Genomic DNA, 144179 nt, shown 5'->3' on the forward strand with positions numbered 1-144179 from the left:
TCTATTAAGCAGGAACCAAAAGATTGTCCAACTATCTTAACAATCTGTAATCCGTCAATGTGAGTAACCTCTTTGCTTATGTTAACCTCTAGTAGGTCAGTTTGAGTTTGCATTTCTACTAGCAAAGGTTTGGGTTTCTCAACTATTGCCAATGGCACTGTCTTTGTCTGAACCTTTTCCTCTTCATGTTTCTTAGAATGTACCTCTGTCGGTTTCTCTGTGCTTTCCATTGTCAGTTTCTTTGATTGTGTCTCAATGTTAACTACTGGTTTTTCTGTATGTACCTCTAAACTATCTACTGCTGGTATCTCAACAAATTTATCAATAGTCAGTTGCTCAGTAGGTTTTTCAGTGTGTACATCAGTGGTATCTATCTTTCCAGTATCTAGGGGATCAGTTGATTATTTAGTATGTGTTTCAATCCCAATCTTAACATTTCCAACTGTATCCTCAACATTTGTCTCAACTGCAATGTTTTTTGTCGATCGCTTAGTTGCCACATCTCTCTTCTTATTTGTTTCCTTATCAACCACAATGTTGACTTCTTGTGTGTCTATAATCATGGTATACAACACCTCTAAATCAGGATTAGGATCCTCATGTGTAGCTTCCATACTCTCCATACTATCTATTACCGGTGGTGTATCAACAGTTTGTGTTGATGGAGTATCAGAAGGAGGTGGGGGCAAGTTATTTGTTACTTTTATGCTCAGAGGACCACCTACCTTGCCTTTACCTTTATCTTTTTCCTTTTGATAAACTCTGAAAGTCTTTGGTCGTTTAAGTTCTTCTTGCTTTTCCTTCTCAACAAATAAGATATCCCATTTGTCTATTGTCTCTTCAGTGATCTTGTTTACTCTGCCAGCCATTAAAGCTACATGTTGGTGACTAGTGCAAAATATAGTCATGTTTGCCTCACTTATCAGTTCATCAATTTCTTCTGTTGATCTCACTAGGTGAACTGCAAGTAATTTCTCTATCTTTATCTTCTTGTCTAGTTCAACAATTACTAACCTTTTAAGTCTTGTCAGGCCTACTACTGGTGGAAGGTAAGCTTGTCTCTGCCCTAACTGCTTCTTTGTTATCTTATGAATGAAATCTAGCCAAAAGAACTCCCCACGAAATCTTCATAATACAATCCTTATAACCTCTTTGGGAAAATCAGGAATGCTATGTATCTCCACAAAACCTAGGGTTTCAATTATCATGTGTTCCGGTTTTACATTACCATTTTCATCATATATTACTATCCTATATATGTTCATAATCTCATCAACACCTAGTTCTTCAATATGACAATGTATGTAAATTCTAGGATCCTTAGCATAAGCAACTCCTTTGGGTATTTTAGAAAATACTCCTAGGGTATCATCCTTCTTCGCTACTTCGAGAATGATTTTAAATACGGGCCTAGGGCATTTAATCACTTCAATTACTGGAGGGTTTGCAATGAATTTAAGTGTAGAGGAGGAAGCCATTGTATAAATACCTTAATCTACCTTTAAGTTTGAATGCTTGAATGATTTGCTTCACTTCTCGTTGTGGATGCCTTTGCTCAGGTTTTTCGCACTCTAAGGAAATTTGAATGCTCGATGAATGAAAAGAGTGAAAAACACTTGCTTTATAATGTCATTTCCTTCAACTACCACATTAAATGCCATCCAATTAAGTGAAACTTAATATATCTACTGGTAAAGAAGTAATTCAACTTCTCACCATCAACTGAGAGTAAACTAGCATGTTTTTCAATTTGTTGCCATACCCCCAAGGAATTTCTTTTTAGTTAGATGAAGAATCTCCTACCAGTGGAGTGATACTCTGTTCTACCAGTGAAGGAATAGCTTCATTAACATTCTGATCTGACTTTCTAATCCATTGTTTTGAAAATTCTTGCTTTACTTCTTCAACCTTCTCTTTACCTTTCAAACTAGGTCCTTTGTTATTTGTCGGTGATGCCTTACTTCTACAAAATTTTGCAATATGTCTAATCTTGTTACAAGCATAACAAGTCACATTATTTTTCTGAATAGCTTTTCCATATCCCATGCTGGTATGTGTTCTGCATTGATTAGATAAGTGTCCAAATCTTCCACAAACATGACATCTTACATTCATTCTACATTTTTATGAATTATAACCAATTTTGTTGCATTTAGAACATTGACCGATGGGTGCATTAGTGTTCTGATAGTTTCTAGATCTACATTGATTTTCTCTATGACCATACTTGTTACAGTTAAAGCATTTCCCATTAAATTTGTAGTCATTAGGTTGTCTTACCGGTTTATTGTGATCATGATTGTTTGCAGTACCGGAGCTTTCACCAACTTCAAAGCCGAGACTATTAGTATCTCCATTAGGTTTCTGATTTTTTAGCATGTCATCAAGTTCTTTTGAGCCTTTCTTGAATTTCTCCTTGTGTTGATTTGTAGTAGCCAACTCATTTTCTAAGAAATCTTTCTGTCTCTTGAGTTCAGTTTTATCATGCTCCAAGTGAATCATATCTGTCTTCAACATATCATTTTCATGACTGAGTCTTATATTTTCATTTCCAACATCATTGATTCTCCTAGTCAAATCATCTTCATTCTTCTTTCGATCTTCAATGTCTTTACAAAACCTCATAGTCATATCTTGCATCTCATTCCTCAAGGTCATGTTTTCTTGCTTCATGTTGCTTACAAGATCATTAAGAGTTTCCTTTTCATCATCATCACTCTGTATCTTCTCATGAAGTTCTCTTCTTTTGTTCCTTATGTACTCACTAGCCAATAAATGAATGTTACTTACAATAGGGACTTGCACATGTAGGAAGGCCAACTGCCTAAAGCTCACTGCTTAATTACAAAAAGGGAAGTCTCACTGGCTTACAAAATGGATTATGCAAATCCAATATCATGTACTGCTTCGGTTCAACATCTGCTATGCCAGGTTCAGTACTGGTTTAAGCTCATACAACTTCCATAATCCTTATTCCAAAATCTTCCTTAATATTCGCATGTTTGCATCTACCTATTAGATTCCATACATAAATGATCCTACAAGATCTCATACTTATATGAGTCCTATTACAATTCGCCTTGTCATCTTACAAAAAGATTTTACAATTAAATACAAAATATAATAAACAAAATCCTGTCAGCTGGGTTGTCGGTATTCATCTTTGTTGTTGTCTCTTCTTGTGCTTGTGTCAGTGCCATAGGATTGTAAGGTTTCCATCAATGACAATACCTTCAATCACCTACAATTTCTCATTGGAGTGTGCATTTGCCAACACCTCTCACCATAATAGATTTGCTGACCTTAACCACATTATCAAAGTTCACATGACAAAACCTTATATGCCATAACCAACTATCTTCAACCTTAGTAACCAAACAACTGTTCACATTAGCATTCGGATGGAATAAGTTACCTTTAGTTTAATTACTAGTAGCAATTAATTTTCCTTTTCATCCTAAGATCCTACAAAATCCATTCTTAAACTCAAGATGATAACCTTTGTCATTGAACTGACCAACACTCAACAAGTTGTGTTTTAAACCTTCAATTCAAAATACATCATTAGCATTACTTGTACCATTCAAAGAGATAGAACCTTTACCTTTAACCATACAAGGTGAATTATTTCCAAATCTTACTATACCACCATCAAATTCTTCAAGAGAAATCAACTTGTTCTTATCACCGGTCATGTGGTGTGAGAAACCACTGTCAATAATCCATTCATCACTATTGTCAATGCAAGATACTAAAGCCTTCTTATCAGACATATCTTCCTTAACGAAAACAAAAACAATCTCCTCATTGTCTTCATCCTTAGATTTTGCATCAATAACACCTTCATCAACTGCAACATAACATTGTTTCTTTCCTTTTCCCGTATATTTTCTAAACTTTTCCTTATGATCATTATTAGGACAGTGTGCAGCAATATGTCCTATCTTGTTACAACAGAAACACTTAAGAGGAAGCTTGCCTTTATACATACTAGTGCCTCTAAAAATTATTTTAGCTAATAGACCTTCAAATTCCATCAGATTAGCTTCATCATCCACATCATCTTTACTACCACCAAGATGACTTGACCTGCATTAACGAATTTGACAAACATCTTTTTCTTTTCTCACCGATACACTAGATACAAATGCTTTAAAACCAGATTTTGTCTTAGGTACACTGTTATCAAAACTATTTAACTCAAAAGAAGTGAGCTTGCCAATCAAAGAATCAACAATAACCTTATCTATAGTAACTCACCTCAACTCTTGAATAGAAGACACTCTAATTACATAGGCAGGTAATAGAGTTCTAAGCATCTTACTCACAACAGTGTCTTCTTCTATAGTACACCAGCACTCTTGATTCCAATGAAAACCTCTTTAATCCTATGTCCATACTGAGTAATATTTTCACCTTCCATCATTCTTATATCATCAAAATTTCCTCTAAGACTCTCTTATTTATCCTTTTGAACATACTTATCACCACCATAGATTAATTCTAACTTCTCCCAAACTTCAATAGCAATCTCTAAACCATGGACATCAATATATTCAGTATCAGAAAGTGTACTTACTATGGCTTTTAGTGCTTGAATTTTTTCTTATTTCTCCTTCAACTGATCTACAATCAGAGGACTAGTAGGAGGTACATACTGGGTAATAACATGTTGCCAAAACTGAGCACCCATACCTTTGATATATTTCTTCATTCTATCACTCCATATTCTATAGTTGTCCTTAGTGAATTTGGGACCCTCTTTCTTCATCATCTTCCTTGGATCTTTTCCTCAAGCAATTAAGCTTCTGCACAAAGAGGACCTAATGCTCTGATACCAATTGTTATTGTGAGAATCTAGTTATTACTTAGAAGGGGCGGGGGAGGGGGGTGAGCCAATAATAAGCAATAAACTAAAACTTTTCACCAATCTGCAAAATACTTCACAAAACAGTTCATAATGAGTACCAGTAGCTAATTAAACAATCTCCAAATCAAATTTGCCAAAACATTACCGGTAGCAACTTAAGTGTTCATCATTAAGAAAATATAGTAAGGACATCAAATGCATAACTCAAAAATCCATCCACAATATGAACACAAGATTTTTCCACGTGGAAACCCAAATGGGAAAAACCACGGTGGGAATTGGTACCCACAAAATATGCACTCTTTCAAAATGCACCCAATTAGGAGCCTAGGCCAGTTAGGAGATTTACAAAAATGCCTGGTTAAGAGCAGACCCTATTAGGAGTCACACGATCAAGGGATATTACAACTTAGCTCTGTTAGGAGGTTTACCCTGGTAGGAGTAACCTCGCTATAGTATTTAACCCAAATTATTGAGCCACCCAGTGAAGGGATTTACAAGATCAGACCTATTAGGACCTACTCGGTTAAGGGATCCTAATGCTATTGTAACTATTAGGAAACAACTATATAAATGATCTAGACACAACAATTCATAGATTTCTATTATAGATCCTTGTCAACTCCAATTTGCTTCTCTCATGTAGACACCTCAATCTGGTTCGACACACACACACTTCTCTGATCACCGACACAATAAACCTTCGAAAACTTGACCTAAATAGACTTTACAATTAGGTTAGTTACATAACCCTAAATTACAATGAATCTAAATCATAGATCATATCAGATCATTACAAATCATTATAGATCATCATACAAATCATTACAACAAATTACAAGACAATTACAACCGTTGAATGATCACAACTATTCACCACACATCGATCTGATAAGTTGTCAAACCCTTAACACATTCTACTAAGCACTTTGTTGCTTCCCAAGAAATTCTATCCTTGTACATGCCAAAATAACATCTTATCTCTTCACATAGATTCTGACCTATAATCGTCAACTTATGTGTTGGTATTTTAGTATAGTTTTGTCATTGATGTCAACACCTACTAAAACACTAGCACTTTGGAGATCCAGCAGCATTCATCGGCAAGCAAGTAACTATTGCATAGTTACTAGTATATGGTTCACCTATAGGATATAATGATCACCGACACTTGAAATGATATGGAAGACACTTGGTAATATCGAAGACATCGTATGGACATCTTATCTTAATGAGTTAATCATTGGTATATTCATATTTGCTTATTTGCTTTTACCGGCAAATAGGTCCAGGGTTACCTAGGGTTACACCGATAGGTTTATCTTTTCGAGATCAACATGGCACGCTATGGAGATGATTAATTATTATTGTAAATGCATTAAGTCAACATGTTCAATCGGTTATTGCATCGGATATTATATTATTTGTAAAATGTTTTTATTGTAATATCTTGTAGAGCCGACCTACTAAAATTGGTCTTAGGTTATGGTATAAAGGTAAGATCTTATTTGTAAGATCAAGTGTGGAATGCGGAAAAAGAATTGTGTGGAGGTATATGCGAGATTAAGCAGTGCAATACACGCAGACATCATTTGAAGGTGAAGTTAGGTTTTTGTGAAAGCATATCAGCATTACACCGGTACTAAATCCAGCATATGAAGATGCTATTTTGTGCAGTACATTCTTATTGGATTTAACCATCCAATTGTAGTCAGTGTGACTCCCATTTTGTGATTGAGTAGTGAGCTCTAGGCCATTGGCCTTTCTACATGTGCAGACCCCATTTATGTACACTTAATATCTGCAGTAGTATCATCTGATTGTGGGTAAGGTTTCCTATCGTGGTTTTTCCCCTTACAAGGTTTCCATGTACAAATATTGGTGTCATGTTTTATGGATGACTTTGTGTTTATGTTTCATTCATTAATCTTTACCGGTATAGCAATTAACTATTAAAACTATCTACCAACATACTTAACTGGTTTACCAGTATTAAGCATTAAGTTGGTTAAGTTGTTTTTGGTTTGAATTTATTAGACAACTGATTCACCCCCCCCCCCCTCTCAGTTGTCTCCGGGACCTAACAATTGGTATCAGAGCTTAGTCCTCTTTTGCAGAAGTTTAACAACTTGAGGAGATCCAATGTCTACTAATTATTTTAGGAAGGAGAGTCCTAAACTTGATGGAACCAACTATGGCATATGGAAGATCAGAATGGAGACACATCTAAATTGCATTGGTAAAGATGTCTAGGAAGTTACAAAGAAAGTTTACACTACTGATGTACCTGGTCAGCCCTATCCAACTACCTTGGCTAAAGATGAGGAAAATGATTGCAAAGCAAGAGAAGCACTTTTGAGTGCATTATCAAATCAACAAATCATGGGATTATCAGATAGGTCTACTACTAAAGCTATTTGGGATCATTTGGAAACACTGAAAGAAGGAGATTCCATAGTCAAAATTGCAAAACTTGAAAGCTTCCGGGTCAGGTATGAACATCTGAAAATGGAAGAAGATGAAAGGATTTTTGTTTTTATGGAAAGAGTAAATGAAATTATTTTGGGTATTAAATGTTGTGGAGGAACCTTAAGTGAGGATGAAATTGTTTCAAAAATTTTAAGAGGATTGCCACCGGCATATAAAATGAAGGTTACTGCTATAAATGAGTTGAGAACAATGCCTAATACATCAGTAAATAGGGATACATTGATTGGAAAACTTTCAGCTTTTGAAATTGAAGAATTTGGTCTTGTTGCTACTATAAAGATAGATTTAGCCTTTAAAGCATCAACATCATCTGCTCCATCATTTGACAAATTTGATTGGAAAGCCTTTTATGCAAGAGAACTTGAAGAAAGCAGGAAAGAAAATGAAGAACTTGAAGAACTTGAAGCACTATTTGCAAGGAAAATGCCTAAAGGTCCAATTGGAAGTAAGTATGAAGGTAAAGCACCCTTTAAATATTTTAACTGCAATAAGATTGGTCATATGGCTTTGAGATGCCCTGATAGACATGCTAGACTAAGAGAAGAAGCTAGAAGGAAATACAAGCCTAATCCTGAATATCAGAGATACAAATTTAAGAAGAACAAAGACAAATCTTGTTACATTGCTGATGAAGGTGTGACTAATGATTCTGATGAGGATCCAATAGACAATGGATGGGTTTTTGTTGCTATAACAGAAGATCAACCGGCACCTACTGTTCAACCGGTAGAACAAGCCCTAGTAGCCAAAGTTGAAGTAAAGGATGAATAGATCATTGACTCAGTATGCTCACATCATATGACAGGAGACAAAGGTAAATTCTTGAACTTTCAAGAATACAATGCAGGTTTAGTAAGATTTGGAGATGACAAAGCCTGTTCAATCAAAGGTAAGGGTACAATATCTCTTGATGGTAAGCATAACACTGACAATGTTTACTATGTTGAAGGATTAAAGAATAATCTATTAAGTGTTGGTCAATTAGTTGAGAAAGGATTTCAGTTACAATTTAAAAATGGAAAATGCAAAATCATGAATAGAACTAGTTTGGAAATTGCAACCGGTAATCAAACTAGAGGTAATATCTTTCATTTGAATAACAGTGAAAAGACATGCTTGATTTCACATATAGATGAAAGTTGGTTATGGCATAAGAGACTCTGTCATGTAAACTTTGATTGCATGGTAAAGATCAGTACTACTAAGGCACTTAGAGATCTACCTAAAATTGTCAAACCTCAGAATACAATATGTAAGGAATGTCAATTTGGAAAACAAGTTAGAGCTAGTTTCAAAAGTATTCCAAAAAAATCCAATAATGCTCTTGATTTGATTCACACTGATTTATGTGGTCCAGCTAGAACTAAAAGCTTACAAGGTGATAGATATTTCATGCTAATCATTGATGACTATTCTAGAATGTGTTGGGTTACTTTTCTCAAAGAAAAATCAAAAGCACTCGGAAAGTTCAAACTATTCAAAGCAATGGTTGAAAATGAAACTGGTAAGAAAATAAAATGCTTAAGATCAGATCAAGGAGGAGAATTCACATCTAAGGACTTTAATACATTCTGTGAAGTGAATGGAATCAGAAGACAACTATCAGCACCTTGGACACCACAACAGAATAGAGTTGTTGAAAGGAAAAATAGAACTAGCTTGGATGCAGAAAGAAGTATGTTATCAGAAGAAAATTTACCACATGTGTATTGGAGAGAAGCAGTCAGCACAATGGTCTATACATTCAGCAAAGTTCACATCAAAGGTGAAACCGGTAAGACCCCTCATGAACTATGGTTTGGTAATACTGCTACTCTTAAATATTTTAGAATTTTTGGAAGTAAATGTTATATTAGAAGAGATGAGTATATTGGCAAATTATCTTAGAAGTGATGAAGGAATATTTCTTGGTTATTCATCTAAGAGCAAGGCATATAGATGTTTTAACAAGAGATTGTAGAAAATTGTTAAGAGTACAAATGTAAAAATTGATGAACAATTCAGAGGAATTTCAAGATATATAGACTCTGAACTAGCAATAGAAATTGTGACAAATGAACCTACACCAAATCCACTGGTACAAAATGAAGATCCAGTTACCCCGATAACATCTGAGGATTCCACAATAATTGAAGAATAGCAAACAAAGACACCCCGGTATGTAAGATTGAATCATTTTGAATATCAGATAATTAGAAATAAATTTAAAGGAATTATGACAAGAGGAAGATTGGCAAATGAAGAGGTATGTCTTATTTCTCAAATAGAACCATCATCTATTAATGAGGCATGTGAATATAAATTTTGGATTAAAGCTATGGAAGAAGAATTAGAAAAATTTGAGAAAAATAACACTTGGACATTAGTTCCCCGGCCTAAAGATAAAAATGTAATTGGAACCAAATGGGTATTTAGAAACAAACTTAATGAAGATGGTAAGGTTGTTAGAAATAAAGCAAGACCAATATGTAAGGGATATTCTCAGAAAGAAGGAGTTGATTACAATGAAACCTTTGCATCGGTAGCTAGAATTGAGGCAATCAGATTATTCTTGGCTTTTGCAGCACACAAGAACTACAAAGTTTATCAAATGGATATTAAATATTTATTTCTGAATGGAGATCTTGAAGAGGAAGTATATATTGAACAACCTAATGGATTTTCTTTGATAGATGATAATGATATGGTTTGTAGGTTAAGGAAAGCTCTATATGGATTAAAACAAGCTCCAAGAGCTTGGTATGCAAGATTGGATAAGTATCTTTTAAAGATTGGTTTTACTAAAGGAAATGCAGACAACAATTTATATTACAAAATAACTAATGATGACATCTTGATTATAGAAGTATTCGTTGATGATATAATCTTTGGAGGAGAAGATGGTTTATGTAAGGAATTTTCTACTAAAATGTAGCAAGAATTTGAAATGTCTATGATTGGAGAAATAAAATTCTTTTTAGGATTGTAGATTTCACAGACTAATAAAGGTATATTCTTGAGTCAATCCAAATACTTGAAAGAGTTACTAAAGAAATTTGGGATGGAGAACTCTAAACCGGTAAGCACACCTATGACTACAAATGACAAATTATCTCAAAGGGATGAATCTACACCTGTTAATCCAACTAGATACAAATCTATGATAGGAGGTTTACTGTATTTAACACAAACCAGACCTGATATTATAAATGCAGTATGCATTATTTCTAGATTTCAAAGTAATCCTAGAGAAAATCATGAATCAACAGTAAAAAGGATTTTCTCGTACTTACAAGGCACTAGAAATCTTGGATTATGGTATCCTAGAGATGAAAACTTTAAATTATGTGCATACACAAATGCAAATTGGGTAGGAGATGTGGATGATAGAAAAAGAACCACCGGTGGAGAATTCTTTCTTGGAAACAAACTAGTTTCTTGGTTGAGTAAAAAATAGAGTTGTACATCTTTATCAACAACAGAATTAGAATATGTTGCAGTAGCAACTAACTGTACACAGGTACTATGGCTTAAGCAAATGTTGAAAGACATAAAGGTAAAATGCAAGGAACCTATTACCATATATTGTGATAACACTGCAGCAATTGATATATCTAAGAATCCAGTACTACATTCTAAAACAAAACATGTTTCTATCAAACTGAATTTTCTAAGGGAAAAAGTTGAAGAAAAGGAGATAAAACTGGTTTATGTGAATTCACAAAACATTTGCCTAAGGAGACTTTTGAATATCCTAGAGATTAGCTTGGAGTCATACCACCACCGGTAGAGAATTAGATAGTTGATGATTGTCATCAACTAGCAGAATTAAAAGATAGATCTTTTACTCCAGTCTTTGATGAGGAAGCTACTTCTCAGGGGGAGTAGTTGGTATACTGAATTGATTGGTAAGAACTTGGCTTTGTTATAACTTTGGCATTTGATGTCAAAGGGGGAGAGATATATGGAAAAACACATTATCTTTTGGAGAGATTGGATGGAAACTTTGGATAACACGTGTTGCTCCCAGGGGGAGAGATTGTTGTTTAGGAGAGACTATTACTCTCTATATTCTGGTTATGATCTTTTTGGAGATTGTTGGTTTTTGGCATGTCTGTTTTGGCACTTTGATGGTTTTTCCATCTTGTGTTTCCATCAATGCCAAAGGGGTAGATTGTTGGTATTTTGGTATAGTTTTGTCATTGATGTCAACACCTACTAAAACACTAGCACTTTGGAGATCCAACAACATTCACCGGCAAGCAAGTAACTATTGCACAGTTATTGGTATATGGTTCACCGGGAGGATATAATGATCACCGAGACTTGAAATGATATGGAAGACACTTGGTAATATCAAAGACATTGTATGGACATCTTATCTTAATGAATTAATCATTGGTATATTCATATTTTCTTATTTTCTTTTACTGGCAAATAGGTCCAAGGTTACACCAGCAGGTTTATCTTTTCTAGATCAGCATGGCACACTATGGAGATGATTAATTATTGTTGTAAATGCATTAATACTATAGACATCTAAAAATGGTCAACGCTTGTGGAGTCATACTTTAACATTTGCACATTGCCTTATTTTATGGTTTTTGTGTCGCATTAACATTTCTTCTATGTTACGCACTTGGACTTTATCATTTGCGAGCATCGAGTCCTTCTTCTTCATTCTTCATTTGTCTCACTTTCAAATTTGGTCTTTTTGATAACAATCTTCAGTCATGATTTTGGTCGATCTTATCTTTTCGCATCAATGTGCTTGTTCATTTGTCATCATTTTGGACATCGTCAATCCTAATTAGGGTTTTGTCCTCTTTTTAATCTTGTCATCTGGTGATCGATCTATCATCGATCATTGTCATTTTCAATCTTGTCATCTAGTGATCGATTTGTCATCGATCATTGTTATTTTCAATCTCGTCATTTTGCGTTTGATTTGTCATCAATCGTTGTCATTTTGCGATCAATTTGTCATCGATCGTCGTCCTTCGCAATCATGTCAATTTGGATCAATTAGTCATTGTTCCTCATCAATTGGCGCATTTATCAATCAAATCATTTATCAGATTTGGTCTTTTATCAAGTCAGAATCATGATCAAATCGATCCTACATCAAGACCTAATTGTCGTCCTTGCATTTCTAATTCATCTTCTAGGGTTTTATGATTTATTCATTTAACCTTGTTTGTCATTTTCCCTCTAGGTTAAATAATTTATTTATTTATCCTAAGTTTTCTTGTCACAATTAAATGTTTATTTAATTGGCTAACTAATTCCTCCCTCTTTTTGTGAATTAATTAATGAATGAAAAATTATTAATTAATTTACCTAATTTTCCAATTTACTAATTTCTCCTAATTCCTAATTTTCTAATTTTCATCAATTTTCTAATTTCCTAATTTCTAATTCATCTAATTTTCTATTTTCTCTAATATTTCTCCTAATTTCATGGGAATGACATAGCAAATTTGTCAATTTGTCATAATTTGTCAATCAATCAATTTTGCATAGCAACCTTATCATAATTTTGTCATAACTTGTCAATCAATCAATCTCGCATAGAAAGTGTCAATTTGTCATAATTTGTCATATTTGTCATTCTTGATTTGAAATTTCCTTTCAAATCTCTTCATGCTAATCTTGTCATCTCTCCAATTTGTCTATAAATTGGATGAATTTCTTCAATCAAAGAGCCCAATTGATCACATTTTTGAATCCCCGAATCAATCATGCTTCTAGTATTCTTGCGCTACCATCTTGTCAATCTTGCTTTCACACTATGCTTATGCACTTGAAGGTGAGATCCACAAAACAAAGCAATTTGAAGGAGAAAGAATGACAATGGAGAATCATGGAGGAGACATCCGCATTTGTGATGGTTTGCGTTTGAATCAAATGTTTTATTTCCATATCTCTATTAAATGTTTGTAGGTTTTGTTATCATTGCAATCTAGTTTTGTGATTGAGCTAGTTTAATGTTTATATTGCTTTGATGATTTCCAGATTCCTATCTACAAATACGACATGTTCAATCGGTTATTGCATTGGATATTATATTATTTGTAAAATATTTTTATTATAATATCTTGTAGAGCCGAGCTACTAAAATTGGTCTTAGGTTATGGTATAAAGGTAAGATCTTATTTGTAAGATCAAGTGTGGAATGCAGAAAAAGAATTGTGTGAAGGTATATGCGAGATTAAGCAGTGCAATACATGCAGACATCATTTGAAGGTGAAGTTAGGTTTTTGTGAAAGCATATCAGCATTGCATCGATACTGAATCCAGCATATGAAGATGCTATTTTGTGCTGTACATTCTTATTGGATTTAACCATCCAACTGTAGTCAGTGTGACTCCCATTTTGTGATTGAGCAGTGAGCTCTAGGCTGTTGGCCTTTCTACATGTACAGACCCCATTTATGTACACTTACTATCTACAGTAGTATCATCTGATTGTGGGTAAGGTTTCCCACCGTGGTTTTTCCCCTTACAGGGTTTCCATGTACAAATATTGGTGTCATGTGTTATGGATGACTTTATGTTTATGTTTCATGCATTAATCTTTACTGGTATAGCAATTAACTGTTAAAACTGTCTACCGACATACTTAACTAGTTTACCGGTATTAAGCATTAAGTTGGTTAAGTTGTTTTTGGTTTGAATTTATTAGTCAACTGATTCACACACCCCCCCTCTCAGTTGTCTCCGGGACCTAACATTATGAACATGAAAAGAATCGCCACCAAACCATAAAACATTACCAGTCAAAAGATCTTGTTACCAGTTCTCAAACCCTAGTTGATTATATAATAGTCAATTACAAACATGACTTTCAATTTTCCAAACATGATGTGGTTCATATCATAGACTCATTATGATGTCATAAGCACACATTCCAAATCGCAACACCTGACTCAACACAAATTACTTCCACAACCATCTGCTTCTTTGTTCCTACTTACCGATTCACTAGAACTTGGCATTTTTGCTTTCCAACTCAATTCAATTCAATCCATTACTGGTTAGACTTAACTAGTAGACTTAGATGACATACCAAGCATAAACAAACATGGAAAAATATAGTTTCCATCAATGACAACACAAATAATTGATCATCAAGTATCATATCATAATTATATCATCATCAATAGTCCATCAATATATCATCACCAACAATCCTTTAATATATCATCACCAACAGTCCTTCAATATATTATCAACAATAGTCCTTTATCGATACACCATCATCTCCATGAATTATGCCAACATTCCAACAGTTGTGTTTTAAATACCTATCTATTTCATGCCTTGAGTGGGTTTTTTTCTTCCTATGGCTTGGTAATTTATGCTTTGAAGGATACAATATTGGATTTTCTCTTATTTTCCATTTATCTTGGTGCTACAAGGATTATATTGACCTCTTCTATGTCTAGTACCTATTCTGGATTTCTAGTTGTCCACTTTATTTTGAACTTTGTTGCTAGTTTGATCTTCATCTCTATCTTGGTATTTGGTATAGGTGGATCTTGGGTTTCTAATGATGAGGGGATCTCTATTGGTGATAGGGGTGTTTCTACTTAGTCTTCTCTAGTTTCCTTGATCTTGGCTTTGCATGATAGTAGAGATGTTTTGGTTTGTTGTCTTGTTACTTTGGCCAAGGTTGATGATGCTAAGTATGCTTATGTCTACATGAGTCGAGGAGATATTTTTGTTGTTGTTATCCTGGATTTAGTTGCACCTTGTCTCTATTTTTGTTATGATGTTTTTGTTTTCCCCTTTGTTAGCTAGGGATTTCTTCTATTTTTTGGACATGTGGTTGTCCTTGAGTTGTGGTGCGGATTTCTATTATTTTTTCTTTGTCTATAATAATTGTCCCTATTTCTTTAAGTCCAATTATAGAATTTTATTTTTGGTTAGTGGTAGACATGGGTGGGTTTTAAATGGTTCTTTCTTAGGATACTCCTATTGAGGTGGAGTGCTCTCTAAGCAAAATATCTTTTAGGTGTCATTATTAGGTTGATGGATATTTAAGATTTTCTTGTTTCTAAGATTTGGAGCTATTGTAAGAGGATTTAATTTTTCTCTTTATTGGATCCTACCCTTGTTTCTCTTATTAAGGTGGAGAGGGTCCTCCTTTTGAGGTGGAGTTGTCTTTTATTGAGGTGAAGACATTTTTTACAAGAGAAGTTGGGTGGTTCTATAAGGGTTCTATTATTTCCCTTTGTTTAGTTATAACTCTTTTCATCCTTTCATGGTGGATTTTAAGAGTGGCACTCAAATCTACTTTTGTTGCTCCTATTGAGGTGGATCTTGAGGAAGGAGAAGGATTCATACACTTGTATCAAAGAAAAGATAACATTAAAATTATTATTCTTCTTTATGATTTTATTCTTGTCTCTAAGGATTAGGTGTTATTCTGAGGATTTGGTAGCTACTAAGAGGGGGGTGAATCAGTAGTTAAACAAATCTGCAATATTTTCAAAACACTTCAAAAACCAGTACCAATAACTACCCAAACATACTGGTTAGAAAAATTATCAAACCATTCATTCTAGTGTTCATCATTATACAAACAAAGGAATGATATCAAATCCACACATCAACAATGCATCACCACATGAACAAAGAGATTTTTCACATGGAAACCCAAATGGGAAAAACCACGGTGGGAATTAGCTCCCACAATATACTTGCACTCTTTCAACATGCACCCGGTAAAAGGCCTATCCTGGTTAGGAGCTTTACAATATGCCCGGTTAAGAGAAGACCCTGTTAGGAGTCACCCGATGAAGGGATTTTACCTTAGCCCAATTAAGAGTAACCTTGTTAGAGGATTTTAAACTCAAGCTAATGAGCAACCTAGTGAAGGGATTTACAAATAAGACCTATTAGGATCTACCTGGTTAAGGGATTTCAAACTGTTGTAACTGTTATGGAACAATAGCGCAAATGATCTCATCACAACACTTCCTTGCTTGCTAGTAAAGATACTTTTCAACTCGTCTACTACAAACATGCAGACTCTTCGATCTGGTTTGACACACTCTTCTTCTCAAATAACTGACACAAAATCTCTTCTCAAACTCAACCTATATACACTTTCAACTAGGTCAATTTCATAACCCTAACCACATTCAAAACTCAATGAATTTTTAATAAGCACAGAAAAACAATCTTCCAAAATACATTACAAATCATTACAACAAATTTCAAGACAATTTCCACCATTGACTGATCACCGCACATCAACTTGATAAGTAGCCAAACCCTTGTCACATTTTGCTAAGCACTTTGCTGCTTCCCAAGAAATTTGATCTATGTACATGCTCAAACACAATCTTATCATCACACATGATTTTTGACATGTCATCACTAAGTTATGAACATGATAAGATTCATCGCCAAACCATAAATCATTACCGATCAAAAGATCTGTTATTGGTATAAATTCTTCTTCACAGAGTTTATGATAATCAATCATAACTCACTCAATATATTAAATATGCTGATGTGGTTGCAATCACAAACTCATGCCAATTTCAAAATCATATATTTCACACCACAACATCTAACTTTTCACCAATCGTCCATATCGGTATCTTGATCATCACATTGTTCATGCTTACCTTGCAGTAAACCGGTTTATCAGTTTTGTTGTCTAGCACATTCTTCTACCGGTCAAGATTTACCGGTAGGCATAGATGACTTAGATGACTCAACAAACGTGGTTTCCATCAATGACAACACAAATAAAGTCATCAAACAACTTACAATTATATCATCATCATCTAGCCAACAATCTCCATCAACTTTACCAACTTTACCGGTTATGCCAACAATAACTTTACCAGTCATCTTCTCATCTCATCACCAATTATGTTCAATACCAATAATCTCCCCCTTTGGTATTGATGGAAACACCAAGAAAATATGGCAACACCAGAAGACTCATTATGCAAAACTAAATGCTCACCATAGATAACACTCTAATAGTTATGACTGCTGCACTAGATCTTCACTGCTCTTCTCCTTCTTTTCTTTACTTCTCCCTATATCATTGTTCTTCTCCCTTTAATTTTCTTCTCCCCATTTTACGACAATGCCAAAGGTGAAAAGTGTCAAATTCATCTTCTATTTCTCTTGTTTCCTTCATCTCACCTGCTCCCCTTGAGGAGTAGCCCACTTCTCATTAATCCATAGTGAAATATTTTCAATTAGTCCACTGGATTGATGCTTCAACAACATCTTAGTTGACCTTTGGTAGGGGTATAGCCCCTAGATTTCCTCTAAGATATTCAAAGGTAGCCTTAGGCAATGGCTTAGTGAATATATCTTCCAACTACTCCTTGTGATGTAGGAGCATCCCCAGTTCATAGCAATCTTGCATCAACCAAAAACATTTTCTTTCTATTTTTCTTTTTGTTTGCAGTTTCAGCTTTTCTTTCTGTGTGTCCTAGTTTTGTCTTACCAGATCCTATGGAGTTGGATTATACTTGAAGACTTGATCATCTTTCTTATTCTTGACCGCATCGCATTTGGATCATTTTCTGACAAGTTATCACTATCGGATTCCTTGACAGTTGCCTGTTACGACTTGATATTTCTTGTTATCGGTTGCCTAGAGTTATTTTGGTGATCTGCCAGAACTCCTTCCAAAGATTGCAGAGCCTTGGGCTTTGATTCTGATGTTCATTGGCATGTGGCCAACTTTTTATCATGATCTAAACTCCATTCTTTGGATTTTCCAGAGGAATCTCTTGGCAGAGGATGACCTTGTTAATTTTACACGTTAGGTCTTGTTCTTCAGGTTTCGATCCCTTTTTGGGTTGACTAGATTCTTTAGATCACATATATAATTGTATGCGCATTAGAATGTAATCAATCAAAGAATCAAGTAGCGAAACTGTGCATAGAAGATAGATCTTAAGATTGAAGGTCCTGATTGTGACCTATTCTATATGTTCTACCGAGCCTGTGATCTGGTTATGCTGTAACCCGATTGTTACTGGTTTGTTGTAATCAACTTTCATGAAATAAAACAATCTGTTTTGCATTGCCTCCATCATATCTTTGTCTTTCTATTGTGTTTACTCTTACTGACTGGTCTGGATTGATCTCTTTGAGGTCCCTCCTCACCAATGACTACTTGAAATGGTATCATAGTGAATTTTCTTTCTGGAGGTTTCCTGTCCTAAATTTTTTCTTGTAGGGTGGCGGATTGCATATCTGACCTGCAGCTGTAGAGGACTGGTGTGAACGGTGGCACGAAGAGGAGCTGGGAATGGTGGAGCTTGTGGGAATGTAGATCTTGTTGTGATGGAGATGTTGCGAGATATAGCAACCCAGTTGGAAGCCATGGAGACAGCCCAAAGAAGAGGCCAACATATTGAAGATGTAAGCGAAGATGAAGTAGAAGAAGCCCCAGCAGAACAAGAAAACCCACTAGTGGTTGATCTAGGTGAGGAAAGGTTTTTGAGGGTTTTCAGTAGGGTGAATACTAAACCTCATTTTATTCTAGTGGAATACGATGGGAAGTTGGATTCGGATGAACTAATGGATTGGATCTCAGAGATGGAGAAGTATTTTGATTTTGAAAACAATTCAAAAGAGAGGAAGGTGAAATATGCTTGTAGCCAGTTAAAAGGTCATGCATCTCTTTGGTGGGAGAATTTGCAAGTTGATAGATAAAGAAGAGGTAAAGAGAAGATTAAGACATGGGATTGTATGATTACTAAGTTGAAATCAAAGTTTATGCCAGCTGATTATCAAGTGAATCTATTTCGGAAGTTGCAGAATTTGAGACAGAAGGAATCTAGTGTGAAGGAGTACACCGAAGCATTTTATAAGTTAAACATCAAATCCATCCAGTGTTGATGATGAATTTGAACAAGTTGTAAGATATTTGAATCGATTGCAGATGTCTATGCAAGATGAACTCAATTTGATCAAATTCAACAGTGTTGAAGAGGCTTACCAGTATGCCCTAAAGCCGGAAGAGAAGCTAAACAAAAGACATGAGCAAAGGCAGAGAGATAGAGGTGGAAGGTTTACCGGAGGAAGATTTTTAGGAAGAGGATATATCAAATGAAGAGGAAACTATACAGATCAGAACAAGCACAAGGAAGTGAATAAAGAAGTTAATTCATATCGAAAAGATGATAGAAATTTCTACCGGAGGGGAGAACCAGATGGCTACCAGAATGAGAATTTTTGAAGACAAGACAAAAGAAAATTTAGAGAAACTTGATATAAGTGTGGAGGAGAAGGACATTGTTCATTAGAGTTTAAGAAGATAGAGAATACCAGAAGATAATTAGTGGTGGAAGATAACCCTACTAGATTAGACAACAAACTAGAAGATGGAGAACTATTGATGATGAGGAGAGCTTTGTGTCATACTGGAGGAGATGAACAACCCTTGTAGAGGAAGAATTTGTTCAAGACCAAATGTAAGGTATCCAGAGAGTGTTGTAAAGTTGTTATTGATAGTGGTAGTTCAGATAATCTTGTTTCATAAGAAATGGTTAATAAGTTGAATTTGGAGAGACTGAAACACCCTAAGCCTTATCAGATGGCATGGATTCAGGATGAACATAAGTTGTTAGTAAGTGAGCAATGTTTGGTGAAATTAAAAATTGGGAATTATCATGATGAAGTCTTGTGTGATATTATGCCTATGGATATTTGTCATCTTTTGTTGGGTAGACCTTGGTAGTTTGATAGACAAGCAGTACATGATGGGAGGAAGAATACATACACAATTGTGGCCAATGGTATGAAGAAAACCTTGTTGCCTTTGGAGGAACCTTTGAAGAATGAAGTTTGTATGAATGCTAAAATCTATTTGGTAGATGGAAGGAAATTCTTGGATGGATTGAGACATGAGAATGTGTGTTTTCCCTTAATTCCTAAGAAGACTGAGAAACCGGAACCGAAAGGAGAACAACCAAAAGAAACAAAAGAATTGCTGACAAAATATGAAGACATCATTTCAGAATATGTATTTGATGGATTGCCACCTGTGAGAAGTATTAGTCATTGCATGGACTTGGTTGTTGGAGCTAGTTTGCCTAACGAATTTGCACACCAATTGACACCGGTAGAGAATGAAGAGTTGAATAGACAAGTGTATGAGCTATTGAAGAAAGGTTTGATCAAGAAAAGTTTGAGCCCTTGTGCAGTATTAGCACCTAATAAGAATGGAGAGTGGAGAATGTGTATTGATTCCAGAGCAATAAACAAGATCATAGTGAAATACCTATTTCCTTTGCCTAGGATGGATGACATAATGGACTATTTGAGTGGAGTGAAGTACTTTACAAAGATAGATTTGAAGAGTGGATATCATCAGATTGGGATCAAAGAAGGAGATTAGTGGAAGACAACATTTAAGAAAAATGAAGGAGTCTATGAATGGTTGGTGATGCCTTTTGGGTTAACTAATGCAAAGAGTACTTTAATGAGGTTGATGAATGAGGTATTGAAGAAATTCTTGGGTAAGTTTGTTATTATGTATTTGGATGACATTCTAATTTTCAATAAGACAAAATAGGAGCATTTGTTGCAGTTGAGACAAGTCTTGCATAGGTTGAGAAAAGAGAAGTTGTTGATAAATATTAAGAAGTGTACATTCATGAAGGATGAGTTAGACTATTTGGGATTTGTGATATCTGAGGATGGTTTGAAGATGGACCTTGAGAAAGTGAAAGCAATTTTTGAGTGGCCTACACTAGAAAGCATTGGAGAGGTAAGATCATTTAATGGATTGGCTAGTTTTTACCGGAAGTTTATCAGAAATTTAAGTTCAGTTTGTAACCCTATGAGTGAGACCATGAGAGGAGATCAAAAGGAATTCAAGTGGACCACCAGAGAAAACAAAGGTTTTGAACTGTTGAAGCAGAAAGTGACTGAGCAACCTATGTTGTCTTTATTGGATTTCAATAAAGTATTTCAAGTGGATTGTGATGCAAGTGGAATAGCAATAGGAGCAGTCTTGAGTCAGGAACAAAGATCAGTAGCTTATTTCAATGAGAAATTGAATGATGCTCAGAGGAGATATTTAGTGTATGATCAGGAGTTTTATGCCATAGTTCAAGGCCTAAAGAAGTGGAGACATTACTTGTTTCCTAAGGAATTTTTGTTGTATACAGATCATCAATCTTTGCACTATTTGATCAATTAGAGTAAGTTGAATCGGAGACATATGAGATGGGTAGAATTCTTGAAGAGTTACACATTTGTGTTGAAGCATAGAAGTGGGAAATATAACAAAGTTGCTAATGCATTGAGTGGGAGAAGGAATTTGCTGACAAAGATGAGAGTGACAGTATTAGGATTTGAAGATTTGAAGACCTTGTGTGATGATGACCCGACTTTTATAGAACCTTGGAAAGAATGTATAGAACCGGTTATGGTAGATAGAAGTAAGTGGTTGCATTACTTCATTCTCAATGGGATGTTATTCAAAGGAGTTTAGTTGTGCATACCTAAGAGTTCTATGAGGGAGAATCTGATAAGGGAGAAACATAGTGAAGGACTAGCTAGACATTTTTGCATTGACAAAATAGTAGCATTGGTGAGTGAGTAGTACTTTTGGCCCATAAGGATGTTAAAAAATATGTGCAAAGTTGCAAATTTTGTGAAGTTACAAATGGTAGTAGTAAGAATGTGAGATTGTATAAACCTTTGATAGTACCGGTAAGACCTTAGGAGGATATAAGCATGGATTTTGTACTTGGATTGCCTAAAACATTGAGAGGGAATGATTCTATATTTGTGGTAGTGGATAGATTCTTGAAGATGGCTCATTTCATACCTTGTAAGAAGATATCAGATACATTGCATGTAGCAGACCTATTTTTCAAGGAAGTGGTGAGATTGCATCGATTACCTAAGAGCATAGTTTCAGGCAGAGACACTAAGTTTGTTGGCTTTTCTTTTAGAACACTTTGGAAAAAGTTGAAGATGGATTTGAAGTTCAGTTCTACTTTTCATCCATAGATTGATGGATAGACAAAAGTAGTTAACCAAAGTTTGGTAAATTTGTTGAGATGTTTAGTGGGAGATAAAACTGAAAGTTGGGATTTGATGCTTGCACAAGTAGGGTTTTCCTACAAGAATTTGGTGAATAGGAGTATCGGAAGAACACATTTGGAGATTGTTACCAGAGTGTATCCTAGAGGTATATCAAAATTAAGGGATATCAACTGTGAAGACTAGAGAAGTTCAGAAGTAGAAGACTTTGCAGATCACATGGCAGCCTTGCATATTCAGGTTAAGCAACATTTGGAAGACATGAACAACAATTATATGAAGAAGACAGATTAGAAGAGGAGACATAAGGAATTTGAAGTTGGCAATGAAGTGGTGGTATATCTAAGAAAAGAGAGATTCTGAGTTGGAACTTATAACAAATTGCAAATGAATAAGTTTGGACCTTGCAGGATTTTAAGGAGCTTTACTTCTATAAATGCATATGAAGTGGAGTTACTTTATAGTTTGAGTATTTCACCTGTGTTTAACATTGTAGATCTTTATGAGTATCATGAACCAGAATTCAGTGAGGATAGTATTGCAGACTTGGAGAAATAGTTGCCTCAGAAGGATTCGGATCAAATTGAAGAGATTTTGGATAGTAGGATTGGACGTAGTACCTAGAGCAGTCAGTATAAGGAGTATCTTGTGAAGTGGAAGGACAGACTAGTTGAAGATTCATCTTGGATTTCTCAGGTAGAGGTAGACCACCTTGGTTTTCCTCTAACCCCAACAATGTAAGAGGCTCACTTTTTCAATAACCCTGGATGTCTGATGCAGGAGCATCAGTGGTTCATAGCAATCTTGCATCAACCAAAAACATTTTCTTTTTGTTTGGCTTTATGTTTGGAGTTTCATCTTTTCTCTCTGTGTGTCCCAATTATGGCTCACTAGATCCAATGATTTGGATTCTACTTGAAGACTTGATCATATTTCTTATTTCCAGACTGCATCACATTTGGATCATTTTCTAGCAAGTTATTGCTGTCGGTTTCCTTGATAGTTTCTTATTACCGGTTGCCTAGACCTATTTTGGTGATCTATCGAAACCCCTTCTAAAGCTTGCGGAGCCTTGGGAATTGATTCTGATGTTCCTTGGCATGTGGTTGACCTTTTCCTGTGATATACACTTCATACTTTGGATTTTTTAGAGGAATCTCTTGGTAGAGGCCGACCTTGTTAATTTACACGTTAGGTCTTGTTCTTTGGGTTTTGATCCCTTTTTGGGCCGACTGGGTCCTTTGTATCACATATATAATTATAAGTGTGTACTATAATGTAATCAATCAAAGAATTAAGTAGCGAGACTATTCATAGAAGATATATCTTAAGATTCAAGGTCCTGGTTGTGACCTATTCTATATGTTCTACTAGATCTGTGAGTCGGTTATGTTGTAACCCGATTGTTACCGATTGGTTGTATTCAATTTTCATGAAATAAAACAATCTATTCTGCATTGCCTCTGATGAGCCTAAATAATGACTCTATTTTGATAGATTTTTTATATAATAATCCTGCCTAGGTCTTATGATTAGATGACATTTGGATTATAATACTCTTTTAAGTTTATACCTTTTAAGTTTTTTTGAGACTGGTTTAACTTATACTTAAGGATGTCATATAATGATCTATCTATGCAAATATCTGAAAATAATTATAAATATGGTTTACATTATATCATGTTAGCATTAGTATATACACATGTTTTGTTGTGCACATTAATATCATGATGTAGAGTCAGCAAAGGTGAAGTAAAGACAAATGGCAGTTCAAAAGATCATCAAATATATACTTGCAATGCAGACCCAGTCAAAGAAATGAAGTAATGATGAAAACCACTTGACTGGTTCTTCAGCAGATTAATTTATGAACATTTATAACTGTTCTTAGTGGAGCTTAGATCTAGGAGGCTAGTCATGCTATATTTTCTCAGCTGCAGGACAAATGTTGTTCTGTTGTCCTACACTGACTTCTTCTCTTGTAAATAAATCATGTTCACCTATTTCATAGGAATGTGGTCAATCAATTAGAAGTTTGTTATAAGTTTTCCTATAAATAAAGGGATCTCTCTCCTCTCGAGGATAGCAGAGAGCAACCAAAGTATCTTGTAATACATAGTCTTCTGGTATTGTTTATGTATTTTCCAGTCAAGATGAAATAAAGATATCAATACAATTTTGAATAATTAGATAATTGTAATTTGAAGTTCTTGAGATACTCACTCAAGGGGGCCCACTTGGTGAGTAATCCTTTGTATGTTTCAGTTAGTTTTATACTTTTGTAGCAGTTGTTTCTATGGTTGTCTATTCCTATAGCCATAGGAAGTAGTTCCTATGTCTGTTCCTGCAGCCACATCAGCAGAGTAGTTCCTGCTGCCCGCCAGAACTTTGTCATTTAATAGTAGTTGTTTAAGGTAATTTCCAGTTGTAAGATTAAAGTATTAGTTCATTTGAGATTCTATATGTTTACTTCAATAAGAATTTCCTTTCCTACAGTAATATAGGATGGTTGCAATATGAACTTGGTGCACAGACAGTGCTAGCCCATTTCAAGTTTACGTCCCTGGTTGATAACTAAATGAACCTTTGCCATAGGAAAATTTAGCTATTTAAGGATATTCAATCTCATAATTGTGTTTTATTACCTAGTTACCATTCTAGTTGTGAGGACCAACAACCTCCATCATATCTTTGTGTTTTTGTTGTGTTTACTCTTGTTGATCGGTCCAGATTGATCTCTTTGAGGTCCCTACTCATTGGTGACTACTTCACCTTGCTTGACATGTGCTCCATCCTGACTGTCTTTTCTTGCACTCTCTCTCCTAGAAAATGATGCTTTAGTTCAATATGCTTTGTTCTAGCATGCAATACCGAGCTCTTTGAAAACCTTATAGCACTTGTATTATCACAATATATGATCATCGGTTTTGTTATAGTCTCCTTGAATCCCTCCAATACATGTCTCATCCATATAGATTTTGTACAATTCATGGATGCAGCCACATAATCTACTTCTACTGTAGATAGAGAAATACAACTTTGTTTCTTACTAGTCCAAGATACCAATCTTCCTCCTAGAAACAATGTGGCATAGGTTGTGCTCTTTCGGTCATCTACATTACCTGCCCAATCAGCATCTGTGAATACCTTCAAAGAGAAGTTGCCTTTGTATGGATACCATAATCCATAATCAATAGTTCATCTAAGATACCTAGAAATTCTCTTCACTATAATCATATGAGTATCTTTAGGATTATTCTGAAATCTTGCCACTATACCAACTACATGAGAAATGTCTAGTCTACTATGAACAACATAGTGTAGTTTCCCAATCATGGATCTATACTCAGTTTTATTCACTAGATTTGAATCATCTTCCTTGGATAATCTGCAACCAGTAATCATAGGAGTTCCAACTAGTTTACAGTCTTCCATTCCAAAGGTTTTCAATACCTCTTTCACATATTTAGACTGACTAATAAAGATGCCTCCTTTCATCTGTTGGACGTGCAAACCAATGAAAAATTTGATTTCTCCTATCAGAGACATTTCAAATTCCTTTTTCATTTCTTTTGCAAAAGATAAACTCACATCATAATTTCCTTCAAATGTGATATCATCAACAAATACTTATGTAATTAATAACTTTTCTCCTTCAGTCTTCAAGTAAATGTTGTTGTCCTCATTGGTTCTCTGAAATCCAATCTTTATCAAGTGTGAATGGATTATTTTATAACATTTCCTCAAAGCTTGCTTTAATCCATATAAAGCTTTATGCAGTTTGCATACCATATCCTTGTCTTCAGTCAATGCAAACCCATCCAATTGTTCTATATAAACCTCTTCTTCTAGAATTCCATTCAAAAATGTAGACTTCACATCCATCTAGTAAACCTTGAATCCCTTGAATGCAGTAAATGCAAGTAACATTCTAACTGCTTCAAGTCTATCAACCGGTGCAAAGGTTTCTCCATAATCCTCACCCTTCTTCTTGTGCATATCCTTTGCAAACTAGTCTAGCCTTGTTCCTAACCACTTAACCATCTTCATTCAATTTGTTTCTAAACACCCACTTAGTACCAATCACATTTTTATCAACTAGTCTGGGGAAAAGTGACCAAGTGTTGTTCTTCTCTATTTGATCAAGCTCTTCATTCATAGCCTTTATCCAATCATCATCCTTAAGAAATTCTCTCATTGTCTTCAGTTCAACCATGGAAATCAGACAAGCACTTTCTCTGATCATTCTTCTTGTTTGTACTCCAACATTCCTATCTCCAGTTATCTGATCTACTGAGTAATTCAACTTTACATATATAAGTATAATTGGTTCTAGTATAGAGGTCTCTTCTTGTTCTTCATCTTCATCTTCTTCATCTACTAGTTGAGCAATATCCTCCATATTATTTTGCTTTGCATCATTTTGAACTTTTGGTTCAATAAGCACTAGCTTCCATTCCTCGACTAAATCAGACTTGCTGGTATCATCAGATTTATCAAAATACTCATCAACTTTCACATTAACCCTTTCTACAATCTTCTTGATTCTTTTGTTAAAGCACTTGAATTCTTTTCTCTTAGTTGAACAACCAAAGAAAGTTGCTTCATCACTCTTAGGATCAAACTTTCTGGTATACTCATCTCTCTTTATGTAACACCTATTGCCAAAGACTTTGAAATAACTAACATTAGGAGTACGACCATACCATAATTCATAGGGAGTTTTTTCACTACCTTTATTGACCAATACCCAGTTCATTGTGTATACTACGGTGCTAAATGTTTCTCTCTAAAATATTTTAGGTACATCTCCTTGTATCAACATTGTTCTAGCAGATTCAACTATGGTCTAGTTTCTCCTTTCTACAATTGCATTTTGTTGTGGTGTCCTTAGTTCATACATTTGTCTCTTGATTCTATTCTCATCACAATATTTTACAAATTCAGTTGATGTGAATTCTCCACCCCAGTTAGATCTCAGACACTTGAGGTTCTTACCAGTTTCTTTCTCCACTAAGGCTTTGAATGCCTTAAAATTGATGAAAGCATCTGACTTCTCCTTCAAAAATATAACCCACATCATTCTTGAATGATCATCAGTAAATATCATGAAATATTTATCACCATAAAAACTCCTAGTCCTCATAGGACCACATAAATCAATGTGCGCCAAATCTAAAATATTTTCAGAAGAAAATGATTTTCTCTTGAAAGAGGAAGTAGTCATCTTACCCAACTGACACTCTTTACAAATCACATTGTCTAGTTTGACTAATTGAGGCATACCTCTAACCATACTTGACTTTCTGACCTTAACCAAATTATCAAAATTCACATGACAAAATCTTCTATGCCATAACCAACTATCCTCAACTTTTGTAGAAATAACTTACCTTTTGTCTATTTATTGGTAATAATCAATTCTCCTTTGCATCCTAAAATCATGCACACTCCACTCTTAAACTCAAGATGATAACCTTTATCATTCAGCTCACCAACACTCAACAAGTTATGCTTCAATCCTTCAACCCAATATACATCATCAGCATTACTTTTTCCATCTAAATAAATAGAACCTTTACCTTTTACCATACATGGTGAATTGTTGTCGAATCTCACTACTCCACCATCAAATTCTTCAAGTAAAATTAAACGTGTTCTTGTCACCATTCTATTGGAATTCTACACTCTTATGAGAATAGTTGATGTTGTCATTGATGGCAACCAACTGGGATCCAACTGGCAATCATCAGTCAACCCACCGGCAATTACCAAAACCAGCAATAGACTTCTACATTCATCAGTAGGCACTTCACCGGCAGCAACAATAATGCATACTGGCACTCAAGCCGACATGGAATAAAATTTTGTTTATTGTTTTATATTGTAATTATATTTTGTAAAATCTGACATAGAATGTTGTAAAACACTCATATATATGTATGAAATCTTATAGGTCATTTTGATAGAGATGATATATGAGAGAGAGAGAGGATATGGATAATATTTTGTATAAGGTGATATGGTTGACAACAAAGGTTTTGGTTATAGACTGAACTTAAACCGGTACTGAACTTGGCATAGTTGATGTTGATTTTGAAGTACATTGTATTGGATTTTGATAATCCATTTTGTAAGTCAATGAGACTTATGTTTCATAGTTGAGCATTGAGCTCTAGGCTACTAGCCTTCCTGCATGTGCAGGCCCCTCATTGTAAGTAATATTTATTCATTGGCCAGTGAGTGAATATTGTGGGTCACAAATCCCACCAAGGTTTTTCCCACACTGGGTTTCCTCATTAAATATCTTATGTTATGGTGTGTTCTCTATGTTGTCTATGTTATTCTTATTTGTTGCATTAATTCTTATTTATTGGTACACTATTTTGACATACAAAGCTCTTAATAAGTTTAAATATTCTACTAACTAGTTAGACACTGATTCATCCCCCCCCTCTCAATGTCTTTGGGACTGTCATTGATTCTAACAATTGGTATCAGAGCCTGGTCCTCTATTTTAAAAATCCTAATAGCTTGAGGAATATTTTGACACTACTACAAATGGAGAACTTAAGAAAACAAGTGGAAGAAGCTCTTGTAGATTATGATGTAGAGAAATTGAAGAATATCAAAATTAAAAATGATCTAAGGACTACATAGGAATTCATTAAAGGACTTCAGGAGAACTTTGCTATAGCACAAAATAAAAGAAAAGAACTTCATGAGAAGATGCAGAAAGATCATGATGAAAAAGAAACTCTTAGAGAACTTGCAAACAAGTTGAGACAGGAAAACAGTAATATGAAGAATGAAATGCAAGATATGACTATGAGGTTATGCAAAGATATTGAAGACAAGAAGAAGAATGAAGAAGACTTGACTAGGAGACTCAATGATGTTGGAAATGAAAATTTAAGACTTAGTCATGAAAATGATATGTTGAAGACGGATCTGATTCACATGCAACATGATAAAACTAAGCTTATGAGACAAAAGGGAATTCTGGAAAATAAGTTGGCTACTGCAAATCAACACAAAGATAAATTCAAGAAAAGTTCAAAGGAGCTTGATGACATGCTGAAAAGATAGAAACCTAATGGAGATACAAATGGACTTGGATTTGAAGTTGGAGAAAGTTCTGGTACTACAAACAATCTAGATCAAAACAAACCGGTAAGACAACCTAATGCTTATAAGTTTAATGGCAAATGTTTCAATTGCAACAAATATGGTCATAGAGAAAATCAACATAGATTTAGAAACAATCAAAATATTAATGCACCCACCGGTCAATGTTCCAAATGCAACAAAGTCAGTCATAATTCATAAAATTACAGAATGAATGTGAAATGTTATGTTTGTGGAAGATATGGACACTTATCTAATCAATGCAGAACACAAACCGACATAGGATATGGAAAGGCTAATCAGAGGAATAATGTGACTTGTTACGCTTGTAACAAAATTAGACATATTGCTAAATTTTGTAGAATCAAGACGTCACCAGAAAACAATAAAGGATCCAGTTTGAAAGGCAAAGAAAATGTAGATGAGCTAAAGCAAGAATTTTTAAAACAATGGATTAAAAAGAGAGATCAGATAGTTGATGAAACTTTCTCTATATTGGTAGAACAAAGTAATCCTCCATCAGTAGGAGATTCTTCATCCAACTAAGAGGTAACCCTTTGGGGGTATTGCAGCAAGTTGAAAATCATGCAAATTACCCTCAGTCGATGATGAGAAGATAGATTTCTTCCTTACTTGCAGATGTGTTAAGTTTTCACTTAATCAACGAGAATTTAATGTGGTTGGTGAGAGAAATGTTATTATAAATCAGCTGATTTCCCTAATTTTCGACTCACCGAGCATTCAAATTAACAAAGAATGCGAAAATAGAGTGAAGGCATTCAAGGCAAAGGTGTGAAGTGATTTCTTCAAGCATTCAGAATATTTTCAAGCAGTAAAAGGTATTTTTCAATGGCTTCTTCTTCTGCTCCCGAGTTTATTCGGAAACCTACCGTTGTGGAAAATGTGAAATGCCTTAGGCCCGTATTTAAAATAATTCTTGAAGTTGCTAAGCAAGATGACTCTGTAAGGGTATTTTTGAAAATTCCTAAAGGTGTAGCATTTGCAGAAGACCCTAGGATTTACATACATTGCAATATAGAAGAATTAGGTTCTAAAGAATTGATGAAAATGTTTACTAAGGTAATTTGTGATGAACATGGTGCTATTAAGCCCGAACACGAGATTGTAGAAAATCTAGGTTTTGTGGAAATACTGAACATTCCCCAATTTCTAGAGGAAGTAGTAAAAATTGTTTTGAGTAGAGCACATGGGGAATTCTTATGGCTGGATTATGTTTGCAAAATAACTTGGCAAGCAATTAGGGCAGTAACTAGTTTACCCTCAACCAACAGCAGACCTGATAAGACTAAGAAGATTCCTAACAACAAAGTAATGACCCTAACTGGAGCAACATTTGACAATAGATCACTAAGAGTAAATTATATCAAGGACACCAATGTGAGATTTGTAAGTATGGTGCTAGGTTACAAGACTACACATGCTAACGGGCTAAATTCAGTTTCTAGTATTTGTATAAATAGTGCTTATGAGATGGTTAACAACAATGCAATGATAGATGTGTGTGAATGGCTAAAAGATGAACTCATTGACAATTTAAAAAAGATTTAAGGAGATAAGAAAGGGACATTGCGCTTTGGAAATCTTTTGGTATGTTTAATGTTGTATTTCACTAAGGAGATCCCCGGTACAGGACCTAAAGACTTTGGATATGATATACTAGTAGGAAAACAATTACATGAAGCTTTTACTGGCATGGGAACTGATAGAGACAATAACATAATTTAATACTTCAAAACCTTCCAAGCTAAAATGAGAACTAGAGAAAGATTACCACAGAATGTAGTAGACAAATATGACAAAGAGATTTGCTTTTTTATCAAGAGAGATCAGAAATGGATGGAGGCAGTACTCCCTAGGACTATTTGGGTGACCAAAATGGGATATGAGGTAGATCTTAACATTCTTGAGACATATGCAAAAGCTTTACTGGATACGCCGAGAAAACCATCAAAATAGGTTTTTGGTAGTGCTGAGACTATTGAAAGTGATGTGAATTTGTTGAAGGAAAGAAAGAAAAGAGAAAAATATATTAGAGATGCTTGTAAGAAAGCTAAGGAAATCAAGGAAAATGTAATGAATATCAGTAGCATATCGGCTATTGAGCTTGAAGGACTTCAACCAGAGGCACATATTTCATCGGTTGACACATCTTCTAGAACCAATAGTGAGAAACCAGCAGAGTTTAAGAGAGTTGAAAGGAGGAAGAGAAAAACTTCACTGGTACCCTCTCCTTCACCTGAGAGAGAAAGGACTTCGAGGAAGAAACAATAGGTAGTAAGGGGACCACCAAAGAAACTCACACCAAAGAAGAAACAACAACCTATTACTCCTTTGAATGATTTACTGAATGAGATAACTGATGATGGAAATTTGGCTAATGTGCATAAACTGTATAACACATTTAATGATTTTGACAGGGAAAGCATTGAGAATAGTATAATTTTACGTTTGGACATATATAAAAATATTCTAATTGAAGTTGTGGATGGCTTACCTAATGATCTTTACAGGAGATTGCAAGCAAAAAGGATAGCAGTGATGGAATTAGACAAGAAGCTAAAAATTGAAAAACTTCTAGCTGTACATCCTATAAATTCAAAAGAGGAAATTGATGAATTAATTTCGGGAGCTAACCAATCTGATTTTGCCAGTGGACACCAGCAAGTAAGTTTAATGGCAGGAAGAGTAAAAGAGATTGCAGATGAGACTGCTAATAATTGGGATATATTTTTGTGGAGAAGGAAAAATAAGAGGAAATGAACTGACCGAAGAAGACATTTAAAGCATATCAGAAGGATAAGGACAAGGGAAAAGGAAAAATTGGTGTTATTCCAAACATCAAGATTACTGACAATCTACAGCCACCTTTGGATACTGCACCGATACACATAGATGATCCACCAGTTATTGACACTAAAGGTATTACTCATGATGACACAAATCTTGAATCTGAGATACTCTTCACCATGAATGTGGATACTTAGGAAGTAAATATTGTTGTGGACAAGGATAGTTCAAAGGCTAAGGAAGATAATGTGGAAAGTGACAACTTGGTAGACAAACCAGTAGAAATTGTTGAAGTTGATATGCAAACCCAGACTGATCCACTGGAGGTAAATGCAAGTAAAATGGTTACAACTGATGGAAGCACAGAAGTAGTAAAGGCAATTGGTCAGACATCCAACACATCAGCAAGTGAATTCAGACCTACCAATGTTACAAAGGTACTTTTGGATTCAATCAAAAAGATAACAGATTGCAATGCATTGACCTACAAGGAAATTGATAACACTGTACCTATTGTAAAATTGATTGCACCAAATTGTAACATAGATCATATTAAGGATTCTTTAGGAAAATTGGACACATTGTCCAAATTTATTGTTTACAATGTAATAACCATTGATAAAGAGAATGAGGACTCAAAAAGGAGAGAGTTGAAAAAGAGAAGGACAAATTCTTTGAACACACCATAAATAAGTGTACAGAACACCTGAATACATTATTACTGGCACTAAACACTACAAATTTGGAGTACAAGGAGCTATATAGGGAAACATGCAAACCTCACCTTCTGACAAAGGACATAGACAAGGAAATCAGTAGAACACAGAAAGAAATCGATGACATAGCTGATAACATAATTGGTTCATATGATCACATATCAGTTTTTGAACAGGAAATGGTAGGTTTTGAGGAAAAACTAGAGAAACTTGAGAAAGAAAAGGCAAGGATAAGGTCTAATGCCAGAGAGCTTAAAAATAAACTTGGTCCCAAGTTGGACAATCTTATTTCTCAAAGAATAGAAATATCTAAGGCATTAATTCAAGGAGAATGATCACTAGAAGCACACATGCATTATCTCACCGACACAATCCAACGGACTGAGGCAACCTTGAATGACAAAAAATTTTATGCAAAGTTTAAATTTGGCTTTGGCAGATATCTTTCAAATTGTAACCAATCGGTTACAGACCTTGAGAGCAAAATTTTTGCACTCATTTGACTATTTTTGACAACCTTTTTCATTGATGTCAAAGGGGGAGTAGTGGAGAGAAAAATGCTTATTCAGAGGAGATCATTTTCTCAGGAGGAGCACATCTTTTTGGAAACTTTTTGGACTTAAGTTCTTGGAACAGTTTTTGAATTTTTCTCATGAGTGTTGCAATCAATGCCAAAGGGGGAGATTGTTGGCATTCTACACTCTTATGAGAATAGTTGATGTTGTTATTGATGGCAACCAACTGGAAACCAACTGGAAATCATCTATCAACCCACTGACAGTTACCAGCACCAGCAATAGACTTCTACATTCATTGGCAGGCATTTCACCGACAATAGCAATAATGCATATGGGCACTCAAGCCAACATGGAATAAACTTTTGTTTATTGTTTTATATTGTAATTATCTTTTGTAAAAGCTGACATGGTATATTGTAAAAGACTCATATATATGTCTGAGATCTTATAGGTCATTTTGATAGAGATGATATATGAGAGAGAGAGGATGTAGATAATATTTTGTATAAGGTGATATAGTTGACAGCGAAGGTTTTGGTTATAGACTGAGCTTAAATTGGTACTGAACTTGGCATAGTTGATGTTGATCTGAAGCAGTACATTGTATTGGATTTTGATAATCCATTTTGTAGGTCAGTGAAACTTCTATTTTGTAGTTGAGTAGTGAGCTCTAGGCTACTAGCCTTCCTGCATGTGCAGGCCCCTCATTGTAAGTAATATTTATTCATTGGCTAGTGAGTGAATATTGTGGGTCACAAATCCCACTAAGGTTTTTCCCACACTGGGTTTCCTCATTAAATATCTTGTTTTATGGTGTGTTCTCTATGTTGTCTCTGTTATTCTTATTTGTTGCATTAATTCTTACTTACCGGTATATTGTTTAAAGTTTTGACATACAAAGCTCTTAATAAGTTTAAATATTTTGCTAATCGGTTAGACATTGATTCACCCCCCCCCTCTCAGTTTCTTTGGGACTATCATTGATTCTAACACGTTCATGTGATGTGATCAACCACTATCAATGAACCACTCAACACTACTATCAATATGACATACTAAAGCTTTCTTGTCAGAGCGATCTTCCTTAACAGCTACAAAAACAATTTTCTCATTGTCTTCATCCTCAGATTCCACATCGGTAACACCTTCATCAACTACAACATAACATTGTTTCTTTCCTTTTCCTTTATACTTTCTAAACTTTTCCTTCTTATCACTATTAGGACAATTAGCACCAATATGTCCTATCTTGTTACATGAGAAACATTTAAGAGGAATCTTTCATTTGTTCTTACCGGTGCCTCTAGGAAGTTTCTTTGCCAATAAAGCCTCAATTTCCATCAATTTATCTTCACCATCCACTTCTTCATTACCACCGCCATGATGACTTGACCTATAAACATCCTTTCCTTTTTCTTACCAGTGCATTAGATACTGATGCTTTGAAAGTAGATTCTACTTTAGGTACACTATTGTCAAAGCTATTCAACTCAAAAGCAGTAAGCTTGCCTATCAAAGAATCAACTATAAATTTATCTTTGTTGACTGACCTCAATTCTTTGATAGCAGATACTCTAATAGCATAAGTAGGAAATAAGGTTCTTAGCATTTTAGTTACCACTGTGTCTTCAGTTATGGATCTACCAGCACTTTTGATTCCTCGAACTACTTTTATTCTTTGTCCATACTAGGTGATGTTCTCACCTTCCATCATCTTCATGTCATCAAATTTGCCTCTTAGGCTTTCTTCCTTATCTTTTTGCACATACACATCTCCACCATAAATAAACTTCAACTTTTCCCAAACTTCATAAGTTGTTTCAAGACCATGGACATCAATATACTCTGAATCATAAAGTGTACTTACAATGGCTTCCAATGTTTGAATATTCTCCTGTTGTTCCTTAAGTTGATCTATAGTAAGAGTATCGGTAGGAGGTGAATACTAATTTTCAACATGCAACCAAAACTGTTGCCCCATTCCTTTGATGTAGATCTTCATTTTATCACTCCATATTCTGTAGTTATCCTTTGTGAACTTAAGACCCTCCTTCTTCATCATCTCATATCTTTACCTCAAGTGGTTAAGCTTCTACACAAAGAGATTCTAGTGCTCTAATACCAATTGTTATTATGAGGGTCTGGTAGCTACTGAGAGGGGGAGGTGAATTAGTAGTTAAACAAATTTGCAATACTTTTAAAATGCTTCAAAAACTAGTACCGATAACTACTCAAACATACCAGTTAGGAGATTTACCAAACCATTCATTCTAGTGTTAATCATTATACAAACAAAGTAATGATATCAAATCCACACATCAATAATGCATCACCACATGAACATAGATATTTTTCATGTGGAAACCCAAATGGGAAAAACCACGGTGGGAATTCAACACGTATAAAATATTTGCACTCTTTCTGAATGTGCCCGATTAAAGGCCTAGTCTAATTAGGAGCTTTACAATATGCTCGGTTAAGAGTAGATCTTGTTAGGAGTCACCTATTGAAGGGATTTTACCTTGGCCCTGTTAGGAGCTCTACCATGTTAGGATTAACCTTATTAGAGGATTTTAAACTCAAGCTAATGAGCCACCTAGCGAAGAGATCTACAAATAAGACTTGTTAGGATCTACCCAATTAAGGGATTTCAAACTACTCTAACCGTTAGGGAACAACAGGGCAAATGATCTAATCATAGAATTTCCTTGCTTGCCTGTACAGATCCTTTTCATCTCAACTCTGTTGCACACATGCAGACTCTTCAATCTGGTTCGGCACACTCTTCTTCTCAAATCACTGACACAAAATCTCTTCTCAAACTCGACCTAAATAAACTTTACAACTAGGTTGGTTACATAACCCTAGCCACATTCAAAATTCAATGAATTTTCAATAAGTGCAGCAAAACAATCCACCAAAATACATTACAAATCATTACAATAATTTTCAAGACAATTTCCACCATTGAATGATCACCGCTCATCATCGTATATCGATTTGATAAGCAATCAAACCCATGTCACATTCTGCTAAGCACTTTGTTCGTTCCCAAGAAATCTAATCTGTGTACGTGCTCAAACATAGTCTTATCATAACACGTGGTTTTTGACATGTCATCACTAAGTTATGAACATGATAATATTCACCGCCAAACCATAAATCATTACCGGTCAAAAGATTTGTTACCGATATACATTCTTCTTCATATAGTTTGTGGTAGTCAATCACAACTCACTCAATCTAGTGAATATGTTGATGCAGTTGCAATCACAGACTCATGCCAATGTCACAATCATATATTCCACACCACAATATCTAACTCTTCACCAATCGTCCATACCAGTATCTTGATCATTGCACTGTTCTTGCTTACCTTGCAGTAAACCGGTTTAGCAGTTTTGTTGTCTAACACATTCTTCTACCGATCAGGCTTTCCCGGTAGGCCTAGATGACTTAGATGACTCAACAAACATGGTTTCCATCATTAAAACTACAAATAAATTCATTAAAAAACTTACAACTATATCATCATCACCTAGCCAACAATCTCCATCAACTTTACCAACTTTACTAGTTATGCCAACAATAACTTTACTAGTCATCTTCTCATCTCATCACCAATTATGTTAAATGCCAATATTAGGATTGTAATATTAATGACAATCCCAAAGATACTGAGAGGGGGGGTGAATCGGTATCTAACTAGATAGCAAAATATTTAAACTTATTAAGAACTTTGCATTTCAAAATAGTGTACCGATAAATAAGAGTTAATGCAGTAAATAGGAACAATAAAGACAGCATAGAAAACACACCATAACACAAAATGTTTAATGAGGAAACCCAGTGTGGGAAAAACCTCAGTGGGATTTGTGACCCACAATATTCACTTACTGGCCAATGAACAAATATTACTTACAATGAGGGGCATGCACATGCAGGAAGGCCAACTACCTAGAGCTCACCGCTCAATAAGAGTCACACTGACTACAAAAGTAGATTATGAAATCCAATACAATGTACTGCTTCAAATCAGCATCAACTATGCCAGGTTGAGTACCAGTTTAAGCTCATTCTATAACCAAAACCTTTGTTGTCAACTATATCATAATATCATCCTCTATCTCTTTCTTACTTACAAAATGACCTATAAGATCTCATAGATATATATGAGTCTTTTACAATATGCCATGTCGGCTTTTACAAAAGATAATTATATTTAAATATAATAAACAAAAGTTTATTCCCTGTCGGCTAGTGTGTCGGTATGCATTGTTGCCGCTATCGGTGAAGTGTTTGCTGGTGTATGTAGATGTCTATTGCTGGTGTCGGTAAATGTCAGTGGCTTACCAAATGATTGCCATCAATGATAACATCAACTATTCTCATAAGAGTGTAAAATGCCAACAATCTCCCCCTTTGGCATTGATGGCAACACTCATGAGAAAAATCAATATTATGGATGTGTTGTATTGATTTTTTCATTGATGTCAACACTTGTCAACACTTATCAGCACTGAAGATCTTTGTTTATGTTCACCGACATGTTCAGTGACTTATGCACAGTCACCAGTATTTGGTTCACCGATAGGTTATATTGATCACCGGCACTGAAGATGGTCTGTTATCATCTAGAGATTACTTGATTATGTCAAAGACATGGTTTGGACACTTGTTTTGGAGATTTGGTTATTGGTCTAATTGAGTTGGTATATTTGTTGTTAGCAGCAAATTGGTCTAGGTTATGGACCGACAAGCATTATCTATTCTAGATCAGCATGACACGTTATGGAGATGATTTATTGATTGGTTATTATTGTAAATGCATTGAGCCGACATGATGCATTGCATATTGATTCATTTGTAATTGATTTAATTGTAATATTCTTAGTAAGCTGACATACACATTTGGTCTTAGGTTTTGGTATATATGTAAGATCTCATTTGTGAGACTATGTGGTGGTATTGGAATATAATAAGGTATATGTGAATATAAGGAGAGCTACTCACGTAGACATCATTTGAAGATTCAAGGTTTGAAGAAGACAATTAGAGCTTAACTGTTACTGAATCCAGCATATGAAGATGCTACTTTGAGCAGTACATTATCATTGTATTTAACCATCCAATTGTAGTCAGTGTGACTCTCTTTTTGTGATTGAGCAGTGAGCTCTAGGAAGTTGCCCTTTTTGCATGTTCAGACCATATTTGTACACACATACTATCTATAGTAGTATCATCTGATTGTGGGTAAGGTTTCCCACCATGGTTTTTCCCCTTATAGGGTTTCCATGTACAAATATTTGTGTTATGTGTTGTGGATGATATTTCTCTTTCTGTTTCATGCATTAAACTTCACTGGTATCATTATTAACTGTTAAACTGTCAACCGACATTAAGTTTGGTTTACCGGTATTATGCATCAAGTTTGATTAAGTTATATTTGGTATTTGGGTTGAAATTAATAGACAACTGATTCACCCCCCCCCCCCCTCTCATTTGCCTCTGGGTCCTAACAATTGGTATTAGAGAAAAGTCCTTTTTTTGCAGAAGTTTAACAGCTTGAGGAGATTCTATGACAACTAACTATTTCAGGAAGGACAGTCTGAAACTTGATGGAAGTAACTATGGTATATGGAAGATCAGAATGGAGACACATCTGAATTACATTGGAAGAGAAATATGGGACGTTACAAAGAATGACTATGTTGGTCCTACACAGAGTCAACCTAATCCACCTACCTTGGCTAAAGATCAGGAGAATGATTGCAAAGCAAGAGAAGCACTCGTTGGTGTAAATAATTATTCATCTTGGATATTATTACACTTACTTAAGTTTACTTAGGAAATGCATTTCATAGTAGTTTGGGTATGAGACACTTGGGTGTTTGTGCCACATTGGGATAGCGTGTGTAGGAGAATTTCCACCTTTTATGGTGTTGATCTTGTTGTTACACTCCACATTCAGTGGGTGATCCACCTCATGTGGACTATTATATTGTTTCTTCTACCTACCCACACCTATTTCCTACCTACCCTTGTTTCTTATTGAGCCACATGTCATGTTTGTGTGATCACATATCCATATACCCTTGCCTATATAAGTAGGCTCATATTCATTGTATGTAATGCTAAATGATCCAGTTGATCATATTTTTCACCTTGATAGAATAGAGTTTATTTCTATCATCTATTTTGTTCTCTCTTATTTGTGCTTTCCATTGCCTTTTGATCTTGCCAAAATCTCATAGCACTTTTGAGCGTATTGTCAGATCAACAAATCATGGGATTATCGTACTGATCTACTACTAAAGCTATTTGGGATAAATTGGAGACATTGAATGAAGGTGATACCACTATCAAAATTTCAAAACTGGAATGCTTCCAAGTCAGGTATGAAAATCTAAAAATGGAAGAAGATGAAAGAATTTTTGCTTTTATGGAAAGAGTAAATGAAATTGTTTTGGGTATACAATGTTGTGGAGGATCCTTAAGTGAAGATGAGATTGTTTCTAAAGTTTTAAGAGCATTGCCACCGACATACAAAATGAAAGTAACTGCTATTAATGAATTGAGAACAATGCCTAATACATCAGTATCTAGAGACACTTTGGTTGGAAAACTTTCAGCTTTTGAACTTGAGGAATTTGGTCCTATTGCTACAATTAAGACAGATTTATCTTTCAAAGCATCATCATCATCATCTGAGAAATCTGATTGGAAAGCACTTTATGCATGAGAACTTGAAGACATCAGAAGGGAAAATGAAGAACTGGAAGAACTTGAAGCATTATTCAGAAGAAAAATGCCTAAAGGTCCAGTTGGAAGTAAGCATGAAGGTAAAGAACCTTTTAAATGTTTTAACTACAATAAAATTAGTCATATGGCATCTAGGTGTCTTGATAGACATGCAAGATTGAGAAAAGAAGCTAAAAGAACATATAAGCCTAACCCTGAATATCAGAGATATAGATTTAAGAAGAATAGAGACAAATCATGTTATTATGCTAATGAAGGAGTTACTGATGATTTTGATGAGGAACTGGCAAACAATGGATGGGCTTTTGTTGCAATAACAAAAGATCAACTGACACCTACTATACAACCGGTAGAGCAGGCCCTGGCAGCTAAAATTGAAGAAAAGGATGAATGGTTCATTGATTCCAGATGTTCACATCATATTACTTGTGATAAAAGTAAATTCTTAACCTTTCAGGAATACAATGGAGGTCTAGTAAGATTTGGGGATGATAAAGCTTGTTTGATCAAAGAAAAAAGGCACTATATCTTTTGATGGTAAGCACAATACTGACAACATTTATTATGTTAAGGGTTTGAAGCATAATCTTTTGAGTGTTGGTCAATTAGTTGAGAAGGGATTTCAGTTACAATTCAAGAATGGTAAATGCAAAATCATAAATAGAACTAGTTTGGAAATTGCAACCGGTAATCAGACTAGAGGTAATACCTTTCATTTGAATAAAAATGAGAAAACATGCTTGATTGCACATATTGATGAAAGTTGGTTATGGAATAAGAGACTTTGTCATGTAAATTTTGATTGCATTGTAAAGATCAGTACAACTAAGGCAGTAAGGGATTTACCTAAGATTGTAAAACCTCACAATCTGGTATGTAAGGAATGTCAATTTGGAAAGCAAGTTAGAACAACTTTTAAGAGTATTTCAGAGAAATCCAATAATGTTCTTGATTTAATTCACACTGATTTATGTGGTCCGGAAAGAACTAGAAGTCTACAAGGAGATAGATATTTTATGCTAATCATTGATGATTATTCTAGAATGTGTTGGGTTACTTTTCTCAAGGAGAAATCAGAAGCTTTTGAGAAATTCAAACAATTCAAGGTAATGGTAGAGAATGAAACCGGTAATAAAATCAAATGTTTAAGATCAGATCAAGGAGGTGAATTCACATCTAAGGAATTTAATACATTTAGTGAAGTAAATGGAATCAGAAGACAATTATCAGCACCTCGGACACCCCAACAGAATGGAGTTGTGGAAAGGAAGAACAAAACTATTCTAGATGCAGCTAGAAGCATGATATCAAAAGAAAACCTACCTCATGTGTATTGGAGAGAAGCAGTGAATACAGCAGTTTACACATTCAACAGAGTTCACATCAAAGGTGAAACTGGTAAGACCCCTCATGAACTATGGTTTGGTAATACTCATACTCTTAAATATTTTAGAATATTTGGAAGCAAACGTTTGTTGGCATTTGTGCTGAGTATGTTGACATGATGATATTATGTTGTCATTGATGTCAATATGATTGAAGAGTGAACCAGCAATATGCTGAAATATGAACTGGTACAATGTGGTGAACCGATATATGTGCAAAGAAGTGAACAGGTATATTAAAGCTAAACAATTGGCAAAGTGAAACGGTATAATGATTTAAACCAGTATATTGAGCAATAGGTGAAGTGGTATGTTTGTCCAAGAGAACCAGTATGATGAAATGTGAACCGGCATATGGAATATTCTCTATGAGGACTGAACATGATATGACTATCGGTTGGTAGTCTTAGCTTAAGGGTTTCTGATTGAAGTGTTCCAAGCCTATGTAACTCAATCGATGACATTGTGTGATGAGTTGGCATTGTAATGAAGATCTGATTTTGTTGCCATGTCAGCTTGAGCGTGAAGGATCTTACTTGAAGGAGACCAATCCTATCTACCTCAGGAATATGTGAAGTCTCTGTAAACGGTGGAGAACGTGTGATGGGTTACAAGCCGCCATGAAAGTGGTGAAGAATGAACGATGGAGAATGTCTTGAGATATGTTCAAGACTTTTGTATTCAATGCAATAAGTTCAATAGTCAGGATTGAACCATTTGAATTACTTAACCTAAATATTTTAGGGTTTAGGGTTTATGCTACCGACCTATCTGTTTCCTATAAGGTAGATGTTGTGTTTCATGCTGAGGTTGTTGGCAAATGGTGTGTGTGTATCTAAGTAAAGAGATATGTGATTCTTGCCAGACCAGATGAGATAAGAGGGTTGATTCCTGCATAGTGTGTGTGCAGAAGGAAGGTACTTAAGCGGATCTGCATTAGGCATTGAGTGCTATTATCAGATCATTGTAATACATGTTGATCTTTAACTATTTCAATAGTTGGAAAATCCCTTAACCGGGTAGCTTTAATCAGCTTGTTGTAAATCCTTTAACCGGGTGACTCAAACTCATTGAGTTCTTGAAATCCTCTAACAGGGTAACCTCTAATAGGGTTTAACCCTTAACCAGGTATTTAGCCATCCCTTAATTGGGTGATCTCTAATAGGATCGGTTCCTAGCAGAACCTTTTGTAATAGTATTTAACCGAACTAGGATCCTAATAGAGCGGACTTCTAAAGAGTTCAAAGGTAGCTTGTGGGTATTCATCCCCACTATGGTTTTTCCCAGTTGGGTTTCCATGTGAAAAATTTGTGTGTCATGTGTAGTATTTTTCATGTGATGACTTAAGTGATTTGTGTCTGAAGGTAAATCATGTTGAGCTAGCCATTATTATATTTCAGATGATAGATTACCTATTCATGCCTAAGGGTGAAATGGAAGTGTAGTATTAAGTTGAGTAGAAAGCTAAGTGATCAACCAGTTAATGCTTGTCACAATTGTTCTTAGCTTTACCGGTTACACTCTATTTCAGACCGGTGTTACTGTCTGTCAGACATTTGCAGAGTTTGCAGTCAAACCAATTAGAAGGTGAAGATATTGTGATTGTACTGATTCACCCCCCCCCCCTCTCAGTACTGATTTGGTATTTATTGTTCATCATTGAGTTATCAATGTTATATTAGGAGAGATGATTATATTGGTAAATTTGATCCTATAAGTGATGAAGGAATATTTCTTGGTTATTCATCTAAGAGAAAAGCATATAGATATTTTAATAAAAGATTGCAGAAAATCATTGAGAGTGCAAATGTGAAGATTGATGAACAGTTTAGAGGTAATTCAAGGTCTATGGACTCTGAACCGGCAGTTGAGATAATCACAAATGAACCTATATAGAATGCACCAGTATAGAATGTTGATCCAGTCACACCGACATCATCAGAGAATTCCACAGTGACTGAAGAATAGCAGCAAGTGAATACACCCAGGTATGTAAGATTGAATCACTCTAAAAGTCAAATAATTGGGAATAAGTATCAAGGTATAATGACTAGAGGAAGACTGGCAAATGAAGAGGTATGCTTAATTTCTCAAATTGAACTAGCAACTATTTTTGAGGCATGTGAAGATAAACATTGGATTAAAGATATGGAAGATGAATTAGAACAAATTGAAAAGAATAACACATGGACATTGGTTCCCCGGCTTAAAAACAAAAATGTAATTGGAACTAAATGGGTATTCAGAAATAAACTTAATGAAGATGGCAAGTTAATCAGAAACAAAGAAATATTAGTGTGTAAGGGATATTCACAGAAAGAGGGAATTGATTACAATGAAACCTTTGAACCGGTAGCTAGAATTGAGGCAGTTAGACCATTTCTAGTATTTACAACACACTAGAACTATAAAGTATATCAAATAGATGTTAAATGTGTATTTCTGAATGGTGATCTTGAAGAGGAAGTTTACATTGAACAACCTAATGGATTTTCTTTGACAAATGACAAAGATATGGTTTGCAGGTTAAGGAAAGCTTTATATGGATTGAAGCAAGCTCCTAGAGCTTGGTATGCTAGATTGGACAAATATCTTTTGAAGCATGGTTACACTAAAGGTAATGCTAACAATAACTTATATTTCAAAGTGACTAATGATGACATCTTGGTTATTGAAGTTTTTGTTGATGATATCATTTTTGGAGGAGAAGATGGATTATGTAAAGACTTTTCTAATAAGATGCAGGAATAATTTGAAGTGTCTATGATTGGGTAGATAAAGTTCTTTTTAGGATTGTAAATTTCATAGACTAATAAAGGTATATTCATATGTCAATCAAAGTACTTAAAAGAACTACTAAAGAAATTTGGTATGGAAAACTCTAAACTAGTAAGTACTCCTATGACTACAACTGACAAACTATCACTGAAGGCTGATTCAACACCTATTAATCCGACAAGATATAAATCTATGATTGGGGGTTTACTGTATTTGACACAAACAAGAACTGATATTATGAATGCAGTATGTATTATTTCTGATATCTACAAGGCACAATAAATCTTGGTTTATGGTATCCTAAAGATAAAAATTTTGATTTATGTGCATACACCGATGCTAATTGGGCAGGAGATGTAGATGACAGAAAGAGAACCACCAGAGGAGCATTATTTCTTTGTAGCAGATTGATTTCATGGCTGAGCAAGAAATAGAGTTGTACATCATTATCAACAGCAGAATCAGAATATGTTGTAGCAGCAACTAATTGTACTCAGGTATTATGGATTAAGCAAATGCTGAAGGACATAAAGGTAAAATGCAAAGAACTTGTAATTATTTACTATGATAATATGGCAGCAATTGATACATCTAAGAATTTGGTATTTTAATCTAAAACTAAACATGTTTCTATCAAATTCAATTTTCTGAAAGAGAATGTTCAAGCAAAAGAAGTGAAATTGGTTTATGTGAATACTAAAGAGAAGATTGCAGATATTTTTACTAAGCCTTTGCCTAAGGAAACTTTTGAATATCTCAGAGAGCAGCTTGGGGTAATACCCTCACCAGTAGAGACTTAGACAGTTGAAGAATGGTATCAGACTGATAGAATTAACAGAGAAACCTTTTTTCCAACTTTGATGAAGGAGAGCTACTTCTCAAGGGGAGTAGTTGGATAAGTTGGTATTTGCAATTAGTTCTATGAACTGGTTGTATCTGGTTTTTGTATTGCTTTGGCATTTGATGTCAAAGGGGGAGAGATATCTATGGAAAAACACATTATCTTTTGGGGAGAGATTACTCATTGGGGGAGCCATATTCTGTATTTTGATTTCTAGTAATTGATTTATTATGGAGATTGATTGGTTTTTGGTTTTTGGCATTTCTTCTTTGGCACTTAGATGGTTTTTCCATCTTGTGTTTCCATAAATGCCAAAGGGGGAGATTGTTGGTATTATGAATGTGTTGTATTGGTTTTGTCATTGATGTCAACACTTTTCAACACTTATCAGCACTGAACATCTTTGGTTTTATTCACCGGTATGTTCAGTGACTTATGCATAGTCACCGGTATTTGGTTCATTGGCAGGTTATATTGTTCATCTGTACTAAGGATGATCTATTATCATGTGTAGAGTACTTGATTATGTCAAAGACATGGTTTGGACACTTGTTTTGGAGATTTGGTTATTGGTCTAATCGAGTTGGCATATTTGTTGTTACCGGTAAATTGGTCTAGGTTATGGACCAACAAGCGTTATCTATTCCAAATTAGCATGACACGTTATAGAGATTATTTATTGATTAGTTATTATTGTAAATGCATTGAGCCGACATGATGGATCGCATATTGATTCATTTGTAATTGATTTAATTATAATATTCCTAGTAAGCCGACCTACACATTTGGTCTTAGGTTTTGGTATATATGTAAGATCTCATTTGTGAGATTATGTGGTGGTATTGGAATATAATAAGGTATATGCGAATATAAGTAGAGCTACTCATGTAGACATCATTTGATGATTCAAGAAAGGTTTGAAGAAGACAATCAGAGCTTAACCAGTATTGAATCCAACATATGAAGATGCTACTTTGAGCAGTACATTATCATTGGATTTAACCATCCAATTGTAGTTAGTGTGACTCTCTTTTTGTGATTGAGCAGTGAGCTCTAGGCAATTGGCCTTTTTGCATGTGTAGACCCCATTTGTACACACATACTATCTGCAGTAGTATCATCTGATTGTGGGTAAGGTTTCCCACCGTGTTTTTTTCCCTTATAGGGTTTCCATGTACAAATATTTGTGTTATGTATTGTGGGTGATATTTCTCTTTATGTTTCATACATTAAACTTCACCAATATTGTTATTAACTGTTAAACCGTCAACCGGCATTAAGTTTGGTTTACTGGTATTATGCATCAAGTTTGATTAAGTTATATGGGTTGAAATTAATAAACAACTGATTCACCCCCCCTTCTCAATTGCCTTTGGGTCCTAACAGTTTCCTTGAGCTATTTTGTCATATGGCTATGTCCTTGATGATGTAACAGTAGGGTTTCTCTTGTCCTGATCTTTTTCCTACTATTATTTGGCTACTATTTGCATAGGTTTGGTTGTTGACTATTTGTGCTCTATCTTTTGGTTGTTGACCAACCCCTATTCTTCTATGAGCACCAACTCAAGGAGCACCAACTCAGTGAAATAAAATGAGATATAAACTCAATATGATGATAAACACTAGGTTACAAATGAGTTTTGTAACACTTGGAAACTATTCACTCTCTTGGTTAAACTTATTTTCTGTATTACTGCTTCTCTGTTCTACTGGTCTATTGTTCTTACTTTCTGAATCCTCTATCAACTCAGTTTCAGCCTTTCTCGATCTTCTCTGAAACTCATGTTGCTCTCCTTCACTCTCTGATGATCTCTTACCGGTTCAGACACTGTCGGTTTAACAGACTATTATACTCTATAACAGTTTACCGGTTACCTTAACCCTTCCTGGTTAAACCTTCCTTACCGGATCTTCTCCAACACTCAGTTGCTTCAATATTTTCTATCACACTAAGACTAATCAGCTCTTTTCTCATAGATATTCACTATATCATAGATCTCTCATCAAACATACTCTCTCTCAACACACCCTTCAGTTTTTGATCTACATATTTTTATATATGCTTTCCCGCCAAAACACAAACTCAAACTTCATACGCTTAGGGCTTTCTTTACCATCCTCGATCCAAATCAGATCATATCTCATCTTTCCTAAATCGATAGCCTGAAATAGTATAGAAAAAAGTTATCTCATATTTTTCATTCTTCCTATGAACATTTGCTATATTTACCAAACTCGACTATGCTCATCAGTCTTGATTTTGTCAATGAATAAATGATTTACTAGTTTCTTTCTTCAAATCAACTAGATGATCAAATATCCTACTTTGATCATGATGTCAAAGAATCCAATCTCTTCCCTTCGATCTTCTTTGAGCCACAATCCTCTGCAATTGATACATGTTTTTCGCAGTCAACATTAATACGAACCTAGTCGGCAACTACCTTACCGATGCACCATTCACCTACCTAATGTATGTTTTCCACTTGGAGTCCATCTGACATTTTTGTTAGCATCCAGCTCACTTGATTGTGTTGGTTCAACTTTGGTCACCGACTGAACATGCTACCAGTATACACTAACCGGTTAACCTTCATATTGTGCACTTCACTATTCTGCCAGTTAGGTCATGTTATATCGGACTGCACTTACTGGGTTTGCTTGCTTACCAGTTGGCAGACTTACCAATTGACATCCCATACCAGTTGACAACAACATGCCAACAATCTCCAATTCCAATAGCAATATCTTACATACCAGTTGACATCAATGATAATACAATGCCAACAATCTCTCCCTAGAATTGATGGCAACACCCATATTATAGGGTTAATCTCCACAACCCAGGCTTACAATATGCACTATCTCCAACTGCAGTTCTCTTTCCAGTTGTTAACTTTCTCCGCATGTTAACTTTAACAGCTACTAACTTTCTCCCCCTTTGACAACAATGAAAAAGGGCCAAGATGACTTTTTGAGGTCTCCCCCTTTGCAGGTAATTCATGAACTAGTATATTTTATCTCCCAGTAGGCCACACTACTTGTCCCTTTCACCAAGCGAGTCAATTTGTTATTTTTATTAAGTACAAATTGAATAGATCTAAAAAACAACCACAAACATGGACTGAGGTGCACATTCTCCCTGGTGAAGTTACTTTCCCGGTCAAGTTGGTTGTGACTTTGGTAGATAGACAAATTGAATAGACAACTTTCCAAAGTCCCAAATCAAAATTCCTTTTTGATACTAAAAATTTGGCTATTCTTGTGAATTGAAGAGTCAACTTACACAACTAAGAAAATCACAAACAAGTTGGGGATGCATACTCTCTCCCTAAGTACAACATATGGTCCAAGAGTCAAAAATATATGGCTATGAACTCCCCATGAACCAAAGATCTCCATACACATTTAAGTGCATAAAGTTGGTGATAAAACTCCTAACTTGTGTCTTAGATATTCAAATGTATTTACCGATAGAGATTTTGTGAAGATATTAGCAACTTGTTCACTTGTAGGAACATATTCTACCTTCACTTCTTGCTCTGAAACCTTTTCTATGAGAAAGTGGTGTTTGATAGCAATGTGCTTTGTCCTTGAGTGCATAAATGGATTCTTGGAAATGTTGATGGCACTTGAGTTATCACACCAGATTGAAATAGGATCAGATATTTCTATATGAATGTCTTTGAGAGTTTTCTGCATCCATAATACCTAAGAATAACATGTAGCAGCACCAATATATTTTGCCTGAGAAGTAGATAAGGAGATTGAATTATGCTTCTTGTTGTGCCATGAAACTAATCGGTCACCTAAAAAGAATGCACCATCGCTTGTTCTTTTCCGATCATCAATACATCTTGCCCAATCAACATCAGTATAGGCCTATAAAGTGAAATCTCCTTGCTTTGGATACCATATGCCATAATGTAGTGCCCCTACCCTAGTCAGCTTTGTAAAACCGGTTTGACCTTGGTTGACTATTTTATGTGGCATTCTTGGATGGTTGATTTACCATTATGTACTATTGTAGTCAGATATTGTGATTATTGTGTGTACCTATTAATGTGCTTTCACATCAATTCTTATGTAAGTTTAATTGTTCTCCTGATTCTTGTTATTAATCTCAAGCTAACACTTTCATTGTGTGTGTGTGTGTGTGTGTGTGTGTGTGTGTGTGTGTGTGTGTGTGTGTGTGTGTGCGCGCGCTTGTGTGACTCATGGTTGCAGGAGATTGCAGGTATAGTACCACCTAGGTGCGAGGTTTGTCTTCACTTGGATTCACAGGTTTGAGTGTTCCTTTTTAGTCCTTAGAAATTGGATTAGGTGGTCAGGAGACACTCATGGGACCCTAGTCATGCCCTAGTGAGCGTCGTCAGTCGTCTGTCATAATTCCTTTGGTTGGGGATGTAGGTCATTTGTTTGTTTGTCTTTCTTGGTTTGCGAGTTTTGTATGTGTGGTTAAATTGAGTAATTATCCTTTTTATTTAATTTGATTAAATGTGTGTTTATGCATAAAAAAATTAAGGGACTAAATTAAATAGGTTCCCTTTATGCAATTAGTCGTTATTTAGAATTGCTCAATTTAAATTTGTAGCTAGTTTAATTAAATGGTTAACTTTAATTGATTAAATTATTCAGTTATGCTTTTGGAAAGGAAATATTTAAATTAATTTGAAATAAAATTAATTTAATCTCTTTGCCTTTTAAAAATAGAAAGGTTGTTTTTAACTAATTAAGAAAATTAACTTTTAAAAAAACAGAGATTAAAATGTTGGATATAGTTTTTTTAAATAAATAAATAAAATTAGGATTTTATTTTAGTTAAAAATAAATAAATAATAATATATTTTACCCTCATATAATTTTGAAATAGAAATGCTAAGTTGTGTTAATTAAAAAAATTAATACAAAAATTAGAAATTATATGAGGGAGAGAAAAGCAATTTTTATTTTTCTAATTTGAAAAAGATAGATGCTCTTATTATTAAATATTATTATTAGGGGAAAATAATTTTGGGGGAAAACATAAAAAGTTTAGGTTGCATATATTTTTCAAAATTTGTAATACATGGGTTCAGGGGAAGGGGCGGCAGCCTATGAAAAGAAGAAAATCCTTCATTTTTTTTATGCAAGTTGGAGGAATAAGAATCTGGAAGGAAGGTTGGGCATGGATATCTGGTTGCATGAGCTCTTCCTCAAGATCTTTCAGGAAAGCTTCCAAGGTTGGATAGCTTCTGCCTATTTTTAATTTTTGTTATTTATTAGCTTAATAAATTTATTCCTCTCTGTAGTTATGTGTCTTTGAAAAAGAATAAATGGAAATTGGTTGTGTCTTCCATTTCTGGTTGTGCTTTGCTTTGTGTAGGAATAAATGTTTTGGTTTTCCAGTTTGAATTCACAGGGGTTATGCTGGCAAAATTTTGCCAGGATTTCCCTCCTGTGCTAACAGACTTTGCATTCCTTCTGGTAGATTTGTTTTTTTTGTTATTTATTAGCTTAATAAATTTATTCCTCTTTGTAGTTCTGTATCTTTGAAAAAGAATAAATGGAATTTGGTTGTGTCTTCCATTTCTGGTTGTGCTTTTCTTTGTGTAGGAATAAATGTTTCAGTTTTCTAGTTTGACTTTTGCCAGGATTTCCCTCTTGTGCTTACAGCCTTTGCATTCCTTCTGGTAGATTTGTTTGAATGAAATTAATAATAATAATAATTATTATTATATTTCCTCTTTCCCATTCTTGTGTTGCCTAATTTATTTGATATGTTCAGCCGATATGGCTTTGTGAAAGGATTTGCCTGGGTTGGTGTTTTTCCCAATCTCTAGTTTTTGGAGTATTTGGATATATTGTTTTGCTAGTATTTATTTTATGAGTTATTGTTTTTATTTTATTTTTTTAAAAAAAAAATTTAAAATGTAAATTTAAGAAAACTTATAGTTTTCTGGAAAAAGAATTTTTTTTTTAAAAGTCTCTATGAGACTAGTTTTTTTTATTGTGTGTATTTCACAGTAAAAAAAATTTAAGAAAAAAAAAAAAAAAAAAATATATATATATATATATATATATATATATATATATATATATATATATATATATATATATATATATATATATAACCCACGTAGCAGGGAATAAACCCCCACCACAGGGAGGTAACATGCTACCAAGGGTAGCGGCTGCGACCATTGGTAGCCGCTTGCTACCATTTGGTAACAGCACTACCTGAGCTACCAAAGGTAGCGTGAGCTGCCAAGGGGGCCCATGTGGGTACCCCCCCCCCCCCCCCCCCCCCCCCCCTTTTTTGCATTTTGAATTTATAATTTTTTTTATATATATTTTTTTAATTGCAAAAAAAAAATATATGATATGTTAAATTAATATGGGTTGTTAAAATGTTTTATTTTTTATTAATTTTAATTAATATATTTTATTATTATATATTAATTATTAATTATTAATTAATGTATATGTTAATATATGTTAATCGTGATAATTTATATATTAATATGTATATATATTAATTAATACTTAATTTATTAATTTTGTTATTAACTATTAATTGTTTATATTTTATTAATCGTAGATTAATAAATATATAGTATTTAATATTTAATTTTGGTATATTTTTATATATACATAAGGAAATAATTGTTAAGTTGGGAATGACCTATCTTTATTTGGGTTCCTTATATGTATATGTTTCCTTGATCTATATAGTGTAATTGCCCTCTGGAAAAGACGAATTTGGAAAGATTGTTTTTGACCTAGTATGACCATGATTTTTCATTTAGAGATTAAATAGCATAGTTATTCGGTTAATATTTATTTAATTATATTCATGTGAACTTGGTTTTAAAAACTCGCAATGATGTAATTATGTTATATGTAGATGCAACGAGCTAAATGAGTTAGAAAACCAAGAACAACCTGTACCTAGATGAGGTAGATAACTGCAATCTAACTTAGACCATTTAGAAAACTTGATCGACATTTAGTGTTTAAATCAATATGGGAAAAGATTGCCTCTACCGTTTAATTCCTATGCAAGTTTAATTTCTATATTCACTTTTGCTTAAGTAATGGCAAGACTTGATATGTTTGTTTGGATCCTGTCATTTGGTTGATTTGGGGTACCTATTTATATCAATGGTCTCTAGTTTGGCCGTTGCCTTGTGATGATGATATAATTGGTCTTGTCCTTTATGCAGGAGTAGTGTGTTGATTTGTGGTTGACCATAGTTGATCAGGTCTCTAGTTAGAGTACCGTCAGGCAGTGGACCTTTGTATTTGCTTTTTATATGTTCAGTTGGATATGTTTCTATACAGGGATCATTTATGTTTTTATTGACCAAAGTCGTCGTTTGTATATTGGTTATGTTCGCCAAAATGGCAAGATTGTAAATGATGTGAACCTTATGTATTCTTAACTTATTTAATGATCACAGGGGTCTTGCAATTGAGCAGACCTAGAGATGTAGCCCACTAGGGGTGAACTCGGATACCATTTCAGTGTTATGTGATGCTTTTGTTCTTATGTTTCATGTTTAGTGTTAGCATGTATGGATGGCATTTTGATAGAATGTATAAGTGGATTAGATGAGATTTATCGTATATGCATGTATGTAGTCATCTCTTAAATGCAATAAATTGGGTCATGAAGGAATATATCCTATTAATGTTAATGAAAATAAGTATGCATGAAAAGACCTCATTAATTATGATGAAATTACAGTGAGTTTTGGAACAAGATGTATGGCATGTGTTTAAGGTAAAATTAAACGTAATGAACGGTTAAATATTATTGGATGAACTCATCATATTACCTAAACTGTAATTATAATGGATGAACTTCATTTGGTTACCTACATTTTAACCTTGATAAATGAACTCCATCATAATAGCTATATTTTAACTAGAATGGATGAACTCATTTAGTTATTTACATTTTAATCTTAATAAATGAACTTCATCTTATTAGCTTTATTTTAACTATAATGGATGTACCTATCAAGTTATCTACATTTTAACCCTAATGGATGAACTTCATTATGATATTTACATTTTAACCTTAATATATGAACTTCGTCATATTAGCTATATTTTAACTATAATGGAAGATCTCATCGTGTTATCTAATTGTAACTCTAATGGATGAACTTCATTAAGTTATCTACCTTTTTTACTCAAATGGATGAACCTTCACATGTATCTATGTTTTAACTTTAATGGGTAGATTTCCTCATATTAGCCTCATCTTCAACCTTAATGGATGAACGCGTCCTATTATCTATAATTTTTAATTTACTGAACAAATTATATTCATGTTTTAAGTAATAACATGTAATTAAGATAACCTGCTTAATTGGATCAAATGTTGTGAGTTGAGTTAGGTGTTAAGTTACGTAATCACATTGGGAAACTCCTTAGGTTTGTTTAGTCTTCTGTTGTGTTATCGAAGCTTTAGATAACTCAATGTATCTTAATGTTGTGTCTTATTTTATTTTTTTATTATTTTTAAAAATTGCACTCCATTTGTGTGTTTTAACTTTATCCCTTCCGAGTTTCTTGGCGGGGCATTACATTTGGTTTCAGAGCCCATGTTGCAAACACTGGGATCTCTGGTTTTGCTTGTGCCCTTAGTTGGTGTGAGGTGCATTGACCTTATGATGTATGCTTGTCCTCCTTGTTGTGTGAGTGTGATTGAGCAGACCTTAACTTGTGTGTAACGTGTGTGTTCACACCTTGTTTTCACCTTCTTGATGTTGGTGCTTTGGAGTGATTATATATGCTTTTTTTTCGTATGGATTTCTTGGTCTATGATTTCTCTTATTCTAAAAGAGAGTTGTATGTACCTTCCTTGTTGATTTGTTATACTTATTAGACTAATCCATTTGGGTCGGTTAGTGTTGTCTTGAATCAGAAAAGTACGAAATGTGTTTGTTTATGGTTATGATCTAGCTTAGTGTTGTTCGCTTAAAGGACTAGTGTGGTAGATATTGAATGCTTATTATGTAGTAAATTGAATGATTATGACCCTCCCTCCTCTCTCTCTCTATAAATTTAAAGTGTTTTTGATATGTGTAATTGTCTCTTATTTGAGTTTTCTATTGCGAGAGAAGGTTGCGACTTCTTGAGCCCTTGTGTGAGCCTTATAACACTTATGTGTTTTTAGATTATAAAAGAGCTTTGGATGAAAGTTCATATTGGTTATTGAGAAAAATTGTATGTTTACATTAAAGAATTCTCCATGGGTTTCATAGGAGTAACATAATTAAATTCTATCTTAAGTAATGTGCATTAATATGCGAATTGTTGTTATGTAAAATTACCTTGTTTGTAAAAGAAGTATCAAAAGGGAACATGTTATAGTAGCTTCAAGAGTGTATTAATGTGTTCCACGAAAGATTGTTTTATATGCTTCTTTAAACCTGATTAAGGACCTATTTTAGCAATGCTCCATTGAACTTGCCTTTGGATATATGTAATTGCCTTATTATGTTTATAAAGTGCGAATGAAAGACTTGTTTGATGTGTATGCATTAATGTGTATTATTTAGTTGATAGTTCCTCCTTTACCTTCTTATCATAGTTTGATTTTCAATGATAGGTTGCAAAGTATGATATGTTTTTGTATTGTATTAAAGTAGCGAGTGATCTCAAAAGGTCTTGCATTATCGATAAGATTACCTGTTTTGATCTTTGTTGTTTGGAAAATTAGAACATTTTGTTGCAACCATAATAATTGGAAATGTCATGTTAGGTTGTTTGGCATCCTCCTAAAATGATAGCGAGATGAAAACCGTGCAAACCGTGCAATTAAAATGATAGACTTATAGTGAGAAATTTTAGCTTGTAGTGTGATCTTGTTGATCTTGTGTCTTTGTAGGAAATAATTTGATTATCAAACTCTCTTTCCCTTCTCTTTTCCTAAATCATAAGATTTATAGAAATGCTACTAAGAATGCATTGATTTAAAAAGAATTTTTATAATGCATATGAAATTGTATGTTTGCTTTTGGGCTTCTTATGGAAAGATGAAAGTCTTGAGCTTTGTAACGAAATTTGCATAGTTAGTAATGTGGTTGTGAATGCTTAATGGATTTAGAAAATATATTGGAATGATGTATTTCCTTATGTAATGGTGAATTGTTAAGAATTTCAGTACTTGTATCTAGAGTAAATTTTATTTAGTGATTCATGTGGAAAGCATAGGTAAAACCTTTCTTGAGTAGATGATAGCATATTGAAAAGTACTCCCCGTAAATGTGACTAAACCAGTATTGGTGCTATTCCTTGTGTATTGTAAGAAACACGTGCTTGCTATGTGTGCCCATGGGATGGTTAAGTAATCAACCATGGAGGATATGTTTGCTTATGAGTATGGGAAACCATAATGTTTATGTGATGTTGCTTATTTGTTTCCTTATTGAGTGCCAACCCACAGGTTGTTGATAAGTCAATATGTGAAGGGGTAGTATTAGAAGTCACCATTCCTTGAATAGTATGGAACGGCGTGCGAGTAATGTCGACGCGAACCGACTTTAGCTTCTCTATTTTGAGGAAAAATATAGTTATGTAATGAAATTGAATTATAGGTGTACTCAATACTTTCCCTTGTGATGAACCGATTTATAAGGTTCATGTGTGCTAGCCTATTCATATCCTTTATTTGAGCATACTGATGTTAGTTCTTGAGCAGAATGATGGTTTAATTGGAGAATATTTTGCCTTGTCTTCATGAAAGGTATGTTATTTTTCACATGAGCTGCCAATTATCCAGCGTTGGTAGACATGTGGGTGGACCTTAGCCATGTATACCTCTGGCTTACGGTGAGTATCCTGAGAGGTATGTCGCTATGCGGGGTGTGACCTGTGCGTGCCCTTTTCTGCTAGGTACACTACCATGCGGGATACATCCATTGCATGCCTTTTTCCGCTTGGAATATTTCCATGTCATGCTGAGAAATGATGTGGGATGTAGTAGACATTGCCATGCAACCTACCGACTAGTTTAGGGTAGAACCATGCTGATGACGTGATGCGGGGTGATGTCGAGGTGCACACTGCCATGCCATGTGGATGTGTGACTAGGCCACACCACATGATGAGCTTCTGCGATAGCTAGACGATTGTTCCTTCCTTCGTCGTTGGTGGCTAGATGCTAGTCACATAGTGATATTATGTGCACTTATGATTTTTTTGATTTTTTTTAATTTCCTTGTGGGCCAGCAATTTATTTTATTTTGACCTTGAAGGTTTAGCCATGATCTTGCGATCTTTTGTTTACTTGATTTGGTGTTGCAATTCCGGAATTATTTTCTTGCCTTACTATTGGAAGTGATGATTATTATCTTTATTCTTCTATACTTTGGTGGCTAAATTGGTTTATCCTTGTTGTTTTCGTATGCTAGTCTTCTGTTGAAATGTGAATTCCACTCCAAGAATGTAGGAGACGGTCTTGGTTGAGTGTATACGAGGAAGTAGACGTAGGGAACCTTGAGGATGGGGGTATGTGAGGCTATGAAATAGCTAGTATCCACTACCTACCTATGTGTGGTGACTATCTCTTGGAGGCTAACCACCTTACACAACAAGGGATGTTCATGAGGGTCTTGTATGGAAGGCAGCACGGCTATGGTGTGCCCTAGTACCATCAATCCCTTGAGTAATATATTGGATATATATGATCATATTATTATTCTGAGATCAAGCATAGAGATGTTGATCGTGCATGTTATCTTTGATTGAGCATTAGACATGCTCACATGTGGCCTTTTGAGTTGTGTATTCTAGTTATGTGGATGGTTACTATGTGTAATCATAGATTAAATGGTGTTAACTTGTCACTATGTTATGGGACATAGTCATTGGGAAGGTTCTTATATGCTTGGAAAGTGTAAACAATTGAGTTATTTATGTTGCTCTTATTCATGAAAGTTAACTTGGTTGTAGAATTTGATATTTGAAGCTAGTTCTATGCGATAAAGTTTTATGAAAAAGATGGATTGGTAAAGGAAATCGATCATGATGGCATGTTTTGTTGTCATATTGGTAGATGAGTATGGTAATTGTTGTCTATATCTTTTAATGCTTTAATTTGGTGTAATGAAAGGAAGAAAATTCTTGTTTCTCTGCCATGATTGTGGATAATTCCTAGAATATTTTAAGAAGTGTATGGTTTTAGATGTATCTTGCCAATGGATAATGACATTCATAAAGGTTTTAGCAATAATGTTTCATTTATTTATGGAAAGATTCAGATGTGCAAATTGATAATTGTTAATTGAGTTTCAGGGTTAATACGTGCTACATGATTTTTCGCTTAGCCTTACAACTTCCAGGAGTAAGTTGGAGTCTAGGGGGGGAGAATGTAGTGCCCCTACCCTAGTCAACTTTGTAAAACCGGTTTGACCTTGGTTGACTATTTTATGTGGCATTATTGGATGGTTGATTTACCATTATGTAATGTTGTAGTCAGATATTGTGATTATTGTGTGTACCTGTTAATGTGCTTTCACATCGATTCATATGTAAGTTTAATTGTTCTCCTGATTCTTGTTATTAATCTCAAGCTAACACTTTCATTATATATATATATATGCTTGTGTGACTCATGGTTGCAGGAGATTGCAGGTACAGTACCACCTAGGTGTGAGGTTTGTCTTCACCTGGATTTGCAGGTTTGAGTGTTCCTCTTTGGCCCTTAGAAATTGGATTAGGTGGTCGGGAGACCCTCATGGGACCCTAGTTGTGCCCTAGTGAGCATCGTCAATCGTCTGTCATAATTCCTTTGGTTGGGGATGTAGGTCGTATGTTTGTTTCTCTTTCTTGGTTTGTGTGTTTTGTATGTGTGGTTAAATTGAGTAATTATCTTTTTTATTTAATTTGACTAAATGTGTGTTTATACATAAAAAAATCAAGGGAATAAATTAAATAGGTTCCCTTTATGTGATTAGTCGTTATTTAGAATTGCTCAATTTAAATTTGTAGCTAGTTTAATTAAATGGTTAACTTTAATTGATTAAATTATTTAGTTATGCTTTTGGAAAGGAAAGATTTAAATTAATTTGAAATAAAATTAATTTAATCTCTTTTCCTTTTAAAAATAGAAAGGTTGTTTTTAATTAATTAAGAAATTCAACTTTAAAAAAAAATGAGATTAAAATGTTGGATATAGTTTTTTCAAATAAATAAATAAAATTGGGATTTTATTTTATTTAAAAATAATAATAAATAAATAATAATATATTTTACCCTCATATAATTTTGAAATAGAAATGCTAAGTTGTGTTAATTAAAAAAAATATATAGAAATTACATGAGGGAGAGAAAAGCATTTTTTATTTTTCTAATTTGAAAAAGATAGATGCTCTTATTATTAAATATTATTATTAGGGGAAAATAATTTTGGGGGAAAACCTAAAAATTTTAGGTTGCATATATTTTTCAAAATTTGTAATACCTAGGGTTCAAGGGAAGGAGGTGGCAGCATGTGGAAAGAAGAAAATCCTTCATTTATTTGATGCATGTTGAAGGAATAAGAATCTGGAAGAAAGGTTGGGCATGGATATCTGGTTGCATGAGCTCTTCCTCAAGATCTTTCAGGAAAGCTTCCAAGGTTGGATAGCTTCTGCCTATTTTTAATTTTTGTTATTTATTAGCTTAATAAATTTATTCCTCCGTAGTTCTGTGTCTTTGAAAAAGAATAAATGGAAATTGGTTGTGTCTTCCATTTCTGGTTGTTCTTTGCTTTGTGTAGGAATAAATATTTGGGTTTTCCAGTTTGAATTCATAGGGGTTATGCTGGCAAAATTTTGGCAGGATTTCCCTCCTGTGCTTACAGCCTTTGCATTCCTTCTAGTAGATTTGTTTTTTTGTTATTTATTAGCTTAATAAATTTATACTTCTCTGCAGTTATGTGTCTTTGCAAAAGAATAAATTGAATTTGGTTGTGTCTTCCATTTCTGGTTGTGCTTTGCTTTGTGTAGGAATAAATGTTTTGGTTTTCTAGTTTGAATTCATAGGGGTTATGCTGGCAAAATTTTGCCAGGATTTCCCTCCTGTGCTTACAACCTTTGCATTCCTTCTGGTAGATTTGTTTTTTTTGTTATTTATTAGCTTAATAAATTTATTCCTCTCTGCAGTTCTGTGTCTTTGAAAAAGAATAAATGGAAATTGGTTGTGTCTTCCATTTTTTGTTGTGCTTTGCTTTGTGTAGGAATAAATGTTTTGGTTTTCCAATTTGAATTCACAGGGTTTATGCTGGCAAAATTTTGCTAGGATTTCCCTCTTGTGCTTACAACCTTTGCATTCCTTCTGGTAGATTTGATTGAATGAAATAAAAATAAATAAAAAATATTAATTATATTTCCTCTTTCTCATTCTTGTGTTGCCTAATTTATTTGAGATGTTCAATCGATATGGCTTTGTGAAAGAATTTGTCTAGGTTGGTATTTTTCCCAATCTCTAGTTTTTGGAGTATCTGGATATATTATTTTGCTAGTATTTATTTTATGAGTTATTGTTTTGATTTTTTTATTTTTTTTAAATGTAAATTTAAGAAAACTTATAGTTTTTTGGAAAAAGAATTTTTTTTTTTTAAAGTCTCTATGAGACTGGTTTTTTTGACTATGTATATTTCACAGTAAATAAAATTTAAAATATATATATATATATATAACCCACGTGGCGGGGAATAAACCCCCACCACGGGGAGGTAGCACACTACCAAGGGTAGCGGCTACTACCATTGTTAGTCGCTTGCTACCATTTGGTAGCAGCGCTACCAAAGGTAGCGTGAGCTACCAAGAGGGCCCACATGGGTACCCCCCTGCTCCCTCTTTTTTGCATTTTGAATTTATAATTTTTTAAATATAATTTTTTTAATTGCAAAAAAATATATATAATATGTTAAATTAATGTGGTCTAATTGTTAAGTTGGGAATGGCCTATCTTTATTTGGCTTCCTTATATGTATATGTTTCCTTGATCTGTATAGTGTAACTGGCATCTGGAAAAGACGAATTTGAAAAGATTGTTTTTGAGCTAGTATGACCATGATGTTTCATTTAGAGATTAAATAGCATATTTATTCGATTAATATTTATTTAATTATATTCATGTGAACTTGGTTTTAAAAACTCACAATGATGTAATTATGTTATGTGTAGATGCAACGAGCTTAATGAGTTAGAAAACCAAGAACAACCTGTACCTAGATGAAGTAGATAACTGCAATCTAACTTAGACCATTTATAAAACATGATCGACATTTAGTGTTTAAATCAATATGGGAAAATATTTTCTCTACTGGTTAATGCCTATGCAAGTTTAATTTCTATATCCGCTTTTGCTTAAGTAATGGCAAGACTTGATATGGTTGTTTGGATACTGTCATTTGGTTGATTTGGGGTACCTGTTTATATCAATGGTCTCTAGTTTGGTTGTTGCCTTGTGATGATGATATAATTGGTCTTTTCCTTTATGCAGGAGTAGTGTGTTGATTTGTGGTTGACCATAGTTGATCAGGTCTCTAGTTAGAGTACCGTCAGGCAGTGGACCTTTGTATTTGCTTTTTATATGTTCAGTTGGATCTGTTTCTATACAGGGATCATTTATGTTTTTATTGACCAAAGTGGTCGTTTGTATATTGGTTATGTTCGCCTAAATAGAAGGATTGTAAATGATGTGAACCTTATGTATTCTTAACTTATTTAATGATCACAGGGGTCTTGCAATTGAGCAGACCCGAAGATGTAGCCCACTAGGGGTGAACTCGGATACCATTTCGGTGTTATGTGATGCTTTTGTTCTTATGTTTCATGTTTATTGTTAGCATGTATGGATGGCATTTTGATAGAATGTATAAGTGGATTAGATGAGATTTATCGCATATGCATGTATGCAGTCATCTCTTAAATGCAATAAATTGGGTCATGAAGGAATATATCCTATTAATGTTAATGAAAATAAGTATGCATGAAAAGACCTCATTAATTATGATGAAATTATAGTGAGTTTTGGAACAAGATGTATGGCATGTGTTTAAGGTAAAATTGAACATAATGAACGGTTAAATATTATTGGATGAACTCATCATATTACCTAAATTGTAATTCTAATGGATGAACTTCATTTGGTTACCTACATTTTAACCTTGATAAATGAACTCCATCATAATAGCTATATTTTAACTAGAATGGATGAACTCATTTAGTTATTTACATTTTAATCTTAATAAATGAACTTCATCTTATTAGCTTTATTTTAACTATAATGGATGTACTTATCAAGTTATCTATATTTTAACCCTAATGGATGAACTTCATTATGATATTTACATTTTAACCTTAATATATGAACTTCGTCATATTAGCTATATTTTAACTATAATGGAAGATCTTATCGTGTTATCTAATTTTAACTCTAATGGATAAACTTCATTAAGTTATCTAACTTTTTTACTCAAATGGATGAACCTTCACATGTATCTATGTTTTAACTTTAATGGGTAAATTTCCTCATGTTAGCCTCATCTTCAACCTTAATGGATGAACACGACCTATTATCTATAATTTTTAATTTACTGAACAAATTATATCCATGTTTTAAGTAATAACATGTAACTAAGATAACCTGCTTAATTGGATCAAATGTTGCGAGTTGAGTTAGGTGTTAAGTTACGTAATCACATTGGGAAACTCCTTAGGTTTGTTTAGTCTTCCGCTATGTTATCGAAGCTTTAGATAACTCAATGTATCTTAATGTTGTGTCTTATTTTTTTTTTTTTTAAATTGCACTCCATTTGTGTGTTTTAGCTTTATCTCTTCGGGGTTTCCTGGTTGGGCATTACACATAATTAAGTGTTCCTTGTAGGTACCTAAAGATTCTTCTAACTGCATTCTCATGTGATTGTTTAGGTGCAACTTGAAATATTGCCACCATACATACTACCTGCACTGTATATGGTCTTGAGGCAGTAAGGTATAATAGAATACCAATCATGGATCTATACAAGGTCTAATCCACTTCCAATGACTCATCAACCTTGCTTAACTTGCATCCAGTCACCATCGGGGTACTTACTGATTTGTTGTCTTCCATCTGAAACTTCTTCAACATATCTCTGGCATACTTGGTTTGAGAGATAAATATTCCTTTGTCTTTCCATGAAATTTGTAAACCAAGAAAATGTGATACCTCTCCAAGCATTGATATCTCAAACTCTGATTACATCTGATCAGCAAACTCTTTACATAGGATATCCTTGTTGCCTCCAAAATTTATATCATCCACATATACAACAATAATAACCAAGTGATTTTCATCTTCTTTTATGTACAGATTACTATTTTCACTTCCCTTTCTGAAACATTTCTCCTTAAGATACTTATCCAACCTTGAATATCATGCTCTTGGAGCCTGCTTTAAACCATACAATGCTTTCTTCAACCAGCATACAAAAGTTTCATCATCATGCAACAAAAAACATTTCAGTTTTTTTATGTAGACTTCTTCTTCCAAATTACCATTCAAGAAAGCAAAATTGACGTCCATTTGATATACCTTCTATCTTTTGAAGGCAGAGAATGCTAAGAACATTCTAATAGGCTCAAGTCTTGCAACTGGTACAAATGTTTCTTCAAAATCAATTCCGTCTACTTGAGAAAAAAATTTGCACACTAACCTTTCTTTATGCCTAACAATCTTACCCTCTTTAATCATCTTGTTCTGGTAGACCCATTTAGTACCTATGACATTCTTATCTACTGGTCTAAGATGTAATAACCCACCATATTTAACCCAACAAAATTTGACCGATCCTTTTTTTTGTTAAATTTAATCATTTGCGTTTGATTCAATTGCATACTTTGGGCATCCATCCATTCGGATTAGACATTCATCCATCTGGGATGAGTATCTAACCATGTGGGTTAGGCACTTGTCCATACGGGACATAAGATTTCATGTATCCAATACAAGATAGGCATCTACCCATACGGGGTAGGCATCTATCCAAATCAGGATAAGCATCTACCCATGCGGGGTAGGCATCTATCCAATCGGGATAGGAGGTGCTCTGGCCAAAGACTTAGACTCATCGAGACCATTCGGGTCCTGAGCCACTCACTAAGTACTACACTCTTCTAACAGAAGTGCACCGAGGTTGTCATCCTTAGGAATAATTAAATAACATAATACAAGCTTGAATTTCACCTCGGAATTTGGCTTAAAGCCTCGGGAAGTCAAGTGAAACCATACGGGATTCCTTTCGAGTATGCATTGAATTACTTTTTCTCATTTTAATTATCTTTCAAATTAAGATTCTATTCAATCCTTCTATACCAATCCTAGACCCCACCCATGAACGCCTGATTACGAGGGACAACTCCATCCCAAGACTACCTACATACCCGCTTCGGCAAGGGATCAAGGCGTAAAGTATGTAGTTCTATTTTCTACTCTATGGTTTGATGTAAACTAATTAGTGGGTATGCAAACCTTTCTAGGGTCAATGTCCCAGACAGTTTCTCTGTGGTTGCTACCCACGGTGGTAGCGCTTAAGCAAAGGCTCAAGATGGCCTATTGCTTGTGGCCTAAAACACTAGATTATAAATTCTCATCATAAGCATCACCCATGACCAAATGTCAATCGACAACAATTCTTCGAGATTAAATCAATTTCATAAAAACATTTCACTCAACATCCCTATAGGGGTTTACTATAGTTTAACTCAGTGAATGAAAGATCATTTTAGAATTATCTTATTAAATTATCGATCCAAGGAGGATTACCCGCCCCTTGGATTTTAACTTCCAAGTGTCCCTTATTACTCCCCGATGATTTATAGTGATGATGACAGATGTCATTGATGTACCTTTATTAGGCGTTAAGTGCAGTAGTTCAACACGACGACATTACCCGTAAGCTTGACCCAGAGGCATTGTATATACCGAATGCTACTAGGTTTTGGTTTTCCAACTTCCTTTATTTAATTTTCCAACTTATGATAAACATCATGCTTGAAAAATAATTATGAATTTAGACATTGCAAGGCTCAATTAATTGAGATAACTACTTGATGAATTCTATGGAATAAAGCCATAACTAACATTATTTATTATTCAAAACTTGAAATATAACTTTGCATAATAATAATGATTGGGAAACTTGCATAATAATAACGATTAGGAAACTTGCATAATAATATTTAAACGTGAACTTGCGTGGAGATGGAGATGCCAATAAAGGTAATCAATGTAAGGAATTTGCATGAGGCGAAGGTAGTGTAATTACATGCGAGGATATCGCTTATAAAGCCACTAATCCCAAAATAGAATTTAGCTTCAAATCATTTAATATAGATCAATTGCTTAAGTGGATAAAAAAAAAAGTCTAATTTATAATATTTGGTATAGTTTAGTTTGTGGTTTATAAATTGCTAAAACTAATTATAAATCTAAAAAAAAAATTACCTAAGTTAAAATTTTATTAAACTAAAATTATATATATATATAAAGAATTTAATTAAACTAAAAATTTATGTATATATAAAAAAGATTTAACACTTAACATTTAAAATTGATTTTTTTTTTGTTTAATGGCATGGTACCGGGGAGTGGGAAGGTCCCACGGTTCCCATCATCACTACGGGCCTGTGGGCGTAGGCCCGCAGTGATGAAGGGATAGTTGTGGTACCCCCCACTACCCTGCGGCCACTATCGTAGGTTAGTGGAGGGTACCACTAGGTACCCCCTTAACCTACGCCATGACTACGCCATCCCCTCCCTGCAGTGGCCCACATCCCTATGCAAATCATTTTGCTGTACATTTCTTCGTACTGTGTTGCATCATCATTTTCTTTTATTTTATTTTCTCTTGCAATTATTTAACAACTTAGATATATATATATATATATATGGATGGTTTCCAGTTTAAATTATTTAAGCACAGAGAGTATTATATAACCAGTATATGAGAGATGAATATTAATGTAAACAATAAGGATTTATTTGCAGGATTGAATAACACAAAGGGTTATTCACAAAGAGATCTATTCCTCAGTTTCAACTATTATTTCCAGAGAGAGGCAGATAAAAACATTAATGGAACCAAATGAGAATATCACAGAGAATTATTCATAGTGAAATCTATCCTTTCATTTCAATTAATTTTCATAGAGAAAATATATAACCAGATAATAGAAAAATATTTATGGGATCAAATGAGATCAAGGATTCCTTCATAGGAGATATATTCCTCAACTTCAACTGATATTCATAGAGGAATTTTGATTCAACTATCATTCACATAGAGGTCTATTTAAAGAATGAGGTTCAGATTTCCTATTCGAAAAACTAGAGAGATGAATTAGAGGAAGGAAATAAGGATTGATCTAATCTAATTCTCAGCAAGGAATTGAAACAAATTCTTCTTTTTTTCTCTCTCTTTCTAATCTAATACTCAGCAAGGAATTGAAATAAATTCTTCTTCTTGTTTTCTCTTACTAATCTAATACTCGGCAAGGAATTGAAACAAATTGATCTAATTTTCATCAAGGAATTGAAACAAGATTGATCTAATCTAATTCGCAGCAAGAATAAGATGGATGATTCAAAATAAAACAAAACTGAATTAAAAGAATCTGGATACTTGAAATTGATGTAGAATCCCCTATGAATCCTTCAATTAGCCTCCCTTGATCCTTCAAGCTTGAAAAAAAAAATCCTCAAAAGCAACCTTAGCTATTCTCCAAAATGAAATATGACTACCAAAAACAAATACTTGAGAGAATAATTTCTTCAAAGAATAACCAACTCCCATTTTTGAAAACTTGCATATCATTTATAAGAAAATTCCCTCTATTCCATTATCTAGAAAATTTAGTTACAAAGGAGATTCTTTCCCAATTTTGGACTTCATGCAAATTGATTAGACTCAGTGGAGGAGTTACTTGTAAGGTGGTGGAGAATCCTCTAGAAGCTTCTTATTCTTCCTACAACATGTGCCATAATTGAATGTGGAAAAATAAATAAATAAATAAATAAGAAAAATGTATATTTTCCATGTGTGTGTGTGTGTGTTTTATTTTATCCTTTTATAAAATTCATTCAATCATTTAAATAGCTTATCCAAAAATATAATAGAATAGTATTTTAAATACAAAAGTGATAAAGGAGGGTTGTGACATAGGAACTAATTCCCAAGTCTTGTTATTTTCAATCTGTTGCAGCTCTTCTTCCATTGCATCCATCCATTTCTCACTTTTGTTGGCCTCGATGAATTTTTTGGGACCCATTTCAGTCATGAGGCATAAATTCACTTGTTCATTGTTCCAGGAAAGTCTTCTTCTTGTCTGTACACTGTCACTTTTATTTTCTATAATTTGCTCTTCTGAGTGATTTTTCTACACATATCTATTAGGGGTCTTGTTGGATGCTTCTCTCGGTTCATTTTTTGACTGAACTTCATCTTCATCACATGAATCATCATACTAGTTTACATGTGCTTGTTTTCCTTTATGCAAATCTTCATCAACTCTTACATGCACACTTTCAATGACTTTTCTCTTTCTTTTATTGTAGCATTTGTAGGATTTGATGTGAGTAAAGTAACCCAAGAAGATGCCTTCATCACTCCTAGAATCAAAACCACCTAAACTATCTTCATCTCTCTTGATGGAGCATTTACTTCCAAACACTTTGAAATACTTAACTGATGGCTTCTGGTCATACCACAGTTCATAAGGTGTCATTTTTTTATTTGTTCTCAGCTAAACCTGGTTCAATGTATATACAACAGTATGTGATGCTACCTTCCAATACATATCTGGTATGTTTGTCTCATTCAACATAGTTCTAGCCATTTCCTTGATAGTCCGATTTTTCCTTTCTACAACATCATTTTGTTGTGGTGTTCTTGGGGCTGAATATGCATTTTGATTCCATACCTCTCACAGTAGTCTACAAATGCATTTGATGTGAACTCACCACCCCGATATGATCTCAGACACTTCAACTCGCATCCACTTTTCTTCTCAACTATCTTCTAGAATATTTTGAACCTCTCATAAGCTTCTGATTTGTCATGTAGAAAAGTGACCCATGTCATTCTTGAGAAATCATCAATGAACAGCATGAAGTATCTCTCATCGGCTAAAGCTCTTGTTCTGGTTGGACCACACAGATCTATATGCACAAGTTATAAGGGCCTTGAGGTATTATGTTCTTTGATCTTGAAGGTTACCTTAGTTTTCTTTCCTTTCAGACATTCATCACACAAAGTACTTGTCGGTTTGATAATTAGTGGTATATGTCTCATATAACCTTTCTTTCTCACCTTAACCAAATTATCAAAGTTTATATGGCCTAATCTTCTATGCCACATTCATCTCTCATCTACTTATCCCATCACGCATTGGGACTAAAAGAATTCCTTTAGATTGTACACATTTCCATCTATCCTTTTACCTTCTGCAACAATATGTCCGACACTATCATTCCTTATCTGACAACTGGTAGAGTTAAATGTGAATTTGTATCCTTATCACACATTTGACTCACACTTAGCAAATTATGCTTTAGTCCTTCCACATAGTATACATCATGTGCTTTTAATTTTCTATCTATGTTCAGAGTACCTTTGCCTTTTATATTGATGGAAGATTTGTCTCTGAACCTCACTGAACCTCCATTCCAATCATCAAACTTGATTAACTTCTTTTTGTCTCTAGCCATGTGATTGGAAAATCCACTATCTACAACCCATAAATTTCTTCTTTCTGCATGTAGGGTAGTATGTACAATCTGACTTGATTCTACTTTAATGTTATCCTTCACAACCCAAACCGGGTTGGCTTCCTTATTCTTGTCAGTTGCAATTTTTTGCTCTGATTTTGCTCCTGGTTTTTGATCCGATACCTTCTTCTTTTTTTTAGAGATCCTGAGTTTGCAATGTGGCCAACATTTTGACAATGATAGAATTTCACAGTGACATTGAATGATGAATTTGAAAAACTATTGTAGGATATCAGTTGACTTCTCCTACATTCATCTCTTATGACCAAAAACATTACATTGATAACATGTGGCATTCATCTCTTGGAGTGCAGCAAACGAATTTCTACTTTCAAAACTAGTAGGAGGCTTACGCAACAAAATACAATCAACAATTCTATGACCAAACTTATTACACCGGTAACAATAACCATGGAATTTAGGTACACACCAATCTTATTGCATTGGACCGGCAAACCTTTATCTCATCGGATGTTTTCCTCTCATGCTATTGACTTTGGTGAACCTCGCTACATAAATCTTGAACTTGCCTTTATGGTTTTTATTTTGGTACAAAGACTAAGCCTTCTAGTTCTGAGTATTTGTGTTCACAGGAATATTCCTTGTAGCTTCAGCATAGGTCCTCTTCTCGGTAGCTTTATTGACAGTAAAGGTTTGTTTTTCTTTACTCTCACTTGAAGAAGTAAATTGTATATCCTTGTCAAATCTATCTTTTCTATTTGAACTTTGTCCTTCTTAAAAAACTAAACCTTTGGTATCTTTTGAATGCTTCTAATTACTCAACATTTTGTCCAAGGCTTCAGTGTTGCCCTCATACTTGCTTCTCTCAATTCATCTTTACTCTTTCAAGCTCCTTTTTGAGCCTTACAATTTCTTCTTCCAAATTCTAATGCTCCTTCTCCTTCTTTATCAAATCAAAGGATGTATATTCACATATCCTCTTGGCCTCTTCCAACGGGAGTGTTAAAACAGAAATTATTTTCTTGGACCCATCCAGGGACTGCTTCAAATGGTCTTTTTCTTCAGCAGCAGCACACTTAACCTTTTTGAGATCTCTTCTTGTTTTACTCCTCAAGGTCACTTATGAGCTCACCTTCCAATTCCACTTCATATTCAATGTCTTCATCTTCATTATCTTCATCAATTGGTTCATCTAGTGCCATAAAGAGATTGGTTTCTCTTTCATCTTGACAATAGTCATTTTCTTAGGCACTTTCTTCACCTGTGGCATCATCTTCAATAGTATACAAGTTGTTCTTCTTCTAATAGCTTCTTCTATCTTTTTGGTAAGCATTCTTCTTGTTATCCTTACCCGAAGGTCTGGTTGTGCTTTGTTTCTCCTCTCCATCATTCTCACCATAGGGACATTTTAAAGCAAAGTGTCCTATTCTACCACAATTAAAACATTTGAGAGGTAATTTTCCTTTGTACTTACCAGATCCTCTTGTAATCTTCCTTACAAAGTTTTCTACCACTGTGTCCGAGTCTTCGCTAGATTCTCCATGAGTAATTTCTTCCTTACCCTTTTTGATGGAGTTGAAAGCAGCCTCTTTCTTTGAAGTTCCTTCATCAGTTGTTCTCATCTCATAAGCGGTTAGGGACCCAAATAACTCATCAATCAAAAAGGTTTTCAAATCCTTGGCTTCTTCTATTGCAGATACCTTTGTGTCATACTTAGATGTGAGTGATCTAAGTACCTTTTTGACAATCACTTTATCAACTATATCTTCTCCAAGTCCTCTGGTAGTATTCACTGTTTCATCAATTCTGTGAAGATAATCAGCAATCTTCTCTTCATCTTTCATATTCAAGCCTTCAATCTGACCCCTTAATGTTTGTAGTTTAGCCTCCTTGACTTTGACATCTCCTTCAAACAATCTTTTCAACTTATCCTAAGTTTCCTTGGCAGATGAGCAGTGCATGACCTTAACAAACTCATTGTCAAATAGACCACTGAGAATAGCATGCTTGGCCTTGGCATTGTTTTTGTACTCCTTCTTAGAATCTGGATCTGTAGGAGGATTATTAGGGATAGTATACCCATTGTGCACAGACATCCAAACATCAAAACCTAGGGAGGACAAATAGGTTTCCATTCTTCTTCTCCAAAAGGTATAGTTGGTACCATCAAACATGGGATCTTTGGAGGAGGAGGATTCATTCCTTGACATTATGTTCTTAAACTAGAATCTACCCAAGCTAGAGAAATCTTTGACAAACAAGGAACCTAATGTTGTGATACCAATTGGAGAACACATGATATAACTAAGAGGGGGGGGTGAATCAGTGATTATACAATTTCAAACAATGTGTGCAACTGGTAGGATAATGAAAGCACTAACAAGCAATCGCATACAAGAGCACATCACATAACATTGGATATATGAGGAAAACCCAATGTGGTAAAAACCTAAGTGAGAAATGTTGTTGGAGATTTACTGCTCCAATCCAGCCTCACAATAAAATAACAGTTTTACAATGTTTAGGGCACCAACCCTTAGTGATTTATGGGCACCTACCCAAAGGAGCACCAATGCCTATTCTATTCTAAGCACCAACTCAAGGAGAACTAACCCCCACACCGAGCAGTAACTTAGTGAAATACAATGAGATATAAACTCAATAGAATGATAAACACTTGGTTACAAATGAGCTATGTAACACTTGGAAACTTTTTACTCTGTTGGTTAAACTTCTTTTTGTATTACTGCTTCTTTGTTCTACTAGTTTTCTATTCTTACTTTCTGAATTCTCTATCAACTCAATCTCAGCCTTGTCGGATCTTCTTTGAAACTCACCTTTCTCTCCTTCACTCTCTATTGATCTCTTACCAGTTTAGATATTGCCAGTTTAACAAACTGTTATACTCTATACCAGTTTACCGGTTACCTTAACCCTTGTCGGTTAAACATTCCTTATCGATTCTCCAACACTCGGTCACTTCAATATTGTCTATCACACTTAGACTGATCATCTCTTTCCTCATATAGATTCATTGTATCATAGATCTCTCATAAAACATACTCTCTCTTAGCATACCCTTCAAATTTTGATCTGCATATTTATATATATGCTTTCCTGGCAAAACACAAACTCAAACTTCACACACTTAGGATTTTCTTTACCAACCTAGATCAAATCAGATAAGATCTCATCTTTCCTGAATCAATAGCCTGAAATAGTATAGCAAAAAGCTTTATCATCTTTTTTATTCTTCCTACAAATGTTTACTATAGTTAGCAAACTCGACTCTATTCATCAGTCTTGATTTTGTCGATCAATAAATGATTTAGCAGTTTCTTTCTCCAAATCAACTAGACGATCAAATATCCTAATTTGATCATGATTTCAAATAATCAAATCTCTTCCCTTTGATCTGCTTTGAGCCATAATCCTCTACAACCCATCTGTGTTTTTTGCAGTCGGCATTAATATGGACTTAGTCGGCAACTACCTTACGGATGCATAATTCACCTACCCAATGCACATTTGCCACTTGGAGTCCACTTGATATTATTGTCACCATCTAGCTCACTTGATTGTGTCGGTTCAACTTTGGTCACCAAATGAACATGCTACCGATATACACTAATCGATTAACCTTCATATCATGCACTTCACTATTCTGTCGGCTAGATCATGTTATATCAGGCTGCACTTACTGATTTTTTTTCTTACCGGTTGACATCCCATACTAGATGACATCAACATGCCAACAATCTCCAATGTTGGTAACAATATCTTGCATACTAGTTGACATAATTATTGGTTGACAACAAGGACAATACAATGACAACATTTGGGTCCCTTCAAAACCTATTTTACCACTAGTCAAAAATAATTAATTGATGATTGTATTCAATTTGATATAAGTTTTGTTGTTTGCAATATCTTTCTTGAATCCTTGCTACCATAGATACTTGTCAAATCTTGAAAACCATGCCCCAAGGGCTTTCTTGAGTTCATAAATATCTTTCTTTAATCTTCATACAAATTATATATCCTATGACAATTGAAACCGTTTTGATTTCTTAGTGTACACTTGTTCTAATTCATTATTTAAAAATATTGACATGACACTCATCTGATATACTTTGAAGTTTTTAAATATTAATAGAGCTAAAAATATTCTACCTGCCTCTAGTATCGCTACCAGGGAAAACAACTCTTCAAAGTAAAATCCTTCAACTTTTTCATAGCATTTGCATACTAATCTAGCCTTATTTCTTATTAAATTACCTTTCTCATTCAATTTGTTTCTAAAACCCCATTTTTTCCTAATGAAATTATTGTCTTTAGGTATTGGAACAAGTTCCCAAGCCTCGCTCTTCTCAATTTAATTTATCTCTTCTTTCATTTCTTTTATCTAATTCTCATCTTTTCTAGGTTCCACAAAGTTACTTTGTTTAATTGTTTATTATAAATAATACTTTTTCATCTTCTCTTGCTAACCTTCTTTTGGTTTGTACTCCATTGTCTTTGTCTCCAAGAATTTAATTTTCAAAATTCTTTTTTTGAAAATACTTAGCTAGGCCCAAGGGGTTGTATTCTATTGGTTAAAGTTGCTGGCAATTTGGAAGAATTTACTATGTGTTGCATTGATGTTTTGTCATTGATGGCAACACTGATTATTTTAGTTGTTTACCGGTTTCCGATTGGTTCTGGTAGAGTGGTTGGATTATGATATTGATCCAGTATGCTTCAATTTTTGGAATTGATTTGGATCTATCATTCATGCTATTCATATGTGTATCATGATCAGTTGGTTTGGGATTTGATGACTTGGGAGATATCATTTGTTCTAGTAAGTTTTTTGGTCACTGGTAAGGGTTTTACCGACAGAGCTTTGTTCAAGATTTTTTGATGCATGTGATAAGTGGTGTTGGTGCGGCTTCTAGATGGTTCTCAGGATGTTGTTGGTTATCATGTTCATTTTCCTGTTCATCGGTGGTGTTGGATTTGGTTTATAGCGACCTATTTTGGGTCTGCTGTTATCTAGGTTATGGACCGGTTTATGTAACATGTTGGAAGATGTTCCTGATGCGTTACCGTCAGGATTTAATGATTGATTTACATTTCTTTTGGCCATAGATGACTTGGTTGACCATTGGATTGCAGGTTTATGTTATTAACTTATTGTATTATCTTTTAGGTGGCTGACCTAATTGTTTAGGTCTCGGGTTGGTATAAATATGATGTAAGATCTATTTGTAGATCATGAAATAGAATAGGTCAAGGTTATGGGACTATCTGTGTGCGAATAATGTTGTAATCATATGTAGAAGGTTTTCCTGATCATAGGTGATCAAATTGGGTTTGTGTAAGAGGTTTAATACCTCTCGTATTGAGCTTAACCAGAACTGTACTTAGGCATACGAGATGATATCTTTGCAGTTCAATATTCATTTCGGATTGTAGTCTGGATTTATGTTGTAGTCAATGAGGCTCCTTTTTGTAATGAGTAGTGCGCTCTAAGTTGTTGGCCTTCCTGCATGTGTAGATCCCTCATATTATAATCACATAATTACTTAAAAGTATTATCTAACTCTGGGTAGGCTTCCCAGTGTGGTTTTTCACTTTACCGGGTTTTCCACGTACAAATCTTGGTATCATGTGTTCTGGATGGATGGTAACTATTTTGTGATTTATGTTTATGTTCAATTGCTATATCCATTATTCCAATATTTGGTTTATGCATTCTTGTATTGAGTTTATGTGTTTCGGTAATAAGGTTTTGAATGCTTAAAGTTTTGTAATCCGGTGACAACTGATTCACCCCCCCTCTCAGTTGTCCTCTGGTTATTTAAGCTATCTAATAATTGGTATAGAAGCTTGGTCCTCTTTGTATAAGCTTAACCGCTTGAGGAAGATCTTATGGTATCTAGTAGTTCAAGTTCATCTACAGCTATTTTTCAGAGAGAAATTCTTAGGCTTGATGGAACAAATTATGGAGTATGAAAGATTCGGATGAAGACTCATCTGATATGACTTGGAAAGGAGATTTGGGAGATCATGGAGAATGGCTATACACCTCATAATTTGGCATCTCACAATCCTCCTCTGGTAGGCTGGGATAAGGACATTGAAAATGATTATAGAGCTAGAGAATCCCTTTTGTGTGCACTTTCTGATTAGCAAATTATGGGACTAACCGACAAATCAACTACAAAGGCTATATGGGACAAATTGGAGACTCTGAATGAAGGTGACCCTACTATTAAAATTTTTCAGCTTGATGGTTACCAAGTGAGGTATGAAAACCTGAAGATGGAAGAAGATGAAAGGAATACTACTTTCATGGAGAGAGTTAATGAGATTGTTATGGGAATTCAATGTTGTGGTGGATCTTTGAGCAAAGATGAAATAGTTTCTAAAGTACTGAGAGCTTTGCCACTGACTTATAAGATGAAGGCTACTGCAATTAATGAGTTGAGAAATATGGCAAACACCTATGTTAATAGGGATACCTTGGTTGGGAAGTTATGTGCTTTTGAGCTTGAGGCATTTGGACCTTCTGGAGCTTTTAAATCTGAACATGCTTTTCATTCATCTACATCATCTATCGACAAGAGTGATTGGAAATATTTATATGTGAAGGAACTAGAGGATATGAAGAAAGAAGATGAAGAGTTTGAGAAACTTGAAGCCTTATTTGCTAGAAGAGTACATAAAGGACCAACATGAAGTAAGTATGAAGGAAAATCACCTTTTAAATGCTTTGTATGTAATAAGATGGGCCATTTTGCATCTAGATGTCCTGAAAGGAATTCAAGATTTGAAGAAAGAGATAGAAGATCTTTTAGGCCTAACCATGATTATCAGAACAAGCATAAGTATAGGAGGAAAAAGACAAATCATGTTACTATGCAGATGAGGAAGTTTTAACTGATTCTGATGATTAACTGGTACAAGATTTAGCTAGTGGATCCGGCAATGAAAAGGAATGGGTATTTTTCGCTATCAAGGAAGATGATTTGGTACCTAAAGATAAGGCCCTTGCTATTAAAATTGAAGACAAGGATGAATAGATAATCGACAATGGATATTCACATCATATGACTGGAGATAAAAGGAAGTTCTTATCTATGCAAGAATTTGATGGTGGTTTGGTTAGATTTGGAGATGACAAAGCATGAATAATCAAGGGAAGAGGAACAATATAATTGGATGGTAATCATAACACTGATAATGTTTATTATGTTGAAGGTTTAAGGCATAATATTTTGAGTGTAGGATAGTTGGTGGATAAGGGATTTTAGTTACAGTCCAAGGATGGAAAATGCAAGATTATCAACATATCTGGATTGGAGATTGCAACCGGTACACAAACTAAAGGTAATATGTTTCATTTGAACTCTGGTGAGAAGACATGTTTGATTACACAAATTTATGAGAGTTGGCTATGGCATAAGAGGTTGTGTCATGTGAATTTTGATTGCATTGTGAAGATCAGTTCTACTAAGGCAGATAGAGATATACCTAAGATTGCAAAGCCCTATAATCCAATATATAAGGAATGTCAAATAGGAAAGCAAGTCAGAACTTCTTTTAGGAGTATAAAAGACAAATCTAATGATGTTCTTTATCTTATTCATACTGCTTTGTGTGGTCCTGCTAGAATCAAAAAATTTCAAGGTGTTAGATATTTCATGCTAATCATTGATGATTATTCAAGAATGATGTGGGTTACTTTTCTAAGGGAGAAGTCTGAAGCATTTGAAAAGTTAAAAATATTTAAAGCTAAAGTTGAGATGGAGACAGGATTAAAGATTAAATGTTTAAGGTCAGATCAGGGTGGACAATTCACATCTGGTGAATTTAACAACTATTGTGAGAAGAATGGGATAAGGAGATAATTGTCTATACCCCAGACACCTCAGCAAAATGGAGTTGTGGAAAGGAAGAACAAAACTCTCTTGGATGCAACTAGAATTATGATGATGGAAGATAATCTACCTCATGTCTACTAGAGATAAGTTGTAAGCACAATGATATACACATTCAACAGATTTCATATCAAAGGAGATACTGGTAAGACACCTTATGAGTTATGGTTTGGTCATACACGGATAGTTAAGTATTTCAAAAGCTTTGGTAGTAAATTCTATATCAAAAGAGATGATTCCATTGGAAAGTTTGATCCTAGATGTGATTAAGGAATATTTCTTGGTTATTCTAATGAAAGCAAAGCATATAGATGTTATAAAAAAAGATTGCAGAGAATTGTGGAGAGCACAAATGTCAAAGTGGATGAGAAGAACAGAAGTCAAATCATAACTTATGAGAGAGAACTAGCAATGGAAATAATCATAATTGAACTGGTAGCACCTACACTAGAACATAATGTTGAACCAGTCACTGGTAGTATCAAAAAATTCAACAATAACTTAAGATCAGGACAGACGAACAAAAAATTAGAAGACTCCTAGGTATGTAAGGTTGAATCATTCAGAAGATCAGATCATTGGAGACAAAAACAAAGGAGTGATGACAAGAAGAAGGTTGGCAGCTGATGAGGTATTTTTTATTTCTCTAGTTGAACTGGCATCAGTAATTGGATCTTGTAAAGATGAATGTTAGATGAAAGCTATGGAAGAAGAATTAGATCAGATAGAAAAGAATAACATATGGACTTTAATTCCCCAACCTAAAAATAAGAATGTTATTGGAACTGAATGGGTTTTTAGGAATAAATTGAATGAAGATGGACAAGTTGCGAGGAATAAAGCTAGATTGGTTTGTAAAGGATATTCTTAGAAGGAAGGAATTGATTATGGTGAAACCTTTGCACTGATAGCTAGGATTGAAGCTGTGAGATTATTTCTTGCTTATACTGCCCATAAGAACTACAAGGTTTATCAGATGGATGTTAAGTGTGCATTTCTAAATGGAGATCTTGAAGAGGAAGTATATATTGAGTAACCTAATGCATTTTCACTTTCAAATGACAAAAACATGGTTTGCAGGTTAAAGAAAGCTTCATATGGATTGAAACAAGCCCCTAGAGCTTGGTATGCAAGACTGGATAAATATCTTTTAAAGCTTTATTTCACTAAAGGTAATGGTGAAAGTAATTTATATTATATGATCATTGATAATGACATATTGATTATTGAAGTCTTTGTTGATGATATCATTTTTGGAGGTGAAGATAAGTTGTGTATGGAATTCTCTAACAATATGAAGAATGAATTTGAGATATCTATGATTGGGGAGATGAAATTTTTCTTAGGTTTGCAAATTACTCAAACTAATAAAGGTATTTTCATCTGTCAAACTAAGTATGCTAGAGAGTTGTTGAAGAAATTTGGGTTGGAAAATTGTAAACCAGTTAGTACTCTAATGATTACCAATGAAAAATTGACAAAGAAAGATGCATCTGCACCAGTAAATCCTAAAAGGTATAAGTCTATGATTGGTGATTTGTTATATCTCACTCAGACTAGATCAGATATAATGAATGCAGTTTGTATTGTACCAAGATATCAAAGTGATCCTAGAGAAAATCATGAGAGTGCGGTGAAAAGGATTTTCATTTATTTGCAGGTAACAACTAAATATGGTTTGTGGTATCCTAAAAATGATGACTTTACATTATGTGTATATACAGATGTAGATTGGGCTGGAGATTTTGATGACCGGAAAAGCACATCTGGTGGAGATTTCTTTCTTGGAAAGAAACTTGTTTCATGGATCAGCAAGAAGCAGACATGCACCTCTTTATCTACTATTGAAGCTGAGTATGTTGTTGATACTACTAACTGTACACAAAATTTTATGGATGAAGCAAATGTTGAAGGATATAAAGGTGGATTGTAATGAATTGGTAGTTTTTCACTGTGATAACTCTGCTACTATTGATATATCAAAGAATCTGGTATTTCATTCTAAAACAAAGAACATATCTATCAAGTATAAATTTTTGAAGGAGAAGGTGGAAGCAAATGAATTTAGGCTGGTTTATGTGAATACTAAAGAGAAGGTTGCAGGCATCTTCACTAAACCTTTTCCTAAAGAATCATTTGAGTATTTCAGAGATAGATTGGGGGTTTCTGCCCCTCCGATAGAGGCCTGAGTGATGCTGATTGGCATTAGTCTAGTATACATTATTAGAGCTATTACTCATTCTAGATTGATGTGGTGGTGATACTACTGAGGGGGAATAGTCAGCTGTAAGAATCATAGGATTTATGACTTTTTCTTTGATATTCATGTAAGACTTATGTCATTGATGTCAAAGAAGGAGAGATATATGTGAAAAACAAAGATTAACAGAATATCAGTCAAAGGGGGAGAGATTAGTTGTTAACAGAGATATATTCATTAGGGGAGTTTGGTTCAAAGCTTCATTTCTATATCATTTTGTGGGAGATTGTTGGCTACCTTCCATAGGGGGAGATTTGTTTGGCATTTGTTGGCACTTGGATGTTTTTCACATCTAGTGTTGCCATCAATGCCAAAGGGGGAGATTATTGGCAATTTGGAGGAATTGATTATGTGTTGCATTGATGTTTTGTCATTGATGGAAACACCAGTTGTTTTGGTTGTTTACCGGTTTCCAGTTGGTTCCGGTAGAGTGGTTGAATTATGATATTGATCTGGTATGCTCTGGTATGCTTTGGTTTGTGGAATTGATTTGGATTTGTCATTAATGCTATTTAGATGTGTATCACAATCAATTGGTTTGTTATTTGATGACTCAAGAGCTATCATTTGTTCTAGTAAGCCTTTTGGTCACCAGTAAGGGTTTTATCGGCAGAGCTTTGTTGAAGATATTTTGATGTACGTGATAAGTGGTGTTGGTGTGGATTCTATATGGTTCTCAAGATGTTGTTGGTTATCATGTTTGTGTTCCAGTTCATCAGTGGTGTTGGATTTGGTTTATAGCGACCTATTTTGGGTCTGGTGTTATCTAAGTTATGGATCAGTTTATGTAACATGTTGGAAGATGTTCCTAATGGGTTACCGATGGGATTTAATGATATGTTTACATTGTTTTCGCCCTAAGCCAACTTGGTTGAACATTGGATTATGGGTTTATGTTATTAACTTATTGTATTATCTTGTAGGTGGCTAACCTAATTGTTTAGGTCCCGAGTTGGTATAAATATGATGTAAGATCTCTTTGTAGATCATGGAATGGTATAGGTCAAGGTTATGGGACTATCTGTGTGCGAATAATGTTGTAATCATATGCAGAAGGTTTGGTCGATCATAAGTGATCAAATTAGGTTTGTGTAAGAGGTTTTATACCTCTGGTATTGAGCTTAACCAAAACTATACTCAGGCATAGGAGATGTTATCTTTGTAGTTCAATCTTCATTCTGGATTGTAGTCTGGATTTATGTTGTAGTCAGTGAGGCTCCTTTTTGTGAGGAGCGGTGCGCTCTAGGCTATTGGCCTTCCTGCATGTGCAAGCCCCTCGTATTTTAATCACATACTTATTGCAAAAGTATTATCTAACTATGGGTAGGCTTCCCACTGTGGTTTTTCCCTTTATCGGGCTTTCCACATACAAATCTTGGTGTCATGTGTTGTGGATGGAAGCTAAGTGTTCTATGATTTATGTTTATGTTTAATTTCTATATCAGTTATTCCAGTATTTGGTTTATGCATCATGGTGAAAAGTTTATGTGTTCCACTAATAAGGTTTTGAATCCTTAAAGTTCTTTAATCTAGTGACAACTGATTCACCCCCCCCCCCCCTCTCAGTTGTCCTCTAGTTATCTGAGTTGTCTAAGAAATGCATTGAGTTCTCATTGTGAAGATCAAAGTTTGAATCCCAAAGGGACATCTAATATGGAATTCAAAGTTGTGACTCTTAGTCTTCCACTGTTGGCTTCTAAGTGGTTTCTAATAAGTGGATTCTAATTTGTGACTCTTGGTCTTCCATAGGTTGATTCTAGTGTGGTTTCTCGAGATGAGGTAATGGTGGTTTCTAATAAGTCGATTCTAATTTGTGACTCTTGGTCTTCCACAAGTTGATTCTAGTGTGGTTGCTCGAAATGAGCTAGTATTAGTGTCATGGTTGGGTTTACTCAATATGAGAAAATATTAGTGTCATGTAATGGTCTATGCTTGTATGAGAAAAATATTTGTAAATGATCTGGAATATGGAAAATACTTAGCTAGGGACCTTTATAGTTGTCTTCTTTGATTCACTTTAAGTGGACACTTCACTATTGCGGTATGATCCATCACTATCATCATGATTTGAAGCCTCTTTAAAGTTCCATATCTCATCAATTTTCACAATAGCACTTTCAACAATTTTCTACAACCTCTTGTTATAACATCTATATTCCTTGCTTCTAATCAAATAACCAAGAAATATACCTTCATCAAATCTTGATTCAAACTCATGCAAGTTCTCTTCATCTCTTTTAACGTAACATTTTCTTCCAAATATTTAGAAGTGTTTGAATGAAATTAGTGTACCTTTCTATAATTCATATGTGTCTTAGTTTATTTTAGTCTAATATGTCTTGTGTTTAGAATGTAGATTGTAGAATGAACAACTTATCTTCGATATAAGTTAGGTATCTTAGCTTGGAACAACATTTTTCTTGCCATCTTCTAAATTATTTTGATCTTCCTTTCCATAACTCCATTTTACTAAGAATTCCTTGTCATAGAGCATTGTCTTTGAATTCCATGCTTCTTATAAAATTCTTCAAATTCATCAAAAGTATACTCTCTACCTCTATCATACCTTAAACATTTGATAGTCTAACCAGTCTCATTCTCTACCAAATATTTGAATATTTTTAACTTCTCAAAATCTTCTAATTTTTCTCTTAAGAAGGCTACCCATGACATTCTAGTAAAATCATCCATAAGCATCATAAAATACCTATCACTTTGTAGGCTCTTTTTCCTCATTGGTATGTATATATCTGTGTGAACCAACTCCAATGGACTTGTAGTTGAATATTATTTTATTAGAAACTTTACTTGTGTCTTCTTTCCTTCTTGACATTCCTTGTAGATAATGAATGAGGGTTTTGTGATTTTAGGCATGTCTCTTACAACTTCCTTTGTACTAATATTCATAAGATGATAAAAAACTATATATCCCATCCTTTTTGTCATATATAGCTCTCTTTTTTTTGTACCAAAACACATTTATTTTCATTTACTTCATTGAGATTATACACATCACTTTCTATCCTTCTTCCCTCCACAGATAGCTTAGTAGTTATTTCTTTTTTTGATCTTGCATCCATTTTCACTGAATGAAACCATATAGACCTTTTCACACATCTAACTTATACTCTGAAGATTATGCTTCAAACCTTCCACATATAGGATATCATAAGTCAAGTTTTTTCCAACATCAAGACTCGCGGTACCTTAACCATAAATATTTACAATTGAGTCATTACCAAGTTTTATTGTTTCACCATTCTACTTATTCAAATTAATGACCTTTCTTTTATCTGTGATCTTGTGACTAGAACATTTTCTATCAATGATCCATAGGTTCTTCTCACTTTCTACATGAAATGTAATCTCGACAAATATTGAAATTTCTAACCTCTAGATTATTTTTGTTTTATTTTCCGCACTTTCTTAGTTTCATTCTTCTAATTTATTGAATTGTTCTCCTTTATATAAGCTTAAGTGATTCAAAAAAACACTTCTACAATGTCTTGTTGTTGGATATTGTTGTTGCTAGGATATGTTGTTGTCATTGATGTCAACATATTCTTGTGTTCCTGTGATCCAGCGTTGCAGTGAGTTGTTTCAGTTAGTTTGGTGCAGAGTTGCTTATGCTGATTTATAATGAGGTATATCTAGTTGGTTCAGTGATGATTTCATGATTCTATGTGGTGATTTGATCGAGTTATGGATTCTAGTATGAAGATTGGTTTTTCAGTGTTTAGTGTTGCAATGTTTTGGTATTTGATTCGTTGTGCTCCAGAATGATTATATTTTGAGTTGTGGATTTGGGAGAGTTTTTGGGATATTCATATGTATCTTCAATTTAGATGGTTTGTGATTCAGTACTCTGCAAGTTATCTTTCTAGTCCCATTTGCTACTGTTTGAGTTTTCTTGAGTATCAGCGTGTTGATAGATGAAGATTTTATTAAGTGGTGTTGGTGCAACTATTGCGGATGGTTCTAACATTCTTGTTGGTATTTCCTAATCATTTCCTATTTTTTTTCCTATTTTGCATTGATCATTGTGGGCGTTATTGAATATCTTATGGGTCCGGTGATGTTCTTCATGTTATGTGACATTTTCGGTGGTGTAGCATGTTGTGGATGATCTTTGCAAGATTTTTGGTGGTGTTTTATGTTCAAGGATTTGATTTGGGTCCATGCTATGTCAACAATGACATTATATTTATCTGGTGGTTGATCTATGTATCATGTGATGTAATTTTGTAATTAGGTCTTAAGGATTGAGCCGACCTTGTAGTCAAGGTTTATGATTTGTATAAATAGGTGTTTTATTCATGTAATTTAAGTATGGTAGAAGTGTCTGCATTATCAAAGAGTGGTGTATGTGCGAACAAGAGAATTCAACTTTTGATGTGAAGTGTAGAGAAGATATTGTTGAAGGACAGAAAAATGTGCTTAACTAAAACCGTCATCAGGCATTAGAAGATACTATTCTTTCAGTTCATGTAAACCAGATTGTTGTTTAAATCTTTGTAAGGCAGTGAGCCTTCCCTAGGGTTGTAGCCTTTGGGGGTATCTTCTTATTTTGAGTAGTGAGCTCTTGGTAGTGTACCTAAATGCATGTGCATTCCCCATTGTAATAGTTTCACATACTACTGCAAAGTATCATCTTATTGTGGGTAGGTTCCCATTCTGATTTTTTCCTTAGCTAAGTTTTCCACGTCAAAAACTTGGTGTTATGTGTTTTGTTGTTATTGTGTTTATCTTTGTTGTTGTTGCAGTTGATCAGATTTGAAATTATACTTAAATTATTTGAACCAGTGAAAACCGATTCACCCCCCCCTCTCAGTTTTCCTTCATTGTTGCTGCCAACAATTGGTATCAGAGCTAGATCCTCCAGAAGAAGCTTGACCGCTTGAGGAGATCTAGGATAGAAACCTATGTTTTCAATAGAGACTGAGATTTGATGGAAGCAACTACACTATATGGAAGGATAGGATGGAGTGTCATTTGAAGTGTCATGGAGATGATTATTGGAAGATTACAAAGAATGCCTGCAATGTTCATCAAAATGGTTCAATTACTGTACCTGAGATCAAGGATGTTGAACATAGCATAAGAGCTAAAGAAGCATTGTTGACTGCCCTGACCGATTCAGAGATGCCTAATGTGATGGGTTTGTAAACTACACATGATATCTAGAAAAAGCTAGAGACACTATATGAAGGAGTTAAACATGTCAAAGTTGCTAAATTGTAAAGTTTGAAAGGAAAGTATGAGATGTTAAAGATGGGAGAAGATGAGAACATATCATCATTTATGGCTAAAATGAATGAACTTGTCATGAACATCATATGTGTTGGTGGAACTCTTGAAGAAGATGAGATCTTTGCCTCCTTAAAAATCTAAAGTTGTTGATATTGATCAGATCCGGGCAGTGACCACTGTGACAAGAGACATGTTGGTTTGTAAGTGTGTATGCTAAAATTAATCTTGATTCAACTAGAAATAAAAGGGGAATCATGAATCCCTATCCTAATCAAAGAATCCTAAAACAATCTCAATGAAATAACACAATCAAACAATAGGAATATAAATATTCAATAAAATCTCCCTATCCCATGATTGTATATTGCTCCCATTGTTCTTCTCTTCTTTTTGGTATGGTGGCTCTCAGATATTGTGTTGGCAACCTGCAATTAACACAAAGATTCGAAGTTAGTGGTTGTTGAAAATAGAGATTGAATGCTCAATTTATAGATTATTGGAGAGGATTGATTGAAAGGTGGAACAGATTGATCAAGAGGTGGAACTCAGGTGAGCTCACATTCTGATTGATAGTTGAACTGCTAATTTGGAGGTGAAACTCAATTAATTGAATAGATAAAAAGAGTTAACTGATTGAGAAAAAAGTTGATTGAAAGATGAAAAAGGGTGATTGGAGGATAATTGATTGGTGACAAAGAAAGCTTTATTCAGAAAAAGCTAACTAGAAGATAGAAAAAGAATGATTGGAGAGAATTAAAGAAAATATGTAATTAATCAATTAATTAAAATGATCAACTAAAATAGATTGAATAGTTAACTAATTGAAAACTTTTTGAAAAAAAACAAAGTGGAAGATAGAAATAGAGATTGGAAAGATTATGATTTAATTAATTAATTTAGCATGTACTTGCACTTTGACTTTGATTTTCAATTGAATCTTTGCATGAGATTTAATTCAAATATTAAATTTATTTTAAATTCAAATTGTTATTTGAATATATTTAAAACTTGACTTTCATTTTCATTTTGATTTTTGAAATCATGCACATGTATTAGAAATTAGAAGAAATTAGAAAAAATATGAATTTGAATTTGAAATTTGAATTAGAAGAATTAATGTAATTAAATAATTTAAAGAAACTATTTAATTATTTAGAAATTTAATTTAATTAAATAATAAAGAGTATTTGAATTAAAAGATTAAAATAACAATTAATTAAATAATTAATATTTAATTAATATTAAGAAAAGGGTTAATGATTAGATGATTAGAGATAGAAATTAAGAATTAATTTATTTAAATAATAAAGATTATTTAAATTGAGGATTAAAAATCACAATTAATTAAATAATAAATATTTAATTAACATTAGAAAATGTTTAAATGATTAAATGATGAAAGAATTTAAATTGAAATAATTAATAATATGGTGAGGAAATATGAATTTAGAAGAATAAGATTAATTAATTTAATTAAAAAATTAAAGAATTATTTAATCAATTAGATGAATAATTAGTACTTGATCAATGAGACATTTTTAAATGTCTACATTTGCCCATCTTTGAGACAATGTCAGAACGATATTGTTTCAAAGAAAACGAAAAAAACCTGCCCTAGTGACGCTGTATAGTGTAAATACAAAATGTGTATGCTAAAATTCATCTTCATTCAACTAGAAATAAAAGGGAAATCATGAATCCCTATCCTAATCAAAGAATTCTAAAACAAACTCAATGAAATAACACAATCAAACAATAGGAATTTAAATATTCAATAAAATGTCTCTATCCCATGATTGCATATTGCTTACATTGTTCTTCTCTTCTTTTTGGTATGGTAGCTCTCAGGTATTGCGCTGGAAATCTGCAATTGACAGAAAGATTTGAAGTTTGTGATTGTTGAAAATGGAGATTGAATGCTCAATTTATAGATTATTGGAGAGGATTGACTGAAAGGTGCAATAAATTGATCAAGAGGTGGAACTCAGGTAAGCTCACATGTTGATTGATAGTTAAACTGCTAATTTGGAGATGAAACTCAATTGATTGAATAGATAAAATGAGTTAACTGATTGAGAAAAAAGTTGATTGAAAGATGAAAAAGGGTGATTGGAGGATAATTGATTGATGACAAAGAAAACTTTATTTAGAAAAATCTAACTAGAAGATAGAAAAATAATGATTGGAGAAAATTAAAGAAAAGATGTAATTAATCAATTAATTGAAATGATCAACTAAAATAGATTGAATAGTTAACTGATTGAAAGATTTTTGAAAAAAAACAAAGTGGAAGATAGAAATAGAGATTGGAAAGACAATGATTTAATTAATTAATTAATTAATTTAGCATGTGCTTGCACTTTGACTTTAATTTTCAATTTAATCTTTGCATGAGATTTAATTCAAATATTGAATTTATTTTAAATTCAACTCAAAATTTTAAATATATTTAAAACTTGACTTTGATTTTCAATTTGGTTTTTGAAATCATGCACAGGTATTTGAAATTAGAAGAAATTAGAAGAAATATGAATTTGAATTTGGAATTTTAATTAGAAGAATTAATGTAATTAAATGAAATTAGATGAAATTAGAAGAATTGATTAAATTAAATAAAATTAAAAAAATTAATTAGTTAATTAAATAATTTAAAGAAATTATTTAATTATTTAGAAATTGAATTTAATTAAATAATAAAGATTATTTAAACTAAAGGATTAAAATTACAATTAATTAAATAATAAATATTTAATTAATATTAAGAAAAGGGTTAATGATTAGATGATTAGAGATAGAAATTGAGAATTAATTTATTTAAATAATTAAGATTATTTAAATTGGCGATTAAAAATCTTAATTAATTAAATAATGAATATTTAATTAACATTAGAAAATGGTTAAATGATTAAATGATGATAAAATTGAAATTGAAATAATTAATAAGATGATTAGGAAATATGAATTTAGAAGAATAAGATTAATTAATTTAATTAAATAATTAAAGAATTATTTAATCAATTAGACGAATAATTAGTAAATGATCAGTGAGACATTTTTAGGTGTCTACATTTGTCCCTCTTTTAGACAATGTATGAATGACATTGTTTCAAAGAAAACGAAAAAATTCCTGCCCTAGTATGCCCCGGTGACGCTGTATAGTGTAAATACAAAATATGTATGCTAAAATTCATCTTCATTCAACTAGAAATAAAAGGGAAATCATGAATCCCTGTCCTAATCAAATAATCCTAAAACAAACTCAATGAAATAACACAATCAAACAATAGGAATGCAAATATTCAATAAAATCTCCCTATCCCATGATTGCATATTGCTTCCATTGTTCTTCTCTTCTTTTTGGTATGGTGGCTCTCAAATATTGTGCTGGCAACCTGCAATTGCATAAAGATTCGAAGTTCGTGATTGTTGAAAATGGAGATTGAATGCTCAATTTATAGATTATTGGAGAGGATTGATTGAAAGGTGGAACAAATTGATCAAGAGGGGGAACTTAGGTGAGCTCACATGTTGATTGATAGGTTAACTACTAATTTGGAGGTGAAACTCAATTCATTGAATAGATAAAATGAGTTAACTGATTGAGAAAAAAGCTGATTGAAAGATGAAAAAGGGTGACTAGAGAATAATTGATTGATGACAAAGAAAGTTTTATTTAGAAAAAGCTAACAAGAAGATAGAAAAAGAATGATTGGAGAATTAAAGAAAATATGTCTTTAATCAATTAATTGGAATGATCAGCTAAAATAGATGTTAGGCCCAATATGGAAAGCTAATGTACTAAGAGGGGAGGGGTGAATCAGTACTTCAAATCCTTTTCTCAACAATATCTTTACTGTTATGCATAAACCAAAAACTACTGTAACATGAAATAAAGCTAAAACAAATGAGTAACAATCATACATAATTCACTCCATAACACATATATTTTGGTTACACACAAACTCTTGGTTAGAGAGAAAAACTGTGGTGGGGATGGCACCCACAACTTCACTACTGCAATAATAAAGAGTGCTCAGTTAGAGCTTGTAAAGCGGAAAATCGAACCCTAGGTGTTCCCCCACTCCAAGGAGAGAGAAAGGAGGTCACTAGGATTGACGGTTTTCACTTAGGAGAGACTTTACATTCAAAAGAGGGGTTGAAATTTACAAGATCCAATCCCACACAATGCAAGATTGAATTCTAAATGAGTTTCAAGGGTTGAGACAACAAGGATACCCTCTTTTGTAAAGAATGTAGATAGAAGGATTGAACTAGGAGTGTATGTAAAAGTAAGAAAGATTCGCTTGTAGACGGAGATAGGGACACGGGATGAAGCTACAGACCTGAAATTAGCAGTAAAATGTCGAGACGATGCTGTCCTGCAAGTTTGAGCGAAAGTTGACGGGACGATGGCGCCCGGAGTGCACACGGTCCTCCGAAAAATCCGCGAAACGAAGGGGGATCTGTTCATCTCTGCACAAGGATTCCAGATCTTCAATTACAGTCACGTACCTGCAACCTACACACAGAAAAGAGAGGATGATTGGGGGGTTAGGGATTAGGGGTTTGCCTTTAGGTCAAACCCAGGTTTTTGGAATTAACCAAGAAATGAGAATGTTGTAAATGTAAGTGTTTGTAATGTAATCAAGTATTGATACCTTGTTGTAAGAATGTTTGTATTCTTACATGCGAAGGTGTAATGATGCTGTATGTTGTATGTTGTAGGTGATCTCCTCTTCAATGGTTGAATCCTTGTCTTGAATGCAACACCTATCCTTGAATGGAGACCTAGAATGCTCAATTGCTTGAAGGAATGCTTGACTTCTTGAATGTTTGAATGTTTGCCTATCGCTTTCGCCTCTTGTACACATATGTTTTTTCGCCCTTTTTTCTGGGAGGGGAAATGTAGTTTATATACTTGTCAATTAGGGTTAGGAGATTGATTTTCCCAACCTTAGGCCAACCTAGGAGCATTATTTTCCAAATTGCAAACTTGAAGACCCGATGCCCAACAAGAGACCAGGCCCAAAATAGGGCCAGGGACCAGGGTGCTGGGCGCCATGGTCCTAAGGGACCAGGGTGCTAGGTGCCATGGTCCTAAAGGACCAAGGCTGGGCACCATGGTCCCACCTCCCGGGACAGCAGGGTGCAAGGAGGATCAGGCCAAGGTGCAGAAAGATGCAGTTTTTGATGTCGTAAACAGGTTTCGGGGTCTCCATTCAGGTTCAACGTTGCACCGCCATCATGAAGACCCAAATGCAGTCGAAATTGCAAGTGTCACAATTTTACGACGCTACATTTAGCCCCCACTTTAGCGGGAGTATAAGCGTACGCCCATACTTCCGGTAAAGTACAAGGAAACAACATTGAAAGACTTTCACCATGTCAAGGAGGCAAGATACACCAAGCCCCTAGTGGACTAAGGATCTTATGACTTTGATTGACAAAGTAAAAGGGAAGATCATGAGGGAGAACCCTGACTGTCAGTAGTAAGGTTCCCTCACTATGAGTCATGCAAGAATAATACCAAAAATTTTCAAGGCAAAGCTAAGTTCGCCAAGAAATTTTTAAGAATCTTGAAGAGATATGAACGGAGTGTATGCCCCCTACGTTAAAGCGATCGCACACACCTCATCGGGGGTGATTGCTTTAAGGTAGTGATACACATAAGAAATGAGAAGGGAAAGGAGCATGTTATCACAAATATTTAGCCCCCAAGTGTGAGATAAACCCAAGGATAATAGACACAAAACACAAATCACGAGGTGACTTCACTTTCCTTGGGGTCAGTATGTTGTATGATAATTCATGTATATCATATGTATGTATGCATAATTGTTCTTCATTCCCTAATCAAGGAAGGTCACCTAGAAGGAGGGAACACATGTGTCTTTTGAGTCAACATGAGAGAGACCAAAAGAGATCTCAATGCTTTGCATCATCCTCAAGTAGACAACACTAAGGAAAACAAATAGAAGAATGAGAATAACACATAGAAGAAGTAACAAAAGAGATCAAGAGAGGAGGAGAGAGTTTGCTATGCTAATGAACTAGTCTAGCACGTCATCCACCCCCCGATCTTGCTGATCAATATTTTGAGAAGGAAGGAAACACACTAGAGGAGGAACATCCAACATAGTAGATGGAGCTATCACAAGATCCAAACAAGGGCTATGTTCATGTTCCAAGCCACGTTGTTCTTGTCTAGGAGCTAGGATAAGTGCTTTAGAAAATACGTTAGATAAATGGTTATCAATATCAACATATTCATATTCACTATTAGAAGAAAGAGAAGTAACATTTTCATCATGAATAACATTTTCATCTATATCATCATCAAGATTTATAAAAATAGGATCTTTAACTCGCACAGGATCAAAACCATCATGCATCTTATGTTTAGGAGATTTTGGCTCAATTTTCGGCTGAGGAGAAAATGGAATAATACTAACTGAAGGTGTTTTGGGGGATTGCAAAGTTTGAGAAGCAGTTGCACGAGCTCTAAGATGACGCTTTCGTCGGCATTCACGCATAGAATGATTTCAACTAGTCTTAGTAGGAAGTTGAGAAGATTGAGGAGGAGGAATGTTCTCATCCTTATCACTTGGGTGTTTAGGTTGTGGTCTCTTAGGTTGGACAATAGGAGAAGAGGAAGGTCTCTTCTCTCTATAAGAGGAAGGAGGAGGAACTGCTCCATATAAAGGAGGAATATCTGGTTTAGGAAGGAGGCCAAGTCCCTCATGACGAGGAGGTATAGGTCTACCTTTAGAAAGTTTATTAGACATAGACATAGTCACATCCATAGGGATGGGTTGGGAATCTTCTTGAGGAAGACATTAGTTTTATCTTTCAAAGGAAGAACTTCCTTCTCAAGAATGATAGGAATATCAAGTTTGGGTCTTCTAGGTTCACTTAGAGATAGGATCATATCTTTTTTCCACTTTTGATAAGATTTGAAAAGATGATCACTTCGCGGTGGAAGAGATTGAAATTGCTTAGGCCAAAAATAATCAATAGGAACGCTAGAAGTTCTTTCAGCTGGTTTAAAGAGACTATGATTGATAGTAACAACTTCACCATTATGGGGAAATTTCAAACACTTGTGAATAGGAGAAGCAATAGCTTTCATGGAAGATAGCCAAGGATAGCCTAGCTTCACATGAAATTGTTCAGATGATGGAATAACAGCAAAGCTCACATCAAGGGATTTGTTATGGACCTCAATAGGTAATGTAATAGAACCAATTGCAGGAGAAGAAAATGCATCAAATAGTTTCACAACCACATTTGTTTTGTCATAGATCACTTTATTCAATTGCAAAGTAAAAATAAATTCTTCAGTAATGACATTAACCATACAAGAAGGATAAATAAGCACTCCACGGCAAGGTGTATTCTTGACTTTTGCAACTATATATAAAGGACCATCAGGTGCCCTGATAGTTTCACTGGAATCAAATGTGATGGAAGGTTCTTTAGGGATTTTCTGCTGCTCCACAAAGTTAATCACATTCGGAGTCATAGACACAAGACCATCAGGTGAGAAAGAGGAATCATTAGTCTCAATCACATTAGAGGTATGAGAAGGTAATGGATCAATAAAAATCTTAAGATTTTGGTTAGGAAGAGCTACAGATGTGTTGCCTTTATCATTCACACCTGAAACAGAGATAGTATTATTATCAATCAAATCTTGAATTTTACCCTTTAAAGCAAAACATTTTTCAGTATCATGCCCAGGTTGACGATGAAATTGACAAAAAGATTTGTTATCAAAATAGGGTGAATTAATCTTTGCAGGATCTATTTGCTTTATAGGAGGAAGGGTAAGCACATTTCGTTCCAATAACTTATTCATAATACTATGCAATGATTCATTCAAGGGAGTAAACTCTCTTTCTTTCTTGAAAAACTTAGAAATAGGAGGCACACTTGATGCTGCATTCACGTTGTTGTTGGTGATATTTTCATTGAACTTAATGAACCCTCTGTTCGGTTTAAACTTCCCAAATGGTTGTTGACTACTATCACCCTTATCACTCAGAGCCATAGGATTTTCTTGTTCCATTTGACTCACAGTTAGTTGATAATTGTGAAGAGTTGCACACAACTGTTGGAAAGAAGTAAACTCAAAAAACAGAAGTTTTTCTCTAATATCTTTTTGTAAATTAGAAATAAAGATTCATTGAATATCATTGTCAGGTACTGGAAAAGAAATTTGAGCACATAAATGCTTATATCTACCAATGAAATCAGTCACTTTTTCTTTAACACCTTGTTTACAATGCATTAAATCAATCAAAGTAACTTTAGGACTTATATTGTTTTGAAATTGTTGAATAAAAGCTTTTGCAAGTTGTTGGAAAGAAGTAATAGAATAGGAAGGCAACAAGCAATACCATTGTAGAGCCTTATCTCTTAATGTTCTAGTAAACAGTTTTGCAAGCAACCTTTGGTCATGAGCAAAATCGGTACATATTGTTTGAAAGGTCTTAACATGTGTTAGAGGATCACCTTTACCATTATAAAGGTCCAACTGCAGGATTTCAACATGCTTAGGGGGGATAGCTCGAACAATGTCAAGAGAAAGTGGGCTCGCAACATCAAATGTGGGCACACTAAACTTAGATTGATTCATAGAGGCAATTTGTTGCTGTAAAGAAGAGACAGTTTGTGCAAGATTGTTAATGGTCGCTTCAGTCGAAGAGTTCATATTAGACATGTTAGGTTGTGATGGAGGTATTATGTTATTGAAAGAAGGTATTGATTGAGAGTAAGGTGGCAGGACACTATGATAGTTAGTCATAGGAGATGATTGGAAAGAAGGAACACTACAAGGAGGAATGGAATGGTTAAATGAATTTCCCCCTTGTGTCATGTTCATTTGTGGAGATGTAATAGGGACACTCATTGAAGGAATGAATGAGGAAGTCGAATTGAATGAAGGGAGAGGGTTGATTGAAGAAGAAGGATTGCCCCCATGATTGGTGATCATAGGTGGAATGTTTTGTATTGAAGTAGTCATTATGTTTGATGTAAAAGTAGGTATACTAGCAATAGAAGTTGTCAAAGGGGTAGAATGATTGACTTGAGTAGGAGGTTGTGTATAACCTAAAGTTTCGGCACAACTCTTCATAGGCATCACATTTGAATCCACAATGTGTGCAATACTACGTAAAATATCAATTCCATTCTTATCACTTTGAACCATACATTTTAGACCCTCAATTAATGAAAGAGCTTGACTATCGGGGTATTCTTGAGACATCCATTGCTAAAAATCATCAAATTGGTTATCCAATTTTGAAAGTTGTTCTATAGAAACCTCATGGAGAGCTTCTTCATCATTAAGAGGATTAGAGGAATTACCCATGTCCTCATTAAAAAGGCCATTCAAATTAGGTTCCATCTCCTCGGTAATTAAACCTTGGAAAGACTTAATTCTAAGGCTTCGTCTAATGGGAATAGTGTAAGTAGGGCTTATTGTTGTAAAACTCATGCACTAGAGAGAGAGAGAGAAGATTTTGAATTTTGAAAATAAAGTTGACAAAATTGAACAATGAGATAATGATTATCCGATTTGAATTTTGTGAAAGAAGAGGGAAACACAACTTCCAAGAAAGGTAGGCACAATTGAAAATTAGGGCCAAGGGGGTAGCACTTAATTTTAATTGTTATCTAGAAAATTGAAATCTTGAATTTTGAATTTATTTTTGAATTTAGAGGTAGCAAATTTCAATAAAATCAGCCAATCTCCTAGATTTAAGCTATTAAATGCAATCATGACAATCTCCCGAAGTTTCAGAAAAAATGTCGGGGACCGTGGCGAACGGAGTGCACACGGTCCTCGCAACTTTTTTCGAAATTTTTAGGGATGAAATTTATGATGATTTTAAAGCTAATTTGAAAAAATTGAGTGATTTTACGATCTGTAGATAGGCCAAATTAAAGTTGCAATCTCAAAATTGAACCCTACCAAGATTGTTGAAAAATGCAAAATTTGAATCTTGAAAAAGAGAGGGAAACTGAAATTTTGAATTTTTAGATTTTAGAGGGAATACTAAAAGCAATGCAAGCTTTGAAATTTAAAAGTTGACTCAATTTCATGCAAAATTCAATTTTGAAAGCAGAAATCAAAGTTGTTGCAATTAAACACTTAATTTCAAAAGTCACAAATTGCAAAAAATTTGAATAAAGCACTGAAACTTCGAATGAATGCCAACACACTTTTCAGATTTAGGACTGTAAGAAACACAATTTTAACACAAAATTTTAATCTCAACAATTTTTGAATGATTATAAGCCTTAATCCAAGCAATCACTAGACCAACTTTGACTTTAATTTTGAAAGTGTTAGAATTGATGAAATCAGCCAAGATTCTGGATTCTAGCAGAAAAATACAGTAAGATCTCGCTCCCGAAATTTCAGAAAAAATGTCGGGGACGATGGTGCTCGGGGTGCACACGGTCCTCGCAATTTTTTTCAAAATTTTCAGGGATGAGAGATATTATGATTTTGTTGCGGAATCCAAAGTTATAGCCGATTTGGAGGTGTTTTGATTAGTGAAATCATCGGTCAAAGGTTGAATCAAGAGGGTTTTAAAAATTAGGGTTTTGACACTTAACCACTTAATTTTTAGAATTAAAGAACAAATATGATTTGACAATTTGCAGTAGAAGGGTAGATCTGAAACAAGCATTAACAATTAAACATTTCACAAGCTCAATCACTAAAAAGAAAATTTAGGGTTTTTATGCAATTAACCTCTTAAAATTTGCAAAAGATCAAACATGGAAATGTAATTAAGGAAGAAAAAAAAAAATTAGATCTAACCATGAATAATCAGAATTAGGATGTTCATGTCGGGTTCACCAAAATGTAAAGCGGAAAATCGAACCCTAGGTGTTCCCCCACTCCAAGGAGAGAGAAAGGAGGTCACTAGGATTGACTGTTTTCACTTAGGAGAGACTTTACATTCAAAAGAGGGGTTGAAATTTACAAGATCCAATCCCACACAATGCAAGATTGAATTCTAAATGAGTTTCAAGGGTTGAGACAGCAAGGATACCCTCTTTTCTAAAGAATGTAGATAGAAGGATTGAACTAGGAGTGTATGTAAAAGTAAGAAAGATTTGCTTGTAGACGGAGATAGGGACATGAGATGAAGCTACAGACCTGAAATTAGCAGTAAAATGTTGAGATGATGTTGTCCTGCAAGTTTGAGCAAAATTTGATAGGACGATGGCGCCCAGAGTGCACACGGTCCTCCGAAAAATCCACGAAATGAAGGGGGATCTGTTCGTCTCTGCACAAGGATTCCAGATCTTCAATTACAGCCGCGTACCTGCAACCTACACATAGAAAAGAGAGGAGAATTGGGGGGTTAGGGATTAGGGGTTTGCCTTCAGGTCAAACCCCAGTTTTTGGAATTAACCAAGAAATGAGAATGCTGTAAATGTAAGTGTTTGTAATGTAATCAAGTATTGATACCTTGTTGTAAGAATGTTTGTATTCTTACATGCGAAGGTGTAATGATGTTGTATGTTGTATGTTATAGGTGATCTCCTCTTCAATGGTTGAATCCTTGTCTTGAATGCAACACCTATCCTTGAATGGAGACCTAGAATGCTCAATTACTTGAAGGAATGCTTGAATGCTTGAATGTTTGAATGTTTGCCTATTGCTTCCGCCTCTTGCACACATATGTTTTTTCGCCCTTTTTTCTGGGAGGGGAAATGTAGTTTATATACTTGTCAATTAGGGTTAGGAGACTGATTTTCCCAACCTTAGGCCGACCTAGGAGCATTATTTTCCAAATTGCAAACTTGAAGACCCGATGCCCAACAAGAGACCGGGCCCAAAATAGGGCCAGGGACAAGGGCATTGGGCGCCATGGTCCTGAGGGACCAGGGTGCTAGGCACCATGGTCCTGAAGGACCAGGGCGCTGGGCGCCATGGTCCCACCTCCCAGGACAGCAGGGTGCAAGGAGGATCAGGCCAAGGTGCAGAAAGATGCAGTTTTTGATGTCGTAAACAGGTTTCGAGGTCTCCATTCAGGTTCAACGTTGCACCGCCATCGTGAAGACCCAAATGCTGTCGAAATTGCAAGTGTCACAATTTTACGATGCTACAGAGCTACATATTTAGCTATTTCTGATAGCTTACCCTGTTAGGAGTAACAAGATCTTTTAGATCTACCTTGCTAAAGGATTTTACAACACTATATATATGTTGCACCTGGTTAGAGGATTTAAAATTTATAGACTTGATTAGAATCTTTTACCCTATTAAAGGTTTCTCTTACAACTTCAAAATATTACAATAAGACTTTACAAATATCTGCAACTTTACATCTGAAATGATGTAGGAGATTCTATGTGCTCAAAATAAGATTACCTTGCCTATAGCATACCTCGGTAACTCATAAAGTAACTCGGTAAACCCTTCTGTTTAATCTGTTCCTCGACTGTTCTCTAATAACCTTCTCGGTGACCTCTGTGTCTCTGTAACATTCATAATACTCTATGATTTCTCATGTATCACATAAGTCTTGCTTCATACACATATGCACACACATTTCTCACATTCACATATATCTTTCTAACCCTAAATTCATGCTATATAAATAGACTTCTTAAGTCGGTGATCTGGTTCATTGCTTTGATCTTACAAACATGATATCTCGAATAAATAACCATGCAAAATATTCCATTGGTTAGATGACCTCAAAATTATACAAAATCTGTATGTGCAATTTCTAATGTGATGACGGTTCTGTGTGCCTCGATCTTGTAACATGTTTTCATATGTGTGTCCAGGTTCAATGAATCTGATAACATGTTTCACTCAGTGTATTATCTTTACTACTTGGTAGACATGAAATAACACTTGGTAGACAGCTCGGTGTATACTGGGCTTTATGACTGTTTTCCTTCTGTAACTGACTAGGCTGTTCATACCGACTAAATATTTTGGTAGTGATAACCGAATAGAGTATATAGAATGACTTTATATATAAAACTAATCGCAATTTGATAAGTAGTAACAATCTCCCCTTTTGACATTAGTTGAGATGTTTGACAAAAACTACTTACAAAGTCATTACTCAAAAATCTGTATACTTTACAAAATTTGACTAAACATGTAGTATACACATTAGTCATTGAAATAGTATAATCAAATATACTCCCCTTATCAATATGTTGTACAAAACTCTATAATCATTTTTCTTTCCTATGTTCATTGCTCGGTTCACTACTCTTGGATACTCTGCATATTCTACTCATTCTCTGCTCGGTATACTCCCCCTATATACTACACTCCGGTTGTTTGCTACTTTGAATACTATACACTCCCTCTGTGTACTTTGATGCTATATATACTCTTGATGATATACTCTGATATACTCCCCCTTTTTGACACATCAAAATTTAGTTACCATTGGGAGGTGGCAACTGTTCAAAAATGGATTTGTACTTTGTCTTGGCTTCGGTGAGAGTGACAGAGAGTGCATCCTTTACACTGTCCATTAAAGAATTATATGCATTAATATCAACCAATAATGAAATTAAGCCATCTAAAGTGCTTCCCTCTTTTGTAGTAGAGAGATAAGTGGCTCAGTTTAGCTATTCTTGAATGGATGAAAGATGAGGAAGGAATAATGTTTGAAGTGTCATTATGTCCATCCTGATCTTGTGTTCTTCATTCCTCAGTTCCAATTGTTGAGCCATGAGCTATTGTAGCTTAGTATAAAAATTCTGAACTGAATTGGGCTCGGGGGTCAACTTATTTGAGAGATCGGTGATCTCTTTCTCAATTGCTTCTGTTTTATTCTTAATGTCCTTAAGAAATAAAGAAAATGTGCAGAGTTTCTGAAATAATGAAAGAATGTGCTTGAGTTGAGGGGACAAATCAGCAATAAATTTGACAAGTTTTACCTTGCCAACAGCAATGGATTTTTGTACTTCCTCTATCATTTTAGCAGTTAGCTCCTTGTCTTTTAGTTTGCTCAAGTATTCGGATGCATCTACTCTAGATGTCTCAATCTGATTTAGGAGTTCATCCAATTGAATATGGATGGCTGCATCGGTTGATACTATAGCTGAAGGTAGCATATCTTATAGTAAGGTCTTTACTTTCTGAAGTACTTTATTCTTCTTTTGTATGGCCAGTTGCTTCTCCTGTTCAGGCTTTTCTTTGCACGGCTCACCGAATTCAGTGAGTGCTTGCCCTTTCAATTTGGAGATGTCTACATTGGGCAACACTATCGGTTTTGATAAATCAATTTTGAAACTATTCTTTTTCAACTTCTTTTCTTTACCTTTCACTGGGTGAACCACTGCAATAGCTTGAGAGGCTTGAGGACCCTTGGTAGGTTGCTTGGTAGAGACAACACTTTTGTCAGTTTCTTTAGCCTCGGTAGTCTCCTTCGGTATCTCGGTGCTTGGTGTCTCAGCTGTAACATTTTCCATGCTAGAAGTTTCTTGAGAGGTTTGTTCTTGTGAAGTACCTTCTGCTATAGACTTTTGACCTTCGGTGCCTTCACCTATAGCCTGAGGAGCTTCGGTTGTAGCAGGTTGATTGATCGGTGGGTAAGGATGAACTTGTTCCAAAATAGATTCACTAGAGACAAGTTTTGCATAAACAGTGCCTTCTATCATTTCTTGTTCAGGTGCCTCTGCATCCATGATATCTTCATCTATTTGAATGGTGTCAGCAGGGTCGTGCTCGGTGATACCAGGCTCTTGGTCGGTGACATCGACTATTTCCACTGTAGATTGTTCACCAGCATTCTTTCTTTGAAAGATGGTCTTCCATTGCTCTTTTGTTTCCTTCTCCACTTCTATATACAGGCCATTCATCAATTTCAAGGCCTTTTGTTTTACTATAAATTAAGTTTGGCTGTTTGTCAGATGTTCTTTTATTTCATCAACTGACATATCAGGAAAGAGATGCACCAAAATTCTTTCTCTGATTTGTTTCTCCGAGTCTAGGGCATATTGCCATCTGGTTTCAATATGTGCATATAATTCCTTAGGAATAGAATTACATACTTCTAATGGGACCACTCAGAATTTGAGAAGTGTGCAAATGATAGCTTCTTCAATTTGCCTCTTTTCATCAGCAAATTTGGATTCATATTTGACAAATCTGAATCCACCAAATCTACCATATTCCTTTAGATTATGACAAAAAATTTCTATGCTATGTACATCTACCTTCTTGCTTTTCACAATCTAAAATTTATTTGCATCTTCAGATTCGGTATCACTCGACTCTTTTGGCAAAATGAGTCTCCAAGTAGATTTCTTGTAAGTTCTAGTTACCTTAGGAACGGTAACAGTCTTTTGTTTCTTACTCAGTGATGCAGCAGATGCCCTTGTGTTAGGTCTCTTTGTTGGAGGAGTCTGTAGGGCCATTGAAGTGTCCTGTTTCTTTCTCTTCAACACTTTTCCCTTAGGCAATTCGGTGCTAAGTGTTATGGCTATTTCTTGGGCTTCTCTCTCCTCTTCGGTAATGGCTAGAACTCCTTTGACAGGTGTGGAGGAAGACTCTTCTCCAAATTTCTTGGTTAATGCCTTAATCATCTTTGTAGCTTTTCTTGTAGCCTTAGGTACTACAATGCTCATTTTTACTTTTTCCTTCATCTCTTCATAGGTTCCATACCTTAGCTCGGTAGTATGCCTTGGTAATGATAGATAGGCATCAATTTGTTGTTGTGTGATATCAAAATCAATCTCATAACCCATAGGTGACAAAGGTTGAGTCCTCGGTTCCACAGCATTCACATAATAGTAATCGGTGTCAACCTCAAAACATATTTCATCTTTGTATTTTTCTACCAGCTATGGTGGAATCCAGTACCTCTTATGCATTTTCTCTTGGAACTTGCTGAAGTAATCATCCATTATATCATTAAAGTTATCACCTAACTTCTTGATGAATTCATTGATCTGATGGGTGATTGGTCGATGTAGTTCCCAAACAACTTTACCGACTATTGGAAAAAACTTCTCAAAGTAGAAAAACATACATACAAGTAGTGATCCAAATTTTAGAGTATTTGCAGTGTTGTTCTTCTTCGGCTTCCTGATTGTGTTCAGATTTTCAAACAAGTTCTTTAGCAATACTTCACACAAGTCAATTTTCATGCCTTTCTTAACAATTTTGTATGCTAAGTCCACTGCTGCATAGGGTACAGTGTTTTCCCTTACCGATTGGAAGAAACAGTAACCAATTACTCTAATGGCAAATTTGAGTTCAGGATCAGTGACATTGTTCAACTTCAGACCTCTGTAATTCGATTCAACTCCAGTCAAACTGATCAATTCCTTCTGTGATATCATTTTCTGTGCTCAAGCATGATCATAGATAGGATAACCGGCGATCAAATGAATGATTTCTTTAGTGATCTTAAACAGTTGCACTTGTAGCCACATGAAATCATCATGCACTCGGCTTAGTACAAACTTGACCCACTGGGGTTTGAACACACGGGGATAGGTTAGGGCTTCAGTCAATCCCTTGATTTTGATATGCTCATACTTGCTATCCATTTTACCATCTGTGCACAATTCATCATATGCATCTTTGATCTCAACATGACCGAGTTCTTCAACACGGAATTTTGTGAAGAATCTCACATCCTCGACTAACAAGACTCGATCCAGGATGAGTGAAAAAGCAATTTTGTCATCCGGTTCAGATGCAATTTTGGGAGTCAAAGAGTATTTTAGTGAGGGCTTTTCTACATTTGTGACAACAATGGGGTATTGGATCTTAGATGCCATTTTGATTTTAGATAAAAATTAACACAAGAGCCTTAGGGTTTGAGAACTTAACAAACGGCAGATGCTTCATACTCAGCAGATAATAACAACTTAATGAGTTCGGTAAACCAGCTTAGCAATGCGTTGAGATTCGATGTAAATACCTTAGATTTTGCTTTGAAGATGGTTTGATTGCCTTGATTCACTCTGCTCTGCTTCTCAAAAACTTAGTGAATGAAAATGACCACAAAAAACCTTTTAAGTACTCAAAAATACCTTATCGGGCTCCATGCAAGTTAGGTCAAAGACATTAAATGCACTCGGTTCACTTAACTTTCTTTTCCTTTTTTTGTGCTTTAACCGAGTAACCAGATTTCCTTCATATACCAACTTGACAGGCTTCCTGAATTCACTGACTTAACAGTTCTCCTATAAAGTGCTCCAAAAGACTTTGATAGAATTTCAAACTTACTACTACATCTTGCTATGCAGATTTTGAATTTAGTACATACTAAAATAGGAACTGTTTAAGATTTAACCTTGTGAGAATGCAGTCCCTTCATACCTTTACCGATTAATTTGGAGTGGGAGCACCTAACTCGGTAGGTAAGGTGCTTTCTTTATTTGACACAATTTCCTTCTTTCTCCAAATCATCTTTAATTTCTCTTTTATGTCCTCAGTGTCTTCTCTAGGTTGATCTCTGCAATCTCCAGCCAAGTGTCCAACTTTGTGACAATGAAAACATGCCATATCAGGATTTCTCCATGATCTTCTGTTATTCATTCCAAACCTTATAAAGTAGTTGGCACTTATATGTCCATATCTTCCACAACATTCGCACCATATCCTCGTATTGTAATCCCATGGTACTGCTGCATATTGTCGGTAAGGATCTGTGTGAGTTCGAAAACCTCTAGTATTTTCTCGGTGTGTAGACCACATGTGGTTCTTTTTCTTAAACCAACACTTCTCGGTACTATGTCCATATCTATTGCAGTTTTTACAAAACCCTTTGAATTTTGCCTTCTGATGGTTGTTAACAGACTTTGTTCTACATTGATTAGGTATGTGACCATATTTATTGCAATTATAACAATATCCATTGGACTTAGAGATATTCGGTTGCTTACCTTTTCTGATCTGACATATGTTGGCAGTATGACCTTGATTTCCACAATAGTAGCAAATAGGCTTCTTCCTTTTGATGTTATTCCTTTTTCCAGCTTGTTTTGATGATTCTCCTCTCTCGATAGTGCAGATTCCCTTCTCGATAAAGTCTTTTCCTTTGTAACAGAGTCCTCCTTCTTTGTAGGGTCGTCTTGTGTTCAGTTGTTCATCCAACATCTTTGATGCTTCATAACTCTTCTTCAGTGTTTCCTTGGATTTCTTCTCTGTTTCAAGTTCATTGCTCAACCTTAATACTTCAAGTTTCAATGCTTGATTCTCATTATCTTTCAGATTTGCTTCATGATGTGTATAACCCAGTTGATCTATCAGATTTTGTTGAATACTAGTTATCCTTATGATTTCATCATTCTTATTAGATACTAAGACTTCAAGTTGTTGTTTCTCTCTTTGTAGATCTCTTGCTTTATCTTTGGCTATCCTTAATGCATCTAGATTTTCAGTCATCTATGTACTGAAATGTTCATGTTCTCTTTTCATTGCTTTTAGTTGATCAGCCAATGCTTTTCTTTTTTCTTTCAACATTCCAATTATTTCTTCAGTTTCTTCAGATATACTGTTCTCAGATGATGTCTTGATTTGTTCCACTAACTCTTGAGAATCCTGCAAGTCATTAGATAATCTTCTCCTTACTTTCAGAGATTTTTGCATTTGCCTTTGCATGTCTGCAATCACTTGATTTACATTATCCAGCTCTTCTTGTAGATACACAATCCTCTAAGATTGTTTATAGCCTTCCATTGATAAGATCTTTCTCTTTAGGTAGTTAAACCCTTTTCCAAGATTCAAGCTCTGATACCAATTATTAGGCCCAATATGGAAAGCTAATGTACTGAGAGGGGAGGGGTGAATCAGTACTTCAAATCCTTTTCTCAACAATATCTTTACTGTTATGCATAAACCAAACACTATTGTAACATAACATAAAGCTAAAACAAATGAGTAACAATCATACATGATTCACTCCATAACACATATATTTTGGTTACGCAGAAACTCTTGGTTAGAGAGAAAAATTGCGGTGGGGATGGCACCCACAACTTCACTACTGCAATAATAAAGAGTGCTCGGTTAGAGCTACATATTTAGCTATTTCTGATAGCTTACCCTATTAGGAGTAACAAGATCTGTTAGATCTACCTTGCTAAAGGATTTTACAACACTATATATATGTTGCACCTGGTTAGAGGATTTACAATTTATAGACTTGATTAGAGTCTTTTACCCTGTTAAAGGTTTCTCTTACAACTTCAAAATATTACAATAAGACTTTACAAATATCTACAACTTTACATCTGAAATGATGTAGCAGATTCTATGTGCTCAAAATAAGATTACCTTGTCTATAGCATACCTCGGTAACTCATAAAGTAACTCGGTAAACCCTTATGTTTACTCTATTCCTCAACTGTTCTCTGATAACCTTCTCGGTGACCTCTGTGTCTCTGTAATAGTCATAATACTCTATGATTTCTCATGTATCGCATAAGTCTTGCTTCATACACATATGCACACACATTTCTCACATTCACATATATCTTTCTAACCCTAGATTCATGTTGTATAAATAGACTTCTTAAGTCGGTGATCTGGTTCATTGCTTCAATCTTACAAACATGATTTTTCGAATAAATAACCATGCAAAATATTTCATTGGTTAGATGACCTCAAAATTATACAAAATCTGTATGTGCAATTTCCAATGTGATAACGGTTCTGTGTGCCTCGATCTTGTAACACGTTTTCATATGTGTGTCCAGGTTCAGTGAATTTGGTAACACATTTCACTCGGTGTATATCAACTTGGTGTATTATCTTTACTTCTCGGTAGACATGAAATAACACTCGGTAGATAGCTCGGTGTATACTGGGCTTTGTGACTGTTTTCCTTATGTAACCGGCTAGGCTATTCATACCAACTAAATATTTCGGTAGTGGTAACCGACTAGAGTATACAGAATGACTTTGTATATAAAACTAATGGCAATTTGATAAGTAGTAACAATAGATTGAATAGTTAACTCATTGAAAGCTTTTTGAAAAAAACTAAAGTGGAACATAGAAATAGAGATTGGAAAGATAATGATTTAATTAATTAATTAATTTAGCATGTCCTTGCACTTTGACTTTGATTTTCAAATTAATCTTTGCATGAGATTTAATTTATTTTAAATTCAATTTGATTTTTGAAATCATGCATATGTATTTGAAATTAGAAGAAATTAGAAGAAATATGAATTTGAATTTGGAATTTGAATTTGGAATTTGAATTAGAAGAATTAATGAAATTAAATAAAATTAAAAAAATTAATTAGTTAATTAAATAATTTAAAGAAACTATTTAATTATTTAGAAATGTAATTTAATTAAATAATAAAGATTATTTAAATTAAAGGATTAAAATCATAATTAATTAAATAGTAAATATTTAATTAATATTAAGAAAAGTGTTAATAATTAGATGATTAGAGATAGAAATTGAGAATTAATTTATTTAAATAATAAAGCTTATTTAGACTGAGGATTAAAAATCACAATTAGTTAAATAATAAATATTTAATTAACATCAAAAAATGGTTAAATGATTAAAAAATGATGATAGAATTGAAATTGAAATAATTAATAAGATGATGAGGAAATATGAATTTAGAAGAATAAGATTAATTAATTTAATTAAAGAATTAAAGAATTGTTTAATCAATTAGACGAATAATTAGTACATGATCAATGAGACATCAAAGCCTATTTTCCCTTATTCAAAAACATTAGAAAATGGTTAAATGATTAAATGATGATAGAATTGAAATTGAAATAATTAGTAAGATGATGAGGAAATATGAATTTAGAAGAATAAGATTAATTAATTTAATTAAAGAATTATTTAATCAATTAGACAAATAATTAGTACATGATCAATGAGACATTTTTAGGTGTCTACATTTGCTCCTCTTTGAGACAATGTCGCAACGACATTGTTTCAAAGAAAGCAAAAAAATTCCTACCCCAGTATGCCCCGGTGACACTGCATAGTGTAAATACAAAATGTGTATGGTAAAATTCATCTTTATTCAATGAAATAACACAATCAAACAATAGGAATTTAAATATTCAATTAAATCTCCCTATCTCATGATTGCATATTGCTTCCATTGTTCTTCTCTTCTTTTTGGTATGGTGACTCTCAGATATTACGCTGGCAACTTGCAATTGACACAAAGATTCAAAGTTTGTGATTGTTGAAAATGGAGATTGAATGCTCGATTTATAGATTATTGAAGAGGATTCATTGAAAGGTGAACAGATTCATCAAGAGGTGGAACGCAGGTGAGCTCACATGTTGATTGATAGTTGAACTGCTAATTTGGAGGTGAAACTCAAATGATTGAGTAGACAAAATGAGTTAATTGATTGAGAAAAAAGTTGATTGAAAGATGAAAAAGGGTGATTGGAGGATAATTGATTGATGACAGAAAAAGATTTATTTAGAAAAAGCTAGCTAGAAGATAGAAAAAGAATGATTGGAGAGAATTAAAGAAAAGATGTAATTAATCAATTAATTGAAATGATCAACTAAAATAGGTTGAATAGTTGACTGATTGAAAGTTTTTGAAAAAAAACAAAGTGGAAGATAGAAATAGATATTGAAAAGATAATGATTTAATTAATTTAGCATATGTTTTCACTTTGACTTTGATTTTCAATTTACTATTTGCATGAGATTTAATTCAAATATTGAATTTATTTTAAATTCAATTTGAAATTTTAAATATATTTAAAAATTGACTTTGATTTCAATTTGATTTTTGAAATCATGCACATGTATTTGAAATTAGAAGAAATGTGAATTTGAATTTGGCATTTGAATTAGAAGAATTAATGTAATTAAATGAAATTAGATGAAATTAGAAGAAATAATTAAATTAAATTAAATTAGAAAAATTAATTAAATTAAATGAAATTAGAAGAATTAATTAGTTGATAAAATAATTTAAAGAAACTATTTAATTATTTAGAAATTGAATTTAATTAAATAATAAAGATTACTTAAATTAAAGGATTAAAATCATAATTAATTAAATAATAAATATTTAATTAATATTAAGAAAAGGGTTAATGATTAGATGATTAGAGATAGAAATTGAGAATTAATTTATTTAAATAATAAAGATTATTTAAATTGAGGATTAAAAATCACAATTAGTTAAATAATAAATATTTCATTAACATTAGAAAATGGTTAAATGATTAAATGATGATAGAATTGAAATTGAAATAATTAATAAGATGAGGAATATGAATTTAGAAGAATAAGATTAATTAATTTAATTGAATAATTATTTAATCAATTAGACGAATAATTAGTACATGATCAATGAGACATTTTTAGGTGTCTACATTTTCCCCTCTTTGAGACAATGTCGAAATGACATTGTTTCAAAGAAACTGAAAAAATTCCTACCCTAGTATGCCTCGGTGACACTGTATAGTGTGAATATGCCCCCTCGAAAAAAGTGGTCAAAAAATTCAGAAATTGAGACCATATTTTTTATATCATTATAGTGAGCAATCGTGTGAAGTTTCATGTGATTTCTCAATCGTTTGAGTATCCTAAAAGTTCGTTGAAGGTCAGGAGGGCCACAGGCATCGTAGTGGAAAAAACCCTAATTGTGAGCTATAAATAGCGATTTTGGCCTTTCATTTGCTCATTTACATTGTGTTGAGTTCTTGGAGATCAATTCAAGTCGTTTGCTTTCCTGCGAGTATTTGATCATCATGGTTGGCTATAGGGCACGAATGCAGTTGTCCGAGCGAGTAGATTCTTATCAGAGACCTCTGTGGACTAGTGGCATGGTATGTTTCCCAATTTTTGTGTAATTTTTTGTTTGTTTTTGTCTTTTTTCCAATTTTTTTCTAAAGCCCTAATTTTTAGTCATCACACATACGCATTTCAATTTTCACGCATATGCCTTTAATGTTACGCATAAGCTCTAAGTGTACCACAAGAGTGTAAGTGTCATGCATAGGTGCTTAGTGTTATGCATTAGTATGTCTCTTTATGCATTAGTGGTAACTTTTATGCATAAGCTCTAATTGTTATGCAAAAGATTTAATTGTTACACAAAAGTGTTTAATGCTACGCATAAGTGTTAAACATTATGCATTCATTGTAAATTGAAGTTTTTTGTCATGCATTTGATCAAATTTTTATCGCGTCATTAGATATCTGACATTTTTAATGTTTTTTCTGTGCAGGAGAATATTGGAGTGTTATACTGCCGACAGAGTAGACCCAGTGGTCTTGATCTTCGATTCAAGTTACTTGATGAGAAGGTTGCACATATCTAAGATCATATCATGTTTTACATTTGCTAGAGATTACGGCCAACATGGCCTTGATTATTGCGTTAGTAGAGCAGTGGCATTCTGAGACATGTACCTTCCATCTTCTTATTGGTGAGGCACCCATTACTTTAGAGGATGTTTGGCTTATACTACATATTCCCATCCATGGTGCGAGAGTTGTATATGATCACGATGATGGCATCGCTAGACTATGTGCCATTTTTGAGTGTGAGGAGAAGGATTTATAGATCATTATGATATCCCTTGAGCTCACTTGGACTATGATGATTTGACTATAGTATTGTGCAATATTGTAGCTGGTTTGCTGATTCTAGATAGATGAGGCCATGGCTTTCTAGTTGGATGAGGCAGAGTGCTCCATGATATGATTGTGCATCGTCGAGTATATGCTTGGGGTTCTTGTCTATTAGCCATGGTTTATTATCAGATGCATAACATTGTTTACTTAGGATATCGATCGATCATTTGTGGTGTGACATTGCTCCAGACTTGGGCTTGGGAGCACATTTCAATTGCGAGGCCAGTTATTCATGTCGACTTGTAGCCTGAGGAGCCATATGCATACAAATTTACACCTGGGATTAGACATGGGGGTTCGAGTAACACCTTATATTGGAGACATCAGCTTGATATCTTGCAGCATTTTAGTTGGAGACCATATTTAGATTGCCTTAGTTGGGCAGATGATGCTCAGCACTTGCCTTTCTATAGGCAGTAGAGATATCTTATTGGGAGGACCATTGAGACACAAAATATTGAGATGTACCTTCCAGGATGGGTACTCAAATAGTTTGGAGAAGTACAGGTGAGGTATCTGATTGAGGAGTATGCATACAGCCACATGTGGTAGTTGCTGAGTTTGATGCTCTTCAGGCATTATAATGGGGTTGGAGTGCAGGTACGGCAGATCCAGGGACTACTCCTGAGTATGATGCATGGTGGGCTAGACATAGGCCTATTCCACTAACTGATCTGATAGTTTTGATCATAGCTCAGTAGATATGACATTCTATATAGTGGTTTAGGATTGACATGGGGGAGAGGAGGGGAGATGATAGAGGAGAGGAGGGTTGAGGAGGAGATAGGGGGAAGAGGAGGAGGATGTAGACACTAGTGGAGACACTGAGTCTATGAGTATCGAAGATGATGATGAGTCCTTAGAGTCATCAAGCAGTGAGGATGGGGATAATGATGATATGTCAGAGTTAAAAGATGTTCCTATTGTAGAGGGGGGAGGAGATGGAGGACAAGGTGGTGATGGAGATGATGATGATCCGTAAATTCTCAGAGCGTGGATTCAGAGTCTAGAGGATGAGGTTTCCAAACTTAGGCAGCGATGAGATACTGAGCAGGAGGTATTCCACAAAGACTACGGTGCATTAGAGAGAAAGAGGGATCATCTCTAGAGAAAGAGAGATGATGCCGTTAGATGGATGTAGATGGTTCAGGTTTCTAATGATCAGCATTTTGCTCTGGGTACCGATGCACAAAGACAGTCTAACAGACTCTACTATGTTGCATAGGAGGCCTTTTATTACCGACAGCTCTACCATGATATTGTACCTAAGGGACAGAGAGCTCTGAGCTTCAGTGAGGTTAGAGGTCATTCTAGTTCTAGTAGGACTTCTACATAGATGACCAGCAGTGGTGGTGTTATGGGTCCACCTCACCATCTTGGGGCGGGATCTAGCAGGCAGGATCCACCTAGAGATAGAGGTAGTGTCGGTTGAGACATTGAGATCATGTTATCTGAGCCCTTGAGCTTCTTTTATCATTATCATATTCTAACACATTACCATTTTGTAGTTATATATATGATATGCAGTTGTTTTTTTTGGCAATGATCTATTATGCTTTGTTTTCCATGTATTTTGTATGATGCTATGCATTATACGATGCATGTCTATATGATTTATAAATGATTTTTTATGAATGAAATGATTTATACATGATTTGTGATGTGATGAATTTAATTAAGTCTTATATGATACTCAATCGAATGCAATTTAAAACTATATGGATGCAATTTACACTATATGGATGCAACCTACACTATATGGATGCAACTTAAAACTATATGAATGCAAATTTATTTTTGTATGATAATATCTGAATATTCTTTTAACTCATATGTACCTTGAATAAATGTTAGTAATATGAAAGAAAGAAGAGATTGGTGAAGGAATAATGTTAGATGATAGAAAATTATTTAGAAAGAGATGAGAAATCAGCAAACTATCAATAAGCAAATGAGATGAAAATGAGAATGATTAATTCACAAACCTGTGTCATTATTTATTGTGCAATATATATTCATCACTGAGCCTTATTATGGAACAATGGAGATTAGCACATCATGGTATAGGGAACCAAGATGTAAAGATACCTCATTGAAGAAACAAACATGTAGCAAACAAGGAGTGAACCCTCCATTTTGGTTGTAGTGCCAAGGGTCAAGGTATGTGCGATAGTCACAAGCATAACTATCCATGATATTTTGCATGAGATATTTGCTGAATGAATGTACCAACACAGACACCCACTAGAACTATTTTCCCATAACTTCATTGTTCCATACCACAAACAGCAAACAAAGAAAAAGATAATGCCCATCACGACTCCTCTAGTCACTTGTGGACATCCTTGAGTAGCATAGGAACACAATTTGTCACCAAATGATAAAAGATAAAGACTGACCCTGCCAAATTCAATAGCTATACCGATCTTGTGCCTTCATTCTCAGTTGCTTGATGTGATATTCGATAATGTCTGATCTCGTAAAGTTGTGGACCCCGTTTAAGACTGACCTGTCTGATTTCGAGTGTATCCTCTTCTATTTAAGACAAGATAATGAGCACTTGATATGGATATGATACGATTGATCAGACAATTTGATCAGTTGATTGTAGATGTTTGACTAGATAGTCGTATCCTTTGTTAACTCCATGCGAAGCATTTGATAGATATCTGATAGGGTGTTTGATTCTTGCGAGACATTTTATTGCAAGTTTTTTGATTGATTTATCAATTGTTTTTGGGTTAATTTTTTGGATTGATATTTGAATGTTTTTGGTTGATTTTTTCAAGACTTTTTCTAAATGTTTTTGGTTAATTTTTTCAGGACTTTATTTGAATGTTTTTGGTATTTTTAAAAGATTTCCCGATGTTTTCAGATTTTTGAAGATTTTCCAATGTTTTTGAATTTTTTAAGGACTCTATAAGATTTTTAGGGTTTTTTCAGTTATGCCCCTAGTGTGTAGACCTGTATGACATGATGATCTACAAAATGCCTATGGAGACAACGAATTTTTGACATGACCTATGCTAATGGAATATGCATGATGAAGATGTAGTTCTTATTTGAACAAGGATGATTGTGTTTGTTTAGCATTTTGTAATACACCAATTGAAATCGAGGTACAAAAAATTTAATAGATAAGCAGTCAATCGATCCTTAAGGTCCTTGGAACATCCAAATTAACACACTTAGTGACTAGGATTTACAAATGGAGATGAGGAAAACATCTCCATTGGTTCTTGAAACTTTGATCTTCTTTTGTCCATGTGTGTGCAAATGAGTTAATTCCTCCTCTTGTGTTCACTAAAGATACTTAGCATCCTATATGACTAGCTACGTGTATTATCCTAACTTCAAAAGTATCCTAAATAGAGCCTCACTGGCAGCAAGCTTTTAGAGCTCTGATGAGGTTATAGACTGTAATTTCTCAAATATTGCTCCATTGCCAGCAAGTGTTCATAGCCCTGATGGAGTTACTCGCATGTTCCCATAGTCAAGATTTTTGTCGCACTTTGTATGCATGATATTTTAGTTATATATCATTTCTCTTTTGCCTTGAGATGAATATTTGGTATAGCTCACTTTTTCTATTTTTATTTTTTTGCCTTGACTTGTAAGTAACGAAACCTACTTGGGTGTGACAATTACAGCGGCGCTAAAGTAGAATTTTAGATTTTCACTAGTCATATGATCAACTAGGTGTCTCGAATGAATTAGAGATTTAGTTAATGTGTTTGAGATATAGAAATTGATAGATTTTGGGTTAAAAAGACTCAAATAGTGAAATCACTACCCAACCATAAGTAAAGCTTTGTCATAGGGTGATATTGAAAATGAATGACCTTAGGACCTCAAATACTTCATGTCCAAATATCTAAGAAAGGAGATGACCTGTGTTTCTCTTGAATGCAAACAGATGATAAACTTGGACAATTGCCTTGTTTTATTGATGTTGCTATATGCTAATGCAGAAATTTTGTGAATGCGATGCATTTGAAAAAGAAACTATATGTGATGCAGTGCTTTGAATAAAATGAGATGCAATGTGAAAAGTAAAACCTAAACTAACCTAGCCCTTAGATATAATATCGTTTAAGGTGCATGTTGTTCAAAGGGTCAGGGAGTGGATCTCCCTCCATGGTAGCCAAATTTTATGCTCCATTTCCTATAACCCTTGTTATTATAAAAGGATCTAGCTAGTTAGGTTCAAACTTCCCTCGATTTTCACGTTCTGCTAGGTTCCTTTGATTCTCCTTGAGAACTAGATCTCCCACTTCAAAAATCCTTGGGCGTACTCATTTATTGTAACTCCTTCTCAATATATTTTGGTAACCTTGCAAATGATTTAAAGCAATTTGTCTCTTTTCATCGAGCATTTCAAGCTCTTGTAATCTTGCAACCCGATAGTCTTCCTCTGATATGATTTTTTTAAGGATACTCTTAAAGATGGTAGTTCTATTTCAATAGGTAGTATTTATTTTGTACCATAGACCAATGAATATGGTGTTGCTCATGTAGGTGTGTGTACCCCTATTCCATAAGCCCAAAGAGAGGTATTTAACTTGAGATGCCAGTCTTGTCCTATGTTAGTGACAACTTTCTTTAGGATCTTTAATATTGTCTTGTTTATTGCCTCTGCTTGTCCATTGATTTGTGGATAATATGGTGTTGCAAATCTCTATTGTATTTAAAATTATACACACAATTCTCTCATTTCTTGTTTTTTGATTGGACGTCCATTATCAGTCACTATGCACATTGGAATCCCATATGGGTAGATAATGTAATTAAGCATGAATTTCTCTATTTTCTTACTAGTGGTGTATGTAAGAGGGATTGCCTCTACCCATTTAGTAGAATACTCAATAGTCATTAAGATGAATTTGTGCCCATTGGAAGAAGTAGGATTAACTTTACCCACTAGATCCAACCCCCATTATGAAAATGGCCATGGTGATGTAATAGGTTGAAGATCTTGTGTGGGTGCATGAATAAGGTCTCCATGCATTTGATATTATCTACATTTTTGCACATATTTATTGGCATCATTTTTCATAGCTAGCCAATAGTATACAGTTCTTAATAATTTCTTTGATAGTGGCGGGCCAGTTTGATGCGCCCCACAAATTCCATCATGTACCTCTTTTAGGGAAAGTTGTGCTTCTTCTTCATCAAGAGATTGAGAAAGGGTTCCATCAAAGCCCTTTCTATACAATGTGTCAGCAATAATAGTGTGTCTGGATGCCTAATGAATAAGAGTTTTCTTTTGATTTCTAGACAAATCAGGAGACATATACTGAGTATGTAAGTATGCATATATCTCATTATACCATGGGGATTCAGTACCCACAATTACACATACATATTCTAATGAGGTAATCTCATATGGTGGTATCATCAATTGTTTTATAATAAACTCAAACTGGGTTTCATTATTAGGCATTTCAATAGAGACCCTACTGTAGCCATGGCGTTGATTGTCTTGTTTTGTATCCTTGGAATCTCTTCAAAAGTGATGTTACTAAATTTTTCTTTGTAATCTTCTACCATTTGTTTATAAGGAATCAATTTATCATCTTTTGTCTTATAGTCATCATTGACTTGATTTACAATTAGTTGTGAGTCACCGTAGACTTGTAATTCTTTTATCCTCCACTGTACAGTGGTATGAAGTCCTATGATGAGAGATTCATATTCAGCAATATTGTTTGTACAGGGAAAATTGATTCTGAATGACTAAGGGATAGAATCACCTTGAGGGGTAATGAATATAATCTGAGATCTAGCTCCATGATTTGTATAGGGTCCATCAAAGTATCGTTTCCACATGGAGGATGTCGTCAATGTAAACACAGATTCATCAGGAAAGTCTATTAGCAGCAGGTGATTGTCTTGCAAGGGGGCCTCTACTAACTAATCTTCTATAATCTGCCCTTTGATTGCCTTTGTGTCCACATACTCTATATCAAACTCACTTAAAATCATGACCCACTTAGCGAATATTCCAGTCAATGTTGCTCTTCTTAACAAATATTTGAGAAGATCAAAACGTGCGATGATTTGGACTTTGTGACAGCATATAATGTCTAAGTTTCTGAGATACGAAGATCACTGATAGACATGCTCATTCTATAGGAGTGTAATTAATCTCATACCTAATTAGGGTTCCACTTATATAGTAGATTGCTCTTTCCTTTCCTTGATCATCATGATGTGCCAACAGGGCTCCTAAAGATGACTTTATTGCTGATATATATAGTAATAGGGCCTTTCCTTGAGTAGGTGGAACTAATACTTGAGTATTCAGAAGATAATCCTTTAAAGCTTGAAAAGCTTCTTGGCACTATTCTATCCATTTGAAGGTGACTCCTTTTCTGATTAAATACTAAAATGGATGACATTTATCTGCTAGTTGTGCTATGAACCTTCTTATAGACTGTAGTCTTCCTTGTAACCCTCTTAACTGCTTGAGTGTTGATGGAGGTTGCATATCCATTATTTCTTTGACCTTTGTTGGATCTACCTCAATTCCTCTGTTAGACACAATAAAGCCTAAAATTTTGCCTATCGTTACACCAAACACACACTTTTTGGGGTTTAACCTGACATTGTATTATTATAATCGATCAAATATCTTTGCAAGGACATCAAGGTGACCTTCTCTTGTCTGTGATTTATCCAGCAGATCATCCACATAGTCTTCCATGATATTGTGGATCATGTCATCAAATAGTGTTTTCATAGCCCTTTGAGTTGCTCCTGCATTCTTAAGACCAAATAGCATGAACTTCCAGCATTATGTTCCCAATGGATAGGTAAATACCATCTTATGTTGATCTTCTGGTGCAATCTTGATCTGGTTATATCCTGAGAAACCGTCCATTAATGAAATAATTTCATTCCCTGCAGTTAAGTCAACTATCATGTCTATGTTAGGTAATGGGAAATCATCCTTAGGACATGCTTTGTTTAGATCTCAGAAGTCGGTACAGATTCATATGCTCCTAGTGGGCTTAGTCATAGGTACCAGATTGGATATCCATTCTGCATAGTCAATAGGTCAAATGAAGCCCGCATTCATAAGATTTTGGATTTCTATTTTGACCAGTAATGCAATCTGTGGGTGTATCTTTCTTAGCTTTTTTTGTGTGGTTTAATTCATGTTAGCAATGGTAAATGACATAACACCAATTCTGGATCTAGGCCTGGTATATCCACATAGGACCAAACAAAATTGATTGGATGTTGTTTGAAAAACTATATGAATTTTTCCTTTTCTTCCTAGTTTAATGATTTTTCTAAGTGGATATTATGTACAACCTCTCCTTCTGCTATATTGACTTCTTCAGTTTCTTCCATGAGTAATGCTGAATTCTCTTTTTCAATCTAGAGGTTATCTAATTCTCTCTTGCCATTGCGATCACTTTGATCTATATATTTTGTCATAGAGGCACTTGCCTCTCCAAAATATGTTGTTCTATCCAAGTCTACAACAAATCCTGCCTTGTGATCACCTTGTGGAAACCCTTCTCTGACACCAAGGAATTCTGCAATAGCTTCATCATTCTCAAACCAATCTAGAGTTGGTTTTCCTTCTCGTCCCCAATCAATCAAATGTGAGTGTATAAGGGGTAATTCATTTCCTCCTTTTGTTGTAAAAGATTTTGATAACATGCATACCTGGTTATTTGGATGACCTGATATATTTTCCTCATCGATAGGTGATTTGTGGTCCTTTGTCATGTCTATTGCTTGTGGGCTGACATCATGATCAGATAGGAATTCATAGTCATGATAATCTGCCATACTTTCTATGTATGTTTCAATTTATGAGGTTGTATCACTTATCTCTTCTTGTTCTTGCATTTGATTTTGTTGTAGATTTGTGGGCCTCCTTTGTATGGTGGTCACCCTTCTTAAGCCTGGTATAAGTCATTGTAGTCTATTTTCATCTGATTCATTGGGTGGAGCTTGAGTTGTTTCCCTTGGCAAAAGTATTGACAACAACGAAGGATTAGGCTCATTTACTAGTGCTAAGCCTATGTTTGTTACCATATTTGCTTGTGCAAATGTTTCAGACAATGTATTGCTTGGTGACTCAGTGCTAGGTTCTTGTAGAATTTGTCTTATATCTTCACCATCTAATTCCATACTAGGAGATGTTGGTGTTTTCTTGCTTCTCTGAGATGAAGAGGAAAATACTTGTGTTGACAACTGACTTTGAGGTATGTACTTTGATGATAGCCTTAGTCTATTCAGTATGTCTAGTGTACGTTTTCTTGCTTCTGTTATATTTGGTACATGTTTATATCCTAACCCTTGACTCTTTGGGTTTCCATTCGGTAAAACAGGTTCTAATCTTCCTTGATTTTGTAATCCCAAGCCTGTTGTACCATCATACCCATGTTTTTGTAGCATCTTGAATTCATTTCCATACTAATCTAAAGGTAACTTGGGTATTGCCATGTCATCTTCTTCTCTGTATATCCATTGATTGACATCTTCTTTCAGAGATTCTTCTTGTAAGTCTCCCCACCTAATGAAAGAGCATGAATCTGAGTATCTTACTATTTCTTTTCCTTTATCTTATTTCATTTCTATGTTCTGAGGCTTCCCAAAAGACCTAGGAGAAACAGATAACAGTTTACCATTTGAGGTACTTAAATAGAGTATTCCCCACAACCAACATCCTTAATTTGCAAAGAAGATGTTGTAGGCATATTCTTCTGTATTTATGTGATCGTTAATGACTCCATTTGTATAATGAGGGGTGCTGCTTGATTACTGGGTACCTAGTTATCTACACTTGCCTTTAAGTCATTACAGTGTTGGAGTGGATTTGGATCACCCGTTATGGTGATTTCAATGCCATTGTATGGGAATTTAACACATTGGTGAAATATTGATGGTACCGCTTGCATGGCATGAATCCATGGGCAGCCCAATAACATGTTGTACCCTAGTTCTCTATCCAACACTTGGAATGTAACCTCTATTGTTATAGGTCCTATTTGCACTGGTAGCGTAACTACACCTTTTGAAGGATGCTCTTCATCATCATATGCTTTGATATTTATTCTTTTTGAAGGATCAATATGAAGCTTAGAATATCCCAATGCCTTAACTAGCTTGAATGTACAAATGTTAATACCAGCTTCTCCATCTATAAGTACTCTTTTGATTCTTCTCTTATGTATGTAAGCTTCTAGATGTAGTAGGTCATTATGGAGAAGTCTATCACTGGGAACATCTTGTTCTGTGAATGCAATACGGGTACCATTAGCCAAATTCCCCACAATGGATTGGAAAGTATTTTCATCTATATCTCTATCAACTACTGAATCTTGAAGTGCTTTGTCCAGGATAGCTTTATGATTTGGTGATATATGCAATAGTTCAAAGAGCGATATCTAGGTTGGGGTTTTCTTGAGTTTCTCAACAACATTATAGTTCCCTACTGCTAGTGGTGGGTTGGATGGTACTCCTTGTAAAGTTACTTTTGATCTGTGAGTAACTACTGCATAGTCTATGTCTCTGGGATTTATTGTGATTGTAGCCACTATATTATCTCTTGTGAGGGAACTATCTACAACATATATTGTGTTATCAAGGGTCATTTCATATCTCTTCCTATAGTCATTATGTGCAAGTCTGATATCCATGATATGTACTATAAGTTCATCTTCAAACCATCCTGAATAAAATGGTTCTTCATGCCCCTAGTCCATAAGATAGCGATTCTTGTCTTCATCATATTTTGGTGCTTTTGACATCATGAAAATTTGGTTATCATAGTCGTAAGTCTCTAGAGATTTCTCATCATTATCAAGTGCTTCTTGTGAATCATCATTTACTACATCTCCTGAGCTAATGGCATGAACAGTATAGTCATATGAGACTTTTGTGTAGTTAGTTGTGTTGTCTTGTGTTCCCAATGTAGATGCCTTCCCTTTATCGTGTTTGACAAGTGGATCCTTAAAGATGGTGTGATTCATGTTTGCTGAAGTTTTGTTGGTGTCAATTGTGATATCACCTTGATAGATCATGTCTTGGATTAAGTTTTTCAATTTATAGCAACTTGTAGTTTTGTGACCTTTTGTACATGATAGTTAAAGGAAATAGTTATCATTCCACCATGTAGGTTTGAAAGGACCTTGTTCATATACTCTAACTTCTGGAAAAGTGATCATATTTGTCTATATTAACTTTTTTAATTATGATTCAATAGGTTCCCCTAGAGGTGTGTAATTCTTTTTCGGAGCATTTACCCTTGGGAATTTCATGTTCATAGTTTGTGCAACATTTGCATTGGTTGATACAGTTTTATTCTCTATATGTGGACTAAATGATTGACTTGGGCCTTGTAAAGACAAAATTAGTTGATCTCTATTCACTGTACGGGCGTCTACAACACCATCATTGGTCACATATTTGTTTCTTGACCAAAACTTGGATTTATCATTGTTGTTGTTATTTCCATATTTTATGAGACCTTGTTCTACTAGTCCTTTCTCACACTTTAAGGCCTTTTTAGTGATTTGTTTAAATATGGTCAAACATTGAATTTGTATCAGGTACTTAATTTAGGGATTAATTTTTTTGTAAACATGTCAACTTGCTCAGTTTCGGGAATAATAGTCTTGCAACTTCTGTAGAGAGCTCTCCATCTTTGTATGAAGGACGCGAATGTTTCATTCTCATATTATTTTGTGTAACATAAGTCCATCAAAGTAACTAGGGTTTCAATGTTATGTGAGAAGTTAGCAATGAAATGTTCATCTAATTCACCCCATGATGTGATTGTTGGTGGTAGATGGGAAAACCACTCCAAGGCTAAGCCTCCTAGACTTTTAGGAAACAATCTCATTAGATAAGTGTCTTCAGTTGCAACCTCTATACATGTCGTGAAAAACTCTTTAATGTGATCTCAAGGATCACCTTTCCCTTGGTATCTGTCAAATTTTGGTGTTTCAAAATGTGGTGGGAAAGGCAGCATGTATAATGTGTGATGAAAAAGATAAGGATGTAACTCTCGCATTGTATATATCTTTTTATCATTACCGGTTTGCATAGTTGTCATCTGTTGTTGCAGATTCTATACCTGTTGGGCCAAAATATCTGTTTGAGTCAGGGGTACACTTTGCGCAAGTATATTTCCCACAAAAGGATTTGTGGTAGTATAACTAGGAGGTTGTTGAAAGGTACCATAATTATAATTTTGCATGTTATGGGCTCCGCTAGGTACTATGAAATAAGTGAAATGTGAACCCATGTTTGACTGGGTTTTACTCATTATATTAGCGGAGCCTAGGTTTGTATTCTGATGACTATATGTAGATCCTATAGAATAGGAAACTGGAGGTTGAGTCACACTTGTTGTATGAGAAACTTGTGTTTGAATAGGTGTCGATACACTTGATATATTAGTGTGATGTGAGAGGATAGGATAGCCTGTGTTGGTGCGCTAATGTTTATTGTTGAGGATGATGCACTTGATTGAGAACTTGCCTTTGACACAACATTTGTTTGTATAGATGATGTTGGTGAATTCTGAGAGAAACTTGAGGTTGCCACTTGTGTTTGTGTCAGATGTGGTATTTGACTTCTATTTGGACCTAAACTAGCTCTTGGTGGTAATATTATTGTGACATCAAAATCTTTAGGTAACTTGGCACCATTTTGTAATAACAATGAGAGATATTTGTCCCTATCATTATGTATAAGAGCGTCTAGAATCATAAGGACATGTGGGTCTTGTTGAGCTGACTAAATCTCTTTGTGTGTTAAATTTTGTTGTAGCTCATGTATTGTGGGTATTACATGAGGATTTGACCATTGACTACTTGATATGTCCATATTCCATGTTTGATTAACTGACAGGTCGTTATTTGGGTCCATTTTACTTTTTGCCTTTTGTGACCTTGTGATGAGAACTTAAGACTTCTATATGAGGATGCTTTAAAATCCTAATGCAAGATAACAATAATGCAAGACTCTAGACCTAAATACAGAATATACAACACTAGAGCAGACTCTCTATTAGGGATTTGGACGTGAGACTTGTTGAGTATTTTGAGATTTTTGCAACACAAGTTTTTCATTTTTTTTCTCTCAGAAGTTCTCCAACAATTTCTCTATCAATCCTACAGGCAATTTTGTACTCTCTATCTAGCTTGTATCTAACTCCTAGCTACTGAGGTGCACTTCTCTTTAATTGCCAGGCCAAGTTACCTAAACCATCAATGATTTATCATTGACCGTTGTTTGGCACTAGGTTAGGTTGCTCAAAGGGGATCAAAACATCACCTGTGAGACCCATTAAGACACATGCTATGACTTTCAAGGATGATTATGCAAATGATGACGGACTAGGACAGACATATATGAGGTCTAATAGGGACAAATTATGAAGATTATGCAAGGATAAATTATGTAAATGAGGACTATGCAAGGATGTAAATGAGGATGATAATAATGACATAAATGAGAACTATACAAGGACTTATGCAACTTCTAAGGATGTATATGAGGATGTAAATGAGGATGATAATAAGGACGTATATAAGGATGATAATAATGGCATAAATAAGGACTATGCAAGGACTTGTGTAACTTCCAAGGACGTATATAAGGATGATAATAATGACGTAAATGAAGATGATAATAAGGACGTATATGAGGATGATACTAAGGATATTAATGAGGACTATGCAAAGACGTATGCAACTTCTAAGGATGTATATGAGGACGATAATAAGGATGTAAATTAGGACTATGCAAAGACTACCTATGGTCACAAGTATGTAAAAATTTTGAGTTTGTAGGACCATCTGATGTTTCAAGATAAAATTTGTTTCCAGTGATTCTATTTGTAGGATTGTTGTTTTTCAAATCTAAGAACAGTTGTTTGAAGATAGGTATAGCTGACTGAACTGTTTTCTGACCAACTTTGAGAATTCAAAGATACGCAAGGTAGGGCCTAAAAGAGCCCAAATACTAACTCAATACTGGTCTGGAACAATGATACACATAAAAGAATAGAAGGCAATCTTAGGCTAGAAAGTGGACACCATTCAATGAGGCCCTCGTAGCAAAATACCAAAACAAGATAAACAGAAAGAGACTCTTGCAGCACTAGATCCACTCCATGATACACACTTCTCAGGCATGCTAGTTTCTCTTACCCCGAAGATCCGAAGATCTTATCACCGAGGGATTTTTGTCTCATAATACAAGGTACATGAGGGGTATCTATGGGGTACGATCCACACTCCCGAAATCACTGAATCTGGGAATTGGGCTACTAAGTTGGTTCTTATTGTAAGTTTTGAGGGGTCTCGATCCAACAATGGATTCTCAAAGAAAGCCACTTAAGAATTTAGTTGAGCTTATCGGTGCAGGGAAGGCCCCCACATACGTCGAATTCACTCAACACTCTAGCCGCCTAGCCAACATATTTGTATAGCAACTTGAAAAACCCGCTCGAAAGTATGTTGGGAGAGATGATCTCCCCAATGCATCCCAATTCGAAGTACCTCTGTAGGGTGATGAAATCCCCAGTCAAAGATACCCCTCACTACTAAAATGAAAAAATGGGTGTTGTTATCACCTTCTCCCTTTCTCCCAAGACCCTGAAGGTGGGTGGAAAGGTAGTTAATGCAACATTAGGTCCACCCCAAACACGATAAAAAGTTATTTCCCTTTAAAAAAATTAAAATGTGATTTATTCTACTGAGAAGTCTGATTCACGTTCATTTTAAGACCCAAACTTAGGTGTGAGATACGCATGTGCATGTGCATGTCAATTTTAAAACACCAAACTGAAGTGTGAAAGCATGCATGTCAATTTTAACCAGGTTTATTTTAAGCCAAAAACTGAAGAGTGATAACATGCATGTCCATTTTAAACAGGTTTATTTTAAGCCCAAAATGAAGTGTGATAACATGAGTGTTTATGATTCATTAATGATCTGATATTCTCTATAAATTCACCACATGTTGCAGACAGATAATTAGTAACCCAAGAAAATCCACAGAAAATAGAAAACTTAACTATGAAATATATGAATGTGCAATGATACCTGAATGAATGTGTGATTCTGTATGAGAGATTGCATGATAATGACAATGCCAATGAATAATTATGACAAAGAGAATGTGTGATACTAACAGAACAATTGTGTGAAAAAAAACTAGGTGAATGTTAAATCAAAGACAGACCAAACAAAACAAAAAAATACATAAAAAGTCTTAACTCTGATCCGAAACCTGCAAAATAGATTGTGATGCCCTAGCAAGATTTCTCATCATCCATTCTATATTAAGAAAATCATGTTTCACTCTATATGAGAGAACTAGGTTGATGTATCTATCAATGGCTGGTTGGTCCTCTAGATCTTGTATCTTCTTTTCTACCTCTAGGATTTGTTGATAACAGCTAGCTTGCCTCCCTTGTTCTTTTGTCCTCCTGGAACCTAAAATCTTGAATTGTACCTTACGTGCCATAAGATATCATAATTAAAGCATGCAATAAGAGTAAACAATGTTTAGATTTAACGAATTTAATACAGAATCAAGACAAGACAGAGGACATATAATGAGAAAAATAAGATAAACAAAATGCATAAACCAGCCGACGAATGCGTCAAAGGATTTGATCAATTGCATAGCAGAAGCTAGACAATTATGTGATGGGTTTCATACGAATGTGTGACCCTGAGTAATCAATTGCATGAACCTATCTATGCGATTGCGTGATTCTGTAAATGTGATTGCGTGATTGTTGAATCCGCTTTGCAATCCATACAAAACTTGCAAAAAAAATAAAAATTTCATACGACCTGCAAAAATCACCAGAAAATAAAGAAGCTTAATTAGCTATTGATTCATGTCGATTTCACCAAAATGTGTATGCTAAAATTCATCTTCATTCAACTAGAAATAAAAGAGATATCACGAATGTAGTGCCCCGCCAGGAAACCCCTATGGGTTTAAATTAAAAACACTCAAATAGAGTGTAAATTTTTTTTTTTTTTAATAATTATTTAGGGCGTTAATGAAAGGTTACATTTTTAAGATAAATTGATGTTAACTCAATTCATTATTAGACACGACATTAAAATACAATGGAGATTGTCTGTCAACTTAGATATCACAGCGGAAGGCTCAGCCAATCCTAAGGAGTTTCCTAACGCGATTACACAACCTTACACCTAACTCAACTTGTGTCATTAGATCCATTAAACTGGATATCTTAATTACGAGGTAATGCATAGTTCTTAATTACATATGTGTTCATTGGGTTGTCATCTTATAAATTTTAGGAAGTGTCCATTTGCTTTGGTTGATGAGGAGACCATCGAGAGGTTAATTTACTCAAAGCACTTTAATTCATAATTACATTAGGAGGTCTCCAAATGGGTTCTAGCGTTTTAAATATAACAAAGTTCATTCGTTAGAGTTTTAAAATAACCATCCACACTTGACATCATCCTTTAATGTTTACAAAATATGCCTAATGAGATTCATTCATTTAAGGTTTAACTACGATAAATACCGTGAGGATCCCTTCATTAGATCTTAAAATATTCACCCACATGTGATATCTCTTTTAAAATATTAAAAAGTATGGTTAATAAGGAGAATTTTCGTTTCTTAAGGATTGACCACAATTAATAGAATGAAGTCCCTTCATTTGGTTTCATGCATATTCGACTAATGAGATGTAGTTCCGATATGAAGGTAAAATATGAGTAACCATAGATCCCATTTGAAGTTTTTAATAATGCAATAGATAGACTAACTTCATTAAGAAGGATATGCATTAGGACACACGAGAACATCTTTTAAATTAGAGTATCGTTAACTAGATGACATTCAACATTTCAAGATTAGAATAATTAAAATCACGGTGACATTCTCTATTAGGATTAAATACAATTTCCTGATTTCATATCACTCTTTTTCCTTTTTGTTAAATGAACTTAAAATGAGGGAGATAGTTTTACTAAGTTTTAATGTATAAACAACAAGTCAATTACTCTCCCATTTTAGATTAATTTTAGCAATCACGAGGAATTCCTTTTATATGGATTAAAATATGGATATCTATTTGAGTTCACACAATTATAAAGTAAATCTGGTGAGGATTATTGGTTATAATTACAACATGAATTATTAAGTATATTCATCCAATTATACAACATGGATACCCAGTTGAGTCCACACGATTATCAAATTATTCTTGTGAGGATTATTGTTAAGAGTAAAACGTGAAATGACTTAACAAATTCATCCTATGTAATAAAACATAATTCGACATGGCGTGATTCATTTATTAAGGTAAAAAGATAGGTATTTATATGATGTTCATCCTTTAGTTCTAAACCTAGGGATTATGACATGAATTTTAACTTTATTTCCTTTTTACATTCATTCCATTGATATGCTCAATATCAAGTTAATCCAATAAAGTAATTCTAATTAAATTTCTTCCACAATTACATTTTTAAATTAACATTACCAATTTACTTTTTTTTCCACCCTTTAATTTCAATATTTAAATACCATGCCATATTCATATTTCACAACGTTTTATGAACTTAAATAACTACGTTTATCCACATGAAAAAATGTTATACATTTAAATTTGAATTCATTTAATTTACACCATACACTTTACAAGAATACCACCATTCAAGATAGTTTAAAACATAAAACAAAGTACGCTATAAGCATCGCATGACACAGAATATGATCTCGGAGTTCACCCCGGATGGGCTACATCTCCGGGTCTGCTCAACTGCAAGACCCTTTTGGTATTTAATATAGTTAAGGTTACATAATTACATGTCTTTACAACTCTGCCTTTTAGGCGAACCCATACACTATTCAACATTTACCTCGTTAAATTATTACATAGTGGACCCTTTTAAAAGCGGGCCATTTGAAGCATAATAAAAGAAAACAAATAAACCGAGATTCTCTTGTTTGACGATATCCTTACCAGGGCTTGACCTACTTCCAACCAAACACTGCCACGCCAAGTCTTACCAATACATAACCAAATTCAATATTAGAAGTTTAATTTCAGCATAGGCATTATCGGGTAGAGATATTCGTTATGTCATTTTTCTCTGACGGATAATGTCGATACTTTGGTACACAACTAAATTAACTCTTCTTTAAAACTTGTATTAAACCACCTTCACTATTTGTTCCATGTTAATAATGAGTATTAACCTGAGTACGATGAAATCAGTATGAGATTAAATACTTGTTCATTAGTATAGATTTTCTATATGTTGAATTCTCTAAAATCCAAATATATTATTTGACAATCTGAGAAGAGATAAATAAACAAACATAAAAGAACTAAATTTAGGATTAAATAATAAAGAAGGGCTAAGTTTAATTTCCTTTTATTAATTCTAAGTTCACTTATCATTCTGACTCTTCTTTACTTTTACATATCATATACAACTTCGTGCTTAACCCCCACTCACGCATATAAATACATATATATATATATATATAAACATTATTCACTAAAATTAAAACTCCCAACTCTTTTATTTTATACCATAAATATTACTTGAAATAAAGCTATTTTAATTAAGCATCCCTTTCTTAATAGTTACCATGTAATAAAACCCAAAACCGAGTTTAATCCCTGCCTAAAATACCGAATGACAATACAATTAATACAACAAAACATTTTTTTTTTAAGTTAAGTAAAAAGGCATAGCGCCCGAACCCCAAGCGTTGCCCTAACGCAGGGGATTTTAGCGTGGCGGCGCCACTGCGGTGCCCACAGGCCCGCGGCGCCCTGCGGCCACCGCAGTGCCGCGGCCACTGAATTGCACAGGCATGCGGCGGGGTGGTCAACAAGTGAGCGAGCGGGGAGAGGGAAGCTAGCGGGGGAGAGGGGAGCTAGCGGGGGAGGGGAGGAGGAGCGGGTGGAGCTCCGCTCCCCGCCTCCAAACCCCTTCCCACAGCCAAACACCAACGCACAGCGCGTAAAACATAAACGCAGTCTTTTTTTTTGTTATAACAATGGAAAATGAAAAAAAAACATGAATTGCTTCAAAGTTAACATATTTCGATGCAAACATGCAAGGGTTTTTTTTTTGTTTTAACAAAGAAACGTGGTTTTCAACCACTCCCACCCACAACAGCAGAACCCCAATAGCAAAAAAAATACAGTCTAAAGAAAACTTACAACAAAGAACATTTCAAAACCCTCATCATACACATCAAGACCCATTTTACAACAGTCATGAAAAGGAATTTCCAGTTTTATACCAAAATCTTCAAAAGGAATTTAAAATCACAAAATCCATCAAGAACAACCAAGATTGGAGTAAACTGAAAACTAAACCCCCAAATCATTTATGGAAAAAAAAAACCATTTTTTTTTTGTATTCAACAAATAACTAAGGTAGTGGATTCGAATCCTACCTCAAAATGCAATTTCCAGGCATGAATCTTGATAAAATGCTTCCCATTCTGCTGCTCCCATCCAAATCTTCCATTTTTCTTCCAAAAAAACTCCCAAAACCAAGAACCCCCCAAAATGTCTCCCAAAACTAGGTTAAAAAGAAACAACCCTAATTTTGCCCTAATTTCAATTTCGAATTTAGGGTTTTTTTTTTTTTAAATACAATAAATGAAAATCCAAATGGGAATCATTCATTCCCTCCTTGTTCATTTTTCTTTTAAAATTTAAAAGCTTCTATTTCATATTCAACTTTAATTTAATTTACTGAAAATCAAACTTTTATATTTTATCAACTATACAAGTAAGAAGAAATAATTTCTTTTAAATAATAATAATTTTCCCTTTTCCCTCCAATGCGAAAATGCGTAATTTATTGCTATCTCCCAAATGTCTTTTAAATTTTTCCTTTCCAAAAACGCATAATCTCATTAAATTCATTATTTTAAAATTAGCTATTAAATTAACTCGCTACAACATAATAAAACGACATTTTTAAATAAATGACTAATCTAATGCAAGAGTTTAATTTATTCTAATTTCTCGACTACAAATGCATAAAAGTTACAAATGCGTAAATGAGCACACTAACCTCAGTTAAATGCCTTAAACTTGCTACAATAATAATTTAAAGCAAATCTCTTTAATTACTGATTAATCGTATAAATAAGCTACCTATTTAAATTTCTATATCTCTAATGTGTACGTTTAATCATAATTTTAAATTTAATACTTAGGATAACAAACCTCACTTACCTCGTGCAAGGCACACAAATCGAGGTAGTCCTCAAAATCTCTCGACACGCATCCCAATGAAAGGCAAGCTCCACGAATCCACGCACGATGCTCACCTAACCATGGCTAAGGCAAGACGAGCGTTATATGACCACTAATTCCGAATTCAAAAGATGAAAGAGCATACTCAACCTTGCAAGTTCCAAAGGAGGTGAACCTTGCCCTAAGCGGTGTTGTACCTGCAATCTCCTGCACCCATGAACTCATACAAGCATGCATATACATATACATATTCAATGAAGGCGTTAGCTCGAGATTTATCTCAAGGGTTAGGGAGCAATTGCATTTACACAAAAATCGATGCAAAAGCACAATAATAAGTATGCACAATTTATTTATATTATCTAAACTACACATTGCATATTGGTTAATCTACCATTCGAGAATGCCACATAGGAAGTCAATCAAGGTTAAACGGGTTTTAAAAATCCGACTAGGGTATGGGCATTACAACGAATCCCTATCCTAATCAAAGAATCCTAAAACAAAATCAATGAAATAACACAATCAAACAATAGGAATGTAAATATTCAATAAAATCTCCCTATCCCATGATTACATATTGCTTCCATTATTCTTCTCTTCTTTTTGGTATGGTGGCTCTCAGATATTGCGCTGGCAACCTACAATTGACACAAAGATTCGAAGTTCATGGTTGTTGAAAATGGAGATTGAATTCTCAATTTATAGATTATTGGAGATGATTGATTGAAAGGTGGAACAGATTGATCAAGAGGTGGAACTCAAGTGAGCTCACATGTTGATTGATAGTTGAAAATTTGGAGGTGAAACTCAATTGATTGAATAGATAAAATGAGTTAACTGATTGAGAAAAAAGTTGATTGAAAGATGAGTGATTAGAGGATAATTGATTGATGACAAAGAAAGCTTTTTTAGAAAAAGCTAACTAGAAGATAGAAAAAGAATGATTGGAGAGAATTAAAGAAAATATGTAATTAATCAATTAATTGAAATGATCAACTAAAATAGATTGAATAGTTAACTGATTGAAATCTTTTTGAAAAAAAAGCAAATTGGAAGATAGAAATAGAGATTGGAAAGAGAGTGATTTAATTAATTAATTAATTTAGCATGTGCTTGCACTTTGGCTTTGATTTTCTATTTAATCTTTGCATGAGATTTAATTGAAATATATTTTCAATTCAATTTGTTATTTGAATATATTTAAAACTTGACTTTGATTTTCAATTTGATTTTTGAAATCATATGTGCATTTGATATTAGAAGAAATAAGAAGAAATATGAATTTAAATTTCGAATTTGAATTAGAAGAATTAATGTAATTAAAGGAAATTAGATGAAATTAGAAGAATTAATGAAATAAAATGAAATTAGAAAAATTAATGAAATTAAATAAAATTAGAAGAATTAATTAGTTAATTAAAATATTTAAAGAAACTATTTAATTATTTAGAAATGTAATTTAATTAAATAATAAAGATTATTTAAATTAAAGGATTAAAATAACAATTAATTAAATAATAAATATTTAATTAATATTAAGAAAAGGGTTAATGATTAGATTATTAAAGATAGAAATTGAGAATTAATTTATTTAAATAATAAAGATTATTTAAATTAAGGATTAAAAATTACAATTAATTAAATAATAAGTATTTAAATAACATTAGAAAAAGGTTAAATGATTAAATGATCATAGAATTGAATTTGAAATAATTAATAAGATGATGAGGAGATATGAATTTAGAAGAATAATATTAATTAATTTAATTAAATAATTAAAGAATTATTTAATCAATTAGATGAATAATTAGTGCATGATTAATGAGATATTTAATAGATTATTAGATCTTGTGCATATTGATTTGTGTGGTCCTACAAGAGTGAGAAGTGTGCAGGGTGACATATATTTCATGTTGTTGATTGATGACTATTATAGAATGATGTGGGTTACTTTTCTAAGTAAGAAATCAGAAGCACTGGAGAAATATTCAAAGCTAAGGTGGAGACTGAGATGGGATTGAAGTTGAAATGATTGAGATCTGACAGAGGAGGAGAATTCACATCTGATGAGTTTGATTCATTTTGTGAGAAGCATGGAATTAGAAGATAGTTATCTGGTCCTAGAACCCCTCAGTAGAATGAAGTTGTTGAAAGGAAGAACAAAACTATCTTGGATGTTTCTAAGACTATGTTGATTGAAGGGAATGTTATGAAGACCTTTTGGAGAGAATTTGTTAGCAGTGTTGTATACACATTCAATCAAGTGCATATAAAAGGTGATTCTTGTAAGACTCCTTATGAGTTATGGTTTTTTCATGTTCCTACATTTAGATATTTTAGAATTTTTTGAAGCAAATGTTATATCAAAAGAGATGATGATATAGGAAATTTTGATGCAAGATGTGGTGAAGGAATTTTCTTGGGTTATTCTACTAAGAGAAAGGCCTACTGGTGTTACAATCAGAGGTTGAAAAAGATAATGGAAAGTGCAAATGTGAAGGTTGATGAATGTCATGAGAAGTAGATCGGGGCATGCAGATATGAGTTTGATGATCAGGGCATTATTTCAAAGCAAGTGCATATTGAGAATCTTAAGCAAAATGGTCTAGTAGAGACATGTAATCTGGATATTGTTGTTGTCGGTGAAGAATTTCAAGAACCTGAGAATCAGAACAATCAGAAGACTTCGAGGTATGTGATATTAAATCATTTGGAAAATCAAATTATTGGTGATAAAAATTAGGGTGTGATGACTAAAAGAAGAATTGTTGTTGAAGAAGTATGTTTGATTTCAATGATTGAATCTAAATATGTTGTTGAAGCTTGTAGAGATGAGAATTGGATAAAAGCTATGGAAGAAGAGTTGAATCGAATTGAAAAGAACAATACATGGGAAATGTTCTAAGACCAAAAGACAAGAATGTGATTGGTACAAAATGGGTGTTCTAGAATAAATTGAATGAAGTTGGTGAAGTGGTCAGAAACAAAGCAAGACTGGTATGTAAAGGATGTTCACAGATGGATGGTATTGATTATGAGGAAACTTTTTCTTTGGTAGCTAGAATTGAAGCTTTTAGATTACTTCTTGGATATGTTCCTTATATGAATTTCAAGGTATATCAGATGGATGTTAAGTCATCCTTTTTGAATGGTGATTTGGAAGAGGAAGTCTACATTGAGAAACCAGATGGATTTTTCGTTATTAGATGAAGGAGACATGGTATGCAAATTGAAGAAAGCATTGTATGGACTTAAACAAGCCCCTAGAGCTTGGTATGCTAGATTGGATGGGTATTTGATGAACTTGGGCCTCTATAAAGGTACTATTGATAGTAATTTATACTTTAAGGTTGATAATGATAACATTTTGATTGTTGAAGTTTTTGTTGATGACATTATTTTTGGAGGAGATGATGATTTGAGTATAATTTTGTCGATGATATGAAAAATTATTTTGAGATGTCTATGATAGGTGAGATGAAATTCTTCTTAGGATTGTAGATTACACAGACTGGTAAAGGCATTTTTATTTCTCAATCTAAATATGTGAAGGAATTGTTAAAGAAGTTTGGGTTAGTTGGCTTCAAACCTATTGGAACTCCTATGGTGACTAGATGCAAGTTTTCTAAGTATGATGAATCTCCAAAATTTAATCAGAACTTGTATAGATCTATGGTTGGTGGATTGTTGTAATTAAATCAGACTAGACCAGATATTATGCATGTTCTTTGTCTTTGTGCAAGATTTCAAGCTGATCCTAAAGAAAGTCATGTTATTGTTGTGAAGAGGAGTTTTTAGAGACTTGAAGGGGACAATTGTCTATGGTTTGTGGTATCCGAAGAATGATTACATCATGTTATGTGCTTATATTGATGTTGATTGGGCAGGTGTTTTTGTTAACTAGAAGAGTACCTTTGGTAGTGCATTCTTTCTGGGAAAGAAGTTGGTTTCATGGATGAGTAAGAAGCAAGATGCAATTTCTCTATCTACTGTAGAAGTTGAATACATTGTTGCTTCTTGTAATTGTACTCAGATAGTATGGATGAAGCAGATGTTGAAGGATATTAAAGTTGTGTATAATGGGCCTACTATTATATATTGTGATAATTCAAGTGCTATTAATATTTTCAATAATCTGGTATTGCATTCTAAAACAAGTCATATATCACTTATTATTTTTTGAGGGAGAAAGTTGGTGAGGAAGAAGTCAAATTGGAGTATGTATCTACAAAAGATAAAATTGCATATATTTTTACTAAGCCTTTTCCTGTAGATATATTTGAATATCTGTGAGAGAAGTTGGGGTCTCTTCCCTTGGTGATGTGAACTAGATGCATTAAGATGCATCAATTTGGTGGACTTCGTAGTCTTAGCTTATTATCTGGATTGGTGAGAAACTATTACTACTCAATCGGAGTAGTCACTATGTGTGGTTTAGATGTTTAGATGTATGAGTTTATCCTAGGGGGAGATATTGTCCTTCTTAGAGGGAGAGATGTATGAGTTGTATGTGTCTTTGCCATTGTTTTTAAAGGGGGAGAGGAGCATGTGAAAAACATCATTATCTTGGAAGCTTTGTGTGCATAATTTTAGGGGATATTGTTGGTGTTGATTTCTTTCTTTGCATTGATTATTTTTCATATTCATATGTTGCCATCAATGCCAAAGGGGGAGATTGTTGGATATTGTTGCTGCTAGGATATGTTTTTGTCATTGATGTCAACATATTCTTGTTTTCCTTTGATCTAGTGTTGCAATGAGTTGTTTCAGTTAGTTTGGTGTAGAGTTGCTTATGTTGATTTATACTGAAGTATCTCTAGTTGATTCAGTGATGATTTCATGATTCTATGTGGTGATTTTATCGAGTTATGGGTTCCGATATGAAGATTGGTTTTTTAGTATTCAGTGTTGCAATGTTTTGGTATTTGATCTGTTGTGCTCCATAATGATTATATCTTCAATTGTGTAATGCCCACCAAAATACACTAGAGAAATAATCAAAATTCTACTACCAAATGGAAATTTTTTTTTTTAAACCATCCATAACACTATGATAACATTAACATAGACCAACATAGAATAATTTAGATTGCAAGACCATATAAAAGTACATGTATACAAGCATAAATCAACATTACACAAGTGGAGTAATTCAATCAAACATTTCCCCAATTATATTCTTGCAACATAATCATTCCCTAGGGTATCTTAACGTCACTACTTGACATCATCTCATTACAAAATTTATCTAACTATAAGGTCATATTTATCATCCTCTAACCATTTACTTTTATGCATCTAATCATCATTACCATTTAAGCATAGGTCATTCGCATGGTATACTCTAATAGAACATTATACAAATCATTTAACCTTTGATATCAATGATCACCTAGTTACTTAAGAAAAGATCAATGCTATCTAATCTTTTTCAAATATCATTAATTCTACAACATAACATAATACTAACCATCTAATAAATGCAATGCAACTCAAATACATATAAACTATTCCATTTCACAAAGATTCTTTAAACTCATAACAAACATCTGTTACATCATGAAATAGTCAGATCTATGTCTAATTCCAACATCAAGTCCTATTACAATTTTATTCTTAAAATTCATGATAATACCATACACAAGAACACATAATTTATTTACATATACATTTCATTATGAAACAATGTCTTATGTTCCAAGAATATAGAAATTAGCTCTCAAGTGTAATCGCATGAAGAATCCAAGAATCCATACACACAACAACAAGGAAAGTATCCCAATGGAAGAAGAAAATTAACCACCTAAACATGTGGAACCAATCAAGGAACCACCCCCCATGATAGGATATGACAAAGGTTCCAACTCACACTCAAGACTTAAGCTGACACATATCAACCAAATGATACAACATGACTTCACAAGACCAAAATATAAGAATGCAACACCAAAGTACAACACATGCCTAAATCAATGGAATCAACCTCTAGAGACAAATCAATAAATCAAGGCATATGAACAATGGATAAATGTGGGGTAGAGTGTCATCACATGATAACCTCATGTGGCATCTATCTCCACCTTGGATTTACTCAAGGGAGATCGGGTATACTGCTCCAACAGTCTTCCCAATCTAGGATCCCAAAAACACCTCCCTTGGCTCATCCAATTGGGGCCTACAATATCATATTCTTTATCTTGATTATATGTATTCCTAAATACCCAACCCACTAATAAATTATTATTATGTTATCACTTTCAATTATACCATCAACTCTTCATGTGGTTCCATAGGTTTAGACCCCCTTCCTAGAGATCTAGTACTCACAACCTAGGTCCAACACATGGAAAAGCCCACTCCCCTATCCATGAACCAAGGCCATAAGGTAAATATACATCCATATAACATAAAACAATATCATGGAGGCTCAAAAGAGATAATAATAGATACCACAAATTGAACACCAAACTAAGCAAAAGAGTCTCATAAACCAAGCTCATAGAAATAAGCCTTCACCAGAACAACCATAAAGATAAGACATTCATGGATGAAAAAAATAAAAGAGATCAAGATAAAATAAAATCCTCAACATTTAGGCATAACACGTCCCACTACAGCCATACTAATAATCCCTCAACAACGAGGCATTCTCCCTCTCGCCGGAGCCACATATTGCACATAAAACACCTCAACGATAAGGCATGAAACCTCTTATCAGAGGAAATGAAGCATAATAAGGAATAAAAATACATCATAAAAAACTCCATGAATGTCAACATAGACTACAGAAGCCTCTAGAGTAAACCCACAATCCAAAAATGCACAAAAACAGGCTTAAAACTGACTTTCGGAAACCCCCGAGATAGTTCAGCATTGTTGGTTTCTAGGATAGAACCCTTGGTAGGTACCCTATAATATTTGGTACTTACCATGGCTTTTTTGGTTCATATATGGCATTTTTGGTCTCTAGGATGGCATTTTTGGTCTCTAGGCTTGCATCTGCAAATCAGGACCCATGCACCCTTCGTATCTTTATCAGCGCTTTTGGTATGAACAGTGGCATTTTGGGGGTGTATGGTGGCATCCTTGGTTTTTCCCATAGCTCCCTGGGTCCAAACCATAGTTTTTTTGGGTATTCTCATGGCGTTTTTGTGAGAATTGAAGAAAACTGAGCATTTCTAAGACATGAGGCTTAGGTGAGGACTCAGGAAGGCTTAGGGGACCAAAATGGCCCTCATAATGCATACAAAGGGTCTGAGACATACAAATTTTGACTGAGACAACAAATATACTTAGTACACAGTCACTACAAAAATTTGCATCAAGAAATCTTTCTCCCATAGAGCAAAAACTGAGGTTTAGGAAGCCAAATTGGTCAAGAGAGAACAAGAACGGGTTGCAAACACTCAAGAGAGACTCAAGAAATATAAATAGAGAATAATTGAATCCAATGCAAGTATTTTAATGTGTCTACACATTCACAATGAAATAATAGACAACTTACAGACATGAAACAGGAAACTAGCCTCCAAAATGATGCTCAATCAAGGGAGATTTGTAATCAACTCAAGAGAAAACACAAATTACAATCTTTGACCAAGTTCCAGCATTCATAGAAACAAAATACATATCCAAGCTTAGAGAAAACATAGAGAACTACTGATAATACAATTTCCAGAAAAATAAAACCATTGGAATAAAAATTTCCCAAATCAATACATCATCAAAAGGGAATTAAACTACTGCAATTCACCAAATCAATCTCCCCAAACAATCTTTTCTAGACACGGCAACAAATATTTTTAGAAACAAAATGTAGAATTTTGGCAAATGGAACCAACCTTGAAAAGATGAAACAGGTTGAAAACTGAAGGTGCAATCCAAATCCAGCAAAAACCTTTGACAAAATGAATCCAAAGCCAAATACAGAATCTCCAAAATCCATATATTCAAAGCTTCCAAAATTTTCAAACCCCCGTGAATGCACAAGAAGCTCGATAAATACAAAAATTAATTCAAAAACTATATTGGAAGTCGACCAATGAAAATATTCCAAAAAACCATATTATTCACCTAACCTATATAGTTTCGAGGCAAATATTATTTCCTTGATATAATTTACCTACCTATTAATATTCCACCAATCATATGCAAGCATAGGTAATATATATTCATTTTGCAATTACCGATAAACACAATTTATAATAATATATTAAATAATAATAATTCATCACTCATATTACTCAATTAAAGCATAAAACCTTAGAAATAGGAACCCACTTAAAAATATAAAATCAAATCTCAAATGATAATAATTAAATTGATAAAGTCAACAAATCTAAAAATCACTAATAATTAATAATTAAATAAGGCTCAACAACAATAAATAAATAAATATAAATAGATTTCTCAACAATAAATCAAAATAATAAATATTATCAAATAATCAATAGTCCTCAAATAAATAAATAAATATTCAACAATAAAACAATACAAATAAATAATAATTTCATAATGGATAAACCATCAAAAAATAAATCAACCAATCATTAAAATATTTAAATCTTGCCAATCATAAATATCCATCAATAAATAGATAATTGATGATTAGAAGTACACCATGTGATTAAATCAATTAATCGATCAAATAAATACTTAGAATGTAATAATTAAACAATCACACATAGCCACATAAACATAGATTCTAATCCACTTACGCAAAGCGACAACATAACACAATATTCTTGCATCGTGGCATAATCGACAAGGTACACATCTTAGACTTAGAGTGTGTGAGGGAAACTATGTCATCTCTAACAACTTGTCATTGGGATAAAGACATGTTCAGACCTGTGGAGCCAGGTGAGTCGATGTTTGGTACCTGCAAACCTGCATCAAAGACCAACCAGCATAACAATATATATACAAAGAGATAAGTGATAGAGAATTGCAATGACATATCCCACTTGCAATGAGTGATATGGCATCATCTCTACTCACAAAGATAGTCACACAATATGATAACAAAACATCACATAGAATCATCATCATGAAATAGGGTTAGTATCATCATAAATCGCATAATCCATGTACACAATGATCTTATGTAAATCCACGAGTCATATAAATCCATCCATCAAGGTGATACTATATATCAACATCCACAAGAATCATATGTCATATAATAAGTCTCATATCATCCATCACAAAAGTCTCAATCATAAAGCATCATAATAGATAACATGAATCCACATAAAGTCCTAGTATCAGAGATACCATCCAAAGTAGCAGAAGAGTCATAAATAACCATCCAAGTAACCATCATAAGTCTAAATAAGTCTATTAGTAAGTAAATCAAAATGCAAGTATAAGAAGGACACTACATCGCGCCCCCCCCCCCCCCCCCCCCCCCGCAATTGCCTAGGCTTACTTTTGTAAGCCTGAGAACAAATAAGGGTATAACTCTCACATCTGTGCAGCATCCTCCCAAGTCACCAAAGAATCATCATTTGGGTCCTATTGGACCCTTACATACTCTATGTCTAGACCCCTGAGGGTCAATCCCTAATGCTGAAGAATGAATACGAGCTCTAGCGAAAGCTTCCCATCCTCTACTTGCAATGAATACCAATCCAAAATATGCGTCACATCAAGGTAATAAGGTCTCAAAACCGATAAATGAAACACATCATGGATGTGGGACAAGATAGGTGGAAAGGCTAGGTGATAAGATACAGGACCAATCCTCTCCAAAATCTCAAATGTTCCAACAAAGCTAGGCACCAACTTAGAACCTTTTCCATATCGGATAGGACTCTTTCGTGGACTCACTCTCAAAAATACCTTGTCACCCACTGAGAACAGACGATCAACCCAATGAGCATCCACATATTTTTTATGTCTATCCTATGCTGCTTCCATATTCTCTCTAATACGTCACACCTGATACTCCAAGTCCTGCATCATCTTTCATCCAAGAAGCACTTTGTCCCAACTCAAGGGTGTATGACACAGGCGACCATTTAATGCCTAGAAAGCAGATATACCAATCAAACTATAATACCCATTATTATATGCAAAATCAAAAAAATGGATGTACTCCTCCCATATATAATGTTGATCCATTGCATACATCCTCAACATGTCCTCCAACACCTGGTTAACTGATGCAGAGAGTCTTGGATCTTTTCCTATTCACCTTCTTGGTTTCTTGGCTTACTCAAACCTCTAACTCTTCAAGCCCATCCAATGGCACTTGATTGGGGTTTTGATGTCTAGACCTCCATGGTATGATCCATTTTGGCTTTCCTCCAAGGTATAGCCACTAATATTAGACAATCAACTCCTCCTATTGAGACTGCCACCTCAATCTCTACACACCACTCCTAGGGCTCCAACAACTCTTGCAAGGATCACAACACACTAGCTCCTACAATGGGTTCAATATGCATTTATATAGTTCCTTTGAAGTATTTTAGGGCTTTTATCACCTTTGGTCCCATCATCAAGCTTTTCCAACCTTACTTTGACTCTACTAGTTACAAATAGGCCTAATTCAATTAGTCCTCCTATACCGGTTTTCAGGGCATAGTTTAAATACTTCCCACACAAGGCCACAAAAAAACTTCATATTTGAGTACCCTTTTCCGAGTTCCATACAATACTAAAGAATTTCATCTAGGTTTTTTGTACAACTATGGGAACCAAAACTGCCCTATTTTCAAGGGTTTAGGCCTACCCGGGTGACTGGGAAAGATGTCTTTGGAAAGATTCACCAGTCAAATCAACTACTCAAATAAATTGAGTATTCTTGAAGGGTGTTCATAGAGCTTTCAAACCATGGGTTTTTTTCCCTACAACCAATCCACACGTGCTCATAATTGGCACATCTTTTGCTGTCCTAACTCACTAACTCCCAACAATGAGCCTAGGGTTTCATTGTAGCTCCTCCACCAAGGCCTAAAAAAAAACCAAACCTACTTTAAACTTATTTACAGACCCTAACCTATCATTCCACTTTATTTCAATAGGTTCCATCAATGGATGCTCAGGTTAGAGCCATTTTACCCTTAAACCCTACTTTGTAAGGGTTTTACACCTAGTCACAGAGAATGGATGATATCTCTGCAACTAAAGATAATCAAACCTACCAAACAAACTTATTGGAAAGGAGATTCAATAAAATATCATTCCCTCCAATTATATCCTTCTGTCAAGTCCATACTGGACCGTACCAAAGCAACAAAAATGAAGAAAATTGTCAAAACAATGAACCAAACAAGATTTCTTGAAAACACAAAACTTGTTCTTGATTTCTAGATTCTCCAACCTATACAATGAAAGTGGTTTTGTCTTATATGCCTATGTTTCAGTTGGTTGAACCAACTTTCAACACCATCATCCAAAAATGCAACTTTTGCAAAAATTACAAAATGTTGCTCACCAACTTTTACATCTTTTTGACTCCTTGGTTGCAACTTTGCACTTGAGTGTTTTCCAAGGCTCCTGAAGGCCCTCATGTATCCTATAATACCTAGAAAAAATACATTAGACCCCTATTACATGATGACAATGATCTAGAGTGTTACTCATGTGATCAACATAATCATTACAACTTCTTAGGATGATAGCATCCTGAACATAAATGACACAACCCAAAGCTTCAACAACTCAACCATGGCTCTATTGAGTCTCAAATGGTTGGTCCATTATTACATCTTAAAAGACAACACACAAAACTCAGAGGAAAACAAAATTTCATTCTTGGAGTGTTAGGTGCCCTACACCATACTCCCCTAGGACAAAGAAATCAAGTCCCTTGAGTTAAGAGGTCTACAATCTCCACTCCATGCTGAAGTATATCTAATTATGACATCCACATAGCATTTGAATTGGGTAACCCTTCCCACTTGACAATATAATGCTTTTAGACTCATTTCCTTGTCTTCTTTACTACCTTGGTGTCCAAGATACTTTCCAAATTGATCAATTGGCTTGGTGGCAAATCCCTCACCCAATCTTCATTAACTTGTGATGACATGTCCAACTAATTTTTGTTTGACTCTCCCTTGTATGGATAGAGATCACATACATTAAATATAGGAGAAATTCCCAAGGTGGGAAAGAATTCAACTTTATATGCATTTTGCCCATATTTGTGCACCACCTTGAGAGGTCCAATCTTCTTCATCATGAGCTTGGTAGGCTGCCCTTTTGGAAGTCTCTCCTTCCTTAGGTGTTCTAACACTAAGTCTCCAACTTTAAATTACACATTCCTTCTTGTTCAGCATGCACCTTATACTGCTCGGATTTTATTTGTAAGGACTGCCTTACCTTATCATGCACTTCTTTAATACCTTCTACAAATTTCTCACCTTGTGCACTCTTAGGTGCCATAGAACTGAGATCTTTGAGCTCTAATATGCCCCTAGGATGAAATCCATACACTATCTCAAAGGGACTTTTACCTATGCTTCGGTTCACTGAGTCATTTTATGCATATTCTGCCTGACCAAGTACTAAATCCCAAGTCTGCCCATGTTGTTTTGTAAGACATCTTAGCAAGTTACCCAATGATCTGTTGACTACCTTTGTCTGACCATCTGATTGAGGATGATAGGAAGATGAAAAGGATGACTTGGTGCCCAACTCTCTCCAAAGTGTCCTCCAAAAGTGGCTTAGGAACTTCACATCTCTGTCACTAACAATGTTGATTGGAAGACCATGAATTCTGACTATCTCTTTGAAGAAGAGGCCTACAATGTAGGTGGCATCATTGGTGCTTTTGTAAGATATGAAAAGTGCCATTTTTCTGAACCTATCTACCACTATATACACACTATCAAATCGCCTTGGAGTTATTTGCAAGCCTAACACAAAATCCATGCTCAAACATTCCCAAGGCCTCTAAGGGATGACCAAGGACTAGTATAGACCTGCATTACTTGATGATCCTTTTTCTCTTTGGAAAAATGTATATTTCTCTACAAACCTTCTCACTTCTGATTGCAACTTGGGCAAATAATAAAACCTACCAACCTGCTCCAAAGTCTTAGCTATAACAAAATGACCCCCTAGACCTCCTTGATGCTTTCCTTGGATAATATTTTGTCTCATAGAACATTGGGGTATGCAAAGAAGATGTCTTTTGAAAAACAAACCCTCCTATATCATATATTCTAAATAATAGACATGTAAGGTGTTAGAAAAATCAGAACACACTATATATCTCTGCAAAATCCTTATCATCCTTGTACAGGTCTTTTAACTCACTCAAACCCACACTTTGCAATTGTATATCCTGCATAGTCATGACTCTCCTACTTAGTGCATCAGCTATCTTGTTTGTTGTGCCCTTTTGTGCTTAATAGTCAAGGTATAGGATTGTAGGTATTTAACCTACTTTAGGTGCCTCTGGTTCAACTTCTCTTGCCCATTGAGAAAACTAAGGGCATGGTTGTCAATGAAAACTACAAACTCTTTGGGAAGAAAGTAATGACACCACTTCTTCAATACTTGCACCATGGCATACAAATCCAAGTCATATGTGGAGTACCTTTGCTTAGCTTAATTCAACTTCTCTAAGAAGAAGGATATAGGATGACCCTCTTGGCTTAAACTGCCCCTATTGCCCTTTGGCTAGCATCACATTCTACTATAGACAATTGATTGAAATCAGTCAGTCTAAGGGTTGGCAGCTCTGCTATCTTAGCCTTCAACAATTCAAATCCCTTATTGGCTTCCTTTGTCCACTTAAAATAATATTTAATCCCTCCTTTGATGGTGTTGAATATAGGACAACAAACATGGCTAAAGTTTCTCACAAACTTCCTATAAAAAGATGACATTCCATGAAAACTCCTAACATCACGTATGCCCCTAAGTGTAGGCCAATTAAGTATTGATTCTACCTTACTTGGATCCATCTTTAAACATCCTTGATAAATAACAAAACCAAGGTAAACTAACTCTATTTTCAAAAACTCACATTTTTCAAGGTTGATCTTGAGTTGAGCCTCCTTCAACTTCTTCAAGACCATCTCCACATGCTTAAGGTGTTCCTCCTTGGACCTACTGAATATCAAAATGTCATCAAGATACACAATAACAAATCTACTAGTAAACTCAACTAAGACTTCATTCATTAGCCTTTGAAAGGTACTAGGTGCATTGGTGAGGCCAAATGGCTTCACCAACCACTCATATAGGCCTGCATTGGTTCTAAAGGTTGTCTTCCATTCATTACCAGGTCTGATTCTTATCTAATGATAACCAAAATTCGATTCCACCTTAGTAAAGTAGCTTGCTCCACCTAGATTGTCCAAAGGTCCTCAATCCTTGGCATGGGAAACCGGTATCTGATAGTGATCTTGTTGATTTCTCTTGAGTCAGTGCAAATCCTCCATTTTTCTCCTTTTTTAGGCAATAATAGAGCAGGAACAACATGTTGGCATTCTACACTCTTATGAGAATAGTTGATGTTGTCATTGATGGCAACCAACTGGCAAGAAAACTGGCAGATACTAGCACCGGCAATAGACTTCTACATACATCGGCAGGCACTTCACTGGCACTGGCAACGACAACAATGCATACCGGCACTCAGGCCGACATGGAATAAACTTTTGTTTATTGTTTTGTAATGTAATTATCTTTTATAAAATATGACATGGTATATTTTAAAAGACTCATATATGTATGAGATCTTATAGGTCATTTTTGTAAGTAGATGATTAAGAAGAATAAGGCAATTTTGTATAAGGTGATATAGTTGACACCGAAGGTTTTGGTTATTGACTAAGTTTAAACCGGTACTGAACTTGGCATGAGAGATGTTGTTTTGAAGCAGTACATTGTATTGGATTTTGATAATCCATTTTGTAGTCAGTGTGACTCTTTATTGAGCAGTGAGCTCTAGGTTGTTGGCCTCCCTGCATGTGCAGGCCCCTATTGTAAGTAGTATTTATTCATTAGCCAGTCAGTAAATATTGTGGGTCGTAAATCCCACCAAATTTTTTCCCACATCAGGTTTCCTCGTTAAATATCTTGTGTTATGGTGTGTTTTCTATGTAGTCTCTGTTATTCTTATTTGCTGCATTAATTCTTATTTACCGGTACACTATTTTGGGATGCAAAGTTTTAAATAAGTATAAATATTTTGCTAACCAGTTAGACACTGATTCACCCCCACCCCCCCCCCCCCTCTTAGTGTCTTTGGGACTGTCATTAATTCTAACAATTGGTATCTGAGCCTGGTTCTCTTTTTTCAAAATCCTAACAACTTGAGGAAGATTCTGACACTGGCACAGATGGAGAACTTAAGAAAACAGTTGGAATGAGCTCTTGAAGATTTTGATGCCAAGAAATTGAAGAATATCAAACTTGAAGATGATCTAAGGACTGCATAGGAATTCATTAAAGGACTTCAAGAGAACTTTCCTATAGAACAAAATAAAATAAAAGAACTTCATGAGAAGATGCATAAAGATGATGATGAAAAAGGAACTCTTAGAGACATTGCAAACAAGCTGAGACAAGAAAACAATGGTATCAAGAATGAAATGCAAGATATGACTATGAGGTTATGTAAATATACTGAAGATAGGAAGAATAATGAAGAAGACTTGGCTAGGAGACTTAATGATGCTGGAAATGGAAATCCAAGACTTGGTCATGAAAATGATATGTTGAAGACACATCTGATTCACATGCAACATGATAAAACTGAGCTTATGAGACAAGTTGGAATTCTGTAAAATGAGTTGGCTACTGCAAATAAACACAAAGACAAATTCAAAAAAAGTTCAGAGGAGCTTGATGACATGTTGAAAAGTTAGAAGCCTAATGGAGATACTAATGGACTTGGATTTGAAGTTGGAGAAAGTTCTGGTACTGCAAACAATCAAGATTAGAACAAACCGGTAAGAGAACTTAATGCTTATAAATTTAATGGAAAATGTTTCAATTGCAACAAATATGGTCATAGAGCAAATCAGTGTAGATTTAGAAATCATCAGAATACAAACTCACCCACCAATCAATGTTGGAAACGCAACAAAGTTGGTCATAATTTAGAAAATTGTAGAATTAATGTGAAATGTTATGTTTGTGGAAGATTTGGGCACCTATCTAATCAATGCAGATCACAAACCGGTCAAGGATATTGAAAGGCTATTCAAAGGAATAATGTGACTTGTTATGCTTGTAACAAGATTAGACATATTGCAAAATTCTATAGAAGTTATAATGCACCAGCAAACAATATGAGATCTAGCTTGAAGGGAAAAGAGAAGGTAGAAGAAGTAAAGCAAGAATTTTCTAAACAGTGGACTAAGAAAATAGATCAGAGAATTGATGAAACTATATCTTCACTAGTAGAATAGAGTAATCCTCCATGGGCAGGAGATTCTTCATCTAACTGAGGAATAATCCCTTGGGGGTATGGCAGCGAATTGAAGATCATGCATTCTACCCTCGGTTGATGGTGAGAAGATACATTTCTTCTTTATCGGCAGGTGTGTTAAGCTCTCACTTAACCGACGAGTATTTAATGATGTTTTAAAGAACTTTTTGGCTATAAAGCACCGAGAAACCCTCATTTAAAACTCACTGAGCATTCAAAATTTATATGAGCAGGGAATCAAGAAAACGCATTAAAGGCGAATCTAAGAAGTGTTTTTCAATCATTCAACAAACATCTGGATAAGAGGTATTTTTCATAATGGTTGCTTCATCTTTTGTTCCTAAAATTATTCTGAACCTTACCATTGTGGAGAATGTCAAACACCCTAGGCCCATTTTCAAAATAATTCCTGAGATTCTGAAGCAAGACGACTCTGTAGGAGCTTTTTAAAAAATACCCAAGGGTGTAGCATTTGCAGAAGACCCTAGGATTTACATACATTTCAATATAGAAGATCTAGGATCTGAGGAGTTAATGAAAATTTTTAATAAGGTCATTTGAGATGAACATGGAATTGTTAAACCCAAACACAAGATTGTGGAAACTTTAGGTTTTGTGGAGATACTGAATATCCCTCAATTTCCAGAGGAAGTAGTAAGGATTGTATTAACTAGAGAACATGGATAATTCTTATGGTTGGATTATGTTTGTAAGATAACCCAACAAGCAATTAGGGCAGTTACTGGTTTACCCTCAACCGGTAGTAGACCTGATAAGACAAAGAATATTCCCAACAAAATGGTGACAAGCTTAACAAGAGCAACATCTGACAATAGATCACTTAGAGTAAATGACATTAAGGACATTAATGTGAGATATTAAGTATGGTCCTTGGATACAAATCCACACATGCTAACAAACTTAATTCTGTTTCTAGTCTTTGTATTTACAATGCACATGAAATGATAAACAACTATGCTAAGATAGATGTGTAAGAATGGTTAAAAGATGAGCTTATTGATAACCTGAAAAAGATCAAGGGAGACAAGAAGGGTACTTTCCTCTTTAGAAACCTTCTGGTATGTTTGATGCTATATTTCACCAAAGTGATCCTCGGTACAGGACCTAAAGACTTTGGTTATGATATACCAGTAGGGAAAAAACTATAGGAAGATTTTATCGGCATGGGAACTGATAGAGATAACAACATAACAGATTACTTTAAAACTTTCCAATCTAAGATGAGAGCTATGGAAAGGATTCCTCAAAGTATAGTTGAGAAATATGACAAGGAAATTTGTTTTGTCAATAAAAGAGATGAAACTTGGAGGGAAGCAGTAAGCCCTAGAACTATTTGGGTTACTTAAATG

Source organism: Cryptomeria japonica, chromosome 10 (assembly GCF_030272615.1).
Source record: "Cryptomeria japonica chromosome 10, Sugi_1.0, whole genome shotgun sequence".
NCBI lineage: Eukaryota > Viridiplantae > Streptophyta > Pinopsida > Cupressales > Cupressaceae > Cryptomeria > Cryptomeria japonica.